Source organism: Dromiciops gliroides, chromosome 4 (assembly GCF_019393635.1).
Source record: "Dromiciops gliroides isolate mDroGli1 chromosome 4, mDroGli1.pri, whole genome shotgun sequence".
NCBI lineage: Eukaryota > Metazoa > Chordata > Mammalia > Microbiotheria > Microbiotheriidae > Dromiciops > Dromiciops gliroides.
Window position 1 is genome coordinate 336,910,464 of NC_057864.1, and position 130,702 is coordinate 337,041,165.

The 130,702-nt window shown below is 41.1% G+C and overlaps 2 protein-coding genes across 7 annotated transcripts; one reads left to right on the forward strand and one right to left on the reverse strand.

Annotated features, from left to right (window-relative positions):
* The first annotated feature begins 24,864 nt into the window (after positions 1-24,864).
* MTRES1 (mitochondrial transcription rescue factor 1) lies at positions 24,865-37,686 on the forward strand. 5 transcript variants are annotated; one of them, XM_043964605.1, is made up of 5 exons: positions 24,869-25,018; positions 27,979-28,087; positions 30,535-30,989; positions 32,589-32,661; positions 37,384-37,686. In XM_043964605.1, the coding sequence occupies exons 3-5, from the start codon at positions 30,538-30,540 to the stop codon at positions 37,561-37,563; spliced, it is 705 nt and encodes a 234-aa protein (XP_043820540.1). In that variant the 5' UTR covers positions 24,869-25,018; positions 27,979-28,087; positions 30,535-30,537; the 3' UTR covers positions 37,564-37,686. The 5 variants fall into 5 exon arrangements, with proteins under 5 accessions (XP_043820537.1, XP_043820540.1, XP_043820539.1 ...); XM_043964604.1 differs by having other exon boundaries at positions 27,979-28,030; XM_043964602.1 differs by lacking the exon at positions 27,979-28,087 and having other exon boundaries at positions 24,865-25,018.
* Positions 37,687-46,951: 9,265 nt separating this feature from the next.
* BEND3 (BEN domain containing 3) lies at positions 46,952-121,465 on the reverse strand. Of its 2 annotated transcripts, none has more exons than XM_044005037.1 (4): positions 121,380-121,465; positions 89,830-89,877; positions 88,347-88,558; positions 46,952-50,723 (listed from the first exon to the last, which is right to left on the reverse strand). In XM_044005037.1, the coding sequence occupies exons 2-4, from the start codon at positions 89,864-89,866 to the stop codon at positions 48,465-48,467; spliced, it is 2,508 nt and encodes an 835-aa protein (XP_043860972.1). In that variant the 5' UTR covers positions 89,867-89,877; positions 121,380-121,465; the 3' UTR covers positions 46,952-48,464. The 2 variants fall into 2 exon arrangements, with proteins under 2 accessions (XP_043860972.1, XP_043860973.1); XM_044005038.1 differs by lacking the exon at positions 121,380-121,465 and adding an exon at positions 93,290-93,342.
* Between the last annotated feature and the right edge of the window lie 9,237 nt (positions 121,466-130,702).

Genomic DNA, 130,702 nt, shown 5'->3' on the forward strand with positions numbered 1-130,702 from the left:
GTAAGAGCCAATGACCAACAAGGAGCTGTTCTATTGGACATGACGGCACAATAGCCAGACACTCTGACACTCTTCAGTAAGGAACTGCAGATGTTCTCCAGGTACTTGAGTAGCATCTTTCCCTTCCTTTGGAAGAAGCACAACCAGATGTCCCAGAGGGCTCTCCAGTCCAGGGCCTGGCCTTTGTCCCACTTCATCTGGACTGGCTGCATCTCACCTGGCCCAACATTTCAGCAAGAAGCTTACCCATTGTATACAGTTTCCTCAAATGTGCAAAGATCAAGTTTTTGGTTTGGGGTTTGTTTGTTTTTTCATCTCATTACCCACATCTCCTTGAATTCCGGTTGCACCAGCTAAAGGCAGGTATCTTCCTTCAGAGCTAGGGTTCCCAGGTGAGTGCTGTGTTCTGGGTCAGCAGCACCACCTCAGCTGCTCAAAGAGACTCTGAGTTCAGAGGAGAGATAGCCCAGGAGGTTAGAAGCTGTTCTGGTAAAGAGAAAGGCCTTCAACTTTGCAAAGCCACCTGCATACCCAACTTTCCAGGCAACATGACATAAAGGAGAGAAACACCGCCTTGGTGCCAAGTCCTGTCCTGGACACATGCTGACTGTGTGACCCTAGACAACTTCTCAGTGCCCAGACAAATTTTTTCTTAATATTTTATTTTTTCCAATTATATTTAAAGATAGATTTCAACATTCATTTTTGTAAGATTTTGAGCTCCAAATTTTTCTTCCACCCACCCTTCCCTCCCCCCTCCCAAAGCCAGCAAGCAATCTGATATGTTATACATTACAATCATGTTAAACATATTTCCACATTGTTGTAAGATAAGAATAAGAACAAAAAGAAAAAAATGCAAGAAAGAATAAACAACAACAGCAAAAAAGCAACAACAAAAGTGAAAATAGTATGCTTCAATCTGCATTTAGATTCCATAGTTCTTTTTCTGGATGCAGATACCATTTTCCATCATGAGTCTTTTGGCATTGTCTTGGATCACTGCATCACCAAGAAGAGCTAAGTCTATCACAGCTGATCATCACACAATATTGTTGAAACTATGTACAATGTTCTCTTGGTTCTGCTCATTTCACTCAGCATCACTTCATGTTAGTCTTTCCAGGTTTTTCTGAAATCCATCTGCTCATCATTTCTTATAGCACAATAGTATTCCATAATATTCATATAGCACAACTTGTTTAGCCCTTCCCCAATCGATGGGCATCCCCTCAGTTTCTAATTCTTTGCCACCACAAAAAGAGCAGCTACAAATATTTTTGTACATGTGAGTCCTTTTCCCTTTTTTATGATCTCTTTGGGATATAGACCTAGTAGTGATATTGCTGGGTCAAAGGGTATCCAGGCAATTTTCTAAGACTGTAAGTTACAGAAAATGTGCTGACCTGTATTTTTAGATGGAGTTTCCTCATCCAGAATTATGAAATCATGGGCCTAGTTCCTATCTAAAAATAAGGGAACTGGAGTAGATAATATCTAAGTCCCTTCCAGCTTTAAATCCTATTAATTTAAAAGTCTACTGGAAGCTACTCCTTAGCCTTAAAATCAATATCTACTAGGCTTATAAGAAGAATGTGTCAGGGAATCTACGTGGTATAGTGGATAGAGCACTGGCCCTGAAATCAGGAGGACCTGAGTTCAAATTTGATCTCAGACACTTACTAGCTATGTGACCCTGGATAAGTCATTTAACTCCAATTGCCTCAAAAAGAAGAAGAAGAAGAAGAAGAATGTTTGTCACTCTCTTTCTCTGGTTGCCCTTGATCCAAGGGTCCAGAAGTTACAGTGGAATCAATTGAAATCTTGCCCCCATGAACCATGCTGAGGGAAAGTACACTGACTCAGACTCTAATCAAGGTTAGGGCCTTCTCCTGATGAGTCCTTTTTGGCTACCCAGCCCTTCCTGGGAGATGAGGGCAATGATTTCCTTCCACATTGACAGGATCTGCCTTTGGGTGTAATTGAGCAGTCCTTTAAATTCATGTTTGAGCCTTTGAAATACTTCCTTTAAGGGCAGCTAGGTGGCGCAATGGATAAAGCACTGGCCCTGGATTCAGGAGTACCTGAGTTCAAATCCAGCCTAAGACACTTGACACTTACAAGCTGTGCAAGTCACTTAATCCCCACTGCCCCGCAAAAAAAAAAAAAAAGAAAAAAAGAAAAAGAAATACTTCCTTCAGTAAAAGACTCTTGTATGAAGTGAGCAGAATCCAAGGAATGATTTATGTCATAACAACAGAAAAACAATTTTGAAAGACTTAGGAACTCTAGTCAATGTAATGACCAACCAGAGGACCAGTGATGAAACATCTTAACCAACCCCTGACTGAAATGTGGAGGACTCAAAGAGGAAGATTGAAGAAACCATTTTTGGTTTTGGTTTTGGTTTTTTTGTTTTTGTTTTTGTTTTGGGTTTTTTTTTTTTTTTTGCAGGGCAATGAGGGTTAAGTGACTTGCCCAGGGTCACACAACTAGTAAGTGTCAAGTGTCTGAGGTTGGATTTTGAACTCAGGTCCTCCTGAATATAGAGCTGGTGCTTTATCCACTGCACCACCTAGCTGCCTAGAAGAATCCATTTTTGGACATGGACAAGGTGTTGATACATTTTCCTTAACTATGCAATTGGGTGGACAGAGGAACCTAGTGATAAGGTTGCCCATAAAAAGAAGGGGGAAAAAGTTTTTAAATGCAGAGAAAAGAACAGAAGGCAATACAGAAGAAAACATAGGTAAAAAGTAACATAAGCCTTGAAAATAACATGGTGAATTTATTGTATGCTTTCTTAAAAAAAAATCTGTACATTTAATAGAGATTTCTAGTTTGGCAAATAATACTCTTCTGTTCTACTTTACAGATGAAAATGCACACTTTATTTGGTTTTCAAGTCCAAAATAAAATAAAATAAATTTTAAAGCAAAACTTCAATGGGCACCCCTTCTTCCCAGTCCAAAATGGCATTCAGTTGACAAAAGTGGTTATTATAGTCTAATTGAGCATGCTCCTTAATGGAGTCCCAGCATAGCTTTTAGCTGTCCATCTGAAACTGCTACTTCTTCATGTTGGGGGGGGAGGGGGAGGGGGAGGGTAAGTCTCCCTCTTCTGGCATGGGTTCCCTTATTCTGCCCAAAACAAATGCTACCTCTCCCAAACTTGTTGAGAAAATCTGTGGTTAGGTATTTTTTCTCTTTTAAAAAGAATTTTCGGGGCAGCTAGGTGGCGCAGTAGATAGAGCACTGGCCCTGGAGTCAGGAGTACCTGAGTTCAAATCCGGCCTCAGACACTTAACACACACTTACTAGCTGTGTGACCCTGGGCAAGTCACTTAACCCCAATTGCCTCACTAAAAAAAAAAACAAAAACAAAAATAATTTTGGGGGGCAGCTAGGTGGCACAGTGGATAAAGCATCAGCCCCGGATTCAGGAGGATGTCTCAAACACTTGACACTTGCTACCTGTGTGACCCTGGGCAAGTCACTTAACCTCTATTGCCCCACTAAAAAAAATTTTTTTAAAGAATTTTATTGATACCTTTTGTTTTTATAACACCTATATTTCCCAATATATTCCTGCCCCTCCCAGATGTTATAACAAGAAGAAAAAATGGGAAGGCAGAAAAGTGGTTTAATAAAACTAACCAAGATTTTACACACACACACATATGTATATATGTATGTATATGTATATATTCAGATACTATATTCAGTGTTCTATACCCATATGTTCCCACTTCTTCAAAGAAGCAAGGTGAAGTGCCTTCTCATATCTTCGGAGATGGGAGTGGCTGACATTAGGTCTTTAAAAATATATATATTTCTATATTTAAATTTATATCACCTTCATTTACGAATATGCCCTTAGCCCATCCCCTCCCTAGCCAGCTAATCTGTTATAATAGAGATAGCATAGAATAAAAGGAAATTCAGCAAAACCAAGATTTCTGAAAAACTTCTGATATAAAAAAGACTGATAACATTATTAGGGATTTCCGCTGTAGTTGCTCTCTCTCTGCCCCAGAGTTCAGTTGTCCTGCCTCCCCTGATTGTCCAACAGGCTAGATTTACATAGAGGTGGAGTCTGCTCTGCTGATACTGCCAGATTTGCTGAGGGGTTGTTGATACTGATCAGAGGCTTATTGGGTTTTATTTCCCAGAGAGAGAGAGAGAGAGAGAGAGAGAGAGAGAGAGATAGGTCAGCAATTTCTGGCTTTGAATGCCCTTTCTCCTCCTCATGGGAAATAGTGAGAGCACCAGAGAAGAATGGACAGGTATGAATGTAGCTGCCAGGGAGCAGTTTCAAAAGATCAGTGAGGCTCGAAGATCAATGGGTCGATCCAGTGGTTTGGAGCCCCCTGGCCAGGAATGAACACAAACAGGTCAGACCTGCTCATAATTAGAGCCAATTTAGCCAAGTGGTGGTGTGCCGGACAGAGTGCTGGTCCTGGAGTCAGTAAGATCTGGATTCAAATCTAGTCTCAGACACTCTGTGACCCTCAGTACTTCACTTAGCCACTATCTGCCTCAGTTTCTTCATCTGTAAAACAGGGATAATAATAGCACCTTCCTCCCAGGGTTGTCGTGAGGATCCAATATGATGATATTTGAAAAATATTTTGCAAGCTTTGAAGCACCATATAAGTGTTAGTTATTATTATATAGAGAACACTCCAATACTTTCAGGATAGAGCATCCCACTAGCTGATTTTTCTCCTTCAGTAAATATGCTTTAGCGATATTAGGGTTATGATAGAAGAGGGAAGTTGGGTCTAAAAGAATTAGCAGGGCTTGACCAAAATCCAGTCCTAACATTAACAAGATGCAATACTGCATTTTTTTTTTTTGTAGAGATGGAGAGATCCCAGATTAATACACAAGAACTGTCCTCTGCCTAACTGTAGGCTCTGAGGGTGTGAAAGGGAATGTTTAAATCTTATGGAAATGCCAGCAGAGAAAACAGCTGCAGTTGCTAATTAAGGCAAGACCAGAACTGTAAATCCCAGAGAATGTGCGTGCGTGTGTCATTGCACAAATGTATAAAAAGAATGCACAGAGCGGCCAGATGCTAAAGCCATATGATGCCAAAGGCAGAGGAGCCTGCTGTGGGATAAACAACCAGGCAGCTACTGGATATGGGGCAGATGGCCTTAATAGCATCACAGTGTTACACTCTGAAACATCTGGTGTTGTCCTCATTCTTTGGGCGGGTGGGGGGGGGGGGGTGCGGCAACCATCTTCTGGGGTTCTTCACATGACAATGAAAATCTGCCTGATGGGGAAGAGGAGAATTCAACATACTTCTTTGTAGTTCTGATTCTTTCTGCTCCCCCAGCAATTACCCATCCCCCAAAGTATCAATTTCCAGCTGCCTGTCCTAAGTCACCCCTCACAAAAGTGTCTGAGACCTAATATTGTAAAAAAGCAGTAAAAGCACTCACATAGAGGGAGCCAGAGACAAAGCCAGAGACAGACAGACAGACGGAGAGAGACAGAAACAAAGACACTGAGAGAGACAGAGACAGACAGAGAGATGGAGAGAGACAGAAACAAAGAGACAGAGACAGAGCCAGAGACTGAGACTGAGAGAGAGACAGAGAGACAGAGAGAGAGAGAGAGAGACACACACACTTGAGTCAAGTTGGCTTCAAATCAAAGAAAATCATTTAGTTCAAAACTCTACTCCACATAAAATTTCTGGGAAAAGTGTGTTGATTTATACACTGACTTATTCCTGTAACTAAATGGCCTGAAACACCCCAAGCCCTGGGGCTCACAGAGACTGAGTTCCATCACAGGGACTTACCTAAAATATCCATCTCTCAATGGGCTTGTTGCAGAGTTTACTCCTGGAATAATCGCCAAATATAGCTTGTGAGTAGGTCTCCAAAAATGTGGGTAATAGGGTCCCTGGATACCGTACAAACACTTAATGTAACAAATGGTGTGAGGTACAGAATTGCCTTGATTTTTATCCCACAGAGAATTCAAAAGATGCATCAGACTTGGAGGTTCTGTTCCCAGTTTGGATTTGCATAGGCCATCATCATGCTACCTGGTCCTCAATTTCCTCAATTATAAAATGACAGCACTGGAGTAGTGTCTGAGGACCCTTCCGGCTCAGTGATCCTATACCATGATATGCCTCCCCTTTGTCTGTCAGCAGTTGGTCCTGAATTGTAATATACTTGATGGTTGAGCAAAACTGTATTGCTGTTTCCTTATCTTTCCCTGTACTCTGACCCAGAGGCAACGACCAGGGCTGAGGACCATCTTCATCTGGGAAATCAGAATCCAAAAGCTAAGGTGGGTCAGAAGCAGAGTTCCTTAGGTGCCAAGATCCAAAGGCAGTCATGAAATCTGAAGGTCCAGCTTAGCCATCCTCTGTTCCATGGCGCTTGCCATGATGCCACCAGATGAAAACCATAATCACCTAGATCTGGGTTTCTTAAAAGGCTTTTCCACTTGAGACCCCTTTTCACCCTAGAAACTTTTACATAAACCTTTGTATACAGGTATACATAATCTTTTACTATTGCCAAATTTTTCATGACCCCCACATTCAGTTACACCACCCCATATGGGTTCGCGACCCCTAGTTTAAAAAGCTTTGAGGGGGCAGCTAGGTGGCGCAGTGGATAAAGCACTAACCCTGGATTCAGGAGGACCTGAGTTCAAATCTGGCCTCAGACACTTGACACTAGCTGTGTGACCCTGGGCAAGTCACTTAACCCTCATTGCCCCGAAGGAAAAAAAAAAAAAGGTTTGACCTAGATCACAAATTCAAAAGGGTTAGAGAATGTCAATCCCTTAATTTCATGGACAAAGAAACTCAGGTCCAGAAAGTTCAACTGGTTTGTGTAAAGTCAAGAGGTATTAAGCAACAGGGGCATGGTCTTTCCCTTCTCAAATTTTTGGAAGCATTTTACCTAGTTCTCTTTTTACTTTGTTATGTCCAACTTGACATCATACTTATCTCTTTGTGTGCTGTATCTCCTCTATTAGATTGTTTTGTTTTATTTATTTATTTATTTATTTTAGTGAGGCAATTGGGGTTAAGTGACTTGCCCAGGGTCACACAGCTAGTTAAGTGTTAAGTGTCTGAGGTCAAATTTGAACTCAGGTACTCCTGACTCCAGGGCTGGTGCTCTATCCACTGCGCCATCTAGCTGCCCTCTTCTATTAGATTGTAAACTCCTTGAGGGCAGGCACTGTCTTTTTTCCCCCCCTTGTCTTTTTATTGTTTTATTCTCAGCACACTGAATAGCACATAATTGTTGCTTGTCCTTTGTTTTAAAAGAGGACCAATGACATCAGGAGGGTGATATCTTGACTATTCAGGGAACTGGATTTAAATGAGGCAGAGTTGCCCAAAGTCATGGGCCTCATTCTTTCCTCCTAAGTCATCAAATATCCAGTGGCAAGACAAGTCAGGACAATTGGCAATGTAGCAGATAACCTTGGTGTCTTCTATATCTGACCAAGCTCTAAGTGCAGCCACAGCTCCTGTTTCAGGCTGCCTTCGTGGCCTTTGGAACAAATTGTTCTCATCCACCCATTCCCCAGGGGAAATACAACAGGCTTGAGGCCCTTCAGTTACCCTCAACCCAGTTTAGCCCAACTGCCAAGACAGTTTTACTGGAATGTGGCTGCTGTGTTTGCTACAGCTTCCTGAAGCCACAGGTGAGAGTTGGGTGAATCAGGTGGAAACCAAAGGTCGATGAGCAGTCCTGAAAAGGACTTGGCAAACCCTCACACCACAGGCCTCCTGAACACTCCTTTGCAAATTGTAGTCACTTAATAAATGTTTGTTGGATTGGATTGAATTGTACCAATTACAGTAGATCCATAATTTCCTGTACATTTATCCTTAACAAAAAGAAAGGGGGAGGGGGAGTTCATATGTCTGCTTCTCTCTCATAGAACCTTCTTCTTTTCAAGTCTCTAATTGCATGAACACACAATATGTGAAGCTAGCTTGGTTTTCTTTTAGAAAACTACCAACAAAAATAGCTCATAAAAGACATGGATACCTGCACTCAAATTCAGCTATCAGGGGGAAAAAAACCTTTCGTGGCTAATTAGAACTAATGATGGATCTGACAATTATGGGATTCAGAGATTAAGAATAATTACACGGGGGCAGCTAGGTGGTGCAGTGCTTAAAGCACCAGTCCTGGATTCAGGAGTACCTGAGTTCAAATCCGGCCTCAGACACTTGACACTTACTAGCTGTGTGACTCTGGGCAAGTCACTTAACCCCCATTGCCTAAAAAAAAAAAAAAAGAATAATTACACGAAACCATGAAAATCTGCCCTAAGAACATTCCAAATCACATAACACATTAAAAAAAAGAAAGATAAAGTAGTTTCTTAGACAAAGAACTTTCTGTTTTTGATTTCCTAGTTAAGTTGTACTTCTGAGTTTGTCCTTCAAATCTAAGGGGACAAATATAAGACATAATTAGAGGAGGAAAACTCTCCCCAAATATTGCATAAAGCACTGGGGGGTTATTTCTCATATACCTCCATAAAATGAGTTTTCTTTATGGTTACATATATCTGCCACGGTTTCCACATGTATCGATTGGTTCTGTCATTTCTAGTAGAGATGCAGTGTGACATAATAGATAGACTGCCTCAGCACCAAGAAGTAAGTGCTGGGTTCATTTCTGCTTCTACTGTGCGACTCTGGGCAAGTCACTTAACCTCTCAAAGTTCTAGGCAACTTTCCATAACAGCAGTTTTCAAAGTGTGGTCTACTGAACCCTAAGGGCACCTAAGGCTCTTTCAGAGAGTCTTCAAGGGAAAAATAATTTTCGTAATAATACTAAGCTGGGGGCAGCTAGGTGGTGCAATAAATAGAACACCATCCCTGGATTCAGGAGGACCTGAGTTCAAATCCTGCCTCAGACACTTGACACTTACTAGCTGTGTGACCCTGGGCAAGTCACTTAACCCCAGTTGCCTCACCCCCAAATAATAATAATAATAATAATAATAATAATATGGTATTTATTTATTAAAATACTCACACACATCTGTGTGATGCCAGATTTTTTTCATCTGCTTTAACCAAAAACAGCTTATCATAACAGATTTAATGCAGAAGTAGATAAAAAGAATCCAGCTGTCTTTTATTAAGCCAGACATCAAAAGAGGTTTACAGAAATATGTAAAACAATGCCATTCTTCTCACTAAATTTTTTAGTTTTGAAAAATAGTTATTTTTCAGAAAATGCTATTTATGTTAATATGTAATGGGCTTCTTTTTTGGACGTGAATAAATACATATTTTAAATTTTTATCAGTTTAAATTTTCAACATGGTAAATATCAATAAATATATCCTACATAAACAAATCCTGAATAATTTTTAAGAATGCAAAATGGTCCTGAGACCCAAATTTTGAGAGCCTTTACTCTAAGATTACAAGTAGCTGAGAAGGTGCTAACCTATATTGATACAACTCTATACTATTGAATCACATATTCAGGCCCTTTTCCCAATAAATTGCAAGCTCTTTGAAGAAATGATCTGCCATTAACTCTATATAATTATGGGTAACTTAAGGTAGACAGAAAAGTGTGAAAGGCTCAATTAGTCCTATCTAGTATATTATCACCTCTTTCATTTTCTCACAGGAAATAGAACAGTGATTGGGAAGTGATTAGTGTAATATTTCTATATTACAAATTAGGGACAGATTTGTCACAGGATAAGTCCAGTCACATGTCCTGGGCCCTGACTTTAACTCTTTTTTTTTTTTTTTGTGAGGCAATTGGGGTTAAGTGACTTGCCTAGGGTCACACAGCTAGTAATTGTTAAGTGGCTGAGGCAGGATTTGAACTCAGGTCCTCCTGAATCCAGGGCCAGTGCTCTATCCACTGCACCACCTAGCTGCCCCCTGGGCCCTGACTTTCACCTTTTCTCATGGACCCTAAAAAGGATTAGTACAATGCCCAGCACATAATTAATTTTGATTGACTGATTCTTCTTCCCTTCATTTACTTCTCTCGTAATAATGAAGAAAATTTCTCCCCTCAATATCATATGGAAGTGAATTACAGTGAGGGGAGGGTTTGGTTTTACTCTCTCCTTGTGGCACATAGTAGGCACTTAATAAAGGCTAAGTTGACTGACTGACTGAATGTTGTTTGTTTGACCAAAATTGTTAGGCTCCTGGGGATTATGTTTGGGTTTTTTGTTTTTGTTTTTTTGGGGGGGAGGATTATGTTTGTAAGCAATGAGAGGTAGAACACCACATGTGTGTGGTGATGGTGATATCCTTGTGCATGTAAAGGGGGGCAGAATAAAAATCTTTGGCCATTTCTGCCCCCAACCTTTTCCAAGTGCCAGGTCAAAAAGAGGTTGGGGCCAGAAGCCCTTCTGCTCTACTCAGAGGGAAATGGTTACCAAGCCAGAAGTATATCTGCTCCCTTAAATATTGTTCATCTAAGGGATTTGATGGGGTTTCGTCTAACTTTTGATTGCTTTGTCATTTTTTTTTTTGGTGAGGCAATTGGGGTTAATTGACTTGCCTAGGGTCACACAGCTATTAAGTGTCAAGTGTCTGAAGCCCGACTTGAACTTAGGTCCTCCTGAATCCAGGGTCGGTGCTCTATCCACTGTGCCACCTAGCTGCCCCACTTTGTCTTTTTTTTTTTTTAGCAACAAACATTTATTTTATTTTTTCTAGTTACATGTAAGGGTAGTTTTCAACATTCATTTTCATAAGATTTAGAGTTCCAAATTTTTCTCCCTCCCTCCCCCCTCCACAAGATCACAACCAGGTTATATATGTACAATCCACAAGTGTTCTTTTTATGAGTTCTTTCTATGGGGGTGGATAGTAAACTTCCTCATTAGTTCCTTTGGATTGTCTTGGATAATTGCATTGCTGAGAGTAGTTAAGTCATTCACAATTGCTCCTTGAACAATACTGCTGTCTCTATGTACAATGTCCTCCCAGCTCTGCTCACTTCACTATACATCAATGTTCATTAGTCTTTCCAGGTTTTTCAGGGATCGTCCTGTTTGTGATTTCCTATAGCACAAGACCATTCCACCACAATCATATAGCACAGCTTCTTCTGTCATTCCTCAATTGATGGACATTCCCTTGATTCTCAATTCTTAGCCTCCAGCAAGAGTTGCTATAAATATTTTTTGTACGATTTTTTCCCCCTTTTCTCTTTTTCATGATTACTATTGTTAACTGTTTCCCTTCCATCCTATTCCCTTCCCCATGATATTTATTCTATTATCCCTCTTCTTTCATCCTATCACTCTTAATAAGGGATTTGCTTTTGTCTGTCCTCCCCCCCCCTTCCTTCTTTTGCCCCTCTCTCTTTATCCCCTTCCTCTCCTATTTTCCTGCAGGGTTAGAGAGATTACTCCACCCAATTGAGTGTGTACATTATTCCCTCCTTGAGCCAATTCTAATGAGATTGAGGTCTCTGAGCCAATTCTGATGAGTGTTAGGCTCATTTACTGCCCAGATTAAATAGATTACTCCACCCAGTTGGGTGTGTGTGTGTGTGTGTTAGTCCCTCCTTGAGGCAGCTCTGATGAGTTTAAGGTCTTTGAGCTTTTTCTGATGAATGTAAAATTCATTTACTGCCCTGCTCCTCTCCTATCTCTTCCCCCACTCCATAAGCCTTTTCCTATTTCTTTCAGGTAGGATTTCACCTCTGCCCTTCCCCCTCCCCCCTCCCCCAGTGCATTCCCTTCACCCCTCAATTTAACCGTAAAGATGTCATCACCTGTCTAGGTGACACAGAGGACAAAGCATCACCCCTGGACCTAGGGGGATCCCAGCCAAAACCCAGCCTCAGACACAAGACAGTCACCCACTGTACGACCCCAGGTATGTCCCCCCAGCTCTCTCTTGATTGAACTAAGTTATTTCTCCAAATGGGAAAGACCCATCACTCTCTATTGTTTGCCCAGCACTTTTTTTCACTATACATTTAGGTTCCTTCAATTTCTTTTTTAAATGCAATTACACATAGTTCTATAAGAGTTGAATTTGTTTTGTTTTGTTTTCAATAACAACTTTAGGATATATTCCCCAATAATGCACATATTCAATTAAAGGGAATTATTATTTTAATAACGTTTGCTGCTTCCTGCCAGATCACTTGCCAAAAGATACAAGTTTGTGATTCTGCTAGCTATGAATGTATATCAGTTTTTCTATAAGCCTGCCAGCATTATTTCATTGCTTTTAAGGTTTTTTTTTTGCTAATGTGATGGGTATGAAGTGGTACCTCAAAGTTGCTTTAATTTGCATTTCTGATTATTGGTAAGGCTGAGCATTTTTTCAATTGATTACTAAAAATTTGGGTTTCTTTTTTCTTCATTGTTTAACAATTACAAACCATTAACAGGTACACAGAAAATTGTTCTAAATCACTAATAATCAAAGAAATGGAGATCAAAATAACTCTGAGGTTTTGCTTCACTCCTAGAAAGTGGGCAAGATTACAGACGATGGAAAGATGAATAACAGACAGACCTCAGGCACAGAAGTATACTCATTTACAATTGATGGAGTTGTGAATTGGTTCAATAATTGTGGAAAACCATTTGTAATTATGTTAAGGAAGTGATTAAAATGTCTATACCCCTTTAACTCAGAAATCGCAGTGCTAGGCATGTATTCCAAGGAGACTAAATACAGAAAGAAAAACCCCACATGTAGCAAAAAAATATATACAAAGCAGCATTTGGCTTTTTTGTGGTAGCAAATAATAGAGAAGAAAAGTAGGCATCCATCACTTAGGGAATGGTTAAACAAAGTGTGGCATAAGAACGTAATGGAATATTACTATGCCATAAGAAACAATGGGGGGGGGGGCAGCTGGGTGGTGCAGTGGATGGAGCGCCGGCCTTGGATTCAGGAGAACCTGGGTTCAAATCTGGCCTCAGCCACTTGACACTTGCTGGCTGTGTGGCCCTGGGCAAGTCACTTAACCCTCATTGCCCTGTTAAAAAAAAGAAAGAAAGAAACAATGGGTATGGGGGCAGCTAGGTGGCACAGTGGATAACGTACCGGTCTTGAATTCAGGAGGACCTGAGTTCAAATCCAGCCTCAGACATTTGATACTTACTAGCTATGTGACCCTGGGCAAGTCACTTAACCCTCATTGCCCTGCAAAAACAAAAAAACAAAAAACAATGAATATGAAGAATTCAGAGGTCAAGAAATTTATGTGAGCTGAGTCAGAGTGAAATAAGTAGACCCAAGAAAATAATATACATGACTACAGAAATATAAATGGAAAAATCACTCAAATGAAATTAACAGTGAAAGCATAATGACCAAGCTGAGATCTGGAGAAGGGTTGAGAAAATGTACCTTCCTCCTTTCTTTGCAGAAGTGAGAAAATATTGCTGTGGAATATTGCACATACTATTAGACATGTTGGATGTGTTGGCTAGTTTTGCTGATTTTTTTTTCTAATCTTTTTATTTTTATTTATTTTGGGGGGGGGGTAAGGCAATTGGGGTTAAGTGACTTGCCCAGGGTCACACAGCTAGTAAGTGTTAAGTGTCTGAGGCCAGATCTGAACCCAGGTACTTCTGACTCCAGGGCCAGTGCTCTATCCACTGCACCATGCAGCTGCCCCTCTAATCTTTTTTTAAAGAGATGACTCACCAACCAGAGAATGAGTACAACCTTTGGCTTGGTTGGCCAAAAGACATCTTCCTTTAAGGGAACAGTGCAAATCCCAAGTGAAATGTAAAATACCTATTCAGTAAATGCTCATGCTAGGATGGCTTTAAGTCTCAACTGTGGTTATTGATGCCACTCCTTTAGTTTAAGTTTTTCTGACAATGAGTGCTTATGAGAGCCTTTTGTATTTAACATTGCTTTTGTGTGTAGGAAACAAATACCTACCCCATATCTGATTTATATTTTACATTGTATATCTTTCTACTGCCCACTCTGGGGAGGTACTAGAAATAAGGCAAACTTGAACTTTTAAATTTTTCTCCCTGGGGAATGGGGTTGGGAGCATAAAAAATTTAAAAAGTGTGAAAAAAGAGCCTGGCTGTTCTTTTAGGTGGTAAGGATGGACTGAATTCATGGGCCCAGACCATATGGATCACTTAGTTGAGAAGGAGAGCCTCCACAGTTCTAGGTCCCAGTTCTATACCTCCAGGACCCAGCAACAGTTATTAAATTGACCAGCAATGACATTTTCTTTTAGAACCTAGAAAAAGATAAACTCCCTGAGGTTAAGGACTGTTTTTCATTTTGTCTTTGTATTGCCAGCATCTCTCACTATGCATGACCTGCACCTACTAAACAGTTAATACATGCTTGTTGAATTAAATTAAACTCCCTTTCACATATTAAGGAACGAGAGAGTTTCATGATTTGGAAAATAACCTTCTAACAGCCATATCTGGTGAGTGTTGAAGAAACTAGGTTTATTACAAATAGAAGCTTTTCAAAGCAGACAATAGGTATCAAATTGTCTGCCCTGTCTATTACAGAATATACATTTTACAGGTTCCAGCTTGTTTCCCCATCCTGTTTCCCATGGATTGTGTGGTGAAGGGATATGTTGATATGGGTCTCTTTCTCAAGCTACTTCAAGTGCAACAGGGCATCTTTCTGCTGCTATGTAGTCTCCTACATGGAGCAGGAATTGTTGTCCATCATTGGCTGGATGGTGGCTGAAATGAAGAGAGAGAAAATAGAGCAGGCAAGGGAAAGCTGATCAGGTGTATAAAATAAGCTTTTTTGAGCCTCTGGAAGAAACCCTGTCATTTTCCCTCATTAATAGATTCCTCAAAGAAGCCTGTCAAGTGAAGCCCTTATCTTTCCATAATCAGCAGAGTCGGGCAATTGATCTGTGGAGCTGGAAGGCAGCAGCTGTTTGCCGATAATCCTAATGATAGCACCAGTCTCTCTTTCCCTCTGAGGCTACCCATAGACATCTTATAAAAGCAGGGATATCCCCAATTTCTGAGCTGCTATTTCTCAATTAACTTTAATACAGAAGAACTGACTTAGTTGGAGAAAAAAAAGATCTGGGACTGAGCAGTGAAATTCTAGGGAACCCAGTTACATGGATGGCTTTTTCTGTGTATTTGTGTTCTCCTGGGATGTGAGAGTCTTTACCACCAGCTTCTGGAGGCCTTAAGATGTTAAAAAGGGGTTTCTCCTCAGTCTCATGCTACCAGAGACCTGCAGTCACATTTTGCCCCTCTCTACATGCAGTTTGTAGCATACTAAGAGAATAGTAAAGCTATATAATGGTAGCAGCTAGGTGGCATAGTGGATAAAGCTCCGGCTCTGGAGTCAGAAGGACCTGAGTTCAAATCCGGCCTCAGACACTTGACACTTACTAGCTGTGTGACCCTGGGCAAATCACTTAACCCTCATTGCCCTGTAAAACAAAACAAAACAAAAAAAGCTATGTGATGAAGGTGGAACCATTACTCTCCATCTACTTAGTTCACATTACTGACTTTACAAAGTATATCTGCCAACAATAAATTTTTTTACTACATTTCTGATCTCCCCATATTTCTATGATCAAGAGTTCTGGGATCCACACAGCTGATGTAGAAAGTTTTGACACATAACCCTTGATCAAAATTGAGAACTCACCCTGCCAATACATATGTATTAGGCACTTACTATTGTAAAAATATTCTGACTGATTTGCCTCATTTGGGGGGACTAATCTATGGAGGACTAATCTGGGGACTGTTGACTATTTGGCTATCTGACTGTCTATTTACTTAGTATGGGCCATTTAAAAATTCCACCATACCGCTTCACTCCCAAAATTGATAAGCAAAGGATTAAGAAACCTCTTAACTAAATAATAAAAGCAGAGTTTACTTATGAGATACAATTTAAAATTATGAATACAGGGAAATAAAACATACAACCTGACTGCGTTCAGGCATCTCTTTCCACCTGCTGGGCCTGGAACCTTTTTTAATACAATAAGGACCTTAGTGACCTCTTGCCTTAGGGTACTTTCACTTGCTCAGCTACTTTCACTATGTGTAATTTAAGATTCTAAATGTGGATTCTAATCTGTTCCCCTAGTTTTGGGGGAAACTGACTAAAATCACTGATAAAACGAGTTTAGGTTTTTAAGGGTTTATTCAAAAATAGAAAGAAAAAGATTGAGAACAGAATTCCAACAGCCTGGCATTCCTATCTTTCCTCAAATTTCCTGTGAAGTCCTCTGCCGCCACCACCACCATCAAGTCAGGAACCCAAAAGAGAGGGAGCTCTCCGCAGGCTCTCTTTTCTCCTTCCTGTCTCCTCCCAGAAAATGGGAGGCTCCTCAAGTTGATTGGCTGGTAGCCTTGATAGGCAGCACCCATGAGCAAACGTCCCTTCCTGACGCTAAGGAAAAGCCACATGGCCTTGCCCTCTGAGGCATTTCCCTCATGGTGGAGCTTTCCCACAGCAAGTCTCCAGTAGGTGGCATCATTCCAATCACTTTCACTAACTCTGCCTGTACCCTGTGCTCTCCACTGCCTCCTGTTCAGTCTGTCTGTTCCATCAGTCAGCTCTCTTAATCTCATCAGCCTCTCCCAAACTCTGTCAGTGCAGCCTCCTAATCTTGTCATTCAGTCTCTTCCTCTTGTCCGTCCTGTCTCCCTTTGTACCAATGGACCTTCTTCTAACTTGAAAGCCCTTTCTCACTTTCTCTAGCGTCCTTGTAGCAGCCTCCCTGTCTGTCTTCTCCAACCTTTGCCCGCCCCTCTGATCTTGTCAGCTGGCCTCCAGTCCTCCTGTCAGCCCCCCAGGCCCCTCCCACCATCTCCGTCTCCTAATCTTATCCTTCCTCCTGAGTCTAACCCCCAGGTCTATATATATCTTTCTTTTCTCCACTCAAATCTCAGCACTTTTTGCACCCACACACCAAGCTAATCCACCAGTCAGGGCTGTGGCTGGGGCTGGGGGGATGCTCAAGCATCCCATGCCTCAGCACAGGCTACACCAGAGCCCAGTCCAGGATCTCCGGATGGCTCTGCTCAGGGTGGAGGGAGCTAGCGCTCCCTCCCCACAGCTGTCTGACCTGGCGTCTTGTACAGTCCACGGGGCTTTTTGGCTCAGCTGAAGCTAAGGGGGAGGGGCACCAGCACCTCCCACACAGAAGAGACCCTGAGTGCCTAAGGCTTTCTAATCTCAGGCCAAAGGTAGGGTCCCCAAATCAAAATAAATTTCCACACTATGTATGTGCCAGGCATTGTGCTAAGCACCAGGGGCACAAATACAAACAAAAAGACAGCTACCCCCTGCCCTCAAGGAACTTACATTCAGTCTATCATTACCACCTAAAAGAATGGCCAGGCTCTTTTTTCACACTTTTTAATTTTTTATGCTCCCAACCCCATTCCCCAGGGAGAAAAATTTTAAAGTTCAAGTTTGCCTTATTTCTAGTATCTCCCCAGAGTGGGCAGTAGAAAGGTACACGATATACCTTTGGGGTTAAGCGACTTGCCCAGGATCACACAGCTAGTAAGTGTTAAGTGTCTGAGGCTGGATTTGAACTCAGGTACTCCTAACTCCAGGGCCAGTGCTCTATCCACTGCACCACCTAGCTGCCCCAGGAATTTACCTTCTAATGGAGGAAGACAACATAAAAAAGGGAGCTGAAAAGTGGGATTGAGGGAGAAGGTACCCATGTCATATCAATTGTGGGAAGTCTAGAGAATGAGTTTCAGAGGTGGGATAGGGAAAAAAATGATGACTGTCCTGGGCTCTTCCTTTAAATGAGGGTTCCAGGATCAACTCACCAATGGAAGAATGTTGGAAGCCAAGGGATGCTCCAGAATGAGAAGGCAGCTGAGGCAAGATGGCAAAGTCTAGAGAGTCAGAAGCAGACTGCAGAGAAGTAGAAACTCTGACTATGGTAGGCCCTTGACTTCATAATTTCTAGTTTTTGTTTTTGCTTTTGTTTGTGTTTTTTGGTGAGGCAATTGGGGTTAAGTGACTTGCCCAGGGTCACACAGCTAGTAAGTGTTAAGTGTCTGAGGCCAGATTTGAACTCAAGTCCTCCTGAATCCAGGTCCGGTGCTCTATCCACTGCGCCACCTAGCTGCCCCCAAGTTTGTTTGTTTTTTAAACTCTGCTTTTATGATTACTTCTTTAACAAATTCCAGTGTCTAACAACTATACCGTTTTGTTTTGTTTTGTTTTTTGCTTTTGTGGGGCAATGAGGGTTAAGTGACTTGCCCAGGGTCACACAGCTACTGTGTCAAGTGTCTGAGGCTGAATTTGAACTCAGGTCCTCCTGAATCCAGGGCCGGTGCTTTATCCACTGTGCCACCTAGCTGCCCCCACAACTATACCTTTTTAAAGTAAGACTTATGTCTTCAAAATATTTTTGTTTCTATCTCTGAAGCAACCTACCAAGCATTTCTATAAGTTGTAAATTAACACAAAAGTTCTACTTTAATGTCTCATGATGTAGGGTAAGGCTGGGTTCTAATGCTCTGGCAGGTCCTACCAAGCATTTCTATAAGTTGTAAATTAACATAAAAGTTCTACTTTAATGTCTCATGATGTAGGGTAAGGCTGGGTTCTAATGCTCTGGCAGGTCCTACCAAGCCTGGAAAGATGCCCACTAGTAAGGGATGAACTGTATGTTAGTCATCTGAAGACCAGCCTTATTAAATCTGAGTTGCACATCACCAATGTGGTCCTTCCCAAAGACCATCTGCTGCACGATGAAGAGGTTGTGACCTGTGTTGGTGGGAGGGAATACCCTCACCAAAATCATGAATCCCTGAAACGTGAAAGCACTAATTAAGGATTAGTTTTTCTTTCTATGTAATTCTGTGGGAGGAATCAGCTCTGGAAATCTAGGTCCAGTTGTGGGATCTTTCAAATTTTTTAATCACTATGTTTATTTATATATTAAACTAACTTTAGATGCCTGCAAGTCCTGTGGTCAAATTACAGTGCTCTCTTCCTCCCACTGTCCTCTCTCCTCCTTTCTCATACCTTATCTCCCTGAGACATAAAAGCCATATGATATGTAGAACAGGGATTCTTCACCTTTTGGGTCTTGTGACCCCTTTGACAGTCTGGTGAAGACTATGGGCCCCAGAATCAGGTTTTTAAATAATTGAAGTAAATGTTAAATGTCCCTTAGACGTTAGTGAAAATTAAAAATGCAATTTTTTTTCTCCATCATGGACCTCCTGAAATCTATCTCAGATTAGGATTGAAGGATAAGAATACCTGATCTAGAGAAAAGACAGTAAATAACATGGTATATAGTGTCTGAGGTCAGATTCGAACTCAGGCCCTCCTGAATCCAAGGCTGGTGCTTTATCCACTGCGCCACCTGGCTGCCCTCCACAATACATTTTAATCTCACTACAATATCAGATATCATTTTTTCCCCTTTTTAGTGGTAACGGATGTTTTTAATTTTTCAATTTAACTTTTAGCTCATATACATAATTAGATGATACTCCAGGGCTTAATATTATTAATAGTTATCTTTGAAAACAATGTGATACAACTTTGCTTTAAAGAAATATATGTAGCTATTTATAAATTACAAAGAACGTGAAAGACAGTATATTGTAGTAGAAAATGGACTGGACGTGTTGTCAGGAGACTGATTTTTGAGTCCTAATTTTGACACTAGTTGTGTGACCTTGGGCAAATCATTTATCCTTTTTGGATCCATTTTCTCATCTGTAAAATGGGACGCACAACATTTCTATCTTAGAGGGTTTTTGTTAGGAAACTGACTTAGCAATATGGAAATACTACAGAAATTCCAGTTAAGATCTAATAAGATGTTTTTTAAGAACAGTTACCACTTTGATTTTATATAATCCATTAATAAGGTATTTTGACTCTGCTCCATAACAATAATATATACACATATACAAACATATATGTGTGTATGTATATATACATATACACACACATTTTATTTTGGTCTAGACCTGTGATTTCATTAGTACAGAAAACTCCCAATAAAAGAACTCCCCCAATAGAATATAAGCTCCTTTAGGCAAGGACCATTTTGCCTTTCTTCTTTAGGCTCACCAGAACCTAGCACAGAACCTGGCACATAAACAGCAATGGAAAAAAAAAAGGCTGTTGATTGATGGGTTGATGCAGATGGGCACTGTGTTAGGACCAGAGCTTCTTCATTTCACTGCTATAGGGATCAAGTTTCTCTAAAAGATACTGGAGCTGTTCCTGGGATCTAACTGGCTCCCAACTCCTTGAAATTTCTTGGTCATCTATGGAAATAAAAAGTGGCAACCATGTGAATTCAGTGCCCCTTTGACTTGGTGGCTCTATGAAGACCACATGGATGGCCATACCCTGATGACCAGATAGATGCATTTCAATATGGAAATGCCCAATCTTCAAGAAGCTAAGGTGTCACTATATCCTTATTGCAGGGGGGGGGTTTTGTTGCTTGTTTGTTTGTTTGTTTGTTTTTGTTTGTTTTTTGTTGAGGCAGTTGGGGTTAAGTGACTTGCCTAAGGTCACACAGCTAGTAAGTGTCAAATAAATGAGGCCAGATTTGAACTCAGGTCCTCCTGATTCCAGGGCCAGTGCTCTATTCACTGTGCCACCTAGCTGCCCCTATAACCTTGCTGTTTTAGGACAAGGCAAACCTCTTGAGTGCCTGCCTCACTTTGTCCCAACTTCAAACCTGAGCTAACAGGGTGCTGGCCTCATGCCTGCCAGTAACAGGGACCAACTTTGCAATTTACAGAGTTGCCTGTTACACAAAGAAGTGAAGTAACTTGCTCAGGGTTGTGTAACTGGTACATCAGAGGCAGGACATGAAGGCAGGGCTTCTTGACAGCTCTCTATTCCCTATATCCCATCGCCTCAAAATTTATTATCCTGGGGCAGCTAAGTGGCGCAGTGGATAAAGCACTAGCCCTGGATTCAGGAGGACCTGAGTTCAAACCTGGCCTCAGACCCTTGACACTTATTAGCTGTGTGACCCTGGGCAAGTCACTTAACTCTCATTGCCCCACAAAAAATAAAAATTTTTTTAAAATTTTTAAATCTGCTATCCTACCATAATAGTAAGCCTGTTTTTAAAAGCACCTTAATAGAAAAGGCATGTGCATACATAGCACACATCAATTGCACAGTGTATGTGGAACCACTGACACATGGCACATTAAACTAACATGTGATACAATGGATAAACGCTTTAGTTAAACTGGAGTGACATGATATACGTCTTTTGCATCATCTTCTAGCTTTAAATACAGTATACAGTTACTGCTACAAATTTTATAAGTCGCTGTTACTGGATACAGGAAGGAAAGTGTGAGGGCAGTGCAAATCCTCAAGGTAGAATTGCAGATATAAAAAGAACCAAGAAACATGTCTCCAAATGTAGGGAGTGAATGATACTGTTTCCTGAACTTAACCTAGCACATTTCCACAGGACCATCCACATGAAAATTAATAAAACATCACGGGCTAGATGTTGTCCTTGAATTTCTTTCTTTAGTTTCAGTTTAAAGCTTATTGAACCTGGGCTAAAATGCTGGATTTCAACAATTTATAGTCTTAAGTCCTATTTTTACAAAATGTTGGACTTTGGTCACCAGATCCTACATGACAGCAATCTGATGAGAGCTGCTGAACCTTTCTTCTCTTTCCTCCCACACGGTGTCATAGCCTCCCCTACCGAGGTCTGCTTTTGCTGACCAAGGAAAGGATCTCTTATCCTTTAAAAAAAACAACCCAGCACCAATAATAATAATTGGAAATGACTGCAGGTTGGTGAAATCTCATAAGCTGCAATACCTTCATGGTACTTTGATAAATTCATCTCATTAGGTGAGATCAAAGAATTAAAATTCTTTGATTTGATTTGGAAGGGATACCAGTGGCCATGTAGTATAACCCTTGTAGTATAACAAAAGGAATCTCCATTATAAACACACTGGAACAATGGTTATGCTCTGCCACAAGCAAAAATGGTTCATGCTCTGCCAGGAGACCTCCAAGTAGGGGGAAATCATCATCTGCCAAACAGTTCATTCCAATTTTGAGCACTTCTGGTTGTTAGGAAGTTTTTCCTGATATCAATCCTAAATTTTGCCCTTTGCAACTTCTACCCCTAGTTCCTAGTTCTGTCCACTGAGGACAATCAATCAATCAATATTTATTAAGAGCCTACTAAATACTAAGCATCAGAGGGAACAAGTATGATATCCCTTAAAATACTTAGAAAACAGCTGATGACTGTCTGTTTGAATTGAAGGGGGTGTCATTCAAAAAAAAAAAAACCTTTGCAAAATGCCAGGGTACCACTTTCTGGAGAAAGAATTCCCTAAGCTTCATGTACTGTTTTTCCCTACCCAAGTCTGTTGGGAAATCATCCTGGCATGGGGGCAGCTAGGTGGCACAGTAGATAAAGCTCTGGCCTTGGATTCAGGAGGACTTGAGTTCAAATCCGACCCGAGACACGTGACACTGGCTGTGTGACCCTGGGCAAGTCACTTAACCCTCATTGCCCTGCCAAAAAAAAAAAAGAAAAAAAGAAAAGAAAAGAAATCATCCTGGCAGCAGAGGACACTGATTACTAAGCCTGGACTCTGCCACTAACAGTTCTTACAGGACCAGATCCTGGAGAACTTTCCATTTCTAGAGCAACCACAGTAATCACCAAAGTAAGAAGTGAAGGAGGTGGAGCTGGGGGAGGTCTAGGAAGGGGGAAGTTCAAGGGTAAAGCAGAAGAGGGAAAGGAAGGGGACAGAAGTGCTAGTTGATTGACTAGTTGACTGAAGGGAGAAGGAAAGAAAAGAGGAAAGGGAGAGGAAGGAGGGAAGCAGAGTAAGAGGGAGAGGGAAGGAAGGCAGAGAAAGTGAAGAAGACAGGATAAAAATTGAGTAGGGAAGCAGAAAGGAAGAGGAGGCAGTGGTAAAGAAGTAGGAGGGCAAGGAGAGGTAAGGAAAAGGAGGATGAGGAAGATTAAAGGAAGTGGAAGAGTAAGAGAAAGCAAAGGACACAGCAGGGAGTAAAAGAGTGAGGAAGGTAAGGGAATGAGTAGAGAAAGAGTCAGGAAGGAGAGGGAGGAAAAGGAGGTAGGCGATAAAAAGATAAGGAGCAGGAAGGAGAAGGGAAAAGAAAAGCACGAAAGAAAGGGAAAAAGGAAGGAGGAACAGGAGAGGAAGTAAGAGGGTGGTGAAGAGAGAAAAGGAAAGAGGAAGAAGAAAGTGAGAGGGAGGAAAAGAAAAGACCCAACTAAAATCCCATCTTCTACAGGAAGCCTTCTCTAACCGCTCTTAATTTCAGGGCTTACCCTCTTTTTTAAGTTGTTTCCTATTTATCCTATCTATAGCTTGCTCTGTAAATATTTGTACTTTCTTTCCTATTCAATTGTAAGCTCCTTGGGGCAGGGACTGCTTTTTTGCCTCTTTTTGTGTCCCCAGAGCTTAGCAGAATGCCTGGCACATAACAAGCAGTTAATATTTATTGATAGTGATATAGGAGGTAGAAAGGGGGTTAACAGAAAAACCTAAGACCCGAACTCTAATTTAGATCTGAGCTCCATGAGGGCTATAATTTACATTCCCCAGTTCTGAAAGGGATTAATAGATAATTTAAGATTTGGGCCTTCATCAATACAAGTCAGGGCCTTGGTTCAACTGGTACCCGGAGATCTGGCTCCTTTTAATTATCCCTATTAATCACCATTCATAACAAGAACATAAAGAAGCAGGTCATAGAGACCTTGACTACAACAAAAACATAAAGAGACAGGCTATGGGGCAGCTAGGTGGCACAGTGGATAGAGCACTGGTCCTGGATTCAGGAGGACCTGAGTTCAAATATGATCTCAGATACCTGACACTTACTGGCTGTGTGACCCTGGGCAAGTCACTTAACTTCTGCCCCCCACCAAAAAAAAGAGAGACAGGCTATAGAAATCCTAACTGATAAATGTTAATACTGAGAAACTAGGCCTGGGAATGAAAAACAGAGGGACACTCTGACCATGGCAAGTTGAGGTAACATGCACAGAAAAGGCCAAATTTGTCCCCAGATTCACCTTATGACAGGTAAACCCCCAAAACACACCTCCTCAGAAAAATGTACCTGCCTCGGGCCTAGGACCCCAGGAATTCTAAATTGGGATAAGCCCTCCCCTGTACCTCCCTAAGGAAGAGATTATTATAATGAGACTGATAATCAATTTATGCATACTATAAATATAATTGTCTTTTCCTTCTCTGTTCGAGAAATACCTTTCTATTTTTCTGATATTCTCCCTGTGGTCAACAGTCTTTCAATAAAACTTGGGAAACTGAGTCACTGAGTTCTTATAATTCTTTTGGAGCCTCACGATCAATTTGATCACCTTAATTCCATTCCACATCAATTGGGAGAGAATGAGTAGAGAAGAGGCCAAGGAGGGAGAAGAAAAGGGGGGGAAGAATTGAAGGGAAGGGAAAGAGAAAGGGAGAGTGGAGAGGAAGAAGACAGGGAGGAGGAAAAGGGAAGGAGAAGGGGAAAGAAATGTGAGAAAGAGAGGAAGATAGGGAGGTGGGGAGGAATGAAAGGAAGGAGGAGAAAGAGGGAAGAAAGGGAGGAGAGGGAGAAGTGGAAAGGGAAGAACAAGGGAGAGAAAAGAGGCAGAAGAAGGGAAGAAGCAGAGGAATTGAGGGAGGAAGGAGGGAGAGAATAGGGAGGCAGAAGACACTGGGGGAGAAAGGGGACGAAGTGATGGTTGAGGAGGGCCGGGCCCGGGGGCGGGGCCTGGGCGGGCTCGGGGGCGGGGCGGGAGCGGGCGGCCACAGGCTGGTCCTCCGAGCCCACGGCTCCAGCAGGGGTCCCTGTTGCGTCGTCTCCGCTAGCCGGCAGCCCTGGGCCGCTCTCTCTCTCAGCTCTCTGCTCTCTTCTCTCCTCGCTGCTCTGCGCCGGCACTGGGGTGAAAGGGGAAGGGGCTGTCAGGCCCGGCCTGGGCTGCAATCGAGGGGCCCCCGCCCCTTCACGCACTGAGGTAACCCGCCCACGCCGGACGTCCCCGGTCCGGCCCAGCCTGGCTGGGCCCCGCTGGAGCCCGAGAGGCCCAGTCCGCCTAGACACCCCCGACATACACACCCCGGACAAGCCCCGCTTGTGCGTGGGGGCTTGTGCACGTGGGTGCGGGGGCCACGGGGGAAGCGTGAGGGGCGGGGGTGGCCCTCAGGGAGTGGGGCGGCAAGCTCTGTGCTTTGGAAACGCGAGCTTCAGAGTTCCCTTTGCTCTTGACCTTGGGGCTCCCTGGCCGCGCTCTGCTAGGGGGGAGGGGGGCAGGAAGGAGCCCCAGGCCGGTTGGGAGCGTGGGGGGGTGCAAGGTGAGTCCGGAGTACTGAGCGCCGGGCCCCGAATCTGGAAGACGCGGGCGCCACGGTGGCCCCCAGAGGCTTTAGCAGCCTTGTGGCTCTGGGCAACGTCACTTTTCTCCCAACCTCAGTTTCCTGGTCTATAAAAAGGGGAATTCTAAGGGCACCTGTCCCGGGGTGGCTGTGCGGATCAAACGCTCTTTGCAAACCTTAAAGCCCTTTCACAAAGGCGAATTCTTACCGCTCTGAGGACTTGGAGAAACCAAGAGCCAAGTTCTAATGCAAGCCTTGGTGACCCGGGACGAGCCCCTTAACCCGTATCCTCAGTTTGCAAAATGGGAGTAGTGCTACCTCTTATGGGGGTAATGATAGCGCCTCCCTTCCAGGACTTTTCTGAGGATTATACGAGAATATTTATAAATCACTTTGTAAACCTTGACTGTGCAATATAAAGATAAGAACTACTTTTCTGAGGAGCCCAGTTTCCTTTATAACTGCAAGGGTTCCTCCACAGGAGTGGGTGGAGAAGGTTCCCTTCACTTAGAGTAGGGGTTTATAACTAGGGACACACGGTGGCTTGTGGATAGATTTCATGGGATCTGAAACTGGATGGGGGGAAATATATATATATATATATATATATATATATATATATATATATATATATACATATATATATATATATATATATATATATATATATATATATATATATAATTTTTTTTCCACTAACCTCTAACTGAAATTTAGCGTTTTCTTCCATTATGAATGTAGGCAACTAACCACAGTAGTTGGATTAGCAGTACTTGTGCCATTGTCACCAGTAGAAATCAGGTATTTTCATAGCACATTATAATTGGAGCTATCTCAGAATATTGTTTACACTCCTCACTACTTTGAAACTACTGTAGTTATTAGACCTGCTGCTAGATCCCATATGATTGCAGCCTTCCTGTCTAAATACTGTACTTCTGATACAATGTTTTCTTTGTAATTAATGTATTTTATACGTTAAAAACACGATGCTGACAAGGGGTCCATAAGCTTCACCAGGCTGCCTATAAAAGCCCCGGCATCTCCCAGTATGGGGACAGAATTTTGTTGGGTTTAGTCTTTGAGGAGTTTAGAACACATGGAACAATTAGAGGAGACAATATCTAATAGATGAGTGGTTTGGTACCAACTTATGAGAGCTTTGGAACAGATTGCCCAGGGATACAGTGCAGGGGTCACTCTGGAGTCAAAAGACCTGGATTCAAATCCCACTATGACATTTGCTACCTGTGTGACCTTGGGTAAATCATTTTTCTTACTTGGGCCTCTTTTTTCTATAAAATTAGGAGGTTGTACCAGATGGCTTCTGAGGTCTCTTCCACAGCACTAGTTTTATGATCTTGTGATCTCTTTAGGCTGGACTAATTTGGGAGGCCTGGGTAGGATTCCCGAAGTGCTGGGTAGAATTTGGGTAAGAAATTAAGTAAATGATATAAAGGCCAAAGCTTGAGTTCCGGTTGAAGGAGGTATGCCAGTTTCTCCTTCCCAACCTTCTCAGTGCCCTGAGGCCCTTATCCTTATTGCCTCTACTTATTCATGCTTAGAGTTATCTGCTCTAGGTGGAGGTCCTTAAGGATGCTGAATGATTTACTCAAAATCACACCCTTCAGAATTGTAGGTTCAATTTGAGCTCAGGTCCTTTGACTGAAGATCTTCAAGCCACTTAGAGGTCAGTTGGCATAGAACATAGGATCACAGTTTAGAGCTATGGAAGGGCTTTAGAGATATTCTAGATCAACTCCCTGGTTTTTGAGATGAGACTGTGCAAGAGGGCAGGTGATGTTCCCAAGATCACATATTTCTATCTCCAGCATTTTACATAGTCACTTCATAATGATAGCTGAATTGAATTAACCTCCAAATCTAATAGGTCCATCCTCAACCTCTAACCAGTGCCACATCTCTGCTTGTAAGACAGCATTGTTGTGCAGTAGAAAAAGCTCTGGATTTGGGGTCAGGGGTCCTGGGTTTTAATCAGGACTCTGAGTGACCTTGGGTAAGTCATTTGGCTTGGGTCTCAATTTACCCATCTTATAAAATGAAGGGTTTGGACTAGTTGATATCTAAGGTCTCTTCTAGTTTTAAATCTCCAGTTCTTTGTACCATATTCAGGGGCTTAGAGTCCTTTCACACGAATGCCAGAAAGCGGAAAAACAATTTGCCGAAGTGAATTTACAGATGTGATTAAAAAACCCAGGGTCTTAATCCTTCTGCACTGGGTAGGCATCCCATAAATGCATCTAGTTGATTCCTAGCAATATGTAATTTTGAGCTGATGCCCCCATGTTCAGGGCCTTAGCTGTGAGACCCTGGGCAAGTCACTTAATGTCTACCTGCCTCATTTTCCTCATCTGTAAAGTAGGAATGATAATAATATCTCCCACCCAAAGTTGTTGTAAAGATGAAATGAGATAATATTTGTAAAATGCTTTGTAAACATTAAAGTACTATATAAATACTAGCTATTATTAAATTGATTGATGGCAGTGGAAGGGCTTGAGCCTGAAACTTTATTACAATAGAAGACCATCACAGGGAAGAGACCTCCAAGTCTGTCTAATCCAAGCCCTTCATTTTACAGATGAGAAAACTGAGGCTCAGGGAGGTTAAATCCCCTGCCCAAGGTCAAAGAGGTAAGCATCAGAGATACTATTTGACTCCAGAGTTACTGCCCTTTCCCCTCATCCAAGGTAAGCAATATTTCCTGTCTCCTGAGTTGCAGATAATTCTTCCCTTAGATTATAAAGTACTTCAGGGTGTTAGGAAAAGCACATTCTTTCACAGAAAAGGAGGAGGTTCAGTAACCAAGTCTTGGTTACCTGGTAATTTGGGGAGGGAGAGGAAGTAGATTTTGGAAGTGCTAAAAAGCATGGTGTAGGGGCAGCTAGGTGGCACAGTGGATAAGGCACCAGCCTTGGATTCTGGAGGACCTGAGTTCAAGCCCAGCCTCAGACACTTACTGTATGACCCTGGGCAAGTCACTTAACCCCCATTGCCCTGCCAAAAAACAAACAAACAAAAAAATGCTTCATAAAAAGCATGGTGTAACAAATGGAGATAATCTCTGTTGGGAAGTCTTGGGTTCAAGTCTTACTCAGGATATATCATCTTATGTGACTGGGCAAGTCACCTAACCTCAGAGTGCCCCAGTTAGTTACCCACCCTCCCCAAATCACCTAATATCTGAGTTTTCCAGGCAGCTCTTTAAGACTACGAGTTGCAAAGAAAGTCCAAATTTGTATTGATAAAGGAAACTAGAAGGGGTTCCTATACTGATGGAATCACAGGTCTCAGTCCAGAAGATCCTACCCTTTTTGGGTCACTAGTGTTTTGGTGTCTTGCAAACCTTAAATTAAGTAATATATAAATTTAAATTCATTCTGTTACTATCACATGGAGATTCACTGGAAGCTGCTAGATGTCACAGGGGAGACCAATGGATAGAAAGACCCGAGTTCAAATCCTGCCTCAGCTACTTAGTCACTGTGATGCTTTTCTTTCAACTTTAGTTTTCCCCCTTTTAAAATAGGGATGATGATAGCACTAGTCTCATGGGGTTGTTGTGAGGATCAAATGAAATAACATGTAAAGGGCTTTGTAAACCTCAAAGCCCTATATAAGGCCAGCTGTTACTATTCCTCACTGTTATTGATCCAGCTCTTCTCTGTCTCCACGGCTTTCTCTGGTAACCTACTCTGAATGGAGTGTTCCTTCTGTTAATGCTTATGACCCATCTTCTGCTAAACAGGACAGGATGGGATGAAAAGTCATTTCTGGCAGTATCCATCAAGATGAGTAAGTGACTGAGAGTCTGTGGCCTGTAATGGGGTTAGCCATATGACAGTATGCGGCTTTCACAGCCTGATAAATTGTTTACACCAGTGAAGTGTGTTCTTGGGAGTATTTTAAATTAGAACTGTTCTAGAAAAGCAGCCCCTCCTTTCAGCCTGCTTTATTTCTTACGTGAGATGCAGATGTAGACAGGGGACCCTGAAAGCACTAGGACAGGAGGTTGTGTGGTTAGTTCTTCTGTCCCATCATTCCAATAAAAAATAAGGCCCCAAATGGTGGCTGGTGACATGTCACAGTGGCTGCTAAGCACATGCTTTTGTGTGAGACTTGTGGATGGTTGTTTTTGATCTGCTCTCTGCCTTATGCTGAGATGAAAGGGGAAAAAAAGATAATAAACTGTGAGAATCATTAGTAAAGAATATCAGCTGTAAAGTATAACCTTAGCAAAAGTACTTTTTCAGATGCAAGAAGTACCTGACTGTTGGCCATTTAGAAGGTGTTTGTGTTTTATGTTTATGGAATCAATCTCTAAAACCAATTTTGCACACCTTGGGAAGCCTTTCTCTATATTCTCTAAGAAGGTGGTTTCTACTATCTGGCAGTGGTGGTAAATTGGTTGTTCTTTGGCACCCTTTGGTGGGATATGGGAATTTTTATATAGTTATCATTGCCCTCCCTCAGACCCTTGTCTTTTTGTTTCCTGGCTTGCCCAATTTTCTGCCATGGGTTGGAGTAGGGACATTGCCTCTGGTGACCTATTCAGAGCCAAAAGTCACTTTTGTTCATGCTTATCACCCACTTTCTATCAGAGAAGACAAGGTAAGGAAAATACTAAGGAAAGAAGAGAAAGTGAAATTCCAATCTCTCAATTTGGCTATATAACAGTTTGGGTAGGGGTGAGGGAAGAGGTTGAAATGAGGGAAAGTTGAGAATTTTCTTTGGAGTCACAAATCCGTGTTGTCACATCTCATTTAGCTTAATCAAGAACACTGGTTATAGAAGAATTTTCTTTAAAATTTTCTCTACACAATTTTCCAACTTAAAAAAAAGAATTATTAGGAAATTATTACCAATAATTGTGCCCATTGGCAAGCTTGGCCACTATTCCCAGAGCTAATTCTCTTCCAGAAGTAGAACAAAGGCTGTGTGTGAATAAATGGCTTAATTACTTTGAATGTGTGGAGCATGCCCACTCACTAGAAGCATATCCTCGAGCTGTAGGAAAGAATTAAATGCAACCTAAAGAAAGGAGACGACAGATCTATCCTATGAATTTTTTATGTTATGCAACTTCAATAATGCCACATTTGGAAAATGTGTCTGATTGAATGTCTGTCTCTTTCAGGTGATGTATGCAATGACTAGTCTCAGATTGCCCATCCGTGCTTTAAGAAAACCAAATGCCTGGATTGGACTCTGGGGGACATCTCTTGTACACAAACCCTGTAACTCTGGGAATCAGTACATAAATTCTTCTAGTTATCAGTTAAACTATAGAACACTGTTCTACAGCATTTCCTCTGTGAAACTCCCGGGGCTTTTAATATCCCCAGAATGCATTTCACTGTTTTCCATAAGACTCAAAAGCAACACAGGGTCTAAAGAGAGCAGTAAAAAGGCTTTACAGAAAGCAGACGACGATGACGATGACTCTGATGAAGATCGGGGAGAGATGAGTGAGCAGGAAGATGAAGTTGAAGATGACCCCAATGTAGTAAAAGACTATAAGGATGTGGAGAAAGTCGTCCCTTCTTTTCGATATGATGTTATTTTGAAAACAGGTCTGGATCTTGCAAGAAAGTAAGTTTGAAAGGCATTTGATGGTACTAACCATAAGCTACTTTGCTTTTTATTATCAATTGATGTAGTCTAACTTGACAAATATTCATGGGCCCATCCTGGGTGACTAACAGCATAGAATATTAGAATCATAGAAGTTCAGAGCTGGAAGATTCCCAAGAGATCATCTTATCCAATACCCTCGCTTTACAGGTAGAGAAATCAAGGTTTATAGACTTGATGCCCCATAGTCAGTTTTGAGGAAAGATGAGAACAGAACTTAGGTCTTTTGCCTCTTAGACCAAAGCTCTTTCCACTTTGCTATATTATTTAAACCAAGAATGGAAAAGAAAAAGTCGATTTTTAGCCTTTGGCTACTTTTGGATCCACTGGGAAGGGTGGAGCGTAGGATGGTTATGCTTACACAAATTGATTTTTTAAACTATTTTTAGGGAGTCATTAATGTTTTTCTGTACCTCTTGCTTGACTAGCTATAAAAGAGTGAAGATTCTCTTGAGGCTGATAACTTTAAAGAGCTTTACTCTCCACAATTGAATTTATTAGGCGTCACTTTTCTCTGTCATTTTATTCTCTTGTTTATTCAAGTGTGCAATATGCCAGACATCCTGTGTGTAGATAGAGGATTGTTTAGTTTTTCAGTGCATTGATGCATATTCTACTCTTATCTGGACACAGAATATATTGGAGCTTTGGACAGTTGGTGCCAGTGATTCTCATTAGCATATGGTGGCCTGATTCTTCTCTGGTTAGTCCGAATGATCCCAGTATTCTCCATTCTAAAATCTGTTGGCCCTACTAAGGTGCCTTCTCTCTCTACCACAGGAATATCTGCTACTTAGTTTATATAAGCCAAATCACAGAGAACAGGAAAAAACAATAACAACAAAAGAAAAAAGAAACCCTTGTTTATTGCATGAGAGTCTTTAAAAAAAAAGGCAAGGTAAAATGAACTAATTTTTAATGAGTCTTTTCTTTTAATCCAGTTGCTGACATAAACTTCAGTAGGATGAGATAAACATGGGAAATGCCTATTTAGCAGCTGTTTAATTGCAGTACAGCTGTGGGGTTTGTAGATGGCACTCACTATACATACTGCTTCTGATTTCCTCTTAGAGCAAAAAAATATGATAATAAAGAATACAATAACTCTTTTTAGAAGGATCCTACCAATTTGGGCCACTCTTAGTCGATAAGGTTGATAATCAAAGGCACATTAACTTTGCAGACAAGTTCCCAGGTGGCAGAATACCACACAGGTTCTAGCTCTAGACAGTAACCTCAATATGTGTCCATATTGGGCTCGTTAGAGTACTAGTTGGCAGCACAAGGGCAGTGTGACATCTGTGCATCAATTCACTGATTCAGAAATGGCCTTTGATGTCATCATTTTAGAAACCCATGGAATTAACCCTTGGTGGCCCATCACCTTCACTATGAACTGTTGGTTTACACCCCCAATTGTTTATTTATTGTTGTAATGTGCCCCCTCAAATTGCTGGTGGAATGTATTCTCCAACAGGTCTATCGACTGATGTAAATACATACAATACTACTCCAGAGCATCACTCCCTCTCCCCCCCCTTTTTTTTTTCCCTAAAGTAAAATAGAAGATGCATTCTACAAAGGTGACCTCAGACTGAATGGAGAAAAATTGTGGAAGAAAAGCAGAACGGTGAGTGGTTAAAACTCAAATTGACGTTGAGATACATTCATCAGAGAGACTGCATCCTTCCCTCATCCCAAACCCACTCATTCCCCTGGTAGAAACATGAGTGCTCGCAGCATCATGTTTTAGCTATTCCAGGCCAGAGCTGGTGGCTCTTAGGAAGCTTTAGTGGGAATGAGAGACAAAGATCATATTAAACAGTTCTCTCCTTCAGCAGTCTCAGCTGTCATTTTGATAGTTCATCTCTTTTCCTATACTGTTGGAAGTCAAAATCAGAAACCAGGGAGATGCATTGACTGAACTAAAAGTTTTCTTTGCTTCTTCTGCAGTAACACACCCCAAATAGCAGTGGAGATAGGCTTCATATGAGGGTTTCTTTGGCTTCATACAAAAGAGCCAGTGTTCTGTTCAATTAAACAAGTGTTTCCAACTAGCCCAGTGCTAGGTGCTATAGAAAATACAAAGTAAGCACATGACAAGGCCTTTGCTCTCAATCAACTTCCAGTCATTAGAACAGCACAGGTGGGTCTGACCAAAGACAGTACTGATAAACATTGCTGTTGGAACTTTGAGAATTCAGAGGAAAAAAAGAGATCCCAGTTGGCTGAAGCTATCACAGGTTCAGAAGGAAGTGAGTGAGACATGAGATGGACCTCAGAAGGAACAGGTGTGGTTTTGATGGAGGATTCTTTTTTTTTTTTTTTGGTGAGGCAGTTGGGGTTAAATGACTTGCCTAGGGTCACACAGCTAGTAAGTGTTAAGTGTCTTGAGGCTGGATTTGAACTCAGGTCCTCCTGACTTCAGGGCCAGTGCTCTATCCACTGCTCCACCTAGCTGCCCTTGATGGAGGATTCTTAACCCAGCATTTGAAAATTTGTTTTCTTACATTTTAGTTCATTGTATTCTAATTGTTTTTCTTTGTAAATTTATGTGTTTTATTTTATACAGTTAAAAACTTTATTGTAAGAAGGTTGGCTTCACTAGATTGACTGCTGATGGGGTTCATTATACAAACATGGTTAAGGAGCCCAGGTTCAGAGTGAGGAAAGAAAATAGAAAAGAGGGGGACGGGGTAGGTGAAGAACAATAAAGAGACACTGGACTTTTTTTTTGGTGAGGCAATCAGGATTAAGTGACTTGCCCAGGGTCACACAGCTAGTAAGTGTCAAGTGTCTGAGGCTGGATTTGAACTCAGGCTCTCCTGAATCCAGGGCCGGTGCTTTATCCACTGCACCACCTAGCTGCCCCAGGACTTCTTTTTTTTTTTATTAAAGTAATATTGGATTAAAAACAAAAACATTAAACATGTTTAATGGCTATTTTAGAATTGTATATTTTTTCCTATGGTGTGAAACCTGTATTTTCAGTGCCCCAAAGGAACTACTTTGCATAAGCATGTGAATTTCAGAGGGCACCTGTTACAGTAGAAGCTTCCTTTGAAAGCCAGAATCATTTTTTCAGGTGAGAATTTAGTAGGGATCCCAGTAATTTTGGGAAAAACAGCTAAGGAGTATTTTTTATTCTCCACTGTAACTGCCTTTTCATTTCAGAATGATTCATGGCAGATTGGCTTCTGAGAGCAGTGTCCCTTGTTTGGGGTAGGGGGTGTTATTATAGAAGCTCTCCCAACTAATCATATAGGATATGAGGAAAACCTCTTTATTTCCTTCCTTCTTCCTCCTGGTTTCGTAGTCCCTGCCCTCAGCCAAATGAACTCTTCCTTTTGGACTTTTATAGTTCTTTAGTGGGGGAACCTTATGTCAGTCAGTCACTGTAGATGTGAATTGCAAAACATTTAGCAAATTGGTCATTTATCCAGAAATTGGGCTGAACACTTTGTATCTTTGCTTTTTTGCCTTGAACTTAGTCCAGCGACTTCCTCAGTTGTAATAACTATTGTATTGTTTTGTATACAATGTTCTCAGAGTAAAAAATTATTGCCTGGCTATCCCTTCATTCCCAACACCATCCCTTTTTTCTCCATGCTATGATGTATTGTTAACTACTGCCTAATTGCTTCTTCAGCCTGTCTTCAGTTTTATGTTGTCTCACTGCTTTCCAGATTTCTCTTGGGGGTCAGTGGAGGATGGGGGCAGTATTAACATTCTGCTGCCTGAGAGGCTGGCCCGCCTTGTTACTAGGAAGTGTGGTCGTCATAGTAACAGTATAACTAAGTGGAGATTTGAAATGTAGATGGTTGGAACCACTGATCCAAGACAATTCTGCTTTGTCTAGATATCAGGCCTGGTTTTCCTCCTTGGACCCCACAATACACTGGAAAAACAGGGAACAGAAAGTAGTCATTTGGCGTGCCCCAGGAGGCTGCCTCTGCCTAGGTACCATTCCTGGCTAATCCCTTGTTCAGCAATGAATCTATGCCCCAGCATAGCAGAGCCAGCAAAAACTTTTCTGTGTGCTGAAAAGGAAGTGTTTTTCAAGTGTTGATATATGGAGCTAGTAACTTTGCACAGAATATAGGATAACTTCGTATAGCAGTGCTCTGTCAAATACCATCTGCCCCTATTTCATCTGGGCTCCTTAAGTAAGTATTTATTATTTATTATAAGAACATACAAGAGATCAAAAAAGCACTGGAGACATTGTCCTCCCTTCCCCTGAATGAAACTGAGGGGGAATCCCATCCAGGTTGCATGATGGTGTTATGTAGTGCTGGCCTTAGACGCCACTAGGGGGTCACATCTGAGCTCTGATGTTTATTAGCTAGGTGACCAGGGCTTTAACCCAAACCTTTTCCCCTATGTAATATGAGGGTAATTATACTTGTACTACCCACCTCAAAGGTGGCTCTAGACTGTGAGTACCTGTCATGTAGTGCCAAGGTTCTTGTGAGGAAAACTTTATTTAAACCTTTCAAAGTGCTATGTAAGTGTGGCAACTTATTAGTTTTCCCTCATGGGATAGAATAGGGCTCATTGTCTACTGCCTTCATGCACTTATTCTCCTTTTCCCCCAGAAAGTTGGACTTTGGGTAACAATAACAAGTTACAAGAAAACTGTGGCCAGGTTTATGATTCACGTAATTGGGTCCCTGCTCCAGTGTAGGATTTAGGCCTCTCAGGAAGGGGAATGAGCAATTAGAGAACATTTTTGTTGTTGTTCTGTTTTGGTTTTTGCTTCTTTTCAGTAGGGGGGTGACTAAATGGATAGGTTTTTGAATCTGCCCTCATGGGTATCATGCATGTACTGGCTGCTAGATTGGAATACAGTTGTACCAAGTTGTACTCATTCGCCCATTTTACATTTCAAACAAAGGGTCTTTGATGCCCCCATTGGAGATGGCATTTAGGCAAGATGGTCCATGGGTGAATCTCACTGTGGCAGTTTTTAGTCTGTCAGAGTTGGAAGTCAGGTCAGTCAGTTAACATTTATTAAGTGACTATGGTATGCCATAGACTGTGCCATGGACTGGGGATACAGAAAAAAGCAAAAAGCAGTTCCCACTCTCAAGGAGCTCTCGCAGTCTAATGAGGAAGTCACCACACAGACCGTTCTGTACAAAGAAGACATACACACACACACATCTATATATGCATATATAATAAATTGGGGGTGGTTTCAGAGAGAGGGCTTCTTGCAGAAGGTGGGACCTTGGCGGTCAATGAGTTTACTCTCATTTTACAGATGGAAACGGAGGCCCATATATGTTAAGTGATTCGCACATAGTCTTACAGTTAATAAGTTTGTGAGTCAAGATTTGAACTCAGATTTTTCCCTAAAGGACATTAAGAGCTAATTGTACACATTTATAGAAAAGAAGGTTAAAAATAAGACACTTGAACCCTATTTCTGACCTGTAGGGCAGAATAAGTTAACTAGCTTGTGTATCCCAGTCATGTTATGTAGGAAGAATCTAAGGTCCAGTGACTTAACCAACATCAGTTAGTAAGTAGAAGAGCCAGAATTTGAACCCAGGTCCTCGAATTCTAAACGCAGAACTCTTTGCCATCTCCTGGGGTCCCTTTATAGATAGTCTATTTTGAGGTAAAACTTCTGGCTCCTTCCTTAGCAGAACTGTCTGGGGACAGGCTGTTTCCTTCCATTTCTCCAAGAAAATACTCAGTCTCTGATAGGATGACTGTGTTCTACAACAGTCAGGCTGAAAGCCTGTGCACCAAGGTTATTTGGTAGACAGATAAATAATACACCTAATTTGAAACCAACAAAAAATGCTGAACCCTAAATTTCCTTTGCAATGTATGTGGTTACAATGGTGCTGAGATAGCTTATCATCGTACCCTGTCAACTTGCAAAGGGCTTCTCTGTGCAAACTTGTACTTGAGTCCTTACCTCATGGAGATCCCTTTGGAACATGCCACCAGAGAGAGTGGTGTAATTCCCAAAGACTTGTCAAGAGCTCAACAAGCAACAGGTTATTCGAGCCTGAGCTTCCTACTAAAATGAATCATAAGATCATAGATTTAGAGCTGGGAGCAACCTCTGAGGCCTTCTAACCCAGGCTCTTTATTTTATGGCTGAGAAAAATGAGGCCCAGAAGTTGGATCAATGGCAGGCAGCCTTAGAAGAGAAACTAGGCTTTCAGTGTGTACTAAGAACCAGCCCTGCATCCTAGGAAGGTGGTCACTGTGCTCTGTTGTTAGTGCCAGCTGAATTTCTAGCTGGTGAAAAACAAATCAAACTCAGGTGGAAAGATTTATAAACCAGCCTATATTTTGCAAGATGTCATAATGGCCACTTTTAAATTTTCAGGTGAAAGTGGGTGATACACTGGACCTTATCATTGGAGAGGATAAAGAATCCGAAACAGAGATAGCTATGAGAATTGTCCTGAAAAAAGTATCAGAAGAGAAAACTGAGTCTGAAAAGTACCGAATACTATTACGCCGTTGGAAAAAAATCAGACTGCCCAAGAAGAGTGTGTCTAAGTAGCCGGATTCCTGTGGTACCAGCAATCCAGGAACTCAAGTGGTTTTCACCTAGTGGGGAAACAGGGAAAGGGGTCTTTTTGAAAAAGGACATTTTTATCAAAATAAAGTCTCATCCGTTCTGGAATCTACTAGACCGTTTTGTGAAAATGGGGCTAAGTACGTCTCTGTACATTCCTAGTGCTAGGGTTCAGCGAGTTTCTCTTGTTGACTTGGTTTGCCATTTTTCTGAGGCGTGGGAAGGAATAATTTGGTTTCCAGGTCATTTCACCTAGCATAAGATGTGCAGTGAATGAATGAAGTCCAGAGAGCTTTCTTAATGATTTGCCTGTTTTCCCAACTTAACTACCTCATGACTACATTGTAAAATAAAACTGGCTTTGTTGTTTCTTAATGCTTTTATTTCAGTTTTATACCTATCAGCCTAAATGTCTCTGAGACTAAGCTGTCTCTCACAAAGCCAAGTGTGGATAAGATTACTCTCCATCCAAGTAATCCAGGTAGAAGCATTAGTAAGGTTTGTTCTGGCTCAGATTACCCACATCCATGATGGCCTCCCTTCTGTCAACTCTTAACTCCATGTGCTTGGGCAGCAGGGGCAGGAAAAGATCCACCAGACAAGGTTTGAACAGGGCCCCAAATAAAACGGATTTCCAGTCTCCTGGAAGGTGACTGGCTAGCACCACAAGCAGAAAGGTTTTTGTTGGTTTGGTTAAGGACAGGTAATATCAACAAGAATACATCACCTTGGGGCAGCTAGGTGGTGCAGTGGATAAAGTGCTGGCCCTGGATTCAGGAGGACCTGAGTTCAAATCCGGCCTCAGACACTTGACAACTAGCTGTGTGACCCTGGGCAAGTCACTTAACCCCCATCGTCCCTTGGAAAAAAACAAACAGAGAAAAAAAAAAGAATACATCACCTTTAGGACCTTCTCCTTTGTCCTCAGTTTTTGAGCCTTCTGATTAAAAGACTTCCTAGCAGTGAAAATCAAATCCTACGGTGCTAGCGCCCGTGGCCCTGGCATCTTCCACCAGGCCTAGTTTATTTTAAAACAGGTCACAGAAAGGAGATCATAGAAAATTGATTTTTATTAAAAGGTTACATAAACTCTCAGGAGCTCATCATAAATGTCCTCTGCAGTGTTGCCAAGGGAATTTTTTTTTTAAATTTTATTTTATGGCTGGTTAATTTAGTTTTTACCAAGTCATCATGAATTATTTATGAAATACTTGTGAATTTGGATCCATTCTCGGATTTTTTCACCTCCCCCCAAACCTTCCCTTCCATAATTGGAAAGCTTAAGATAGAAAGGCATGGATGGTGGACTGCAACCTGTTACAATGGAAAGAACAGGGCCTGCAAGTCAGGAAGAGCTGGGTTCTATTCCCAGCTTTGCCATTAAGTAGGTATGTACTTAGTCATGTCATTTTAGGAACAGCTTGGTGGTACAGTACATAAAATACTGGGTTGGGAATAAGGTGAGATCTGAGTTCAAATCTTGCCTCAGACAATTTTCTAACCCTGGGCAGGTCACAATGTCTCGGCCTCAGTTTCCTAGTCTTTAAAAAGAGGGAAATGGATTTGACAGCTCTAAAGTCTTTTCCAGCTCTATGTCTATGCTGCCATGCTGCTGAGTTGTTTTGGTCACATCCAACTCTTCATGACCCCTTTTGGGGTTTCTTTGGCAAGGATAGTGGAGTGGTTTGCCATTTCCTCCAGCCTTTTTTACAGATGAGGAAACTGAGGCAAACAGGGTAAAGCGATTTGCCCGGAGAATTACAGTGTCTGAGGCTGGATTTGAACTCATGAAAATAAATCTTCCTGATTCCAAGCCCAGTGCTCTATCCACTGCACCATGGAGCTACCCCTGTGATCCCATCTACTCCATAATTCAGTTTTTTTAACTGTTAGGGATTGAACTTGTGATTTGATTGCTATAGGGAATTTCAAGATGAGAAAGCTCCCTCTCACCATTTAGGTTGCAGCCTTTTTTTTTTTTTTTTTAACAGCTTATCCTTTTAAAGCTGTCTGGAACACTGTGCAACAAAAGTGACTTGCCCACTATGACACAGCCAGATTGTCACAAGCAAGACTTGAACCCAGATTCTCCTGCCTTTGAGGCCAGTTCTCCATCTACTATACCATGAAATAAGAGTAATACCACCCCACTTGAGATTACTGTGAGGATCAGAAGATGAAAATACTGTGAGAATGTTATGAAAACCATGGTTTTTCTCCTTTGGGCTCACTGAATGATTGACAAATGAGCTTGATTCCCTGTCTGGGTTTGGCCTAGGTCAGACTCAGTCTTCCTTAAAAGTCAAAGTAAGGAAAGGGCATTTGGTTACAAAACAAAAAGGGAATGTAGTACAAGATTCCCTATGGGTAAGAGGAACTAGTAATGTATTTAGGAAACATTAGTGGTGGCATAAAAGCAATTCATAAATACTTTATGGGACTCTTGAAATTCATTCATTACTCTACACTAGTGACAGCTGCCTCATAAACTAATCATGGTGAGGTTCCATTAATGAAAATGTGAACAGAATGAAGAAAAACAGTTTAAGAGACTCAATCATTATTATAACTGTTGGAGGACGAGATTCAGGGCCTTCTATGAAAACATGGAAAATGCCCCCATTTTTCTGCTTCATACTTTTTAAGGGATGGTCTAAAAGTTTAAGCTTGGCAGTGGAGAAGAATAAAAGGGGGGAGGGGAGAGCCCTAGGTCTTTTCTCAGTAGCCCTCATCTTTTCAAAGAAACTTTCTTTTAAGAAACATGATGCTAATTATATTTCCCTGATAACTGGCACTTGCTGTTTCCTGGAAAACCATACGGATCAGTAGGCAAGCGTTTCATTTTCTCTAGCTTTTCATGGAAAAACCAGCACTTAGTGTATAACTCCTGAGTTATGGCTTATTTGGGCAGTAATGGTTTAGAGAGGCTATCACGTTTCAGGAAACCAAAGGAAAATGGGGGTGAAGCACATAAAGTCTCCTAAAGGTCATGCCTTGTACACAGTAGGTGATTCTTTCCCAGAACTTTTTTCACATAGAAACTTCGCCTTTGGAACAAGGCTATTGTCTCATATCGGTCAGAGAATTGTCAGCTACAGAAAACTCCATTAAAGGCAATAAGGTTTAGCTGGGATGCTGGGGGAGGAAGGTGATGGTACTATTAGGAAAGAAATCACAAAATGTTCCCCAAAGACACAGCTTTTGACCATAGGCCATCTCCCCGTTGTTGGTTAGGAACTGAGAATACCCACTTTAGGTGCAGTCTTGTATTCATGCTGTGAACAGAGAATGAGTTCTAATACTTCAAACTAGAGGCGAGTAGAACCAATCACTCTTTTGTAGGATTGTCAGGGATATTTTTCACATGTCCAGCCAAAGTGTCCTGAAAATAACTTAATGTATCTATCCCAAGAACAACACTACGACAGTTAACAGTGACTATAGAGTTTCCATAGAGGATTCAAAGGACACAATCTAAATGTCACTTGTTGCCATCTCATGACTTAAATATTCCCCTTATCAATAATTCTCTTATCCTCTTCCTATCCATCTGATAATGACATAGAGTTGGAGCAATTTTATTACCCACCATTTGAGAAATGAAGAAACTGAGGCCGAAATGAGGTTAAGATGTTTCAAAAATTCACTTTTCTCCTTGTCATAACAAGGGAAGAAACTAAGATTTAACATTCTAAATAGGACAATACACCACCACAAAGCAGGGCTGCTGAGCTCTGCTAATAGCATTCACCTCACACTTAACAACTGTGTATTTCAATCTCTAGAGGAATGTGAGGGCCAAGAAATGGAGCGGCCCTGTGGGCATGCCTTAGGCAGGACAGCAATCCAACCCTATTTGCAATGGTTTTGTCTCACTATTTTGCACCTAGCAGAGGAACAAAATTCTGGATTTGATTGTACTTGAGTTTTTGTTTATTACACACTGGTTTCAGGGCAAGAGGGAAAAAGTAATTTTTGAGCTAGTTACCACTGGAAAGTATCTTCTGGAGAGAAAAAAAAAGTCATCATTTAGCCAACTGGACTGAAGAACTATCATGGTGATTTTTAAAATTTAAAAAACAAACTTTATCTTTCCGTATCTGCCAAAATGATGCTCCTGACTGTAGCCTCATCAATTTCCTAGCAATGTTGATGGGTCTGTCATCAGGCACAAGCACTGTCTCCCTGTGTTCCCCAATTGAGGCCAAGATTTAGTCTTCTTAAGAGGTTGGATAATTTTTTTCCTTCCTTTTCTTTTAGCCTTATTTTTTTTTTTTTGGCAATGGGGGTTAAGTGACCTGCTCAGGGTCACACAACTAGTAAGTGTCAAGTGTTTGAGGATGAATTTGAACTCAGGTCCTCCTGAATCCAGGGCTGGTGCTCTATCCACTGCACCACCTAGCTGCCCCAGCCTTACATTTTAAAAGGGGTGGTAGTCAAAGACCAACGAAAAATCCCTTACAGCTACACAGTTAATTGGAAAGGCAAAAACAATGTCATGTCCTTAAGTAGAAAAATAAAGAGCCACATCTGTCTGCCCTGCCTTTAAAATAAACGAATGAACTCTTGGCTGGTAAGGATCAAGGTTTTCCTTGTTCTTAGCAACTGTTGAGTTGGTCACTAAGCATTTGTTTAGCACCTGCTATGTACCAGGCACTGAGCTAATATGAATAAAGGTACAAAACTGCTTGCTCTCAGGGAGCTCAGTTTAACAGGGGAGCAACATGAAAACCACTACGTGCAAACAAGATTTACAGGATAAACTGGAGACAATCAATAGAGGAAAGGCGCTAGCATTAAGTGAGATTAAGAAAGGTTTCTCCTAGAAGATGAGATTGTAGCTGGGACTTAAAGAAAGCCAGAAGGCAGAACATTCCAGGCATGGGGAAGACAACTGGTGAAAATGCCAAGTAATGGAATGTCTGGTTCGTGGAAGAGGTCAGTGCTTCGGGACTGCAGAGCTGAATAACGTGTGAGAAGAACAGCAGGAGGGAGCCAGGTTGTGAAGGATTCTGAAGGCTAGAATAAAGGGAACCACTGGAATTTGTTGCATGTGTGAGACACGTGGTTAGATCTTCACTTTAGGAAGATCATTTTAACTGCTGGATGGAGGATGGGGTGAAATGGGGAAAGACTTGAGGCAGGGAGACCAACCAGTAGGATATTGTAGTTCGGTTGTTAGGTGATGAGGGCCTATACCAGGGAAGTGGCAGTGTCAGAAAGAGAGAGATAAAGTGGATAAAGCACTGGCCCTGAAGTCAGGAGGACCTGAGTTCAAATCTGACCTCAGACACAACACTTACTAGCTGTGTGACCCTGGGCAAGTCACTTAACCCCAATTGCCTCACCCCTCCCCGAAAAAAAAAAGAGAGAGAGACGGGACATATAATGTTGAGAGCAAAGTGTTTTACATCTGTTATCTAATTTGACACCCACACAACCCTGTGAGGTGAATTCTGAAACTGAGGCTGAAATAGGTTAAGTGACTTGTCCAGGGTTAAGTCACAGCCAGCAAGTATCAGGTGAAATTTGCACTCAGATCTTTCTGATTCCAAGCCTAGCAGTTTTAACCACTGTGCCACCTCACACTTACATAGTTCTTTTTATCGTTACAAAGCACTTTTACCATATATTATCCCCCTTTTTGAGATTCTCACTTGCTTCCCATGGTACAAATAGTATTACTCTCATTGGGGCGATGGGGATCTAGGAAGACCTGAATTCAAATCCAGCCTCAAGACACTAGCCATGTGACTGTGGGCAAGTCACTTAACCTGTTTGCCTCAGTTTCGTCCTCTGTAAAACATTTGTTGGCACAGTGGTACATAGTAAGAGCTATATACGTGTTAACTATTTACTATTGTTATTACTGCCATCTTTATTTAGTTATTTTAGTATATCGGGAAAATGAGATTGAGAAAGGTTAAATGATCTATCCAGCACAGGTCACACAGCAGAACTGCAGCTTCAATTCAAGTTTCCTGACCTCAAATCTAATACTCTTTCTGCCATCCCACCTACTTCTAGGAATGGTGAAACTTAAAAATGTTTTTAAATTGTTTATCATAATGTTTACTAAGCTATGCATAGAAATCCCTACTTATTAAAAAAAATCACCCATACATTTTATTTTTCCTAGGAGATAAGACCCTAGTTATAAAAGGAAACTTCAAAGAACTCACCTTCCCCCTCCCCCCCCCCCCAACTAAGTCTTCATTTAAACCCACACATGTAGTTTCTTCACTTTTGTGTCTAGGAGCACCAATTACATACTCAACTATCACTCACCAGTGCTGTAGGCCCAAGGTAGTTACCACTGCCTTAGGTTATAACACCCTAACTAAAAGTATTTCCCCAATTCTAGTCTACTGCTATCAAAAGGAAGAAAAACAAAGCAGAGATAGAGGACACCTGCTGCTTCCAAAGCATGACCTACACCTTCACATCTCAATGGCCCCTGAGAGGAACATCTCTCTCCAATACAACGTTAAGGTTCCTCTCTGCAACGAATTTATAAACAGCAAACTGGGGGGAGATAAGAGGAGATCGAATGTGAGGCCTTTCTGCCATTAGCTAATAAGAGACCAGTGTCAAGGAAGTAAGGCCAATTTAATCCAAAATGACAAAGGGGAGAATCTCAGAAGTCGATGCCAGTGTAAGTGTTAGAAAAGGTCTGGTGTGTGACCAAGGTCAGCAGCCTCCCCCTTAGTGGCTCATTAGGGAGGTGGCTTATAAGCAGCCTTGCAGGATGTGCTCTGTGAATGAACTCCTCTGGCTGACCTCTATCAGGGAAGTGTCAGGCCTAATTGTGACCAAAACAGAAGAAGCCATGGTTAATAAGCACCAGGAATTAGATCCCAAAGCACCCCGTTGGTAGGAATGACCAAATAGTTTTTATATTCTTTGGTACAGAAGGTGTTAAGCAAGTTGCCAGACTGGAAAGGCAAAAATAAACCGAGACAGTAGATCACAGACCCGTGGCCTGAAGATGGGGAGGGGAACCCCCAAACCGCTTTCCAGACTTAAAACACTAGACTTCAAGACTCTAAGCTTTTTCTATGACATTTTATATAACCCATAAAACAGTGCTTGTATAAAAATTCACACAAAGTTGCTAGAGAACATACAATTACAAAAAAAAACAGTCCCAGGTTTGTTACATTCAGGTTTCTAAGAATGCACTCAAATCAAAAGGAAGATGCAGCCATTATGTGATATCAGTTCATCATCTTTGGTAAAACTGTTCTGATTTCTCTGCAGAAGGTTTTACTCTGGTATCCCCTTTATGTGTGGTCTGCTCTATCTAGGATGCCAGAAAGTGTTAAGGCTGGATCTACACAGGCAAGCATTTTGTTTGTTTGCTTTCTTTCCCCCATGGTTGGTGTTGCTTGTCTTCTGTTCCTGTCCCCACCTTCCTCCCTTCAGGACATTTATTTTTTTAATTTTCTGCCTGCCCATCTGTACAAGGTGAGAACTCACTTGGCCACTGTCAGGTTTTCTCCTCTAGACTCACCCCTACCCCACCCCTAATCAAGCATGAAACAAAACATTCAGAGACCAAGTTGGGAACAAAGGCCACAGTATACAGGTCCATAATAACCAGACCATGGCCAACCCGATTATTCTTACCACTTTTAACTGCCAATTCAGTCCCCTACAAAGTAGATCCAATTGATTGGTTAATGATTAATCCTGCCCTCCCTCCCTCCCTTTCCTCACCCTCTCCCCACCCCACCCCCCAAAAAAAGCCAGTAAAAAGGTAAACAATGAGAGTGGGAATTGTTCCCTTACTAGACATTAGAGCACCTATGACACAGGGCATAATTTTATTCCCTGTTGGATTGTGATCATGTAGACACAGCCTTAGAGGATTTAAATTACATTCATGACTCTCCTTGTACATTCTTTTTAGATGCCACAAACAGACAGGTGATGGTGATTTGAGTGTGTGCTATCAATTTTAGGAGATAACAGTGCTAATTCTCCTGGCCTTTGAAGCACAAGGTGTAAAAATACACACACACACACACACACACACACACACGCACGCGCGCATTTTAGGGAATGCCAAAAGGGTGTCAGAATGCTTCTAAACTCCTGGGGAAAAGGCGAATATTTTGTACTTCTATTGCTTAAATATAACAAGTGGACTGGGGCAGCCTGCTGATGACAACATGTAAGACACCATACCAAAGGGTTGAGTAACGATGTGGAGGCATTTCCTGGCTAGGAGAGATAAGAAATGGCTTTGCGGATTTTTCTATGACTTTATACAGGAATTTATTCCTTCGGATTGCCTTCTGGAAGGCAAAATCCTAGGCAGTTAAGACAATAAGGGAGAGTGAGCTCACCATGGATTTGGAAAACACAGAGGGTACAAAGAAGCTCATTTGATTCCTGTTCTTGCTAATTTCTCTTTAAAAAAAACCAAAAACCAAAAAACCAACCACAGGGCAGATGAGTATTTTTAAAATAGATTATGAAGGAGCAGCTAGGTGGCGCAGTGGATAGAGCACCGGCCCTGAATTCAGGAGGACCTGAGTTCAAATCCGGCCTCAGACACTTAAGACTTACTAGCTGTGTGACCCTGGGCAAGTCACTTAACCCCACTTGCCCCGACCAAAAAAAAAAATAGATTATGAAATGACTGCACCTCTGGAGGAGCAACTGGGCTGTGTCTCATCTTCCAAAAACAAGGTTCCTTTTCATTGGCCAAGAGATGCTCTCCAGAGGATAGGCACCTATTACAAAGTCCTCAGTAATTCGACTGAGCTGTCTCACTGAGGAATGAGCTGGTAGGAGGGAGATGCAATCCGCAATCCTTAGAGCAGGCCTACGAGGGAAGGCTAAGGCGTACCAAGAAAGGCCCAAATAAAAGAAAATATGCCGCTGGTGGCTCCCAGGGCAACTCCTGGTTGTTTGGCCATTCCCGAAGCCAATGAGTGCTTCTGTGATTTGGACAATCTTTGTACAAACGGAAGTTTCATTAACTTAGGTATAATCCCTAATGTTTGTGGGTGACAGGGAAGTTTTAAGACAACTACATATAATCAATGTGTTCTAATTTCTGATGCTGTGAAAACTGATAAATATCACAGACAAAAAGGTAAATTGTGCTCAATGGCTGATGAAATTAACTCTAAGTTTCAAGAAAAACTCCAGATTAAAAAAAAAAATCCTTTAACTTATCTTTGGGGGAAGCAATTGGGCGGGGCGGGGGGGGGGGAGAAGAGGGTAGAAACAGCAGAAACAAAGGCAGGACTTGAATCAAGGGTTTTTCAGACTCCCAAGGCAAGCCTTAGGGTCATGCTGTATTATTAAACTTTTAAAAAATCTTAAATTTAAAAAAATTCATAACTATTGCATAAAGACTGTGGATGCAACCTGTTAATTTTGTGTTTCACCTATTCAATTTTCAGTGGGATTTGGCCACATAAACATGAGGGAGGTGGCAGCATCTTTTTTTTTATAAGGATTTCTTGGGGTCTTTGAGGACTGTAACTCCTTGAATAGCAAGCCATAAGACAAATAGGATGGCAATCTACTGACATAACTGTGGGCGTAAGAAATAAACCAGGCACTAAAAGATAAAATCAATTCAAGGAGTCCATGGGGAAACTTCAAGGCAGATACTTGTGAGGCAAGTGGGACATAGAGTATGGTCCAGTTTGAGACTGAGTGTGGCATTTGGCCCAAACTGCAGAGGCTCTGGGGCAGGCATCAAGCTAGCCCTTAAGTGTTGGGATCTTTTGATGGATTTCCTAGGCAGCCACTGAGGTGTGGTGAAGTCTTTTCACACTCTTGAGAATCTGTGACATGAAATCACCAGGCTGTTTCTAGAGTCTGCCTTTTGGAAGAGATATATCTAGGAAATGCAAGTGGTACCTTCTTATCCCCATAAAGGGAACTGTTTTTAAGCAGAGTAATGAACCTAACAGCAAAATGCAATTTCACAAGAAATGTGTTTTTCCTTTCCCTATGTGAAATAAGGGGGAGAAAAAAGGGGTAGCTACAACTCTGACGGTGCTCTAAATGTGGGTTTTAATATCTGTCTACATTCTTATCATCATCCAGTGTTTTTTTCCCCCTATAGATAAGTGAGCCTAATATTCTATTGAGTGCGGGGTCATGAGAGATAACACATGTACACCATGCCTAAACCTTAGTATTGATCACAGTGAAAATAAAAACATGGGCAGTTTCACCCTACTGATGTCAATGTGGTTCTCTTGGCCATGCCAAAACCATTAAAGACATGGACAGCAGGACCCATAGCCTATGTACCATGCCTGATACTGAGATCAGCTCTAACAAGCATGGCACTTCCAAAGATGACAAAAATCTTCAAAAGTCCTTTTAAAAAACTCCTAAATTTGAAAATTTCTGGTTACAGTACTTCAGGTCAACCATGTAAAAGACTTTTTTTTCCCCCATGAAAATCGCCCTCAAAGAGCTCAATGATTTTTTTTGTTTGTTTTCCTGTTTAATTTTTTAAAAGTGATAAAAACGGAAGATGCAAAAGTGGGGAGAGGAACAATACAGATGCATAACTTGCCTTTTAAACAGTAAAAAGGAAGGAATAAAAAATCCTTCCATACTAGGTCAGAAAATTACTGCTCAGAGCAAAGTCTGTCTGCCTGAGCACTAAGGAAACTTGGTGCATATGTATTTCAAACCAGGGCCAGAAAAAAAAATTCAAAGCTTTTTGTTGCTTGTGTTTTAGTAGGTCTCTAAGTGTGCAAATGTAGTAAGCCACTTCCCACTGTTGCAAGTGGGCATCCCTGTGGATGCCCTACCAATGCTAAAAAATCACCATCTGAGTCTCCAAGAGTACCCTTCACTAAGATCTTAGTGACCCCAAGTTTCAAAGGTTGAACAGTTTCTCATCACTTCTTCACTTTCTTGGCTTTTTTCAAGATGTCACACTTTTTTCTGTTGGGTCGCCGGCACCGTTCATCAATGCTGGGGATACATTCATAATGCCACACCTCCTCCATCTTCTCCACAGGGTAAACAGCTTCGACGTAATGGCGGATCAGTCGTAGTCGGGTTGGGTCGAGTTGCTTCTTGTTACAAGCACCAGAGTGGTTATATTGCAGTCTGAGGTTCTCTGGGGTAAAGAGTTCTGGGAAAAGTCTGACCAGGAGCCGGGCAGCAAAATTGCCCACGGAAAGGCTCTGCTGCACAATCTCCCTTACCTCCTTGTCAGACAGCAGGTAGAGAGAAGGCACAGGGAAGTCTGGGGAAGGGACAACCAATTCATCTAAGGGGATCTTACAAAAGTCTTTGCTGCTTCTTTCTGGAGGCAACGGGGGTCCTTCAAATTCTTCTCTGAACCTCTCGGGGTTGATTGCATAGTTCATGAAGTCCCTCCTCTCCAAGCCTGGCACGAGGACTTTTCGCTGCTGCTGGTAGGTACGCCTCTGTTCTGTGTCCCTCCGACGGCACCTCTCATCCAACTTGCCTACAAACTCCAGCGTCCACACGCGGTCATTCTTGGCCCTGGGATACAGGAGCTGCACATAATGCCGGATCAGCTTGATCCGAGATGGATCAAGTTGTTTCTTCCCTAGAGAACCGCTGCAATTATACTGTTTCCTCAGATTCTCGTGAGTGAACAGTTCGGGGAACAAGTGAACCAGGAGCCGAGAGGCAAAGTTCCCTATGGACAGGCTGCTTTCATAGATGCTCCGAATCTGCTCCTTGTTGAGAAGATAGTCAGACATCGGCACTTCAAAGTCGGGAGGGGGGATATCCAGTTTGTCAAAGTCAATGGGAACCAGCCAGATTTTCTTGGACCGCCGGCCAGGCCTCTCATACTCAAAGCTATCTTCCACTTTGATGATGGACACATCATCGGGAAGGCTGGAGGAGTCGTAGCAGTCGTCCCTCAAGGGCTCGCACTCGCTGCCGTCGAGGCAGAGCCCTTCCAGCTCATCATTGATCCTCTGGGCACACTGCTGTTGCCACGCCTCTTCCTCCTGAACGTCAGGGAAGTAGATTTCTGTGTAGCGGCGGATAATCTGTAGGCGCTGGGGGTCTAACTCCTGCTTGCCACCATCCCCGTAGCAGCTATATCGTTCTGCCAGTTTACGATGGTCGAAGAGCTCAGGGAACAGCCGGTGTAGGAGGAAGACAGAGAACTCTCCAGGGGAAGAGGCCTCATCCAAGAACTCATTGAGGTCCTGAGCATCAAGGACATAGTCAGAGGCGATGGTGCTGCTGCGGTCTAGGGATAAAGCTTCTTCTTGCTCTTTATCATCCAAGAAATGGGGGGTTTCTGCCTGCTCTGTCTCATAAAAGCCAGTCGTCTGGCCGCTCGGCTGACCACTCTCCATCTCTCGCTGGGCCCAGAAACGGTTGAAGAAGTCGTTGACCTGAGGCAGGCACTCTACTTGCCATACAGCTGTGTTCTTCACCGAGGGGTAGCAGACTTCCACATAGTTCCGGATGAGCTGGAGATGAAGAGACTCAAGCTTCTTCTTGTTCACGAAGCCACAAGCGGTACAGTTCCGATTGAACTCGTTGTCACTGAACAGCTCTGGGAACAGCTGGACCAGCAGGCGGCAAGCCAGGTCACCCCCTGATGAGCTCTGGTCTACAATCTGCTTGAGCTCAGCTGCAGTGAGCTGGTATTCTGGCGGTGGCTGGAACTCAGCTACAGACTCCGTAGGGCTCACCTGCTTCTTGATCCGACTAACTTCAAGAGAGAGCAGGTCCACTTTGCTGTGCAGCTGGGACATGTTGGAATTCAGCGTGTTAAGAGTATAGAACATCTTCTGAATCAAGGAGTAGATGTTGGGGTCATTGTCAGTCCCGGTAGCCACAGCCACTGGAGTAGTGTTGCTAGAATCCCGTTTTCGCTGCTCATTCAGGAGCCGGAGGGGTGATGGGCTATTGCTGGAAGTGACTTTCTCAAAGAGTTCATAGTTGGTAAATTGGTCTCCCCCAGTAGGGTTCTTCTTCTCAGTTATCTTGTGTGAGATGCCATAGAGAGGCTTTTTATAGGAGGGGGTGGTAACATCATTCAGGGTTTCCTCCTCACATAGCCACCCGATGCCAGAGCTCTTGCTTTTATTGGCCGGCTCCCCATTCCCCTGGTTGGGTGAGTTGGTGTCTCTGTTCTTCATGCCAGCCAGAAGTGCCTGGAGGGGGGAGAAAAAAAAAGTTCCATAGTGGTTAAGTGGGTTCTACCATTTATCTATCCTGTCTTCCCCCTTACCCATGGTGAGCTTGTGTGCGCACACATGCACACACACGTGCACACACACACACACACACACACACACAGAAATGTTAATGACTAAGGAAGGTGTGAGGTCAAGTTAACTGGAAGAAGCACAATTCTTCCAACTCTGAACTTAACCCAATCAGCTAAAGTTCACATACACTATTCAACCCCTGGCTCTAAATCAACTTGTAACATAAAAATGAGATAATATATGTAGAGTGATTTGCAAACCATAAAGAGTTAACTATTATTACTATTACTATTCTTGCTATTATTGTTATCATTATTATTGGTCTTTTTTTTCTTTTTCTTTTTTGTGGGGTAATGAAGGTTAAGTGACTTGCCCAAAGTCACACAGCTAGTAAGTGTCAAGTGTCTGAGGCCGGATTTGAACTCAGGTCCTCCTGAATCCAAGGCCAATGCTTTATCCATCCACTGCGCCACCTTGCTGCCCCTTATGTTATTATTGCTACTGGTGAGAGGGTTCCTATTTGAGGCTGGTTCAGAGATAGCTCTGAGGTTCTTCTTCCTGAAAGGACATCAAAGAAATGAGAACCTGCAATCACTCCACTGAAAGGTCTCACCCAGCACTGGATACATGCCCTCGTACAGTAAAAGGGATGGAGCCTGGTTATGTGTTTCTGCCAAAGAAAGAATTGAAAATCTGGGGGCAGCCGACTTGGGTTTGAGTTTGGACTCTGCTACTATCTAGCTGTGTGACAGGCAAATCATTTCACCCCCTCTGCAAAATGGAGACAACAACATCTGTTCTCTCTCCTTCCCCGGGGTTTTTTTGAAACCTTAGACTAAGATAAAATATGGGTTTAAAGGAAAAAAAAAGTCATCAAAATGAAAAAATACTACATGAAGCATAAGGAGGCAAGACCACTAGGTGGCGCCATGGTGCACAGAGCACGGGGGCCTGCAGTCAGGAAGACCTGAATTCAAATCTGTTTTTGTATACTTAGTAGCTGTGTGAACCTGAACAAATCACTTAATTGCTACCTGCCTCAATTTCCTCATCTATAAATTATGGATAACTGTAGCACCTACCTTCTAGGTCTGTTGAGAATATAATGAAATAATATTTGTAGAACGCTTTGCAAACAAAGCACTTTATAAATGATGGATAATTTCCCATCTACCCAGCAGCAGATGCTAATCAAAATGCTACTGGGGGTGGAGAAAAGCTGGAGCAGTTTAATTAATTGTCCCATCCTACCCAGTTGCCAAACCAATTTCACTTCTCCTTGAACAAGTCCAACCACTGGCACTCATCCCCTAGGAAATGTTTTCTCTGCTGAGTCAGGAAACTACTTGCTATACTAGACAGTCCTTGCTGATTTTCCCAAAACAGCAATTCCACATGCCCTACCCCTTATCCCTCCAGTCTGTGATTCTGGTTGATTCAGGGGGAGTCCTCTCCCATAACAGATGATCTTAGCAAAACCTGGATGGCTCCATAGCCTACTCCCTAGAAAAATGTAGGTCCAGGGGCAGATAGGTGGCGCAGTGGATAGAGTACTGGCCCTGGAATCAGTAGTACCTGAGTTCAAATCTGGTCTCAGACACTTAACACTTATTAGCTGTGTGACCCTGGGCAAGTCACTTAACCCCAATTGCCTCACTCTAAAAAAAAAAAAGAAAGAAAGAAAGAAAAATGTAGGTCTTTCAGACCCTCTTCAAACTCCCCCAGGGTGGCTTAGGATCCAAAGAAGGGCCCCTAAAACTGTTCTATTCTTAGCTAAGGGCGTCCTCAATCTCTGGTCCCTGCACAGACTGCTCAGTGGCTCATGTCATGAATACATACTAGAGTATGGGAGCCCCTGTGGCCCAAACCACAAGACTGAGAGCACTGAAAAGACGGCATCTGCCTTTATTCAAACTGTACCCACATGAATTCATGTACCAGGAGGATTTTCCAGTGGTTAAGTGGGTTTTACCAAAAGGATGGATATCCACAGGCAGGCATTTATTTCCTGTGGAAAGGGAGCTGGTAATTCTCTTCTGTCAGTAAACCTTGAACATCACACTGTAACGATTGGAATAACGCCACCTGCTGGATACTAACTGTAGAAGAGTTCTGCCCATGAAGCGAAGGTCTTTGAGGGCAAGACCAGGAGTCTTTGGTATCAGGAAGTGACGCGGACTAGTGGGAGGAGGAAGGAGGAGACGGAGGCGCTTTTCCTCTGGACTCTGGTGGAGAAGGGAGCTAGAAATGTGCTCTCCCTTTAATAGATAGAAATCTAGGCCTTTTTCTCTCTCTTTACCAAATTCTTATTCTCCTTAATAAATGCTTAAAAGTCTAACTCTTGCTAAAGTTTATAATTTATTGGCGACCACTCATTAGATATTTTAGACAGTTTAGCTAGAATTTTAGCCCTTAACAACACCTAGGGAGAAACATCTCATTTTATATCAATTTTAAACAACAATCAGTGAATAAGCATTTTTTAAAAGCTCTTACTATGTGCCAAGCAGAAAGAGAAAGACAGTCTGTTGGCCTCAGGGACCCGACTCTGTGCAATACATATAAAAGGGGAAGGAGAAGAAGGTGGGGGTACAGGGAGGTCAGAAGAATGACAGGTGGCTGGTTTGATTCCTTCCCAAAAAAGGGAGTTCCTGGGAAGAACTCACTAATGGGAAAAGGACCCCACAGGAACGGAGTCAGGAAGGTGAAGACTGTTCAAGGGAAAAGGACTGGAAGCAGGAAAACCAACACAGCTCACCAGTAGCAGAGTCAGGACTAAAACCCTAAGAGGCTTTCACCCTATACCAATGTTTATCAGTAATAAAATCTGGCATTTATAGGATGCTTTACAAAGGTTATTCCATCAGATATTCACAATAACTCTGTAACAGACATGTTATTATTATCCCCATTTAACAGAAGAGGAACCTGAGGCTGAGAGAGGTTATGCCTTGCCCAGGTCTACACAACTAATAAGTATCTGAGGCAGGATGTGAACTCAGGTCTTCCTGACCCCAAGTCCAGACTTCTTATCAACTGAACCACACAGCTGCCTCTAAGAGATTTCCCTGGATTCACAGGTCAAGTCAAGCCCATAGCCTCTGAATGGAAGCAAACTTTCCTCAATAGTTTCCTGTGCTATTTGGGGTGGGATTTTTTTTCAGTCTGGCTCCAGTATATACATCAAATACCTCTGAATTCAAATTCCTAGATCCCTTCAACAATGAATCTCACTGAAATTCAGTTCTCTCCAGTATTTTACTGGTTCTGGCTGCCAGTAACCTATGGCAGATTTCTTCTAAAAGGGTGGTGGAGGGTTTTCAGGTTTGTTTGGCTTAAATGACGGCCTTGTGATCCAAGGAAATGTCTAAAAACAAATAGGAATGCTTGCTCTGCTGATCTATTGGTAATACTTCAGAAAAGAATGCAAATACTAACCCATATCAGATTACTTGCTGTCTTGGGGAGTGGAGATGGAAGGGGGGGAGAAAAAAATTTGAAACTCAAAATCTTATTTAAAAAAAAAAGAATGTTGAAAACTATCTTTACATGTAATTGGGGGGAAAATACTATTTACCAAAAAATAAAAAATTAAAAGAAAGAAAGAGAAAAAAAGAGAAACAGGCAAGAAAACCAAAAACTAAGTAAAAGAGAGGCAGAATGTGTGGTTAACAATGGTGGACCGTAGAGTTCCAGCTCCAGTTGAGGCTTGCCACCAAATCCTGAGCAAGTCACTTAATTCAGTGTCTCAGTTTTTCTGTGAAGGGGGAAAAAAGAGGGAACCGTAGGCTCTACACAAATGCAAGTTATCTTTTTTTCTCAAGAACAATATCATATTTTAAGGTAACTGCAATCATCTATGTCTGACTGTCTTTTGCCTTTCTTTGGATCCCCAGCACTTAGCACAGACAGAGGAGGCACTTAACAAACGCTAGTTGACTGACTGACTATAAAATAAAGAAAAACACTTCAGAAGCAGATATACTCTGACCATAAAAATTTATAAAGTATAATTCCAATTTTATTTACACTTCTCTGGAGACTCAAGACAAATAGCAGGAAAGTTTAAACTGAGGGAAAATATCAAATCAACAAGATTACTTGTCATATTTTAATATCAACAACAATAGTAAAATGCTTGTGATGGATGGTCCTTTCTCCAACTAGACCAGGAATTCTTAACCTTAACCTGCTTTTTTTGTTTGTTTGTTTTTTTGCTTTTTCTGTTCTGATAAGAGTTTTAAAAAATAGTTGGTTTCCTATGCATTCCTAAGTATTTGTGTGTGTGTGTGTGTGTGTGTGTGTATTTAAAAAACTTTATCCTGAAAAGGGATCTACCAGAATGCCTAACAGTCAATGACACAGAAAAGATTTAAGAATCCCTATTCTAGGTAAAGTGTTGTTTCCAGGCAAATTTGATTGAGTCTCAGGCATGGGGTAAATCTTTTGATGTATTCTATGCACTTATTGACTCTATGTATTTATTGGAGGGCCATCTAGGGATTAAGGAGAGCTTCACATCTCTAAAGATGATGCTAAACACTCAGAAGATGTTAAGAAACTATATATGAAAGTTCTGAAAAACTAGCTTCCAGACAAACAGAATATTTTTTAAGCAGTCCTTGACAAAGAGTGTAAGCTATAAGCCATGCACTGTAGATTATAAGGACCTAATTCATGAGCAACACTGGAGATTCAATGTGTCAATTATAACTACTGTAAATGGCAACAATATATGCAAGTATTCACTGTATTTACAAATTTCTAAAGATCTGAAAGCAATTCTCATTTGGATAGGGAATCCACAAATAAAAATCTACAAAAAGTATCTTTTGATAATTACTTATTAGCATTATGTTTTGTCAAATGCCTTTCACTATATTTTCAAAATATTTCCTATTCCAAAACGTTAGATTAAACAATGTTTAGCCTTTGTACCAAATAAATACCTTGCAAAAAAAAAAAAACTCCTAGTAAATTAAGAGAGGGGAAACAAAATTAAAAATCAAATTATAAATGTCACTACCGAGTAAACACATACACACACATACACACTTTGGAAACAAAGCAGATACCTATAGATTGAGGAATGGTTAAAAAAAACTATAGCACATGAATGGACTGATATATTACTGCAATAAGAAATTTAAAATATGAGGAATTTGGAGAAATATGGGAAGATTTCTGTGAACTGACATAAAGCAAAATAGGCAAAAGCAAGATACACAATACCTACAACAATATAAATAAAATAACTAAAAGTCAAAGAAGGTCCTACTAAAGAGAAAAAATGGAGTTGTGAATTGATTCAACCATTATGGAGAGCAATTTAGGACTATGCCCAAAGGGTTATAAAACCATACACACCCAGGAACCACTACTAGATCTGTATCTCAAAGAGATACAAAGGAAAAGGACCTATCTATACAAAAATATTTATAGCAGCTCTTTTTGTAGTGGCAAAGAATTGGAAATTGAGGGCATCCCCATCAATTGGGGAATGGCTGAACAAATTCTGGTATATGATTGTGATGGAATACCATTGTACTGTAAGAAACGATGAGCAGGAGGAGTTCAGAGAAACCTGGAGGGTCTTTCATGAGCTGATGATGAGTGAGATGAGCAGAATCAGAAGAACATTGTACACAGTATCATCAACATTGTGTGTTGACCTACTGTGATGGACTATATTCTTCTCACCAATGCAATGGTACAAAAGAGTTCCAGGGGACTCATGATGGAAGAGGATCTCCAAATCCAGGAAAAAAAAAAAAAGAACTGTGGAATATAGATGCTGATTGAATCATACTATTTCTTTTGTTTTTGGTGCTGTTTTTTTTCCTATTTTGAGGTTTTTCCTCATTGCTCTGATTTTTCTCTTATAACATGACTAATGCAGAAATATGTTTAATGTGTTATATATATATATATATATATATATATATATATATATATATATATATATATATATATATATATATATAGCAGATTACCTGCTGTCTAGGGGAGTGGGGAGGGAGAAAAATCAGAAATTGGAAAGCTTGTATAAACAAAAGTTGAGAACTATCTTTACATGTAACTGGAAAAAAAAAAAGAAAATACTTTATTTAAAAAAAAAAAAAGAAAAAAAAATGATGAGCAAGATGCTTTCAGAAAAACCTGGAAAGACTTACATTAACTGATGAAAAGTAAAATAAGCAGAACCAGAACACTATTCACAGTAGCAGTAATACTGTACAATGATTAACTGTGAATGACTTAGCTATTCTTAGCAATACAATGATCCAAGACAATTCTGAAGGGCTTGTGATGAAAAATGATATCTAACTCCAAAGAAAGAACTGATGGAGTCTGAATGAAGATGACAATATACTTTTTTGTTTTGTTTTGTTTTGTTTTTTGGTGTGGGGCAATGAGAGTTAAGTGACTTGCCCAGGGTCACACAGCTAGTAAGTGTCAAGTGTCTGAGGTCAGATTTGAACTCAGGTTTGAATCCAGGGTCAGTGCTCTATCCACTGTGCCACCTAGCTGCCCCACCCCGCCCCACCCTGACAGTATACTTTTTTTTTTTTAGTGAGGCAATTGGGGTTAAGTGACTTGCCCAGGGTCACACAGCTAGTAAGTGTTAAGTGTCTGAGGCCGGATTTGAACTCAGGTCCTCCTGACTCCAGGGCCGGTGCTCTATCCACTACGCCACCTAGCTGCCCCCCCCCCCCCCCCCCCCCCGACAGTATACTTTTAAAAACTTTCCTGGGGGCAGCTAGGTGGTACAGTGGATAGAGCACCGACCCTGGATTCAGGAGGACCTGAGTTCAAATCCAGCCTCAGACACTTGACACTTACTAGCTGTGTGATCCCGGGCAAGTCACTTAATCCTCACTGCCCTGCAAAAACCCCAAAAAACAAACAAAACCCCTTTCCTTATTTTTCTTGTTTCTTTTGTCTGTGTTTTCTTCTATAACATGACTAATATGGAAATGTTTCTGTGACTGTACATATATAACCTATATCAAATTGCTTGCCTTCTCAATAAGGGGGGAGGAAGAAAATTTGGAACTCAAAAAAATTTTAAGAGAATTTAAATAGTTGTTTTTACATGTAATGGGAAGGGGGGAAAACATGAAATAAATATATTTAACAAAGAAAACAAACAAACAAGTGAAGGTTTAATTCCTAGGCAGAATGGAAAGGGAGGAAATATATCCAATAATGACTCTCAAATTGTGACATAAAACCCAAAGTAATAAATCATCTTTTTAAAAAGTGCATTTCTTCCACTTTCAAAGTTCCTTCAGTAGACTGACTCATCTCTTCTCCGAGTAGAGGCAGAGAGACAAACATGGCCCATTAAATGCCCAAGGAGTGGTCATCTAGGCTTCAAATCCAGTCCATTCTACTCTGGGACAGCCCTCATCCTAGAAAGTTTCTTCTTACACAGAGCCTAAGCCGGCCCCTCTGCAGCCGCTTCTCATTCACCTCTGAGTCCAGGCTGAGGCACAGAACAAAAAACCAGCTGAGCAGAGCAGCCCTGGATATGCTGCTGCCAAGACAATTTTTGACCTCAATGTAGCCGCGCCCTAGACAATAACTGACCTAGCTGGTTGTTATAGGACTGTAACCGCTCCTATTGGTTACTTATATCATTGCCTTCATGAGGGCAATTCCCTTCTGATTCCCCCTAACTGATCTGTGGTCACCCAAGGCATGAGAACTGCCCTGCCTTCCTGACTGCTGGCCAGCCCCTAACGGCTGCTCTTCCCAGAGTCAGTGACAGAGTTGCTGGCATGGCTAATTTTCATTGTGCTGTATAAAACCTGCATGAAGTCGCTAGCTTATGGAGAAATTCCAAAATCTGTATGCAACACAGTATACCCAAATTAAGTGAATTAGATGGCTGGTGCTCTGAATGCCTTTTGCCTTTTTTTCAGGTTGAGTTTTACTTGAACGTATTTTTGAGGGCTTAATTAAACAATCAGACATGGCAGAGAGTGGGCAAGCTGATTAATGGGCACTTCTGGATGCAAAGGGAAGTACATGACTGGACCTAAGCAGAGTATTAATCAGCAGTGACAGACACAGTCTTTATTACACTTAGAAAATGAACCTTCAAATGAGGAACATTTTGGGGTCACACGTCACTTGGAAGAAGAGAGGTCATCTTCAAAGAGAAGCACTGTAGCTATTGTTAACTGTTTGGATACAGTCTAGTTTCATTGGAAAGCCTGATTATGTCACCCTCATCCTCAGTATACTTTAGTGGCTCTCTATCACCTCCAAGATCAAATATAAAATCCTCTCCTTGGCCTTCAAAGCCCCAAATAACAACTCACCCCACTCCCCAACCCCCCAGCAAAAAACAAACTTTCCAGTTACACCTGACTCCTTATCTTTGATCCAGCGACACTTAACCTACTTTCTCTTTCTCTCACAAGACATTCCACCTCTCTGCTCCCAGCAATTTCTCTGACTGTGCCCCCATGTCTGGAGCACTCTCCCTCTCCTGGCTTCCTTCAAGTCCCAACTAAAATCCCACCTTCAAAAGGGAGCTTTCCCAATCCTTCTTAATTCTAGTGCCTTCCTTCTGTTAATTATCTCCTATTTGTACATATTAGTTTGCTACATCAGATTGTGAGTTCCCTGAGGCTTTTGCCTTCCTTTGTATCCCTAGTGCTTATTACAGTGCCCTGAACATAGTAGGCACTTGATAAATGCTCACTGACTGACTCCTTTAAAAAGTGTCTAGGGAACAAATTTTAGTCTCTGAACTACTTAATTCTGGTTGCCCCCAAATGCAGACAGAATCTCTAAAGGAAAAAAGCACACAGATGGTATATACATACCAATATCTGACAAGTGACAGAGGACCTACAGGATACCATTCAATGGATGGTCAAGAAATGGAGACTGCCTAGCATGGTCACATGCACCTTTAGTTCTTCAGCATTTCCCAGGCTTAAAGAGATGTATCTCATTTTCATTGATTGTGTTAAGGATCTTCCCTTTAGTGAATTAATCTGCATCATGTTAAAGAAGGATTAACTTTGCCCTGGCATCTCCCACAAAGTCAATAGATGTATCTTAAAACAAAAATATACTCATAAATTAAATCACAGATAGCCACTTTACTTCCCTAATAGCTATAAGTCAAAGGAAATCAAATTAGAGCTCTAATGACCTGATGAGTGGCTCAAATGCCTTGCTAGAGCTGCCTGTGTCAGCTAATGAATGACCAAGGAGAACCCTTTACTAATCCTGCTTTCTCTTCAGACCTGATCGATGGACCACAGTCTCCTAGAGTCCAGCAGAGGCATAGACAGATGAAAGAACCTGTCATGGAGGGTCTGCTATAGGCAGCAAGATGTTCAAGGCTATGTAGCCTTAAGAAACAAAAGTGGTTAGGATGGGATATTGTTTATTTAACAGCATCTATAATACCCAATTTTATTTACGGTATTTCCACATCAGGGTAGAGAGAGAACATAGGAACAGTGAATAAACCCTAACCAACAAATAACTAAATGGAAATCCCTTCTACTGTTCCTGACCTGGTGGCAATTCAGTTCTACAACGGAAATGACTGACTATGATATTTACATTGTTATTTGGGATGGGGAGAGGAAATCTAAGCTGTACTAAGCTGTAATCAAGATTCTCTTGGTCTGCTTTAAGGTAGTAATCACCAAATGAGAAAAAACTACCCAGACTCCCCCAATCCCCCAAATCATTCAGCAAAGAAAATACCACCAGACAGAAAGCCTGCAGGTCACATGAGTGAGTACACACTCAGGAGGAGCTCAGGGAAGGAAAAAAGGGAATGCAGGAGAGGTAAACGTGTGGGCCTGATTTCTCCTCCTTACCCACCTCCCAAGAGGTTCAAAGCATTTTCCTCTTTAAAAAAAAAAATTCCTTTAGATTGGGAATATGGTTTCCAACAATGTTAAGTCCTAATAAAATACCACCACAATAAAAGGATTTTTAGATCCCACAATGTTATTATTGGTCTTTAATTTATATACCAAAAAAAAAAAAAAAACAAATTTGCAAAATGAAGAAATTAGGACATGATTATTCACAGTACAAATGACACTGGAAAAAAAAGTTACTGGAAGAATCCTTTAATGAAGAGGGTACTGCCCCAATGTCATAAATTAGAATTTGATTTTGAGAGAAATCTTCAGAAACACATCTTTGGTCTACAATTCATTACACCTGCAAATCCACAGTAACATTAGGAATCTAAACATAAGATGTCCCATATATACTGCCCAGGATAGCAAAATCTACATGTTGAACCACAGAATCTCAAAGATGGAAGTATCTCAGGGACTGCCTGTCTAATTCAATCCATACCAGAAAAAGAGTCACCACTACACCAGAGTCAATAAGTGGTCCCTCATAGGTTGGATGACTTGCATTGAGGGGGAATTCACTACCTTCTAAGGCAGCTCATTCCACTTTGAGAGAGCCCCAACTACTGCAAAATTTTCCCTCACAAGGATTCCGAATCTACCCCTTTTTCAGGTTCTACTCATTATTCCTGGTTCTGCCATCTGTGGACAAACAATATAAATCTAATTTTCCTTCCACATGAGATTCCATCATAATTTGAAGAGAGCTATCATGTTCCAGAGCATGTTCTAGATGGTACAGTGGAAGGAGAGGGCCTGGCCTCCAGTCAGGAAGACTCATCTTCCTGAGTTCAACTCTGGACACCGGCTGTGTGATTCTGGGCAAGTCACTTCACCCTGTCGGCCTCAGTTTGCTCATTTGTCAAACGATCTGGAGAAGGAAATAACAAATCACTCCAGTATCTCTACCAAGAAAACCTCAAAAAGGGTCAGTCAAGGGGCAGCTAGGTGGCACAGTGGATAGAGCACCGGCCCTGGATTCAGGAGGACCTGAGTTCAAATCCGGCCTCAGACACTTAACACTTACTAGCTGTGTGACCCTGGGCAAGTCACTTAACCCCAATTGCCTCACCAAAAAAAAAAAAAAAAGAAACAGAAAAAAAAAAAAGGGTCAGTCAAGCATGGCTAAAATGACCAAACGACAATTAACACTATGCCCTATTACTACTAAATTTCATCTGATTAGATTCTAAATTTCTGCTGAGATCTCTTTTTGGATCCTATCACTCAGTATGTTAGTTATTGTAACTCACTTAAGAGCTCCTCCCAGATCTTCCACCATTTAAGGAGAATGTCAGAGAATTCACCTCATCACCTACAACCCGGCTACAACTTGGACTTTCTGATCTCCAGAAACTCATCCTTTGGCAAGATAAACTCAACTCTAAAACTCTCATCTCCTCAGGTAATTTCCCACCCCAGCTGCAGGGCCTCACCATGCCCTGAGACTGACACCCTCCTATCTCCTCTTCAGCTTCTTTTTTTTTTTTAATTTTTTTTTTTAGTGGGGCAATGAGGGTTAAGTGACTTGCCCAGGGTCACACAGCTAGTGAGTGTCAAGTGTCTGAGGCCGGATTTGAACTCAGGTCCTCCTGAATCCAGGACCAGTGCTTTATCCACTGTGCCACCTAGCTATCCCCCTCCCCTTCAGCTTCTTTCAAATGTGTCTTACTTACCGTCTGAGACTGTGAGCTTCTTGAAGGCAGGGACAGTATTATGTCTTTCTTTGTATCCCCAGTGCTTACTCAGTGCAGTGCTTTGCACACAGGTGGTAGTTAATAAACATTGATTGACTCTGAAATCTGACACTCATTTTATCCATCCTTTTATTCAGGTGATTGCTAAAACTGTTAAACAACATAGGGCCAGGTATGGATCCTGCTCCATGAGAGAACTGTTTCCAAGATGACATCAAACTATGATGTCTATTTCAGGGTCCAGCCTTTAACCAACTCCAAATCCAGGTAACTGTACTATCAGATGACAGCAGACAACCATCCATCTTTTCCACAAGAGTAGCATGAGATGCTTTATCAAGTGTTTTGTTGAAATCAAAGTGAACTGTACATCATTCTCCTAATCGGCTAGTTTATAACTGTAAAAAAAAAAAAAAAAAGAAAATCACACTGGTCCAGAGGGGGTCCTCAGGGAACCCCAGCTAGCTCTCTGTAGCTCCCAATTCCTTCTCTAGACGTTCACCAACCATTTCTGTAGTAATGCATTCCAGGACACTTCCAGGAGTCTATGTCAAGCTCCCTGGCCTATAGTTTCAGGATTCTTTTCTCTCCCTCTCTCTTTTTTTTTTTTAAAGCAGTACAACATTTGCCCACCCCTTGACACCTCTCTATTCTTCATAATCTTTCAGATATCAGTGACAGAAGCTCAGCAATGACACCCACCAGTTAATTTCAATATTCCAGGCTTGATTTCATTGAGCTGGGGAACAGAGCACTCTCTTACTATCACAGCCCTAACTTAGCTTGGGTATCAACTCCCTATTAGCTATTTTTATTCTGTCTTTCCCTTTCCAAAGGTCATTCTCTTTAGCAAAGAAAACTGAAGCTGAAGACCTTTTCTTTGTTGAATGTGACTAGATGAAAGGTAGGATCTAATAAAAGCCTTTCAGGTTTCTCCCAGAAATTATTTTGTCCACTCACAGGAATCACAGAGTCACAGAATATTGGGAGCTAGAAGGAGCCTTAGGGCAGTTAATGGATAAGTACCTAGCCTGAAGTCAGGAAGACTCATCTTCCTGAATTCAAATCTGACCTCAGATACTTACTAGGTGTGTGACCTTGGGCAAGTCACTCCATCCTGTCTGCCTCAGTTTCCTCATCTGTCAAATGAGCTAGAGAAGGAAATGGCAAATCCCTCCAGTATCTTTGCCAAGAAAACCCCAAATGGGGTCACAAAGAGTTGGATACAAGTGAACAACAGAAGGGGCCTTAGAGATGGTCTTGTTTATTGCCCTTATTTTACAGGTAAAGAAAGTAGGAGGGAATGAGGGTGAAAAAAAGGGGGGGATCAGAACTGGGGAGTCCCATATAAAAATACTATTATTCATGATATTCCTGCGGGTCCCCTCACTTTCCCTCACCCCATGTAGCTAATCAGTTGTCAAATGTTTCCATTTCTACCTTTGTGGCCTCTTTTTCTAACTCCGTCACTACACTCATACAGTAAGAGAACCATCTTAGTTCAGGTCCTCATCACCTCTCCCCTCTGTACTTCCACAACCTCCCAACTTGCCCCCCTGCCACAAATCTCTCACCTTCCATTCTGTGCTAAATTTGGCTGCCAACCTAATTGTCTTTCAGTGGTGCGATTCCCCTAATCAGTTCTAGTAGCTTCCCTATTGCCTCTAGAATAAAATATAATCTACTCTTTTAATTTTTAAAGCCGTTAACAACCTGACCCCAATCTATTTTTTTTTTCAATTTCACTAGTCATTTTTCCTCTTGCCTGACTGCAGTCCAGCCAAACTGGCCTTTTCTTGTTCCTCACACAATGTATCAGTCTCCAGGTTCCGTGTCTTTGTACATGGCATTCCTCCATGCCAGAATACAGTCCCTCTTTGCCTATACTTCAGGATCCCCCCCTTTCTTTAAGATTTAGGTCAGGTATCGTCCTTGAAATGAAGCCTTTCTTGATCCCAATTGCAGGAGCCTTCCCTCTTAAACTACTTTGTATGTATCTAAATTTGTTAATTATATATTTGTACATATGAATATGTCTGTTTGTTGTCTTCCGTAATAGAATATTAATTCCTTCAGGGATTGTTTAATTCTTCGTACCTGTATCGCTATCCAGAGCCCCGTACAGCGGCTCACACATAGTAGGAGCTTAATAAATAACTGACTAATGAATGAAAACCTTTCCATTTCTACTGAGGCTTATGACCCCTAAAAATCCTTGCCCTTGTTTTAACTATTTTGGACTCAAAGGCTTAAAAAAGAGAAACTGGGCAAGTCCCAGCAGAGGGCAATATTCTTCATGCAAAGAAACCTTAGATAAACAACACAAAACACTTTTACCACAGAGAAACTTCTTAGCCGTCCCTACATTCTCTGTTCTATCAAGGCAGTGTTCTGATTCATTCTGCTCACACTGCCAAGACTACAACAGGGCTGGCTGCACATTACAGCTGGCCGATGATAAAAATCACTCTGCTCAGCTGTCCAGGAGTATCGAGAAATCTTTAAATCTGTGCTACTTGGCAGAGTGTTTTCCTGGCTCATATTGTTCCCAATCCTCTAACTTGTCCTCCAGCCTTATGGGAGGGAACCTTTTAAGCTGCTGTTCAGATTCTGGGAGACTGGCTTACTCTCCAAAGCCAGATTTAGGTGCCGATTTAGCCCTTGTGGGTTCTAAGGCAACCTCCCCCGACCACCACCCCTCCCTCAACACATTTTTCTGGTAGAGGTTCAGACAGAGCCTGGGGACACTGCTACTGGGCAAATCACCTGGGGGGGGTGGGGCTTGAAATATGTCTTTGGGGTGGTTCCAGGTCATGTTTCAAGTTCAGTGACAGTTATATCACTGAGGAAACCCTCCAAGAATTCAAGACCTTCGTTAGGCATCTAGGCACAAGAATAATCTATGGATTCTGTTCACTGGACAGGAACCTGTTAAATGATGCACAGATAGCCAAGGAACTGTGATACTAGGAGCCCAGCAGGTCTCAGAAATGAACTTGACCTTGAGGTGATGAGGCAGTGAGGTCCAGGTCAAGCTAAACTGCCCTGGGGGGCATGGTGTGATCCCAGCAGCTGAACTAAACGGGCCTTAGAAGCCATTTGGTTCTTGTATCCCTTTGCCCAGAAATACCTCTTAATGATAGAATGATACCCAACAATACAAAGGTCATCCTAACACCCAATAAAACACATTAAAGAGGCAGATGATAACAGGACACCTAAATCATTGAGATTCTTATACAAGCATTATAATGGCAGAGTATAGTTATATAGTGCTTTAAGGTTTACAAAGCATTTTAGGGGCATTATGTCACTTGATTCTTGCCACAACCCTTTGAAGTAGGTACTATGAGTATCATTTTCTCTATTTTACAGAAGATGAAACTAAGGCTGAGAGAGACTAAATGACTTGCCTAGAGTCACATAACTAGTGTCGGCGGTAGGATTTGAACCCAGGTCACATCTAACTTCAAGTCCAACCAAGTAATCACTGAGCAACTACAATCAAGAGGTATCCAAGAGATAGTGCTGAAAACCATAACAACAATAGCAACAATAGTAACCTTTTTGCTATGAATGAACGAATGAAGCATTTATTAAGTACCTATTATGCACAAAGCTCTGGAGATACAAACAGAAAAGTAAGATAATGACTGCTCTCGAGGTGTTCATAATCTAATGTGGGAGACAACACAGACAGAAGACTTAGTGTAAATCAGATGGAAAGAAGACATGGTCTCTGGGTACAGTGGCAAACCAGATGTCAATGCCTCTTCTTTCATGTCATTTCCACTGATAAAATGATATCAATTTCTGGTATCGAACCATGAAAAAGAGATGCCTTTAGTTGTATAAACCTCCCCTCACAGAAGTCCTAGGAGGTAGTTTAGTGTAGATATTATTCTCCCTACTTTATAGGTAAGGAAACTGAGGCTCAAGAGTCCTAAGTAGTTTGTCCACTGTCACACAGCCAGGAAGAGGCAATTCAGGCTTGGTTCCAAATTCAGTGATAGGTTACTCCCCAAAGCCTCAGAGCATGCTACACAGAGTGTGCTCTGTGATCCTTTCAGAACTGAAGCTCTGAGTTTCTGCAGGCCAGAATCAGTCTTGAGGATATTTCACAAATCACTTATTCATGTCCCCATCCAGGGTTTCTCTTGGAATATCAGAATTTGGTTTGTATCTAATTGGAATATCAATGTGTCTAGATCTCTCCAGAAAAGGTAAAAGGATCCATGGCTAGTCCCCATGCATGTGTTCAAGGCTAACAATATGTGAAATACAGGACATGTTTAATTTACAACACCCCGCCCCCAACCTAACACAGAAAATGGACAAAACTCACCCCTGAGCTCATTAACAGTCAAAACAACTCTCTTTCCCCTGAGGACGTAAGGTACTAGAGACTTATAGTTGTACCATGTGGTTAAGATCTCCCAAAGGGAAAACCATGTGAAGTTACTATGAAGTCTACCCCTTCCACCTGACCGGCACATGGCTCACATCAATTAAGTGCAGGTGAAATCTATAAGCTCTAGGTTACAGCCCTGGTCTTCACTGCTCCCTGACACAAAAGTTCCTGCTTAATTTTAGAACTCTTGCTTGGTCCAAGAACTTCAATAAATCAATAAACACTTATTAAGCACCTCTTATGTACCAGGCACTGTGCTGAACTCTAAGGATACAAAAACAGGCAAAAGATAGTCCCTGCCCTCAAGTTTACATCAAGCAAACAAACATATCCAAAGCAAGCTATGTACAGGATAAACGGTAAGTGATTAACAGAGGGAAGGCAACTGGAGTTAAGAGGAATTGGGAAAGACTTCTTATAGAAGATGGAATTTTAGTTGGGGCTTAAAGAAAGCCAAGGAAGCCAGCAGGTAGAGTTGAGGGAGAATATTCTAGATTCGGGGGACAGAGAATATGCCCAGAGAGGTCGTGGAATAGCAAGAAGGCCAACGTCACTGGACTGAAGAGTACGTGGACAGGAGTCAGGTGTAAGAAGACTGGGTTATGAAGGGCTTTGGACGTATCTGATCCAACCTGGTGTTTTCTGTGAACTCTTGCTCTTCCCTCCAGGAGGCTTGGTTCAACAATTCCTATTATTGCTGCTGGAGTCCACAATGCTTTCTCTGTGGCCAAGTGGCTCCTTCTCTCCAAGGGCCACACGTGATTCCTTAGAGGCGCCTCCAGATGTTTCCCCTTCCTCTCCAGGGAACTAAGTCTTCAGTCTCCAAAGCCCTTCTCCAGTTGGAGTCTCTTAGCTCTCATTCTGCCATCCACTGAAGCTGCTCTTCTCTGCTACTACCATCTGCTGGAGCTGGCTGCTGGAATGACAGACTTTGCCCTCAAAGGAAATAGCATCATTTGGGGTGATAACCTCCAGGGATAAATGGTCTCAGCACGAATGAATATCTTTTCAGCTATTTTGTAAATTAGACCCACAGTCACTAGGTTAACACACAGTGGGAGCTGTCCAGAGTCTTTGAAGACCTCAGTCAAAGTAAATTTCTTTAGGGCAGAGGTGGGTTTTGTTTTTTTTCTCTGTGTTAATCTCTAGCACATAGTTGTTGTTTTAGGTCTTTTCAGTCCTGTCTAACTCTTTGTGACCCTATTTGGGGTTTCCTTGGCAAAAACACTGGAGCGGTTTGCCATTTCCTTCGCCAGCTCATTTGACAGATGAGGAAACTGAGGCAAATAGCGTGAAGTGCCCAGGTCAAATAGCTAGGAAGTATCTGAGGCCAGATTTGAACTCGGGAAGATGAGTCTTTCCAAGACTCCAGGCCCAGTGCTCTATCCACTGCTCCACCTAGCTGCCCTCCTAGGGCATAGCAGACATTCAAACACTTGTTGAGTTCAATTTAATTAATGCCCTCTCTCACTCAACCAAACCAAAGGGTAATCCCACAACCTTTCCTCACAGTCCTGGAGCAAGTCCTTTCATTTCCCATCATGCCTCTGGCAGCCATGTAAATTACCTTGAAAGTCTGGCAAAACTCAAGGAGGCTCTTAGCCACACTTCAAGGGGAGGGGGAAGGAGAAGATGAGCCATAGCCTGCATTTTTGCCACCTTAGCAAAAGTCCCCCTCCCCCCTTACATTATAAAAGTCTTAATGAAATAATGATCACAAAATGAACAAAAAAATCATGTGAACATTTTAGAATTCTTACAAAACAATGAATTACCCAGTCCTTGGGTGGAGAAAGATAAGAGAATAAATACTAACTTTTACCTGGCAGAGAGCATTTGAATATCACCCACACTTCTGTGAACAAAAAGAAGTAGGCATTGGTACCAATGAAAACTTTGGCTCTTCACCTTCACCATCTGCTCTATCTGGCTACAGAGTTTTCAATGGTGCCAAACCAGTCTCTACATGGCCTTTTGTTTGATTTTTTTTCTTTTTTGAGGATGGTATTTTTTTTCCTCCTGAATGTTGCTCTGGAGTGGTATAAATCTGAGTGTAGGAAAGTTGCCCTTGCTTTAAGAGACACCAGCTCCCAGCCCCTTTAATTCTCTTTCTGAGGGGGAAATAAAGAGAACAGGAAGGTCAGATCAAAGGGAAGCAATAATTGTTCCCTCAATTAGAGAATGACAGGATTTTAGGGTTGGAAAGGACCTCAAAGGTCATCTAGTCTAACTTGTACTGAAACAAAAATTTTCTCTATGCCTTCTCTATCTAGTGTCACCCAAGTTCCATTTGATGGAGAATTATTACCTTCTGAGGTAGCTCATCTGACTTCTGGACAGTCCTAATTGATGGATGTTAATCCTTTGTACAGAGCCGAAATATGATGACTGACAACAACTCCAAAGGAATCATAATAAAACATGTTATGTACCATCACATAGAGAGCTGATAGATGCAGAGTACAGATAGTAGCGTATTTTCTTCTCTCCTTTAAAAACTGGACATGAATAAAACATAAATTTGTTGTTTGACTACATAATTGTAATGGGTTTTATTGTCTTGCCTTCTCAATGGGTGGGGAAGGGGGAGTGGGAGGGAGAGAATTTGGAACTGAAAATAAAATAATATTGAATTAAAAAAAAAGAATAAGTGGATGTTGAGAGATACCTGTGAAAATTTGTATGAGCTGATGCAGACTGAAGTGAGTAGAATTGGGAGAACAATTTACAGGACCATAATAACACAAAGGAAAGCAACTCTGAAAGATTTCATACTATGAATGCAGTGACCAATCATGATTTCAGAAGACTGGTGATGAAACATACCTCCTACCTGCTGGTAGAGATGTGATGAGCTAGAGGAACAGAATGAGACATACCTTTCCAGATACAGCCAATATGTGTTGTTTCTCTTGACTTTGCTTTAAAAAACAACAACAACAACAAGAAGGGAGAACTTCTACAGGGCGAAGCATAGTGAGTAGTGATGCAAAAGGGGGGAGAGAAGAAAGAAAAGAATATCAATGAAACATTAAAAAATACACAGACAAGGGGCAGCTAGGTGGCAAAGTGGATAAAGCATCGGCCCTGAAATCAGGAGGACCTGAGTTCAAATCCAGCCTCAGACACTTGACACTTACTAGCTGTGTGACCTGGGCAAGTCACTTAACCCTCATTACCCTGAAAAACAAACAAAACACACACACACAGACAAGAGCAGAAGACATTTCAGAAGAGGGCAAAGCAGTCTTGTTACTAATGTGCTAAATTTAATTTACACTTAAAAATGGTCTATAATGGAAGTTCAGTTTCCTATATCTTTTCTGCTCTTTTATATCACAATGTTCATGTTTGTTGATGTTAAGTTCAAAGTAATTTTTTTTTTCAAAAGAGGTCGTTAGTGAACTTGGAGAGAAGCTTCAGCAGAGTGGTCGGATCAAAAGCCAGCGTATAAGGGGTTGAGGAGTGAATGGGTAGTAAGAAGCAGCAAATGTGAACTGCTCTTCTCTAGAGTTTAGCTTCTTTAGGGAAGGAGATATAACATGACAGTTCTGAGGGGATGAAAGGGAAGAGTATTTTTTTTTAAGATGAGGAGAATTGAACATAAGGGGTTCTTTACGTTATTTCTCAGAAGTGAGCTTGAATTCAGCTTTTTCCAACTGTGGTGCAGCACTCTATCAAAACGATTAACTTTTCAATGTTGTTCCTAAACTGTGGGACTCAGAATGATTGAACACATACATACTCGGGACATGGTCTGAGCAAGGCAGAGAACACGGGACATATACTACTGTGGAGAGCTCAGTCACAGACTGGGAGCCGATGTGTCATCCTCAACCCATCATTCTCTCCCTGTCTCTATATCCAATCAGTTGCTAAGTCCTGTCATTTCTACCTTGCAATACCTCTCATACATGCTTCTCTTTCTCTCCTCTGATGCTGCCACCATCTTACTGCAGGTCCTCGTTCTCTCCTGCCTGGACTATTGCAACAGCCTGCTCCTTGGACTCCCTTCCTCATCTCTCCTTCAATCAGCAGTCACATTGATCTTCCTAAAACAGGTCTGACCACGTCAGGCTCCATTTCAATGGACTCCAATGGCTCCCTATTACCTCCAGGATCAAATATAAAATCCTCTGCTTATCTTTTAAACCCCTTTATAACCTGGACCCCTCCTACCTTTCTAGTCTTCTTTTTTAAAAAAATATTTATTTATTTATTTTGCGGGGCAATGGGGGTTAAGTGACTTGCCCAGGGTCACACAGCTAGCAAGTGTCAAGTGTCTGAGGCCAGATTTGAACTCAGGCACTCCTGAATCCAGGGCTGGTGCTTTATCCACTGCGCCATCTAGCTTCCCCCCTTTCTGGTCTTCTTAAGTCTCCCTCCCCTCCATGTCTTCTATAATCTAAAGATACTGGTCTCCTGTTCCGTTTCTTGAGCACATCCTGATTGCTGGGCCTTTTCACTGGCTGTTTCCCCCTACCTTAAAATGCTCTCTCCTCCCCTCTGCCTCCTGGCTTCTTTCAAGTGTCAGCCAAAGTCTTACCTTCAGCAAGGAGCCTTTCCTGGTTCTCCTTATTAAGATTACATTCCCTCTGAGGTTATTTCCAATTTATCCTGTATCTAGCTTGTCTGTACATTGTTGTCTCCCCTTCTAGAGCGTGAGCTACCTGTGAACACAGATGGTATTTTACTTTGCCTTTGTTTCCCTAGTGCTTAGCACAGTGCCTGACACATAGTAGGTACCTAAGAAATGCTTGTTGACTTGACTTACCTTATACACCCTTATAGAGGCTGTATGATACCACAGAAAGAATTCTGGCTCTGGAACCAAAAGTCTTGGGTTCAAATCCTTTTTCTGCCTATGAAGTACTTTCCAGCTCTAGATATATGACAAATACATGTGTGTATACACACATACACACACACACACACACACACACAAACATGCATTTATATATAAGCAAAAAGATGATTCCTTGCATCAAGCACAATGCCTGTCAGATAGCGGGCACTTATTGATAAATTGTTGATTGTCTTGTAATTACCTCCACTTGGGACTCAATTCTACTGAGTTGAATATCCACCCTTGTATAGTCCACCTTGGTAATCTCTTCTACTCCACTCAAATTAAAGTAGATTTAATCAAAGCCTATACCTAGGTTTGTAGACTAATCCTATCATTTGAGGATTATTCCCATCTCCCAATGAGGAAGTAATGGGGAGTAGCTCATATGACTAAACCACCTCATTAAAATGTCTACCAGTTGGGACTGTTGTGACGGAATGTCAGACCAATCAGAAGACTCAAGGGGGCAGCTAGGTGGCACAGTGGATAAAGCACCGGCCCTGGATTCAGAAGTACCTGAGTTCAAATCTGGCCTTAGACACTTGACACTTAACTAGCTGTGTGACCCTGGGCAAGTCACTTAACCCCCATTGCCCCTCCAAAAAAAAAAAAGGAGAAAAGCACTGTGGAAACATATTAAGAAATAAAACCAAAAAACCCCCTTTTTTTAAAAAAAAAAGAAGACTCATTTATAAACACTTTAGATTTTGCTCAATCATCTTGCTAATTGTCATAAAAGACCCTGTCAGCCCTCATGCGGGGTCTTTGGTCACTGAGAGAGGCCCAATTTATTGATTACTACTAGGTTAACTAATACATTGATCATTCTCTCAGTTTAATTTTCAAATCTGACATCATCAAAGTCCTCTACCCCTTTTTGCATCTCTCTTTCTTCAGTATCCTTTACCCTTCTATTAATAGCTCACGTGGTCAGGAGCAGCTAGGTGGTGCAGTGGATAAAGCACCAGCCCTGGAGTCAGGAGGACCTGAGTTCAAATCCGGCCTCAGACACTTGACATTTACTAGCTGTGTGACCCTGGGCAAGTCACTTAACCCCAATTGCCTCACCAAAAAACAAAAAACAACAAAAACAACAACAAAAAAAACCAAATAGCTCATGTGGTCATAAGATTATAGGATTTGGAACTGGAAGAAAGAAAATAAGTATTTATTAAGCTCCCACTATGCGCCAAACATTAAGCTAAGCACTTTACAAATATATCATTTGTCCCCCACAACAATCCTGGGAGATATGTGCTTTTATTACCCCATTTTACAGATGAGGAAACAGAGGCAGAAAGAGGTTAAGTGACCTATCCACTGTCACACAGCTACTAAATTTCTTTGAATTCAGTTCTTTCTGACTCAAGCCCAGTGCTCTATTCACTGTATCATCTAGCTTCCTCTAAGAGACCTCAGAAGTCTTCTACAGGTGTCATCCATGTGCTACAATACTACAATACACCATAGTGCAGCTTGAATCAGATTAAAATGTCATTGGGAAATATTTAACAAAATAAATAACATTTTAAATATATGGTTTTCTAAGTCAACATGTGCCCGCAGGGATCCTTTGTATGGTTTAGTGTGCTCCCTGCCCTGCCTTCCCCCCTTCTATTAGCGTTTGACACCACTGATCTACAGGCAGTACCCTGAATCTACTTGCATTTAATAGCATGTTCCATGCACTGAAATGGAACCAAGTAATTCAATTAGTCTTCTAGATAAGGCAAATTAGGTCCAGGAAAGAAGTGTCTAAATGTACAGAGCTGGTCCTTAAAATCTGAGTGCAGGCACACCTCTGAGACATTGTGGGTTTGGTTCCAGACCACAGCAAAAAAGTAAATATCGCAATAAAGTGAGTTACATGAATTTTTTTGGCTTCCCAGTCCATATAAAAAAGTTAGGTTTGCATAATATTGTAGTCTATTAAGGAAAATGCTATCCAACATCTGAGCCTTCATTGAGTCCAAATCTTTTTGCTGGTAGAGGGTCTTGCCTCAATGTTGATGGCTTCTGATTGATCAGAGTGGTAGTTGCTGAAGTTGGGGTGTCTGTGGTAATTTGTTAAAATAGACAATGAAGTTTGCTGCATCCATTGTTTCAGCCACTGTAGGGTTCTTAATTGGCCTAATTTCAATATTGTTATGTCTCAGGAAATAGGGAGGCCAGAGGAGAGGGAGAGGACAGGGAAGTTCAATGAGCAGTTAGAACACATGGAACATTTCACCCTTGGTGCTCCCAAAACAATTACAATAATAACATCAAAAATCACTGATCACATCATAACAGATACACGATAATTACCAAACTGTGACACAGAGACACAATGTGAGCACATGCTGTTGGGAAAATGGCGCCGATTTGATCAATCCAAGGTTACCACAAATCTTCAATTTTTAAAAAAATAAAATAAATTATAAAAAGCACTATCTGTGAAGCTCAATAGAGCAAAGTTCAATAAAACAAGGTATATGCCAGTACAGGTGTCTGAGAAGCAAGAGTGGAACACTGAAGGACACTGAATTACAAATCTTAGCTCTAGCTTAAAACGCAAGCTACCACTTGCTTCCTCTATGTGACTTTGGTCAAGTGACCTAACCTCTCTGCCTGCCTCAGTTTCCTCAAGTGTAAAATGAGGGGTACTGGACTAGATGGCTCCTAGGATCCCTTATGGCTCTAAATCTAGCCCCCCCCATGATGGTTTTCTAGTATCTCAGTTGTACTCCTTCTGATATGGGAATGCAGTAGGACCCCAAGAAACTTAAAGATCCCAACCCCCAAGGCCAAGGGAAAAACAGCTCTCTCCCCCACCTCAGGTATGAGGTATGGCAGGACATGATTGTAATTGCTGATAAGCAATATCAAGGCCTTCAAGATGATAGAGATGGGACGCAAAACAAAAGGGAGGGAAGGCCATTACAAAGAACTGGGAGGGAAACGCAACAAAAGGGAGGGGTTTTGGAATAATGGGGCATCAGTAACCCCTCCCTTTTGTTTCCCTCCCAGTTCTTTGTAAAGATACAAAAGAAGTCTTCTCTTACTCCAGTCACCAAGTAATCTGTTCCCAGGGTATATATTCTTCTCCTAATAAATCTATTTTTATTTTACAAGATTCGTGATGAGCCTCCAATTCATTGAGTGAACTAGTCCCCCTAACGAGGTTGCAAGTCCCCCCAAACATTTCTACCTTATTCACATGGACTTCCAAGAGGGATGGGGAGATAAATAGAAAAATTATCTTAATTTAGGTCTTTTGTGACTTTAAAAGTGGCTGAGTGCCTGATATACAGTATTCTCTCAAAAATATTTGTTGAGGGGTAGCTAGGTGGCACAGTGGATAGAGCACCAGCCCTGGAGTCAGGAGGACTTGAGTTCAAATCCGGCATGTAACATTTACTAGCTATGTGACCCTGGACAAGTCACTTAACCCCAATTGCCTCACCAAAAACAAAAACCAAAAAGAGTATTTGTTGAATGAAAGAATGAACTGGAAAGAGCGATGCTTAACTCCAAGAGATGGACATCAGACTCTATTGGAAGGTCATCAGGCCTACAGCCAAACCTTCATGAAAGTGGTAGAGTCAGCCCAGAGACCAATTATTTAGTCTGTAGATTATCAAGAGTTCTCTTTCTATTGGTCATTACACTATCCAAATGATGAGGATTCTCAACCCTTCTGAAACTTATTATAGCAATTCTGCCCAAACATCTGAGGCTAGGAAGAAGGGGCTATCATGGTGTTTTTGGTTTGGTTTCATTTATCCAAGCTCTTCTAGCCTCCCAGTGCAATGAATAATGCAATGTTTAACGCGGCATGAAGTTGTTTTTCTCCAACACTGCAATGACTGGAGATATTATATATATATATATATATATATTTTTTTTTTAAAGCCAAATTGGGAGAGAATCAGGCAGCTTTATTCAATACAAGAACCATTCATTTGGACTTGGAATTTGAAATCTTTAATACCATTTTAAAAATACACATTTGCTATAATTGCAAACAACTGATAGATGGTTTTTGCTGAGACACCACCTTACACCCTTTATCACTGAAAAGCACATTTTAAAGGAATATACTGCTTTGATTTTACGCGGCACTTTTCTCCTCAAATATTTCACAGGCATCAATGGATTTTCCCTCCTTATCTCTGTTGCCAGTGCAGGGACCTTTCCCCTACTTCTTTTGAAAGGTTTCCCTGGTGGAGAGAATGCAGGCGGGAGGATTTGGAAAATGCACAGCAGAGGGGGAGGGGAGGAAGCATCCTCAGCACACTTTCCTTGCTAATTTAAATAATCCCTCTCAGAAACCCAGAGATCCCTCAGTATTTAAAGGGAGAATAAGAATTAGCTGAACCAGAGGACAGTTCCCTCTGAGTGAAAACTACCCTACTTATGGTCAGGTCAGAAAACACCTTTACAGCTACAGTATATGAACCTATAGTTGGTACCAGGATCTCCCAAGAACAGGGGGTTCTTAATGTGGGATGTGAGAACTTGGTTTAAAAAAGAATTATAGACATATAGATGATATACAACACATATCTAGATATATAGAGAGAAAGAACTAGTTATCCTTTCCACACTTGGACTTGCCCCCATCAGGTTTCAATAATATCTCAGGTTGGCCGAAGAAATTAAATGGGAATTTTGGGGAAGATCCGTCCGATCCACAAAGGTAAGTAGACGACATAGAGACCAAATACTTACCCCAAATTTGACAATAAGATACTATAAACACCCCATAAAAGAGAAAGAAAAAATTCAGACTTCTCTGGTACGAAGGGAGGGCCCAAACATTTTAGGAGGATTTTCCAAATCACTGGGGCACCACATCCCTCACCCTCAGCAATGTGGAAGGGAATGACTATTTCAATATCATTGGTATCCCTTTTTAATCTATGAAGTCCAATCTATGCATTTAAAAAACTTTACTTTTGAGAAGGCATACACAGGCTTCAGACTTTCAAAAGGGTCCATGAAACAATAAAATGTCCCAAACCCCCATTCTAGAAACTAGGACAGAAATAAGGTCCTGATTCTTGGGGAAACTTTAGAAGCAGGAGAAGCAGTAGCCAACAGGAGTAGGTTCCCAGATGTTGTAAGGCAGCTAACCTGCTCTATGGGCAAGAAGAAATGAAGGAAACAAGCATTTGTTAAGCACTTACTATGTATGTGTCAGGCATCGTGCTAAGTGAGGGGATAGGGGCAAAAAAAACGTCAGGGTCCTCAAAGAGCTCACATTCTAATAAGGGAAGACAATGTGCAAACAACTGTGTATAAGATGTATGCAGGGGCAGCTAGGTGGCGCAGTGGATAGAGCACGGGCCCTGGAGTCAGGAGTACCTGAGTTCAAATCTGGCCTCAGACACTTAACACTTACTAGCTGTGTGACCCTGGGCAAGTCACTTAACCCCAAATGCCTCACTAAAAAAAAAAAAAAAAAAGAAAAAGAAAAAAGATGTATGCAGAGTGAAGTGGAGTTCATCTCAGAGGGAAGGCACTAGGTGGGCAAGGGTCATAGGAAAAGGCCTCTTCAGGAAGGAAGGGTTGGACTTCAGAAATGAAGGACACCCCCCGGTTGAGAAGCAGAGGAAAGGACTGAGAAAGTTCCAGCCATTATGCTGGAAAGGCACTGAGTCAGAAGATGGCTGGTGGTATCCAAGAAATAAGAAATATGGATCATAGAGCTTCAAAAAGCAGAAAATTGAGAAGGGCTTTAAAAGCTAAACTGAGGATCTGATCTAGAGGGAATAGGGAAGGGGGTGTGACACATCCTACTACTGGGTGGAGGAGAGGCTCAAGGCAAGGAGACCAACCAGCGGGCCAGGCCAGAGGCAGGGAGGGCCCACACCAGTCTGGGTGAAAATTTTGTGGGTAGAGAGATGTACAATGCTGAGGAAAGAACAAACCTTTCAAGCCTTCAAGCCTTTCATAGTAGATGGAAATTTGAACTACAAGTTTATGCTCATGATTAATAAATCTGAAACATCCATCAACCCAAAGAATTGTCCTTTCAAATTTACTACTGGGACAGCTAGGTGGCGCAATGGAGAGAGCACTGGCCCTGGAGTCAGTAGTACCTGAGTTCAAATCTGGCCTCAGACACTTAACACTTTACTAGCTGTGTGACCCTGGGCAAGTTACTAATCTCAATTGCCTCACCCCTGCCCCTCCAAAAAAATATTTACTAGCACTACCATAAATTAAGTATAGGGAATAATAGTACACAGCCTCCTCAAATCAGCTAGACTGACAAACAAGGAAGTTCAAAAACTTCCTTTCAAAAACTAAGGCCCCAAGTCAGGACTAGGGGCCAATTTCCTCCCATGAATCAGTACCATTTGCTGCATCCAGGCTTTAGCTCTCTTGCCTCAAAGCCTTGCTGTACGAGATGCAGATGAGACCCTATAAAAACCAGACAGATTACTGGGAGAGGGTACCCCATTACTTCTGTCACCTAATTCCCCTCAGGGTTTTCCTTTGATATTTTTGTTTTTCATGTCTGACTCTTCATAACCCCACTTGGGGTTTTCTTGGCAAAGATATTGGAGTGGTTTGCCATTTCTTTCTCCAGCTTATTTTGCAGATGAGGAAACTAAGACAAACAGGGTGAAATGACTTGCCCAGGGTCACATAGCTAAGTAAGTATCTGAGGCCAGGTCTGAACTCAGGTCTTTCTGACTCCAGGACAGGTGCTCTATCCATTGTGCCCCCTAGCTGGCTTCTTTTACTGCCTTATTGTGAGCTCCTGGTTTCCTTGAACTGGGTCTGTTGGTATTCAGAACCTCCTAGAGTCTATATTAGCAACCCAATTCCAGAGTAAGAATCCTGGCTGTCCAGGCCTTGGGAGTAAGAGGGCCTTGGTTTAAACCCCAACCTTGCCCCAGAGAGACTTTGGACAAATCTCCTTGGGCTTCCATTTCTTATCTGTTTGGTTTTTTTAAAAACTTAATAGTATTTTATTTTTTTCCAGTGACATGTAAAGACAGTTTTCAAAATTCATTTTTTAAATTAATAAAGTATTTTATTTTTTTCCCATTACACGTAAAGATAGTTCTCAACTTTTGTTTATACAAGTTTTCCAATTTCAGATTGTTCTCCCTCCCTCCCCTCCCTCCCCCTTCCCCTAGACAGCAGGTAATCTGATATAGGTTTTATATATATATATATGTATGTATGAATATATATATGTGTGTGTGTGTGCATAACATTAAACATATTTCTGCATTAGTCATGTTATAAGAGAAAAATCAGAAACAATGACAAAAAACTTCAAAATAGAAAAACATCAGCACCAAAACAAAAAATAGTATGGTTCAGGTTCATTCAGCATCTATACTCCACAGTTTTGTTTTTTTTTCCCCCCTGGATTTGGAGATCCTCTTCTATTGTGAGTTCCCTGGAACTCTTCTGTCCCATTGCAGTGGTGACAAGAATATAGTCCATCACAGTAGATCAACACTCAATGTTGATGATACTGTGTACAATGTTCTTCTGGTTCTGCTCATCTCACTCATCATCAGCCCACGCAAGACCCTCCAGGTTTCTCTGACCTCCTGCTCATCGTTTCTTATAGCACAATAGTATTCCATTGTATTCATATACCACAACTTGTCCAGCCATTCCCCAATTGATGGGCACCCCCTCAACTTCCAATTCCTTGCCACCACATAAAGAGCAGCTATAAATATTTTTGTACATGTGAGTCCCTTTCCCCTTTCCATGATTTCTTTGGGCAAAGACCCAAAAGTGGTATTGCTGGGTCAAAGGGTATGCACAGCATAATTCCAAATTGCTCTCCAGAATGGTTGGATCAGTTCACAGCTCCACCAACAATGCATTAGTGTTCCAATTTTTCCAACATTCATTTTTATAAGATTTTGAGTTCCAAATTTTTTCTCCCTCCCTCCCTAAGACGGCAAGCAATCTGATACAGGCCATATATGCACAATCACATTAAACATATTTCTACATCAGTTATGTTGTTAAAGAAGATTCAGAACAAAAGGGAAAAACCTCAAAAAAGAAAAGAAACAACACAAAAAGTAGAAACAATATGGTTCAATCTGCATCTAGATCCCACAGTTCTTTTTTCTGGATGTGGAGGGCATTTCCCACCATGAGTCCTTTGGAATTGTCTTGGATCACTGTGTTGCTTAGAAAGGCTAAGTCTATCACACAATGTTGCTGTTACTGTGTACAATGTTCTGGTTCTGTTCCCTTCACTCAGCATCAGTCCATTTCCTCATCTGTTAAGGAAGAGGTCCTTCCAGCTTTAAATAAATCTATCTATGATCCACTGTGGTATGAGAGGGCTCTGCTTCCAGGGATGGAGTACCCACACCAATGAAATCAAGACCAAAACCAAAACAAATCCCAGTTCCTCTACTTTCAATTCAGACAACACGTAAATCCCTGGAAAGGCCTCTGACTGGAACAAAATTCTGAAGAACTGGCTCTTCCCCAGAAGCTTCTGAAGACTTGTCTAAAGCAAATGAGTTACTCTGGAAGTGTGTGGGTCAGTTGTCCAGCCACTCATTTACTACCTAGTGACCTTTGGTCAAGTTACTTAATCTCTGGGCTTCAGGTTCTGCATCAGTAAATAAAATGATCTATGGTTCCTTTTAGCCTTAAATCTGTGGCCCTGGTTCCAGCATAGGGAGTCCCCTAGATTTTTTTTCAGGTAGAATAGAAGATCTGCCAGGTTTTCTGTTCTAAGGAACTTTCTAGGTCATGCCTGGAATGTGTATTTGTATTTTACCTCACATGAACCAAGAGCCAACGGTAACTCACAGATGGATTTAAGAGGCATTCTAAAGGAATCCTGGCCCGTGCCTGCCCCATCCCTTTCCATTTGAATTGCCAACCCTCTTGAACTGCATATGCCAATCAGGCAGGGGCAAAGTTCTATGTTTCCTTCCAAATTATAAGTCAGGACTTGTCACTAAGTAGCCTTGCCCTTGTTGCTTGGTATTTGGAAGATTTAACCGTACTGAAGCTTTCATGACAAATTAGCCCAAACTGAGGCATCACCGAGCAGCTTGTTCATGCTCAGCCTACAACATCCCCATATTTTAATCCTGCCTTGGATTGGCTCTGAAGCCAAGGGTGGTCCTTTCAGCATCTTCTGAGCCTTCATACTGTCTCTCACTCTCATTCCCCAAAGAAGGACACAAAACCAGGTCTAACCCACCTAAATCCTAGGTACTAGTCAAGCACAGAACCATACATGGGCTAGCCTACTCAGCAATATGGGTAAAGCCAGGGGTGTGCTGAAGCCAGCATAAGAGTCCATTGTTAAATTTTCAGTGTAAGCAATTATATCTCAGAAATTAGAAACACTACAAATATGGGCTCAATTTATTGTTTTCACGATTGCTGAACTTTAAGAAAGTGATGGAGGAAACATTAATTATGCAGATTAAACTTAAAAGTGTGTCCTGCTTCGAAGAGCCAGTTGTTAAACATTTACCAGTACATCCCTGGGTAAAGAGGCCACAGTAGCACCTCCTCCCAATTAATTACTGTCCTTAGGCAGTCCAATTAAATTTTTTTTTTGAGGCAAACTGGGTTATGTGATTACCCCAAGGTCACACTGCTTAGTGTCTGAGGCCAAACTTGAACTCAGGACTCCTGATTCCAGGGCTAGTGCTCTATCCACTGTACCTTGTAGCTGCTCCTAATTACTTTTTTAACTACTTGTTCATAACCCTCAAAAGAAAACTTCCAAATCAGCAGGTATTTCAGGAACTAGCTCTGGTGAAATCCATGAATTTTATGGATTGACCTAGCAAGAGTAAATTCCTTGTTAAACCTATCCCTCCTAAGAGGCCTATTTGCCAAGCATTGGTAGCCTGACTGACTTTTCCCCATAACCTGTCATCCGGGAGATAAAGGCCTAGCAGACCCATGTGGGGAAGCATAGCAAAGTATTCAGTTTGCTAGTAACCCCCTTCTCAGTGTGATTAGGGCCTAGAAGATGATGCAATGGCTGCTGCAGAATAATTTCAACATTTCAGGGGACTTAGTGAAGGTCATCAAGGCAGAGAGGTTATCCTCACATAGGTTGTACAATAGTATAAATGACACAGTTTGGGGAGGGCCACTTCTGATTCTATTCTAATTTTTTTTTAATGGTGTGATCTTTAATATTCAGGTCGAGTAGTTCCTGGGAGCAACAATTCTAGTCAATTTATTCACTGACCAGGGCACAGCCTACAGCTCTGCAGTAGTTTATGAAAAAGAATAGACAAAACAGGCTGATTTGACTATCTATCTACCCTTCTCACTAAAATTCTAGCATGGGGTTGGGGGGAAGAAGGGGTTATAACTCTGCTATTATTATAGAGGGGTAGCTAGATTGCCCAGTGGATAGTGCCAGGTCTGGAGTCAGGAAAATTGATCTCCCTGAGTTCAAATCTGACCTCTGATACTGGCTATGTGATCCTGGATAAGTCACTTAACCCTGTTTGCCTCAGTTTTCTCATCTGTAAAATGTGCTAGGGAAGGAAATGACAAAACACTCCAATATCTTTGCCAAGAAAACCCCAAATGGTATCACCAAGGGTTGGACATGAATGAAACACCTGAACAAATTATTATAGAATGTTATCACTGCTAAACCCCAGGCAATGCTACTGATGAACTTTTAGAATAGCTGACAGAAATGGTAGTGGTATTTACCAAACTGGGCCTCTGGGTTAGGAGAGGGATATACTACTTGGTCCAGTTACAGGAAGGGGATGAATAGAAGACAGCTTCTAAAAACAGTATAGCCTAAATGAATGTCAGAGTATGGCCTCTGGGTTGTACTTTGTCCTTGCAGTTCCCCAGAGGTTCATGAACTCAGTATTTCAGAACCTGCTGGGGTGGGGAGGTTGCTGTCTTGATGATCTCATCTATTCCTAGGATACTGCCAAGAGTGCAGAATTGATCCAGCGCCAGAGCCAACACCACTCATTTCCTAAACTGGCAGAAAAACCAATTCAAGAAGCAGGAGCTCAACACCCTAAAGCATGTTAACAGTCCAATGGGTAGTGTGCCTGGATGAATGTAGGGTGGTGGCTATACAACAGGGACACACTCCTACATCAATGAAGGAATTACAGACTTCTTTCCCAAGGTGGGAGACTATGGGTATGCAACACTTGATATGCTGTTGGACCTGACAGATGCATCATTGACTAGTTTTGCTAAAACTGCCTTTTTTTTCCCTTTCTTTTTTATTATTAGTAATGAGGAATGGCTGAGGAGAAGAATATATTGGGAAATTACAGTGATGTAAAAGTAAAAGATAACAATTTTTTTTTTACAAGGAAGAACTGCAATACTTCTTCCTTTCCACCGTGCAGTACTATCCTTTTATACCCAGCTTTCCTATGCTGATGGAAACTCTCGCTGATGCACTCAAATCCCCAACAAAGCTCTCTAGTGGACATGGACTAGGGAAGGCATTTAATGAGCTTAAGGACTGGTTCACAAAGATCCCTAATGTGATCTACCTGGATCTTCAAACACAATTCATTGTCAAATCCCACTTATCTAATGGGGGCCAAACTCTCAGGGGCTATACCACACTCCCTAGTGCCATAGCGCTGACAATATTTCTCCTCCAAATAGACCTCTGAACAGAAAGAAACTATAAAAATAGGGGAAAAGAAGCTACTAGCTTTAGAAGCCACATTTGAGAGATGGAGATTAACATCTCGAAAGACTGTTGCCTGATGTTGTCTAGGTTAAACCAGCATGGTAACTGAATCAATGTGGGTTAGTAGTACCCATCATTTCAGCTGTTTAACTTCATTATCACTCATACTGTAGGTCTCTGCACCATATGGAGTGCTGTGCTGTTATGTGTAAACACGGAAACAAACAGGATAAATTTAATATTACTTGCTAAAGATAATTTACATATTTCTGTTAAATTTTAAATGGTGAAAAGTTTGTGATTTTTATAATAATCTTTCTTAATTTTAAAAAAATCTTCTATACTTCTTTGCTGTTATAAGTCCTATACAAATGCTCAGTGGTATAGTAGTTAGAGCATGGGTTTTGGGAGTCAGGATGACCTGAGTTTGAATCCTGCCTCAGATATTTAGCAGGTGTGTGATGTTGGGCAAGTCGCTTAACTTCTGTCTGCCAAAATGTTCTCATCTATAAAGTGTGGATAATAATAGCACTTACCTCCCAAGTTTGTTATGAGGATCAAATAAGGTAGTATTTGCAAAGTGCTTTGCAAACCTTGAAGAACTAAATGTTAGCAATTATTGCTTTTCTTTTTCTAACTAAAGGAAAGGATGATTTTCATTTATTAAAGCTCAACAGTTTCTATAAAATCCTTAAGTTCTCTCATTTATTTGGATGTGTCAACTTTAAGTACAAAAGGATTAAAAAAAATAAGGAATAACAAAACAGAGGTCTAGGGATTGAGATCTCACAGTGTTCCAGCTAATGATAGACGATCCTTGAAATATTTAGAACATTGGCTTGGAAAGGACCCCAGAAGTTGAACTGAGATGCTTATCTTGATTAATAGAACAGCTCGAGTCTGCAAAACTAGTCTGGAAAGCTCAAGCAAAACGTTTCTACAAACTTTATGCCCTTCAGCTTTTAATCCCAGGTGAGGTGACTCTAACATGGAACCAAGGGGCCATTAGACACTTAAAGAAGTCAACCACTTAACTTCAATCACGACCACATCTAAAGTGGCCCAGTTCAGTGAGAACCATATCTGGACTACACTAACTACCTTAAAACATCCAATGGTACTCTACTACTTAGAACAGGGGTTTTTACCCTTGGTTCCTTGAACTTTCCATTTACGTATTTATTAAAAAGTCAATTAAAACATTTTTCAGTCCCCAATTCTTTCCTTTCTACCAGTCCTCCCCCACCCATTAAGAAGGTAAGAAAAAGAAAACATTATAAATATATAATCATGAATTACCACATTAGTCATGTCAAAAAAAGAAACAGAGGGGGCAGCTAGATGGCGCAGTGGATAGAGCACCGGCCCTGGAGTCAGGAGTACCTGAGTTCAAATTCGGCCTCAGACACTTAACACTTACTAGCTGTGTGACCCTGGGCAAGTCACTTAACCCCAATTGCCTCACTAAAAAAAAAAAAAAAAGAAACAGAAAGAAAGAAAAAAGGAAGGAAGGGAGGGAGGAAGGGACAGAAGGAGGGAGGAAGAAAGAAAGGAAGAAAGGAAGGAAGGAAAGAAGGAAGGAAGGAAGGAAGGAAGGAAGGAAGGAAGGAAGGAAGAAAGAAAGAAAGAAAGAAAGAAAGAAAGAAAGAAAGAAAGAAAGAAAGAAAGAAAGAAAGAAAGAAAGAAAGAAAGAAAGAAAGAAAGAAGGAAGGAAGGAAGGAAGGAAGGAAGGAAGGAAGGAAGGAAGGAAGGAAGGAAGGAAGGAAGGAAGGTGCTTTAATCTGTACTTTGTATCCATCACCTCTCTATCAGAAGGGTAGGGAGCATGGTTCATCAAGAGTCTTTTGGAATTGTGGTCAGTCACTGTATTGAAGTCCATGATCTTTAAAAATATATATATACATATTTGAAAACATCATTTTCAAGCCTCTGAAGGCTTCATCAGACTGCTAAGGGAGTCCATGACTCAAAACAGGTTAAGACTTGGCGGCAGCTAGGTGGTGCAGTGGATAGATAAAGCACTAGCCCTGGATTCAGGAGGACTTGAGTTCAAAGCTGGCCTCAGACACTTGACACTTACTAGCTGTGTGACCCTGGGCAAGTCACTGAATCCTCATTGCCCTGCAAAAAATAAAATAAAATAACTCGACTTGGAGGATACATTCCAAGCTGAGGAATTTCTACTTTATACTCTGGGCAGTCAGGTGCCATCTACATTCTTGTAAGGCATTCAAGGCTCACCATCATCTGACTTCACTTTTCTGATCCTACTTTATTCTCCATTCCTCTCCCAAAGACCCTCTGCTTTGGCCAGGGTAGTCTCCTCACTTTCCCATTCTGATTCCCAAATCCAAGCAGCTACCACAGTAGAGGGACCAACTGTTGCAAATGACAAGAGCATAAGCCCCTCTTCTCATTCTAAGACTGTATTTAAGCCACATAGAAAGCTTGGGCCTCCAGAATGGTGGTCCTAAACTGGCCTCTTCATTCCATGACCTTTTAAAATTAAAACAAGAATTTCTTTTAAAGCATAGAGACTTTTTTATTTTTCCCCAATTTCTTGGACTACTAAAGCATTTATAGTTTAACTCATCAGGCACTGATCACGAACTGCTATGATTATAATGTTGACAACATTGAAAAGATGAAGAGCAACAGAGTCAGTTAAGCCTTCTTTGTGGCAAACATGTGGCTTTTAGAAGGCTAGTCGCTTGGGTGGTGTTGGTGTTTGTGTTCCTTTATGGTATGTGTATATCTGGGCAAAGTCTTAAACACTGGGCTGTGCTGTAAACTGCCTTAGGTAGAACATACACCAAAGGAATATACAATGGTGAGTCTGTCACAAAAAAAGCCCCATTCGTAACAATATCTTTTGAGCCCTTCCCTAATTACCTAAGCCAGGTCTGGGTCGAAGGTCATGTGGCCTTCCTCATGTTGTTTCCCTCACCTGAAATGTAAAACCCCCTTCTTCATAACAGACACATTGAAAACAGAAAGACATACACAGAGTTAAAATAAAGGGCTAGAGTAGAATCTATTATGCTTGAGCTGAAGTAAAAAAGGCAGGAGTAGCAATAACGATCTCAGACAAAGTCAAAGCAAAAATAGACCTAATGAAAAGGGGTAATTAGGAAAACCACATTTTGCTAAAACATACAACAGATAATGATGTAATATCCAAAAATTTACAGTAAGTTTCTCTGATAAAGGCCTCATTTTTCAAATATATAGGGAACTGAATCAAATTTATAAAAATAAGAGCCATTCCCCAATTGATAAATGGTCAAAGGAAATGAACAAGCACCTTTCTGAAGAAGAAATAAAAGCTATTGCTAGTCATATGAAAAAGTGCTCTAAATCACTACTGATTAGAGAAATGCAAATTTAAACACTCTGGAATACCACTTCTATCTATTAGAAATGACAAATGCTGGAGGAGTTGAGGGAAAATAAGTACACTAATAAACTGATGGTGGAGTTATAGACTAGTCCCATTCATTCTGGAGAACTATTTGGAACAATACCCAAAGGGCTATAAAACTGTGCATAACCTTTGACCCAGTAATACCACTTCTAGGTATGTACCCCAAAGAGATCAAAGAAAAAGGAAAAGGATCTATATGTACAAAAATATTTGTAGCAGCCCTTTTTGTGGTGGCAAAGAACTAGACATTGAAAGGATGCTCATCAACTGGGGGAATGGCCTCTGAACAAGTTGTGGCATATGATTGTGATGGAATACTATTGTGCTATAAGAAATGATGAGTAGGGTGGTTTCAGGACCTTTATGAACTGATGCAAAGTTAAGTAAAAGGAACCAGATCACTGTGCACAGTAACGGCAATGTTGTAATGATGATCATCTGTGAAAGACTGAGCTACTCTGATCAATACAATGATCCAAGACAATTTCAAAGGACTCATGATGAAAAATGCTCTCTCTCTCAGAGAGAGAACTGATGAACTCTGAGGGCAAACTGAAACATAATTTTCCTACTTTCTTTTCTTTCTTTCCAACATGGCTAATATGGAAAAATGTTTTGCATGATTTCACATGTATGATATCATTTTGTTTGCCTTCTCAGTGGATGGGGGAGGGGTGAAAGGTGAAAGGGAGGGGAAAAATTTTAAACTCAAAATTTTAAAAGAATGTTAAAAAAATTTATTTTTAAAAACTTTAAAATGAGTTAGATAAGATTTTCTTTGAAGAGTATTCTGTTTCCATTTCTCTTATGAATGTATCATGTTCTATTTTGCATCCTAGTTGCTTGTGTCCCACATACTCAATTCTACTGTTGTCCCTTAAAGGGGGTGGCTCTGATTTCATCCCTTTATGTTTCCTAGTACCCAGCAGAGTGTTTTGCAAACAGCCATTACTAAATGAATGCTTGCTGAGTTGTTGTGGTTCACTGGCTCTGAATCAGATATCCCAAGTGCAAAGCTTACTTCTGCAGATTACCTCCACGACCTTGGGGAAATCACTCTGAGCAAGTCACTTAAGTTTTGTCTTTCTTGGTTTTCCTCATGCATAAAATAGTAATAATAATAATACCTACCTCCCAGGATTGTTATGAGAATAAAATGAGATATTTGCAAAGCACTCTGCACACAGAGTACTATAGAAATACTAGCTATTACTACTATTATTCATGATACTGTTGATGAAAACAACAACAACGATGACGATGATGATGATGATAAATTGTAGAGGAGGTACCTTGACCTATATGGGTAGTTTCCTGATCAGAAGTTCCCTAATATTTGTAAAGCACTTTGTAAACAGTGTGTCATAGAAATACTAGCTATTATTACCACAATTAATGATGATGATGAACAGCAATAACAACAACGATGATGATGATGATAAATTGTAGAGGAGGAATGTCTGCCTACATTGGAAGTTCCCATTACACCAATGAACTCACTGGTCCAATTCCTATCTCTGTCATGAGTACATGACAACATCACAAACAACACGCTATGTGATGTTAACGGTCTTAAAGGAAACCTGAGCAACAACATGAAAAGCCCCATCAAAGGAAGACCCACCTCAGGTATCAGACGTCTCTTTTTAACACTCGGTAAAATGTCTTGTTGGCCTCCATGGCCATCACTTCCAGCCTGCTTCCGTTTGCTGGAGTCCTGAAGGGAAGTAAATGAGCCATCCGATGGGGGCTTCTCAGCAGCCCTGGAGGTCACAGAACAATCCAGCACAGCATCCCCAGCTTCTGTCTCCACTTTCACAGGATTATTTTTTATAACTGTCATGGGAAGGAGTAATGGGGACATGGTCAGGGTGGTAAACCAAGGCTGCATGTTTCTGCCTAGCTAGCACCCCACTCAAAGCTTAACTGTACTCTCTGACGTGGTCTTGTCCTCTGACCTCATCTCACGGAGATCAATTTCTCCCACAGAAAAAAGCAAGTTTTGACACCAAGCTATTTTTCTCTTATTTCGCAATACTTTAAATAGAATTCCTACCTCAATACTTCAAAAGGTCTGTTACTTTATCATAGACCAACACAAATAATAACTCCTGATATATATTTTCCTCTAAGTGGATGGTCTTCATGAGTTGCTAAAGTCCCCAAAATAAAATTAAATCTAAACAACAAGAACAACCTGGTAGCTAAGCACATCTGCATTTAACAGTAATAGCTAACATTTAGTTTGCAAATCACTTTATATATGCTATCTCATTAGATCCCCACAACAACCTTGTGAGGTAGATGCTATTATTATCCTCATTTTATAATGAAGAAACTGAGTCACAGTGACTTGCTTGGGGTTACACGGCTAGTCAGGGTCAGAGGCAGGATTAAGTTCAGAACTCTATGAACTAAGCTACCTTGATGTCTTAGCTATTCTGGCCCCTCAGTTGTAAGCTATATATTCTGTCACCAAGCCCACATTTCATGCTTTTCTATATAGGGAGCTACAGGCCTGGAGTCAGGAAGACCTGAGTTCAAATATGGCCTCATACACTTAATAACTGTGTGACCCTGGGCAAGTCACTTAACCTGTCTGCCTCAGTTTCCTCAAATGTAAAATGGAGATAATAATAGCACCTAAAATGAGATAATTGTGGGGCAGCTAGGTGGTGCAGTGATAGAGCACTGGCCCTGGAGTCAGGAGGACCTGAGTTCAAATCCAGCCTCAGACACTTAACACTTACTAGCTGTGTGACCTTGGGCAAGTCATTTAACCCCAACTGCCTCACTAAAAAAATTAATAAATAAAAAATAAAATGAGATAATTGTGAAGTGCTTAGCATAGAAGTTAGACAAAGTAAGTGTTAAATGTTGGTTGTTTTTATTCTTTTCTAGCTTTGTAGGACTTACATAGTCTTTGAGACCCCAGGATCACCTGCGGGTAATGATAAGCTATGAGAATGTGGCTTTTGAAAGGGTTACAATAAAGTGCTTGCCCAAGGGCATATTTATTAAAAAAAAACTTAAAAAAAATTTTTTTGAGGAAGTGGTAGTGGTGGAGATAACAGGCTAAAAATATTTTAAAATCTGGAGTATTTTACCTTCTTCTTCATCATCACTGAATTCTGCTGAGTTCATCTTCTATGCCACTAAATAAAAAGACAAAACATCCATCAAAACCTAAAAATTTGAAGGACACACAGAATCGGGGGTTGGTTTTTGCAGGGAGTGAGTGGTTCTTGTAATTGCCTTATTTGCCCACAACCACACAGAAAACCGTTCTCTAACAACCAAAGAAAAGACAATTCATCGTACTCAGATCTCTAAGTTTTTCATTGGGAATCAATCCTTGCCTTCATCCCAATGGGAACTCTTTTCAAAGATTTAATCACAACTGAAAGGAGAACGTATTACCTGAGGCCCCACTTTTAGGGTTATGTGGAAATTACACTATTAAATCAAGAATTACGAAAGTCCCTAGTTTGGATGATCTCATTTCAGTCTCTAAGGAATGTATCTTATTAAATGATAGAAGCACAGGATTTAGAACTAGTAAGGCTTTTGGAGGCATCTAGTCTCACTCCCTCATTTCAGAGATGAGATCCAGAGAAATAAAACAACTTGATTAAGGACATCCAGACAGTAAATAACAGAAGTAGGTATCCAACCCAGTTCCTGCCTCCAAATTCAGTATAGTATGACAAAGTTGGATTAAAAAGGTTATGGGTTATTCTAGACCAGAGTTAGCCACACATAACTCTTAAATTTCAAAAAGTAATTGTAGGAATTAAAAATGTTATATCCTAAGAGATCTAAAATATTATGATGCAGAGACAACCCAGATTTCATATACCAATGAATAAATAAGAGGATAAATAATGTAGATGTCTTAGTTTAATTTGCTGTAATAATTTAAGTAAATTAACGGGAAGAGGGATAAAGGAGTAAAGGGCTGAATTTTGGCCATCTGTCTAAGATCCTGCGGAATTCTGTCTCTTCCCTCTGGACAAGTTGGCCTTCCTCCCTAGAGCTTAGCATTAAAACTCAATGATCGGGGCAGCTAGATGGCGCAGTGGATAGAGCACCGGCCCTGGAGTCAGGAGTACCTGAGTTCAAATGCGGCCTCAGACACTTAACACTTACTAGCTTTGTGACCCTGGGCAAGTCACTTAACCCCAATTGCCTCACTAAAAAAAAAAAAAGAAAGAAAGAAAACTCAATGATCTTGGGGCAGCTAGGTGGCACAGTGGATAGAGCACCGGCCCTGAAGTCAGGAGTACCTGAGTTCAAATCCGGCCTCAGACACTTGACACTTACTAGCTATGTGACCCTGGGCAAGTCACTTAACCCCCTTGCCCCGCCAAAAAAAAAAAGAGAGAGAGAGAGAAAAACTCAAGGATCTTGTTTCTTCCCTTTAGAGCATCTGCCCACCCACTCCCACCCCCACCCCCCCAAATCACTTTTTCTTGCCTAAAGAATTCCCCAGCCACAGACATTTGGGGGAAAAAAGGCAAAGGCAAATCAGAAAACACACCTCAGGAATCCCCTTCAGGGGGCTGGAATTTTCTAAACTACTCAAAAGAAGATAAAGTTTTCTGGATCCTAAGCAATACAAAAATTCCAACTGAGATTTCTGGAACATTTATCTATTTGGGGGCTATCACTCAGGTTCAAGTTCTGCTAAGGTTCAGTCAGGGGAAGGAAATGCAGGCCCTTAATTAAACAGTCTGCCATTTAATATATCTTTCACTTTCATGTCTAAGGTCGGGAAAATTTCTAAGTCCGACGGAGGAACAGAAACAACAAAGTCTCTGGGCTGAAGCCAATAGGTTTATTTAGAGAAGACCTCACCTCACAATAAAGCCAATAGGTTTATGGAGAGAGGTTTAGGCCCACAATAAAGCCGGTCATCTAGGGGTTGGACCTGAAAGACCCTGAGTGACAAAATCCATGGGTTTATACACCCTTCCAAAAGCTGCACTTATAACATAGTATTAAACTTAATTAGTTGCACTTATATAACATAGTATTAGTAATTTCTAAAATTAGAGCATATTCTTAGGAAATATGGGAAACTGCCTACATGACCGTAACGTCAGCATTTTCCAATACTCTTATCAGTCTTATGATGACAACAGGGTGGGTCATAGTCATGCTGCATGACCCCCTCTTATTATTCAAGCTTGCCACTGGTGAGCTACGTGAACTCCTTGAGTCAAGCATGTCACTTGTGGTTTCTAAAATATAGTATTGCTGACTACTGTATCTTGTGATATTACTTAATGCTTGACATTTGAAAGTTAGAAGAGAGACTTAACCTATTAATATAATTGTAATAATAATATCTAAATATTAATAAATCACAATTTTAGTTAATATATTATCTTAATTAAATCACTTATAACTATATTAAATCTCTTATAACTAAGGGATGAGGAAAATCTCTCACACTAATGATGAAGGGTTTAAGACTGAATGAAACAAGGGGCAGCTAGGTGGCGCAGTGGATAAAGCACTGGCCCTGGATTCAGGAGGACCTGAGTTCAAAGCCAGCCTCAGACACTTGACACTTACTAGCTGTGTGACCCTGGGCAAGTCACTTAACCCTCACTGTCCTGCAAAAAACAAACAAACAAAGAAGACTGAATGAAACAAACAGCAAAAGAGAACAAACACAAAGCTCCCATTTTTTTCTGGAAAGGAGAGAACAAGCAAATATCCATTTAGCCAGTGCCTACTTGTAGCATGAAAGGCAAATTCTTAATTAGTTTAAATGGGGGGGGGGGGGGCGGGGAGAGAAGGAATATTCTGGTTAGTCAAATATTCTAATTATGGTACATATTCACATACATATAAATCATATCTGCATTACCAACAGCTAATATAATTAACATTAAGCCCATTCTGGCTATTCTGATATCTATATATAAGATATCGATACTTCTATATTAAATCTATATGAATGGGTAGATAGATATAGGTATCAGAGTAGGCTTTATGTTAAGCATACTCTAAGATTAGTTGTATTCCAATTATCTTAAAAACTGGTAATACAGGTATGATATACATGTATATGAATGTGTAACATATACAGATATCAGAAGAGGCACAATAGGCTTTATGTTAAGTATATTCTAAGATCAGTTGTATCCAAACAAAGACAGAGGGAGAGAGACAGAGAGAGAGGAGAAAGGTTGGGGGGAGGCTGAGGGAAAGAAGAAAAGGGATGAGAAAGAAACAGGGGAGAGGGAAGGAGAAAGAGAGTGAGCACAAAGGGAGGGAGGGACAGAGAGAGAAAGAATTGAGTGAGGGAGTATAGTATTGAATGGCTTGCAGCTGAGCTAAAATGAATCATCATTCATGGGTTTATACAAAATGAGGGATATATAGTGGGAAAATTAAGAGTGGAGTTTATTGCTAGTAGTAACAGTAACAGTCACCCCTTGTGAAGCCTTGTAGCTGATTTGCTTTCAGAGAATAACTCTGACAGGTTATGGAAGTAAGTGGTCCCAGTAAGGATTCTTGTGAACCCACCCTTATATGGATGTGTCTCTGTCTCACCTGGTATGCCAACTCTTGGGAAGGTGGCCAAAGAAGTCATGTGTGTACCTGTGTATTCCCTCCTCCTGGGTATCTTTTGTGCTGGGACTATAATAATGATATTAACAATAATATTAATAACTGACATTGACATACATATACACAGTTTTGCAAAGTTATATATATATATATATATATAAAATCTCCTTTGATTCTCACAGCAATCCTGAAAGACTGGTAGGCCTTATATCTCCCTATTTTATGGATGAGGAATCAGCTGAAAATGGTTGGAGTGATTGCTGACGGTCATACAGATAATAAATCACACTGTCTGAGGCAGGATGGAACATAGTTCTTCAAGACTTGGAACCTGGCAGTCCATTGGCAAGGTCTGGTCTTGTAGCATCAACTTTTATCTTGTGCCAATAAGAATATGTTCTGAGACAACCTTAAGTTGTATCCCCAATGTCGGCACAACCTAAATCTCTATTCCAATCAGCCACAGAAGCATCTTGAAAGTTCTCTTGTATGTATGTATGTATGGATGGATGTATGTATGTATGGATGGATGGATATATGGATATATGTACACACACACACACACACACATACACACTCCAGTCTGTCCCATATCATGTTTGATATTATAAAAATAACTGCTCTAACATTTAATATGCAAAACTATATATAGGGCAAATAAACTAAGCAACAAATTATCTTTCAAGAGTCCAAGATATATCCCACACAATTGAAATTTTACCAAGATTGAAGGTGGAATTTAGTACTTCCTCTCCCATCAATCAATGGGAATTCACTATTGTATTTTAAGGCAAGATGAATAACCATTAGCACCCTTCAACTGAACAGCTCAAAGTGTATTACAGATATTTACTAGGTAATTCTCTCAGTATCAGGCAGCAAGCTGACAGGTATTAATATTCTCATTTTAGAGGAGACAAATGCAGAGAGATTACATCATTTGCTGTGCAGTGAGTCAGCCTCAAACACAGAAGAAACCAGGTCTCTGGATTCCCCACCTAATGCTGTTAAGCCCTTTAGGTACTGTCATATGACCCAACTGGCTAACCCAACAACACTTTCTAGGCACTGTGGCTACAGTGGAAAGGATTCTGGCCTTTAGGAGTCCCTAAAGACCTAAAGTCTGAATCCTAGCTGTGCCATTTTTGAGAAAGTAATTTCACCTTTATGAGAGAGAAAAACCTCAGTTTTCTGTCTTTAAAATGGGGGAGGGAGGGGACAGCTAGGGGGCGCAGTGAATAAAGCACAGGGCTTGGATTCGTGAGGACCTGAGTTCAAATCCAGCCTCAGATACTTGACACTTACTGGCTGTGTGACCCTGGGCAAGTCACTTAACCCCAATTGCCCTACCAAAAAAAAAAAAAAGAATGGGGAGAGAGAGAACATAGTGACCCTTTAAGTTGCCTTCCATATATAAGTCTGTGATCATGATAATGATGTTCCAATCAGGTCCAATGATATGCGGGGAGAGAGTACAGAAAAGACAGAAGGCTAAGGCTGGAAAAGGAATAAAAGGAATTTCTCCAGAGGATAAGAAGGAAGAAGGAATGTTACACCAAATGAATGACAATGTGTGTGCAAAAACTGAAATAACAAAAGATAGTAATAATGGAAGATGCCCAGCAAAGAATAAGGCCCTTAAGTGAACAAAGAGTGTGAATATAAAATAAACAAAAGGGGGAGAAAAAAATGGAAGAAGGAAAAAACTATGGTATGATTAAAAAAAAAAGAGACAGTGTATACCACCAGGAAATGCTAATAGGCAAAGCAATTTTATTTCTTTGTGATTCCTCTGTGCTATTTCACTGTTGGACACATCGTAGAATGGCTGGTGTGAGACAGCTAGGTAGGTGGCACAGGTGGGTAGTGCCAAGTCTGCAGTCAGGAAGCCTCATTTTCCTGAGTTCAAGAATCTGGCGTCAGACACTGACTAGCTGCATGACCCTGGGCAAGTCACTAAACCCTGTTTACCTCAGTTCCTCATCTGTAAAAATGAGGTGGAGAAAGAAATAGCAAACCATTCCAGTATCTTTACCAAAAACAGTCAGATGTGACTGAAATGGCTGAACAACAACAAAGTGTGGGGCTAGGGAGGCATACTGATTGACAGCACTGGGATTGGAGTTAATACTGTTGCACGTCTCTGTAGGGAATATGACTTAGGGAACAAACAGAAGACATATTTTCTGTATAGCTACGGCAGCAGGCAATTTAGCACCTGAATTTGGAAACCCCCCCAGTGATTCAAGTGTCAGGGAATGATGAAGAGGAGAACAAACACCTGAGTCACCCTAGAGCCCAGGAAAAGTGGAGGGAGAGGAGGCCTGGAAGGCTCAAAGGGGCAAAGAGAGGGAGGCCGTCATGTTTCCTGCGGTATGAAAAAACCTCCAGACTGCATCTATTTTGGAAAACATTTCCATGTTCATTTATATAATGTTGTCAGATGTTGAAGTTTCCCACAGCAGCAACCAACCCAGAGCCCAGTGCCCGTTTCCTCTCAGACAGCCAACAAAAAGTACATCTTTCTGAATCAAGCAACACAGTTCAATCATTTCCAGGAGTCCGATCTGCAAGTTCTTGAAAACTCCATTTTTTTTAAACATCAGGCTCTGATGTTTGGCTCCGAACCCATAAGTTCCTCAACTCTATCAGGAGATGAGTGATATGATTCATCTTGATTCTTTTGGCAAAATGTTTTATCATTGTGTTGATCGGTTCTAAAGCCACCCATGTATCAACAAGCATTTATCAAGCACCTGTGTGCCAAGTATTGTGCTAAGCACTTTGAATACAAAGATAGGCAAAACAAACAAACAAAAAAACCCAGTCCCCCCACACAAGAGCTCACAATCTAATGGTCTTTCAAAGTTGGTTTTCTCCATGTTATCGCTATATAAATTGTTCTCCTAGCTCTGCTTATTTCTCTCTGCATTAGCACATAAAAGGGCTTTCTAGTTTCCTCTGAAATTGTCCATTTCATCATTCCTTACAGTATGACAATCTCATTACCTTTATATCCCACAATTCCTTTAGCCATTCCCCAACAGAAAGGCAGCCCCTTACTTTCCAGTTTTTTTGGCTACCATGGCTATAAATAGTTTTATACATAAAGATCCTTTCCTTCTTCACTTTCTTCGGGGTATAGGAATTGATATTTTAAAAAAATATGTTAGTCGGAGGCAGCTAGGTGGCGCAGTGGATGAAGCACTGGCCCTGGATTCAGGAGTTCAAATCCGGCCTCAGACACTTGACACTTACTAGCTGTGTGACCCTGGGCAAGTCACTTAACCCCCATTGCCCTGCAAAAATAAAACAAACCAAAAAAAAATATTAGTCACTCTCAATAACCCTTGGCTCCCTTCCCCCAAAATAACTTTCCTTTGCAACACAGAAACAAAACAAACCAACATGCTAGCTATGTTCCATAGTTTATGTCTCCTTTTACATCTGTAGTCTACCACCAGGAGGGAGAGAGAAAGTTTTACTGTCGTTCCTCCATAATCAAGATTCATTTAAATTGGGTTGATGAGGAGGTAAGAACCTAGGAATCAAGCAGCTAAGCAGAAACAAAACAAAACAAAAACCTCTCAGTCTTTAGGATTATTTTATGGGGAAAGCAGGTGTCATCTTTAAGCTTGGCTCTACAGCAGGCAGGAGGACCACCAGCCAGGAAAGGTTGACAATTTATTTCCTGTCATCTCCATGTGGCAGCAGAGAGGAACCTGGTTTTCTTTGTTTTTAAGTAAATTCTGTCCATGTGTTATCATACAGAGAAGTCACCAGGAGTGGTGTGTGTGTGTGTGTGTGTGTGTGTGTGAGAGAGAGAGAGAGAGATCCGTTTATTTATCAAGACAAGCATTTCAAACACTGCCTGCAGTGCTCAGACACTTTGACAAGGATGCTCGATTAGCAAGAACAAAATACACCATCCACAGATTCTACTGATTTCACTCCCAGACAGCACATTCACTATGGTCATGATGAGATAAGAGAGGGAATTGAATGTCACCCCTCCACATTTCCTGGCAAGACCTTCTGCTTAGGTGATCGCTGCCATCCTGGATCAGTTACATATGTATTGGGATTTTGTTGTGAATACAAAATTAGATACCTGAATACCTAACATGTCACAGAAATGCTTCTTCCTTTCAAAACTATGGGCTGTGTAGCTGAAGAGGGAACTGAAAAAACAACCAAGCTACTGGGATGCTGGCATGATTTTCATTTCTCTGCTGGGTACTGGATTTTACTTGGGGAGGAGGGTGTAGCTCGGAAGGAAGTTGTCTCCTTTCCCACAATCTTTCTCTTCGGCCCATATGACAAAAATCTATTCCTCCCTTTAAGCACAGTAAACCTTGTTCTACTTGGACTTCTTTCTCCCCCTAGGAGGAAGCTACTTGTCTGAGATACAAATCCCTGAAGCTCCCCAAACTGTCTCTGATTATTCCCTGCGAAGAATCAAATAAATTAGAGTCAAAAATGAGATATGGATGGCTCTTTGCTTTGAATGAAATAGCCACAGGTTCTAAATCGCTGAACTGCTTATCAGTGAATCATATTTTTTAAAAAGTATCACTCTCTGGTGGTTAATTTAACTAGAGAAAATGCTCATTATTTTTTGACCAAAAATTCTGTGTAGCTTGAGGCAAGGCTGCTGACTTTAGTACAGAAAGTTATGAGCTCAAATCTTGCTGAGTTGTTTTAAAAAAAACAACCAAAAACTAAAAATTCCACTCTTCTCTCTGATTTCTGCTTAGATTGCTTATTTTTCTAAGCAAAGCAGAGAGAGAAAAAAGAGAGAAAGCAGTATCAAAAGTTTCAGTGTACAATACAAACAGAGTTAGAAAGAGGAAAAAAACTTACAACTCAAAAGATCCATTATTAGACATTCTTAAAAGCCAACTACAAAAGATTTTGTTTCAACTGACAATACAGATGTGAAAACTAGCCCTGTCTGGTGGATGCCTCACTTTACTAGTACTTACATATGGAATGATGAGCTTCATTTGAGTATAGTATATGAGGGCCTCACTAACAGGCAGGAAGGGATGGGAAAAAGAGAAGATTCAGAAAGAACAGATTGATGAGGTAACTCTCAGTTGGGAATGGTTCACCAAACTGTGGTATGTAAATGTTATGGAGAATTATAATTCATTTTACAGATGAGGGAACTGAGGCAAACAGGATTAAATGACTTGTCCAGGGTCACAGAGCTAGTAAGTGTATGAGGCCTCAGGAAGACTCCAGGCCCAGCATTCTATTCACTGTGCCATCCAAATGACCTCCCCGACCCATTGAGAAAGCAAGCAATATTATATCAATTATACATGTGAAATCATGCAAAGTATATTTCTATATTAGCCATGTTGTAAAGAAAAGCAAGAAAAATAAAGCAAAAAAAAAATGTACTTCAATCTGTATTCAGATTTTATCAGTTCTTTCTCTGGAGATGGATAAGCATTTTTCATCATGAATCCTTCAGAATTGTCTTGGATCATTGTATCGATCCATGTGGCTAAGTCTTTCATATAGTTGATCATCATACAATATTGCTGTTACTGTATACAATGTTCTGGTTTTGCTCATTTCCCTTTGCATCATCAGTTCATATAAGTATTCCCAGGTGTTTCTGAAAGCATCTTGATTATCATTTCTTATAGCATAATAGTATTCCATCACAATCACATACCAAAACTTGTTCAGCCATTCCCCAGTTGATGGGCATCCCCTCAATTTCCAATTCTTTGCCACTTCAAAAAAGAGCTGTTATAAATAGATCCTTTTCCTTTTTCTTTAATCTCTTTGAGATATAGACTTAGTAGTGGTATTGCTGAGTCAAAAGGTATGCACAGTTTTATAGTCCTTTGGGCACAGTTCCAGACTGTTCTCCAAAACGGTAACTTGTTCTTTTTTTTAATTTTTTTTTTAAGTGAGGCAATTGGGGTTGTGACTTGCCCAGGGTCATGTAATTTGTTCTTTAAAAGTAGAGTTTTGAGTTTTAGTTCATACTCAGCAAATTGTTAGATGACAAAAAATGGAAATGTTGGAGAGGCTGTGGGAAAACATGTACATTAAGTACATTATTGGTAATGCTATGATTTAGCCCAACCATTATGTAAAAGTATTTGGAATTAAATGAGAAAAGTTCTTAAACTTTTCATATCACTTTGACTCCATGATCCCATTAACTAGGCATATGCCCCAAGGAGGTCAAAAACAGAAAGTTCCCATATATACCAAAATATTCATAGCAGCAGTTTTGTGGTAGCAAAGAACTGGAGTCAAAGTGTGTATCCATTTTCTGGGAAATGGCTGAACATTATCTGGGATATGGCAGGTAGTTAATAAATGCTTGCTGAATGACTGATGAATGTAATGGAATGCTACTTTTGGGCAGTCAGAAATAATGAATATGAAGAATTCTAAGAAATATGGGAACATATGAAGTGATACAAAGTAGATTCAGCAGACTCAAGAGAACAATACACACAATAAGAATAATTTAAGTGAAAAGAAGACTACCATAAGCTAGACTTTGAGTTAGCTTTAATGATTAATTTTGGTCCTAGAGAACAGATAATTCTTTTCTCTCAGCAGAGACATGGAAGAAATACAAAGGCAGAATGCAGAATACACACACAAGTGTATGTGTATATATGTACATATATGTGTGTATCTATACACACATATAGATATAGTCACTGTGTTGCTGTTACTGTTTTTCTATGGTCCAAGGGAAAGTTCAATACTGGCTGTGTGGAGGAGTTGCCTGTGGGAAAATATCTGAAAATGTCTGATGAAACAAAAAGTTTATTTCATGAAAGAAATTTGCACTTAAGTAGTGGACACAGAGGGCATAGTGCAGCTACACAGACTCCAAAGGATACCATTAGAGAGGAATCTTAGATTTAATTCACCCAATAATTTAGTTCCCAGGCTCCAGGAGTCCCAAATCAAAAGAGAACATTTTTAAAGTAGAGCATAATCCTTCAGGAGGCCAAAAAAAGGGGAGGGGGGCACTTTAATGAATTAATGACTTTTCAGCATCCCTTCTGAGAAAACCAGAATTAGTGAAAACACAAGGTACAAAAGAAATTTAAGAAAGATAGCCATCAAAAGCTTTTTCTTCTAAGCTCTGTGGGTCAAGAAATGCCCTGCTCTAAGCCTTCTAAAGAGGTCATTGGAATCTGGTCCCTAAGGAAATTTTCATTTTCTAGGTAGTCCTTCATGTCTCTGATTTGACTTTGATTATTTTACTTATATTTAACAAAAAACAAAGGCCAAAAAAAAATTGATTCTATTTTTCTGTACCAGAGGAGCAATGGAGAAGAGTAGAAGCATGGTCATGAATGAGAAATGAGGAAAACCAAGGATCACAGCATAAAAGATTTAGGGCTGTAAGAATCCTTAGGGATCCTTGAGTCCTGGAGGTCTTAACTATCTATTATCTATCAATCATCCATCTATCTATCTATCTATCTTTCTTTCTTTCTTTCTTTCTTTCTTTCTTTCTTTCTTTCTTTCTTTCTTTCTTTCTTCCTTTTCTCTTTCTTTCTCCCTCTCTCTCCTTTTCTTCCTTTCATTCTTTTTCTTTCATAATAGACCCATCTGAGGGTCAGCTAGGTGGTGCAGTAGATAAAGCACTGGCCCTGGATTCAGGAGGACCTAAGTTCAAATTTGACCTCAGTGGAGTAATCTCTCTAACTCTGCAGGAAAACAGGAGGGGAATGGGATAAAGAGAGAGAGGCAAAAGAAGGGAGGGCAGATTGAGGGAGGGGACAGACAGAAGCAAATCCTTTTTTTTTTTTTTGCAGGGCAGTGGGGGTTAAGTGACTTGCCCAGGGTCACACAGCTAGTGTCAAGTGTTTGAGGCCAGATTTGAACTCAGGTACTCCTGAATCGAGGGCCGGTGCTTTATCGACTGCACCACCTAGTTGCCCCCAGCAAATTCCTTTTGAAGAGGGATAGGATAAAAGAAGATGGATAATAGAATAAATATCATGGGGAAGGGAATAGGATGGAAAGGAAACAGTTAACAGTAGTAATCATGAAAAAGAGAAAAGGGGGAAAAATTGTAAAAAAAAAATATTTACAGCAACTCTTTGTGGTGGCTAAGAATTGAGAATCAAGGGAATGTCCATCAATTGAGCAATGACTGAAGAAGCTGTGGTATATGATTGTAGTGGAATGGTATTGTGCTATAGGAAATGACAAACAGGATGATCCCAGAAAAACTTGGAAAGACTCATGAACTGATGTATAGTGAAGTGAGCAGAACTGGGAGGACATTGTGCATAGTGACAGCAGTACTGTTCAATGAGTAGTTGTGAATGACAACTACTCTCAGCAATACAATGATCCAAGATAATCCCAAGGGACTAATGATGAATCTTACTATCCACCCCCATAGAAAGAACTGATAAAAAGAGCACTTGTGGATTGTACATATATAACCTGGTTGCTATCTTGTGGAGGGGAGGAGGAAAGGGAGGGAGGGAGGGAGAAAAATATGGAACTCTAAATCTTATGAAAATGAATGTTGGAAACTACCCTTATATGTAACTGGAAAAAATAAAATAAATGTTTGTTGCAAATCTAACCTCAGACACTTGATACTTACTAGCTCTGTGACCCTGGGCAAGTCACTTAACCCTCACTGCCCCACAAAAAAATCCCAAAACATAACAGACCCATCTGGCAAGCAGTATGGTGAAGACTATGGACCCCCTCTTCAGAATAATGTTTTTAAATGCATAAACCAAAATACACAGGATTACAAAAAAACCCCCCAAAACCAATATTTTAGTTTGTAAACTCCAAGTTAAGGATTACATATGTAGTCCAATCCCCTCATTTATGAGGAAACAGAAGTTCAGAGGAGTGAAGTCACTTGTCCAAGGTCACACAGACAATAAATGGCAAAGCTAGGATAACACTGTGCCAAGAGTACACCTTACAAGAACCCTAATTTTAGTGAGCCAAATCTGTATTCCATTATTCCACAGCCACTAAGGTGCTGACTTATGCCAATTGAATGCAAAAATATACAATTTTCTAAGAAAACTTGCTTCCCTTTATTTAAATTATAAATGGAGGCAATAAAACATGCAAATTTCAATGTTATTCCTGTAAATCATTACCATAATAAAACTGAAAACATTAAAAACATATTTAAACATCACTAATGTCACTGACATTTTGATTTTTTTTATCAGATTCCATTCTTCTTTAGGATGAAATCATCTTTGCTTTTCTTTAATCAATTATATGGACAATGCTATGTTGATGCTATAAACCATATTCTCTCTTTTTTTTTTTTTGTGAGGCAATTAGGGTTAAGTGACTTGACCAGTGTTTCATTGAGCAAACTCATTCGTTTTTCAAATGAAACAAAGGGGGGAATGTGGTAAAAATTATTTGTGGTAAAGATTAATTATCAGAAGTTTTAGCTGAATCATTTAAGAGATTGCACATGCTACTGAAGTGGCTTTTGAAGGACCTCCCTTTTGGGGAGGATAACGTGAGGAACTTCCAGGATGCCAACTTAAAAGTGAGGGCAGGAACGGAAGTTCTCTCTCTCTCTCTCTCTCTCTGGCGGCAAACTTAGCAGTGACAGAGCGGGATTGAAAGGAGTACACGTGGTTTGGTGTTCGGTCTTTTCAGGGGTTCACAGTCTGGCGGGCAATCTGGGATTCTGTGAGTTTTATAAAGGAAAAGACTAAGCTTAGATCTAAGATTATTCATTTGTATTTCTCCTTCTTTATTTTCCTAATTGGTTTCAGCTCTTGTTGTCTAATTAATTCCCAAGCAATAAAAAAAAACCTGATCCCTCACAGATTAAAGCTCAGTGGCTCCTTTTTCTTATTGATCTGTGAGATATATATATATATAAAAGAAAGTTTAAAGGGGGAGATTAATGCTCTGTATACCCAATTTGTCTCTCACACCAGGGTCACACAGATAGTGTCAAAGGTCTCAGGCCAGATTTGAACTCAAGTCCTCCTGAATCCAGGGCCAGTACTCTATCCACTACACCACCTAACTGCCCCAACCATATTCTCTTTAACCTTGCAAACAAAAAGCAAACAGTATATATTTATTGGGGGGGGGGGATATTCTTTTAGATAAATCTTAAAGCAATCATTCTCACTCTGGTCAGAGGAGGAGAAGGAAGAGGAGGAAAAGGAGGAGAAATCCTTATGGATATATCCTAAAAGTCTCAAAATATATGAAATGTACCATACTTGTCAACTTCTTGCAGAAGGATGAGGCAGGGGTATCTTTCCATATTTCTTTTTTTTCAGCCATGTTTACTTTTTATAATTTTACAAAATTCACTTTTGATTTCTGTGTGTGGTTATTCTTTCCATTCACATTGTTTCAGTAAGAGTGTATATTGTTTTCCTGGCTGCCCTTTCTTCATAAGCTTCAGTTCATGAAGTTCTTTCCATGCTTTTCTATATTTGTCATCTTTATCATTTCCCAAAGCAGAGGTATAGTCCTTTATGTTTATGTACCACAGTTTGTTTAGCCATTCCCAGATTGGTAGGAATCTACATTGCTTCCAATTCTTTGCTATCACACAAAGTTTTGCTATAAACATTTTGGTGTAACAAGGAGACCTTCTTGTTAATAGCCTAGGTCAGGCATAAGCTTCATAATGGAATTTTAGGGTCAGAGGACATGGTACTTGCATAATTCCAAATTGCTTTTCAATATTGTACTAATTCACAGCTCCAACAAAAACACATGGATGTACCTATCTTCCCACAATGCATCCAACATTGCCTATTTACATCTTCTGACAATCTTTGCCAAGGCAAAAAAGATAAAACCTCATTTGTTGGGATTTGCATTTATCTTATTATTAATGATCTAGAGCATTATTTTGTGTGCTTGCACAACAGTTTTCAATTCTTCTTTTAAAAACTGTTCATCGGGCAGTTTTCAGAAAAAGAAATTAAAGCTATAGTCATATGAAAAAATGCTCTAAATCACTATTGATTAGAGAAATGCACATTTTAAAATAACTCTAAGGTACCACCTCACACCTATCAAACTGGCTAATATTACAGAAAAGGAAAGTGACAAATGTTGGAGGAGATGTGGAAAAATTGGGAAACTAGTACATTGTTGGTAGAGTAGTAAATTAATTCAACCTTTCTGGAGAACAATTTGGAACTTTGCTAAAAGGGTTATAAAACTATACATAACCTTTTGACCTAGCAATACCACTATTATGTCTATATCCCAAAAAGATCAAAGAAAAAGGAAAAGGACCTATATGTACAAAAATATTTATAGAACTTCTTTTTGCATGGCAAAGAATTAGAAATTGACAGGATGACCAAGTTGTGGTATATGATTGTGATGGAATACTATTGTGCTATAAGAAATGAAAAGCAGGATGCTCTTAGAAAAAACTGGAAAAACTTACATGAACTGATGCAAAGTGAAATGAAAAGAGCCAGAACATTGTACACAGTAGCAGCAATATTATACAATGATCAACTATGAATGACTTAGCTATTATCAATACAGTGATACAAGACTATTCAGAAGGACTTATGAAAAATGTTATACACCTTCAGAGAAAGAACTGATGGAATCTGAATGCAGATCAAAGCATTCTATTTTTTGCTTTATTTTTTTTCATTTCCCTTTCTTTTACTCTATGTTCTCTTTTGCAACATGGCTAATATAGAACTATGTTTTGCATGACTGCACATGTATAATCTGTATCAAAGTGCTTGCTTTCTCATGGAGCAGGAAGGGGAAGGAAGGAATTTGGAACTCAAAAATTATGTTTAAAAATGAATTTTAAAATTGTCTTCACAAGGGGCAGCTAGGTGGCGCAGTGGATAGAGCACCGGCTCTGGAGTCAAGAGGACCTGAGTTCAAATTTGGCCTCAGAAACTTGACACTTACTAGCTGTGTGACCCTAAGCAAGTCACTTAACACCAATTGTCTCACAAATAAATAAATGAATGAATGAATGAATGAATAATTATCTTTACATGTAATTGAGAAAAACATTCTAAAAAAAAGACTTGATATCCTTTGACTACTAATCTACTAGGTAATGGGTTTTGGATGTGTGTATGTATCTGTTAAGGTTTTCAATTTCATGTAATCAAAGTAATCTATTTTATCTTATATTTGCCTATATCCCTTATTTGGTTAAGAAAACATCTTCTAGGGGCAGCTAGGTGGTACAGTGGATAAAGTACTGGCCCTGGATTCAGGAGTACCTGAGTTCAAATCTGGCCTCAGACACTTGACACTTACTAGCTGTGTGACCCTGGGCAAGTAAGTCACTTAACCTTCATTTCCCCGCTGAAAAAAACAAAAACAAAAAAACAAGAAGAATACACCTTTTATCCTTAGCTGAAAGCTACATACCTGTTGTTCTAATTTTTCCATAGTATGATAATTAATATTAAGATCATGTAACCACTTAGAATGTATTGTGGAATATGGAGTAAGTAAAATTTTTGTCATATTGCTTTCTAATTTTCCAAGCAATTTTTATCAAACATGGATTTCTAAGTAATTTGTTTTCTGATTTATGACTACTGGGTCATTGATTTCCTTTGTTTCTTATTCTCCCTTGTTCAATCTGTTCCACTGATGTTCCTCTCTATTTTTTTAAACCAATATCAGATGGTTTTGATGACTGCTGCTTTATAATATGGTTTGAGATCTGAAAGTTCTAGTCCCCTTTTTCTCTATCTATTTTCATTATTTCCCTTGACATGCTAGATTGTTTATTTTTCCAAGTGAATTTTGTTATTATTTAAAGAGTTCTGTAAAAATCCTCTTGATAAGTTAACTGGTATAGTATTAAAGTATAAATTAACTTTAGTTTTCATTTAGTTGCCATTTTTATTATGTTGGCATAGTCCAGCCATGAACACTAAATATTACTCCAGGTTTTTAAGTTCTTTATTTCTTTTCTTTTTTTTTTTTTTTTTGGTGAGGCAATTGGGGTTAAGTGACTTGCCCAGGGTCACATAGCTAGTAAGTGTTAAGTGTCTGAGGCTGGATTTGAACTCATGTCCTCCTGAATCCAGGGGCAGTGCTCTATCCACTGTGCCACCTAGCTGCCCCTCTTTATTTCTTTAAGGAGCACCTTGTAATTGAATTTATATAAATATTTGATGTGCTTTGGTAGACTGACCCCCAAGATACTTTAAGCATTCTGTAGTTATTTGGGGTAGCTAGGTGGCACAGTGGATAGAGTGCTGAACCTGGAGTCAGGAAGACCTGTGTTCAAATCCAACCTCAGACACTTACTAGCTGTGGCTAGTCTTGGCAAGTCACTTAGCCCTTTTTGTCTGTTTCTTCATCTATAAAATGAGCTGGAGAAGGAAATGGCAAGCCACTCCAGTATCTTTGCCAAGAAAACCCCAAATGGGGTCATAAAGAGTCAGATACAACTGAAAATGACTGAACAATAAATACCAATATATGGATTTGTCTCTCTATTAGAATGTAAGTTCCTAACAAGTAGGGATGTTCTCATTTTTTGCACTTGAATCTCCAGTATTTAGCATTGTGCTTGGCCCATAGTAGGAGCTTAATCAATACTTGTGGATTCAGTTAGGAGACCACATACCAGGCAAACCTCGAATTTTAAAGTCATTTACTGGTTTCCATCTTTGGTCTAGCTTTATTTCATATCATTCCCTTTTCATAAATTCTTCTTTCACACCAACTAAACTATTAGCTTCTCTCTGTTCTCATTTCATTGTCTTTCATGTGCCAAGGCCCTCATCCTCCTACAAGTCATTTTCCACCCCCACCTCACACTATTCCACATCACTTTTTTCCTGAAATCTTCTTAGAGGCAGCCAGTAGCACACTGAAATAGAATGGGGAAGACCTGAGTTCAAATCTAGTTTGTAGATACTTATAAACTGTGTGAATCTGGGGCAAGGCACTTACCTCTGGTCTTCATCAGTTCCCTCATCTGTAAAATGAGAGTAATAATAGCACTAGCTCTCAGGGTGTGGTTGTGAGGATCAAACCTATAGAATATTTGCAAAATGCTTAATACAATGCCTTAGCACATAGTAGATGGCTTAATAAATGGCTTGTTCTGTTCTCCTTAAGGCCCAGCTCAACAATTCCTTCCTCTTTCCCTAATTCCTCCACAGATTGAAAGTAACTTCTTCATCAAATTTCTTAAGAATACAATGAGTTCCTGGGGGGGTGGTGTCAATGGCTAATATAATTCAATATAACTGGTTTCCTTTGTACCCTATATATTTTATTTTATGCCCTTAAAGACATTATTCCAAGAAGGTGTCCATAGGTTTCACCTGCTGAAGAGGTCCAAGACACAAAAAGGTTAAGAACCCCTGTTTAAATCCTTTCCTGTTTGGTTTTTTTCATTTTTATGTTTTTATTACTTTTGACCTTGTATTATCCCCCACAATTGGACTGTATGCCCCTTGAGGACAGAGAATGCACTGTTTTTCTAGCTTTGTATCTGCAGGGCCTGGTATACCCATAGTGCTTAATAAGTATTTGCTGAATTTTTATTGTCATATATCAATACAAACTGATCACAAATCTCCATTAAATTAAGATTTATGGTTTATAATAAACATACTACTAGCTTTGCTTGAATTCAACAGAGGGATACTAAGACCCTGACCCAATATCAACTCCCAGATCAGCCGGCTCTAGTCTATCTAGGATGTCCCTAGAACAAATGCTCACCAGAGGTAAAGCCTCTTCTTAGGACATATCTCACAGGGTATAAGGAACAGATACGTGTGAAAGTCAATCTCAGCAAGAACACTACCTGATCCCGAGGTTTTGTTTCTCAAATAGAGTCAAAAGCAAGAATACACTTGTCAGAAGCTCTGCCGGGGAAACAGTGACCTGAACACACTGTCTGAAAAGATCCTCAAAGAATGAGTCAGTCAGTCAGATGGTGTCTAGTATTGGCTTCTTCCATAGATAGGAATTTTAAAAACAAGACAAAATTGCTCCCATAGAACTCAGCATCTTTAGGCTTTGAATTCTGAAGGACTTACAGTTACACATATGACCGGGCATACCCAGATCACCTAACATGGCATCCAGAGAGTGAAGAACACAACTCACCCACAGTGCTGGCACCATGAACTGAACAAGGAAGAAGGAAAGTACTTCTTTCCCCTGATCTCCTTCTCTTTTACTCAGACTCTCAGAAATGGGCTTAAGGGTATTTGTTTCTGTTCTGTTTCATTGGTCCTAAATTTCAGGTTATCAAGGTGATCCCCTACCATACTCTGGAATTCAAACAATGACAACCTTGGAAGGTGATGGTGCAGCCAGGTCTCCTGGAAGGGAAGTCCAGAAAAACCAGAGTTCCTGGGACTTGAGCCCAAAGGGGATTTTGGATTTGGAACTGGGTTTATATGTTCTATAAGAACTGAGCTAATAAGTAGTGGACCTAATCCCCTTCCCCTCCCCAGAGACTGAGGTGGTACAAGGTGGGAGGAGATGGATAATGCCTCCCAGGTGCTGGAGGAAAAAGTATGCACATCTGTGATTATACCTTCTAAAGTATGTATTCCTTTGTTAAAAGCTCTAGTTTTACACACACACACACTTCACCTCCAGGTTTGTCCCTACTAGTTCATTTTTGTTTCAAGATTCTCAACTATAAAATATGTTTAACATGATTGCACATGTATAACCTATATCAAATCAAATTGCTTTCTGTCTTGGAGAAGGGGAATGGGAGGGAGGGAGGAAATTTTGGAACTCAAGATCTTATGAAAAATGAATGTTGAAAACTATCTTTACACGTAATTGGAAAAAATAAAATACTATTTAATAAAAAGAAAGATTCTCAACCACATATGAACTTCTGTGCATCGATTTGATCAGGACAAGCCCAGCATACTGACATCACAGTACAATATTTTCTGTATAATACGTAGCCTAGGAAAGCAGAGGCAATGATGTTGGAAGTGCTCAGACTGAAGAAGACGAAAAGTGCTTTGGAAAAGAAGGCCCATGTCAGGGAACTGTTACCATTCATAATGGAAAAGGCCATCAGTCATCCAGGACTCCAGGAGCTCCTTGCTCTCCAGCTTCTACTAGACAGATTTTAAGGCCAATTTGGTAAAGGCAGCAGCAAAGGCAACCAAGCTAGTGGAGTAGATTATGTCCCACCCCACCCCCAAACTGGATGAGCCAAGGCCCCAGAACGGCTACCATTGTTGCTGTCTCTATGCTCTGCCTTCAACTCTGACAATTTCTAACACCAAAAATAAATGGATGTGTCATGATGTTAAACTCCAATTACTTTGCTTCATAACCATAAATTATAACATATTGAAAAGTTTACTGGGGGAAAGCAAAGGTAGAAACAATCTCTGGTAGAAAGCAGCTAGTTATGTTCTAAATTATGCTCACAAGTAGAGACAAGATAGTTATTTCTGTCAAATCCAATCATTCCAACTTGGAGCATTTAAAATATTCATGCCATGGATAGCAATGCAATGTACCAAACATCAGAAATAAAGCAAACACATGTGATTACAAGTGTAAATATATTGGTTAAGAATTTCTTCACTTCATAATATATACTGAACTGTTGGTCACTGACAGTGGAGCAAGGCTTAAAAATATTTTAGATCAGGAGAAAAAAAAAGTCTTGAAATAAATTGGCCATGCATGAACGAGAGAATAAAGATGTACTTTGCAAACCATGGTAAGGAAACACCATTATTTCCTTGTAGGTGCTTCACAGGATGTACCCATGTAATTTATTAGCATTTAAAAGTATTTTTTAAGAGGAAATGCTGTCTCAGAAAAAAAAAAAAGACTAAAGTCTCCTTAATTCTAGGATTTTCAAAACAGCTGAGCCCGAGGTCATTTATAAGCAGCTTTTATGTTGGCTGAGAAAGTTAATGGGCTGAAGTCACTGGTTATTAATTCAACAAGATGTGGACACCTAAATTGCTGTTTAATTATATTCTGAATAATGAAAAAACTGAAAAGACCCTTTAAACTATGTTTTTCTTTCCCAGATCAATTAGGAAGATGTTTTGGAATAATACGTCCAAGTCCTCCCTTTTCTGACATTTTAAGAAAAATAGAAAGGTAACAGGTGTACTACATAGAGAAGATTTGGGTTCAAGGTCTGCTTCTGACACATACTAGCTGAGTGACTTAAGACAAGTACCCCAAGGCAATTCTCTAGATTTCTCCACAGTAGAGCAGTTGTAGTTATAAACTCCCTGAGGGCAGGGACTGTCTTTGCTTTTGAATCTGTATCCTCAGAGTTCTTCTTAGTGCTAGGCAGAATAAGCTCTTCCTAAGTGCTTTCCCAGGTATGCATTCATTCATTCATTCATTCATTCATTCATTCATTCATTCATTCATTCATTCATTCATTCATCATAGGAAAAGGTTTCTTCACCCAAAGATCCTCAAACGAATGAGATCATAGATACACACACACACACAAAATTGAATTGAAAAACAAATACCCTTAGGTCTTGATTAGTGCAGCCAGGGAGTTGGAAAGTCAGAGCGGTTTTTAAGAGATGGAGGCACTTAAGGTCCAGGGAGATTAAATGACTTGACCAAAGTTACACAGCAAGCAAAGAAGATGGTGAGGTCATTAGCTAAAACTGAATGATTTTGGACTCACACAAGTATGTGCCAATTCTGGTGCCACTTCTGAAAAAGAGACTACCCCCCTTCCTCAAACCCATTAAGAATAGAATGGAATATGCATGAGTCTAATTAAAGAAGAGATGAAATGATTCCCAGATTATTTGCTGTTTACCTGGAAAAGATTTTTTTTCGGTTTATCTTCAGGAATCCTCAAATGGGCTGCCAGCCTAAAAGTCTTAGATTATAAATTAATCCTAGCAGTCTGTGTTCTGCAGTGAATGGGGGTAAAGTGACCACCTTTCTCTCTCTGTTAAGCTATTTTAAAAATTCTTATCTAATGAACAATACATACCCTACACAACCACCCCAGCTTCTTAGGATCCCTGCATGAGAAGGCAAAGATTCTCCAGGATAGAACCTGAGCCAGAGTACAAAAATCTGCCCCAGAGTTGTAGGAAGTACTTGGGCTTCCTGAAATCACAAAGTTCAAATCTCTGCCTTTGTCCTTGTTAAAGCGGATGTGTTCACTAAGGTTTGTCATAAGGTCTTAAAACAGGACTGGCTTTCTACAACTTGGCACCATTGCCTTCAAACAACTCCTTCACCAACAGAAGGAGCTAGATGACACAGTGCATAGAGTACTGGGCCTGGAATCAAAAAGACCTGAGTTCAAATCTGTGTGACCCTGGGCAGGTCACTTAACTTGTTTGCCTCAGTTTCCTCCTCTGCAAAATGGAAATAACGGTACCTACTTCACAGGGTTGTTGTGTGGTCTTAAACGACATAATTTAGGCCTGTGCCTGGCACGGGCATTTAAAAAAACTTGTTTCCTTCCTTAGTGTCTCTGGTATGACTCCTTGCCTCAACCCAATCATGTTTCTTTACTCTCAGGAATTTTCCATGAGAATATAATCAATTATTTATAATGTGTTTTTGGAAGGAAAGATTCTTTGTGAGTGGCATGGGGAAGCTTCCCATTTAATTATTTAGCCAACTTTAAGTACAAAAAGCAACATATGCTAAATTTTCTTCTTACTTTTAAGGGCGTCACAGTAGATAGAGTATCAGGCTTCAAGTCAGAAGACTCATCGTCTGGAGTTCAAATCTGCATGACAATTACTACTGTGTGATCCTAGGCAAGTCACTTAACTCTGTTTGCTTCAGTTCCTCATGGGTAAAATAAATTAAAGAAGAAAATGGGAAACCACCTCCAGTATTTTTGCCAAGAAAACCCTAAATAGGGTCACGAAGAGTCAGACAGACAGAAATGACTGAAAAACAAAATCACAATAAATAAGGCTGTAGGAAAAAAAAATGAACTGGACAGCATTGAAATCAGAAATGTCTACCCTATTTTAGAATAGCCATAAGCTATTAATTTATGTCATGATACCTTTCCTCCTAAAAGTTCTATAGGGAAGATATTCACTTTTGAAATGAAAGTGAATTAAGAGAAATGTTGTTGACCGCCCTTGAAATAACTAGAAATACTTGGGGGAATGCTGCATAAGGCTAAAAAATAACTTGTTTTTATGAAAGGCAATTCCCCCCACCATGGGCATATCATCGAACCCTACGTGTGTTACAACACCACAAACCTTTCCCATCAACATGGAGCTTTTTCCTAAGAATCAGTAAGAAACTATAAGTTTAAGAAGGTATGGGGAAAAAGGATAGAGACATGTCCTCTCCTGTTGTATTTGCCTCATGCAGGCCTCCTAGGGATGACTGATAAAGTCCCCAGAAGTCACTGCCAAATCTAATGGCCTTTTCTTTATCTTCATCCTTCTAGACTTCTCCAGCAGCATTTCACACTGTTAATCACTCTCTTCTCCCAGATAATCTCTCTTCTGTTGAATTTCCGTGATACACTCTATGTTCTTCCTCCTACCTATTTGGCTAATCTTTAGTTTCCTTTACTGGATCATCCTTTACATCCTTCCCCTTAACTGGAGGTGTACCCCTCAGGCTTTGTCCTGGGCCCCCTTTTTTTCCCTTCCACACTCTCTCTTGGGAATCTCACAAATTCCTCTGGGCAACTAAGGCCTCTATGCAGGTCACTCCCAAATCTACATATATGTACTGAAGCCTTGCCTCTCTCCCAACTCCAGTCTGGCATTGCCAATTGCCTACTGGACATTTGAAACTAGCTGTCCTATGGACACCTCAAGTTCAACAATTCCAAAGCAGAATTCCTTGTGCCTTACCCCACAAAGTCCCCTGTCTTATGAACTGACTAGCTCTGGTGAAGGGCACCATCATCCTTGCAATCACACGGGTTCACAACTTTGGAACCGTCCCTGATTCCTCTCTTTCCCTATCCTTCTGGCCTCCTCCCCATAGCCAATTAGTTGTTCAGTCATCTCTCATCCTTCCCGTCCTCTGGACTCCTATGGCCACTCCCCCAAACAGGAACCACATCACCTCTCCTGGACCACTTCCGTAATGTCCTGCCGGAAGTCTCTCTCTTTTCCTATCCATCTTAGACACACAACTGACCAGTCCTGGCCAGGTTCACTCCATGCTTTATAAGCTGCAGTAGATACCTTTAGCTTCTAGAATCAAATACAAACACTTATATTTGGCATTTAAATAAATTACTTCAGGGGGCAGCTAGATGGTGCAGTGGATAGAGCACCGGCCCTGGAGTCAGGAGTACCTGAGTTCAAATCCGGCCTCAGACACTTAACACTTACTAGCTGTGTGACCCTGGGCAAGTCACTTAACCACAATTGTCTCACTAAAATAAATAAATAAATGAATGAATGAATGAATGAATGAATGAATGAATGAATAAATAAATAAATGAATAAATAAATAAATAAATAAATAACTTCACAACCTGGCTCCAACCAAACCATGAAACATTTTGAACTCCACGTCCCATAGGCATTTCCAACTCAACATGTCCAAAAGAGAACTCATTATCTTCCCTCCCCTCCCAATATCTTCCCCCCTCTACCCAATTTTCCCATTACTGTTGTGAGCACTATCCCCTTCCCAGTTATCAAGGATCAAAACTTCTGTGTCACCCTCAACTCCTCACTCTCACTCCAATCAACTGTCAAGTCTTGCCATTTCTGCCAAGCAACATTTCTCACATACAACTCCTTTCTATTCCTATTGAAATCCTAGGTTAGGTCCTCATCACCTCTCACCTTATTACAGAAATGGCCTTTTAATTGGTGTCCTTGTCTCAAGTCCCTCTCCAATCCAATCCAACCACCACTCAGCTGCCAAAGTGATTCTCCCTACTCAATGAACAATAGCTCCCAAATGCCTCCAGCATCAAGTTCTCTCTTTGGCATTTATAGACATTGAAAACCTGGCTCGGGGCAGCTAGGTGGCACAGTGGATAGAGCACCAGCCCTGGATTCAAAAGGACCTGAGTTCAAATCCAGCCTCAGACACTTACTGGCTGTGTGACTCCAGGCAAGTCACTTAACCCCAATGGCCTCACAAAAAAAGAAAAAAAAAGACTCAGCTTGCCTTCAGCAGGTGGCCTTGCTCAGTCCCCCAAATGCCAAAGCCTTCTCTTCTGAGAGTACCTTCCAGTATGTATCTATTTATATGTTGTCTCCTCGACTAAGTATATAAGGTCCTCCAAGGCAGGGACTGTTTCTTTCTTTGTATCCCCAAGGTACTGAGCACAATGACTGACACATAATTGCCTAATAAATCCATGCCAAATAAATAAATAAATAAATAAATGCTTACTGATCACTTGTTGAAAGGGGGCTCAAATTTCCTATCATTTTAGATTCCTTTTCTTCCCATCACCATCAAAAGCCCTTATTAAGGCTGAGCAGGAACTATAGAAAGGAAATGAAACAACAACCTATATTAAATAAGTCTCTAGTAGGAGAGAATAAAAAGCTGGTTTTAGGAGATTATGAAGAAAATGGACTTCTTTGCTAAACTCCCAAGGTGCAGTAACTATATTTGAGGTTATAGAATAAGAGATAAATGTGGAAACATAATTAAAGCTTAGGGGGTGGGGAGTAAGAGAAAGGTATTTTAAACCACATACTTCTTAATTAACTGCTTGAGAAGAGCATCATATACTAAAGCAAATGCAACATTGTGTGTGTATATGTGTGTACACACACACATATATTCAAACTTTAAAACCTCATCAAACTTTTCTTTAAGAAAAAGTATCTGGGTGATGAAACCAAATAAAATGCTATCCCTATGGACAAAAAAAAAAAAGAATGTTCCCATACTTTCTACACTTGTGTAATCTGGTGTCTCATTTGCTTTTATATGGAAGACTGGGAGCCTCAAGGCTGTTCAGAAGCCTGTCTCACAGTGGCATTCTGCCCATGGGACTTACAGGGCATGTTCTCAATTTGTTTTTATTTTTAGTTCCATCTGCTAATGCAGTTTGAAAAATACCGGTCCTCTCTCCACCAGGGCAATTTTTCCCACAAGTTTTTCTAAAGCTGTAATTGTCATTGCCTGTCCTTATGAGCTGTCAAATGGCAAACTCGTCTTCCCATGCTCAGTGCAGAACTAGATTCGTGTTTATTTTCAGCTCTTCAATCCTGACTACCTGTAATTTAGTATCTTATCATTTAGGCACTGTGGTTGTATGTTTTCTACATTGACAAGCCGGTCTTTCTCAGTTTAGGCCTCAAGTTCTCTTGACTTTGTTCTTAACTTTCCAGTCTTAGAAGTCAGAGAAGAAAACAAAAATACACATAACTTAAATAATGCCAATGCAGGAAATTAATTATTGTTAAAAGACTGATGGTTCAAGAAGGGGAGGGAGACATATCTCACCTTAATAGTGGGAATAGAGAAGTGTATATTTAAAGCAAAATGCAACCTCAAAGGTCATTGACTTCAATCCTTTCAATTTATAGATTAAAAAAAAACTGAAGCGAAGGGATGTTAAATGATTTGCCAAAGAAATTAGGATCTGAACCCAGGTCCAGTGACCAGAGTCCCCTTTCCCTCACTATATCTTACTGTCTCTTGTTGGTGCTTTTTGTCACAACTAATAGTAGTACAGTTGGATTTGTTTTTCCAGTAGAGGTGAAATTGTTTCCATTGATCTATTGCCCTCTCTCAAAAAGTGACTTTAGCACAAAGTTCAATTCAACATAACAAATATAACAAGTTGCAAGTTATCAGGTTGGAGATGCAGTTTATGAGCCTGGTGCAGTGGAAAGAGTATGGTTTCTGGAGTCCCAGGTTGTTGTTAAATCATTTCAATTGTGTCGGACTCTAGTGACCCCATTTGGAGTTTTCTGGGCAAAGACACTGGAGTGGTTTGCATTTCCTTCTTCAGATCTTTTTACAGATGAAGAAACTGAGGCAAACAAGGTAAAGTGACTTGCCCTGAGGACTGAACTAGAAAACCTCTAAGATTCCTTACAGCTCTAAATCTATGACCCTCTGACTAGAGGTAAGGGGTGCAATCTGTGAGTACAAAATCAAGCAAAGCTGACTAATTCACACTAGCACTGAAACCATGACCTGAATGTGCCTCCCTCACCAGAATGATGTTCTAACCCAATGAGCAAACCAGCCCTAGATACTTTTCCAACTATAATTTATTGTACTCTGGGTTTTCTCACCTGACAGTGAGCAGGGAAGTATTTGAAACGTCCGTATTTTGCATTTAAAGAACCTTTATTATTTCACAAGACTCCTAGGGACACACGGAAAACACAATGTTTACATTGATTTTCCAGCAGCAGTTGAGGCTGTATATACACTTTACATTCTCAGAACTCCAGTCACCTCTGGTCACTAACGGCAAATTAAATATTTTGGTTTTTAAATAATCATGGATAAAGTAAGGTGCTCTAAAAATCTGGCTCAGATACACTTATTTTGTTAAAAAACAAAAACAAGGGGCAGCTAGGTAGCGCAGTGGCTAGAGTCCCGGCTCTGGATTCAGGAGGACCTGAGTTTAAATCCAGCCTCAGACACTTGACACTTACTAGCTGTGTGACCCTGGGCAAGTCACTTAACCCCAATTGCCTCACAAAAAAAAACCCAAAAACAAAAAACAAAATAACCATAGAACTTCCCAATAACAACATGAACCCCCAGCCACCACTTTCATGAAATACCATGGCTGAGGGTAAATGCACTCAAAGGTAACACTAACGTGAAAGTCTTTTATTTTAGCTTGGCATGCTCTGGTCCCAACATAGCAGCCAATTCCAGAAACCACAAAAGCTATGGACTGAAATAATAAAGTTGTAAAAGATGCTAGAGTATCAGTGGAAAGAGCTGCCCTGACACATCTGGAGAGGAAAGAAATAGGCAAAGTAAGAGCAGATTATGCTCATGGGACACATGAAGAGCTAACTTCAAAATGAGAAAAACTACACCCATATCATCAGTCACAGGATCTACAGCTGGCAGATAACCTTAACTCCCACCTACCCAAACCTCTCCTTTTACTGATGAGGAAGGTGAGATCTGGTGAGGTTAAGTGATTTTCCCAGACTAGAGTAGACAGAGCCTGCATCTGAACTCACATAAGACCTCTGATTTTAAACCTAGCGCTATTTTAGCTACAATGAATTAATGAAAAGATCATAGTGGAGAGCTGTAAGCAGCCTTACAAGTAATCTTCAACATTCAACAGGGATTTTTAATAAGCACTTACTAAGTATGTGGCAAGCACTGTAAAAGGTGCCAAAGCTACAAAGACAAAATGAAACAGACACTGTAGATCATTGGTCAAAACACCTTCTTACAATATTAGGGAACTGAGGGCCAGAGAGAGGCAAAGTGAACCATGCCCAAGGAAGTACAAAACAGATTGCTTCATATTAGAGGGGGAAAGGAAGTGATAGATTTATCAAGGAAGGCTTCATGGAGGAGTAACTTTTGAGTTGGACTTTAAAAAGACGGATAGAATTCAACAGGTGAAGGGAAAAGTGGCCATTTCAGTCATAGAGAACATGATCATTTTGTTGTTGTTCAGTTATGTCTGACTCTTTATAACCCCAAGGACCTTACTGTCCAAGGGATTTTCTTGGTAAAGATACTTTAGGGATTTGCCATCTCCTTCTCCAGTAAATTAAGGCAGAGATTAAGTGACTTGCCCAGGGTCACACAGCTACTTAAAGTGCCTGAGGCTGGATTTGAACTTAGATTTTACTGATCAGCACTTAGCATAGTGCCTTACATATAGCAGGCACTCAATAAGTGTTTATTGAATTGAACTCAATTAAATTGGGCTGAAAATACCTACTACTTAATTCCATCCTTTCAAGGATTAATAAGGAACTTTTTAAACATGAAGTCTCTACAGCTACTCTGCACTTACTGGTGATACTGAGAGAATTGTAGAAGATGAATTAATGAAATGCAAATAATTTCCCCATTTTAGCCAACTGATCAAGGATCTTAAGACATTTACAGAATGTCTGAGTTTAGGGAATGGACCTTAGAGGTAATCTCCACCAACCCTCTTTTTATAAATGAGGAAACTGAATTATAACTTAAGCAACAGTAAATGGCAAGAATTTACCAGTATCACTGATGAAAGCAACATGATAATATTAATTTCTCACTTACTCCCCCCCCCAACTGTGATGTCACAATTTGGGAATTACTGCTGGTTAGAGCTCTCATTGTGACATAATTTCAAGATTTTCATAAGGGCAAAAGACTACTTTTAATTTAATATAATGAATAATGGTGTCATTGCTTCAAGGTTGACTCAGGAGTTTGAAATAGCATTATGATAGGTCCAGCCACACCATCGATGGATTTTTGCATCCATCTTATCACACTGGTGATATCAGGCCTTTTGCCATCTCCCCCATCTTTAAGATGGTACTAAAGAGAAGAGAGTGGTGAACGAGAGGGTATAATGGAAATGCCTTCCCTTCTTATTTCTTTATATACTAGACTACCAAGGCAGAGACAGGTCCAATCTGTGAGGTTAACCATTAAGGTGATATTTTCCCCCAAATAAGAACACATGGCTTTCCAAAGAATATTCCTTTTGCAAAGTCTTGTTAAAATCACACTTTTCTAGGATCTCAATATGAATATGAGAAGACCCCCCCCCAAATTGTGGAGGTAGGAACTCCAAAGGTGTTACACATCACACATGTTTTTGACTTTCTCAATACATCTTTCAGTGATGACTTTTTTTTTCCCTCTAAAAAAAGAATACTATTTTATTATACGGATGGCTTTTAAGGAGAGGAAGGAGCACATAGGATACTACGGGTGAGTAAGAAACAGAAAACTCAATTAAAAATTTTAAAGTACACTCTTCTTTTCTTGAAATTAGGAATATGGATAAACATTAACTCCCCAATATCCTGGACAAGTCCCCAGCTTCCATGTCACTGCTTGATTATGCCTTTTCTAGGCAGATGGAGCAGCACTAGAAAACATGTTTGTGACTGAGGTCAGAGTGCCTGGAAAGATTATTGAACTCCTAAAGACCAGCAACTATGGGAGCTAAGAGATAAACTGGATTCCCTGATTCCAATCTTCTACCCAGTCCACCAGAAAGGGGCTGTAATCCCTTCCTCAAACCCATGTCTTTTTTTTTTTAATTCACAAAATCAACTTTTACTGAATTGATGAGAGGGAGTCCTGCTCTTCTATAATCCAAACAGTAGCTTACTTCCATACAGCGATTTAAGATTTTTCCAAACACCCTTCAATTTACTCTAAATCATCTTTTGGAATTCCCTTGCCTACTATGAAGAGAGCAGGCATTTAAGTGTTTTGGATTCCACCGAAATCCCAGGATACGGGAAAGATCAATTCTTGTTCTGGCTCAAACCTCTGTTAGGAAAAACAGAACAGAGCTCTGATAATAACCAGAAACCTAACTTGGATGCTCCGAATGTCAAAAAGTTTAAATCTTACCCAAGAGGCCTGGAAATGCACCCTTTTACTACTTCCTTGTCCCAGTTTTCTACTGCCAAAGAAGTGCTGTGATTTCTCGACTCTGAGAGGAGTCAGTTTCCTCCCCCCAAAAAAAACTTGCAGACCTTTATTGTCCTGTTCGAAAAGTCGCTTAAAAAAACATCAGGATCTACATTCTAAGAGAAGCGAGCAAAGCCGGCTTCCCAGGATAGCACGTGCAAGTGGGCACTGCCCAGCTTTCCTGATGCAGGATGTGACCCAAGGGGATTTTGGTGCAATTGAAGCTAATAGGAGCTAACAGCTTTTTCAGGTTCACAAAGTGCTTTACGTCCATTATGTTGTTTGATAAAGCAAGGGTGCAGTGTGCATGGGGTATTCGTTTTTTAAATGGGGGGGGAAGGGCAACAGGGGTCACCCCCTCCTTCGGTTCCCTTTGGATTGGGTTAGAAAACGTTGCAAGACTGCAAAGGCGCGACCACCGAGGGCGGGAACGTGCAAAAGGGATGGGGGTGGGGGGCGAGATCGGGGGAGGACAGAAGCAAGCGCCCCCTGGCGGCGGGGCGGGCTCGAGCGCCTGCCCCGGGCTCGCTGGGGCTTAACCCAGAGAAGCTCGCTTCCTCCGAGCATCTGTTTGCCGGCGGCTTCTCTAGGTTCCCAGTGCCTCAGCTCAAAAATCTCACCCTAGACTCCGCCCCCTACACACACACACACACACACACACACACACACACGGTTCACAAACACACACAGAAGTCGGCTCCGCCCCCTACACACACACACACACACACACACGGTTCACAAACACACACACACACACACACACACACAGAGGTCTGCTCGCTCCAGCCCATCCTCGAGTTCTACGAATTCTTCCGCGGCTTTGGCGGCAGCGGCAGCAGTACCCGAGACTGCTCCATGTCCGCAGCCGCGCAGCCGCTGCCGCTGCCGCTGCCTGAGCTCGGGCTGCTCCATAGCTGGGGGGAGCGGCTGGGGGTGGGCGGAAGGACTGCGCGAGTGGGGCCAGCCGGCGAGCGGAGGGACCGGACCGTTCCACTTCACGCTCCCCCCTTTCCCAGCCGCCCTCCCCTCCGCCGGCCGCTGATGGAGGGAGCCTCCTCGCGCGCTCGCGCTCGCGCTCCGCCGCCTTTCAGGCCCCCGCCGCACCCCCCACCCCGCCACACCCCCACCCCCACCCCCACCCCGGCGCGGTGCTCCTCAGTACGCCATGTAGCCGAGTGTCTGAATAGGCACAAAGGGAGATCGCCGCACAATGGGGTGAAGCGGACCGCGCGAGGAGCCGCGGCAGCGGCAGCCCGCGGCGCGTCCCGTCTAGCTCCTACCCCCGGTGCAGCGCTGTTCCTCTCCTGGTGGGGATGGGGTGGTGCTCCTTCCGTGTGCACCCCGTCCGAATCGCACTTAGGACACCCCTCCTCTTTCTTTTCCCGTCCCCTCCCTGCGCTCCGCCCCCACCCCCCGGCATGGATGTTGCGGCCACTTCTCCCAGACGCCCCAGATCCCGGGCTGCTGTGGCTGCCGCCGCAGCCGTTGCAGCCGCTTTTTATTTATCTCACACACTTACCTGGGACGAGTTCTGTACTTTGCAAGAGCGGGACCCAGTCGAGTTTGGGCGCTGCGCGTGTTGGGGAATGGGGCCGGGGAGTGGGGGGGTCCACAGGAGAAGTGGGGGGGGGGGCCCCAGCGAGGGCGGCCCGGGGGAGTTGCTAGGGGTGGCGGGTGCCGTGTTTTTTCCCCTCTCTTTGTGTGTGTCCGTGCGCTGCGCTCATCGCGTGACGTGACGGGACTCGCCGTGTGTCATTTCCGCAACAAGGACACAGGGAGCCCCCGCTGCAGTGGAACCACCAATTCCCCTCCGCCTCCCCCGCCTCGCTCCCCCCCACCCCGCGTCCTCCCCCTCCCCTGGGCGCAGCGGGCACACGCGGGACGAGCGACTGCGCTCGGGCGTGAACAGCCCCGGGGGGAAGCGCGCACAAGAAGGGACATGTGGTTGGGGAAGAAGACTTTTTTGCCGTTGATGCCAGGCGCCTTTAGCGCGCTGCTCACGTGGGATGGGTTTGTCCGTTTCCAGTGAAAGCGGCGCCGCCGCTCTTCCCTGGCTCCAGCCCGTGGGGACTCCCCGCCCAGTAAGTTTCCCTGGGGAGGAGCTGCGCGCGCGGAGGCCTAACTGGCCCGGCTTCGCTTGCAGCTCTCAACGTGGGGCAGCCACGGAGCCTGGCCCCGGCTTCCCGCAGCCGCGCCCGCGCCCTCCGAGGATCTGGGAAAGACACGCAGTCCGTGTTTTCCCCTTACACGTGCCATCCGAAACAGGATCGCTCACGCTGAAGTGCCATGGGAAACACGACACTCGTGGCTTTTCAAACGCTTTCCATGGTGCAGGCAGCGTGCATTATTAGTAACTCGCATCCTTTCCCTCTCGTGTCTTTCCCACGTAATTTGCTTAACAGTCCTGACTGCAAGGCGCTTGCAGAAATCCGCAGCGCTAAAAAAGCCCACTAGGGGCTTAGGAAAATGCTGGTTTGGAGCACCAGGGAAGACTGGAGCACCTCTCTCCGGATCCGCCATGGAGTCAGGCAGAGAGAGACAGAAGGCAACCCGGCCTGGGGCTGGAAGGCGTGGATTACTCTGGCCACTTGCAAACCACGGAACTAGAAATCCTTATTCCACTTTAAGAATTGTTTGGAATCTCTAAGGGGGTTGATCGTGGGTATTATCACTGGTACACAGATTAAAAAATTGACACAGAAAAACAAACCCACCACACATTTAAGCGTGAGTCTGCATTCTAACTCCGCGGGCAGTAGATTCGGAAAAGATTAATGTGCAATCTACCCCAAGAGTGGTTTCATAAAACAAGTCTCACTGATTTGGATAGTAAGAGTGGAGACCGCGATCATTCATTCAAATTTTTAGAAGTGGAATCTTAAGAGAATCCCATAAAGATACAGTCTGATTTCCGTTTTGTCTCAAACAGACACAGACTTTAAAAGAGGGAAGTCTTTAAAAAATCATTAACAAAAAAAAGTCCCGGTAGGGGAAAACAATCATAAATTGGGAGAACGTACAAACGATCCCATCTGCTGCACACAACCAGTCATCTGGTAGAGAAGACCATGTGGCATAGCCCTGTTGGTCAGTGAATTTTAAAAAAATTAATACAAAAACATACGCTGTTTATTCCCTGAATTCTACATGATCAGAGATTAAGAGCTAGGATTTTAGAGGCCTCCGAGTTGACCCTCTGACTTTTCAAAGAATGAGGAATTGCCATCTTCTTGAACCTTTCCCTTAGCCTACGACTTCCACCCCAATATGGGAGTTCACTAATTACTATTATCTTCTCAAAAAGTTTGCATTCAAAGGATAGATAAATGAGACTTTGGTTTAAAAAAAATGAAGGGCAGTCTGCGTGGCAGACGGTAAATTCAGAGAACTAAATTATCAAAAAAACTCAAAACAACAAGAATGGGACAGGGAAGCGCACGGTAGTTGACTAAATGGGCTCTCCGTGGGCTGGATTTTCATTCAAAACCAGTGATTAAAGGGATAGCCCCCAAAAAGCCTGGTCCTTCAAATTCAAAATAACTTTCAGTTCTATCTGCATTTAAAATGGGAGAAGGAGGTATGGAGTGGAGAGGGGAGGAGGTTAAATAATCCGGGAAGACAATAGCTCCTCTAAAGAGAAGGTTCAACTTTTAGCCTCTTAACTGCAGGGAATCGGATTTCTACCGTAATTGTACTAAATAACAAAGACAAAATTAATCAGCATCAATCCTTTATTTAGTTACCCGATCTAATCGTTGGGTTTTCCTCTGCTTGAATTTTAAGGCTATCTCTATCCATCCATCTATCTATCATCTATCTGTCTCTATATCATCTATGTGCTTATCTATAGGTATCTACCAACCTATCTATAGGTATTCTACACCTATCTATAGTTATTTATAGCTATCTATGCTCCATCCAAAAGAAAAAGAAAAGACATTACATTAGTTTGGTATTCTGAAAAGGTGTTACTTGAATTTCTTCCAAGTATTAGCTTAAAATAGCTACAGTAGGAATTTAGGGAAGTATAATTTATTACCACAGATTTTAGTTAGGGGTTACTGAGTGTTATGCATCTCAGAAAGCCACACCAGATTTTGTTAAGTCGTGTCCCATTCTTTGTGACACCATTTGGGATTTTCTTGGCAAAGATAGTGGAATGGTTTACCATTTGCTTCTCCAGCTCATTTTACAGATGAGGAAACTGAGGTAATAGCATGGTTAAGTGACTTGCCCAGGATCACACATCAAGTAAATTTCTGAGCATAGATTTGAATCTTCCAGACTCCAGCCTCGGCATTCTATCCACAGCGCCACCTAGCTGCCCTTTGTCTACCTGATTAGCCAATTGTTAACTTGGATAATATAAACATTCAGGGGAAGAATCAATCTATGAGGCCAGGGCTAGGCAATGGAGAGAGAAAGAAAGTGAGACATTTCCCTCCCCCCTCCCCCCGCCCGCCAGAAATTTGCATTGTAAATAAGGAAATTCTAAGAAAAGGTAGAAATTAAATCATTTTCATTTTCACTCAGCACTAAACCAAAGTTTTCCAAGAATTACCTAATTTTATTTAGTGACAACAACATTCTATATAGAGAGCTCTAACTTCTGGCCCAATTATTTTAAATGACCAGGTTACCTTTTTAACACATATCCTTTGGAAAGCTTGAGCAAAAAAAAATTGCTCATTATTTTAAGTGAATGACATTTTTTTTTAAAAAGCTGGCATCAATCTTAGCTTTACATAAGTGACTGAAATAGTTTCTTTAACCAAGCCACAGATGATTCTAAGAAATTGCTAACAGATAGAAGTCCAAAGCAAAGCAATATTAGGGTGATCTTGGGATCTAAAATCTTTCTAGCCAAGGTGTTCAGTGAGTGGCATTGGGTCGAAAACAGCCCAGGGCCCTTTTCCTTGCCCAATCACTTACTACCACTGTAATCTTGGGCAAGTGACATCACCTCTCTTCTCTCAATTTCCTCCTCAGTAAAATGAAGATATTAGACTTTCAGCTCTAAATCTACTAAATCTAAAAAAAATTACTTTTGATTTTTTTCAAAGGAAGAGGGAAAGGTAGTGCATAAGTAGGTGACTATTATTTGATATGTAAAAGAACAGCAAATTTTATACGGAAGAATGAATTGATCAGAACCAAGAGAACATTGTATACAGTGTGAAGAAATGGGTAATGGTCTCCTCTCAATAAGGATAATAACAGTCACCATTCAAATTACACTCCTTCCTTCTTGTTTGAGGACAAAGGTCTCAGTCCCTCTCCTTCCCCTCCAGCAAACAAGATCAAATAGTTCAAGGAGCTGATCTGTGTCCATATAAGGGAAGATTGAAGAAAGGTCCCTGTGTTACCTCCCCCATTGGCTAAGAACCCAAAGAATAATTATGGAAATTAGGGTTAGGAATACTGCATTCTGGTTAGCTAGTATGTAGATTGTAATCCTTGAGTAATTGACCAGTGATGAAAAAGGGGAGGGTCCATTTGTGTTAGGGACTAGGGGTTAAAACGGGGCCTTCGAGCCCCTATTCTTTGCATCCACCAGAGTGGGTGCCCATTCTCACGAGAATGACGATAAATGAGCCTTTAACACATCACCACCGCTGAGTTCCAGAGAATTATTGAGCAGGAGTCGTTTTCCTCTCATACAGTAACAACAATATTGTTTGAAGAATAACTGTGAAAGACTAAGGTATTCTGAGTAGTATAGATATTTAAATCTACTACAAAGGACTTATGAAGGAAGATGCTATTCACCTCCAGAGAAAGAACTGATAAATGAAAGTATGTATAGTATGCTTTTACATTTATGTGTAAATAGATATCAATATAGGTATATCAATATACATGTACATATATACACATACATATATATGTTAAATGATGGCCTTCTCTAGTGCAGGAAAGGGAGGGAGACAGTTTGGAATGTAAAATATAACAAAAAATAAGTTAAAAAAGAATAGGGGGGCAGCTAGGTGGCGCAGTGGATAAAGCACCGGCCCTGGAGTCAGGAGTACCTGAGTTCAAATCCGGCCTCAGACACTTAACACTAGCTATGTGACCCTGGGCAAGTCACTTAACCCCAATTGCCTCACTAAAAAAAAAAAAAAAGAAGAATAGGAAATTTTAGAGCCCCATTTCCCCCAGTAGTTAGTAAGGGGTGGAGGGGCAGTCAGAAGGTGTTGGTCATAGTATTGTCCAATTAAACTCTACACTCTTTTTCTCTCTTGAATCCCCAGTTCCCTTATCATATCTTTGATTATGTACATGTGCTGCTGAACAAAGGTGGAGAAAAATCATACAACTGTTCTGACTGGGTCCACTTCAAATTTATGTTATACAAACCTCAACTGGACTCTCACTGCTGCTAGGCAATTCTACTATACCTCCCTTATCAACTCATTATTCCACCTTCTACAGTAGCTCTTCCAAACCCTTTTCAGTCTTCTTAAAGCCTCCCAGGGCTCCCTCTCCCCCTGCCCCTCCCCTTTTCTCAGGGGAGAAGTTTGTTTCATATTTCACAGAAAAAAATTAAGTCAATTCATATTGGCGGTGGATGGGGGGGGCGGGGTCCTTAGGTCCTCCTTAAAGAATCACACCCTCTCACACAATTCAATTAGAATAAAATAGTTTTTTTATTTGGGTGTTAGAGAAAGTGACCAAGGAGGAAGTCAAAGACTTACCTCGAGGGGAGAAAATGGTTCAGAGACATGATTCTCTGAGACTCATTTCTCCTTGACAGGGAGGGAGGCCAAAGCCTTTATAGAGGACAATGGTGGGGTGATCGATTGGGTAACCACCTGACTATGGAAAGTTCCCCTTGGGGGTGGGGAAAGGCTTGAATGAGAGGTGGTGGTCCTGATTTCTGGAGTTATCCCTGTCCCCAGGTGCAGACCAGGCAGCAGCCACACCTAATAGGCTTATCTCCCTTATTTGTTAGGTATGTCCTTGCTTAGCTTCTCAAGGAGAGTTACCCCAGACCCACATCAATGTGAAATCCCTGTTCTCTCCTCTTCCTCATCTTCTTTCATTGAGATGTTCTGCCCCTCTCTCCTCCTTCACCTCTGTCTCACATGATGAAATGATCTTACTCCTTACCAAGGGTAATCCTTCTACTTGTTCAAGAGATCTTATTCCATCCCTTCTCCTCTGACAGATTGTCTTCTCTATCATCCCTACTGTCATGTCCCATATCACTACCCTTTCACTTATTTTTCAATCTCTCCTTCTCTACTGGTTCATTTCCCACTGCCTACAAACATGCCCATGCCTCTCCCCCAGTCTGAAAAAATCCTTAACTGACCCTTCCATCCCTGCTCTCATCCTGTATCTCTTCTGCCATTTGTAGCTAAATTCCTCAAAAAGGCTAATTACAATGGGTGGCTCCACTTTTGTCTCACTCTCAAAATTGCACTTTCCAAAATTACTAATGACAACTAAAGTTGTCAAATCCAACAGCCTTTTCTCAACCCTTATTCTCAACTTTTCTACAGCTTTGGGCACTAGTGATCATTCTTTCTTCCTTGATACTCTCTTCTCTTCCTGTTTTGGGGACACCATTCTCCCCTTGTCCTTCTCCTACCTGGCCAACCTTCCTCTGTCTCCTTTGCTGGATCTTCCTTCGGATCCTTCCCTCTAGCCATGAGTGTCCCTCAGAATTCTGTCCTGGACTCTCTCTTTACTTCTCCCTCCATACTACTATACCACTTGGGGATCTCATCAGCTCCCTAGGATTTAATTGCCGTCTCCATACTAATAGTTCTCAAGTTTTATCTATCCTGCCCTAAACTGTATGCTGACCTCCAGTCTTGCATATCCAACTACCTTCTAGACATCTTGAACTAGATGTCCAGCAAACATCTTAGTGTGTACAAAATGGAACTCATTTGTCTTTCCCCCAAACTCTCCCCACTCCTTAACTTCTCTATTATTGTGGAGAAGAACATCCTCCTAATCCCTCAGGCTCACAACCCATGAGTTTTCCTGGACTCTTCTCTATCTCTCACCCCCCATATTCAAACTGTGACTAAGGCCTATTGATTTCACTTTTGCAGCATCTCTTGTATATGCCCCCCTTCTCTCCTCTGACACTGTCACTACCCTTGTATATGCCCTTATAACACCACGCCTGGACTATTACAATAGTCCGATGGTGGGTCTGCCAGCTTCAAGTCTTTCCCTACTCCAATATATCCTTGATTCAGCCACTGAAGTGATTTTCCTAAAATAAAGGTTTGACCTTGCTTCTCCTCCCCCCAACTCAATAAATCCCAGTGACACATTGCCTCCAGAAGCAAATATAAAATGTTCTGTTTGACATTCAAAGCCCTTCATAACCTAGTCCCCTCCTACTTTTCTGGTCTTACACCTTACTTCCTCTGATCCAATGACATTGGCCTCCTGGCTGTTCCATGAATGAGAAACTCCATCCCTTGGCTATGGGCATTTTCTCTAGTTATCCCCTATGCATGGAATACTCTCCTTCCAACATTCCAAATACTGACCTCCCTGGCTTCCTTCAAGTCCCACCTAAAATCCTACCTTTGGCAAGAAACCTTTCCCAACACCTCTTAATTCCAGTGCCTTCCCTCTGTTCATTATTTCCTGTTTATCTTGTATATGGCTTGCTTGGTATACATTTGTTTGAATTGTTGCCTCTCCCATTAGAATGTAAGCTCCTTGAGGTCACGGTCTGTCTTTTGCCTCTTTTTGCATCCCCAGCACTTAGCATAGTGCCTGGACTATAGTAGATGCTTAATAAATATTGATTGATTGATTCTATTTCTTGATGTGAGTAATGCCATTTTAGGAAAGAGCCTTCATTTCAAATGTTAAAGGGCAGTCATATTTAACTATTATTTCTTAAAATACTTCCATATGACAAAATTTTGGGGGAAACATTAATACTAATAATGGATATTTATAAAGTGTTTTAAGGTTTGCAAAGCATTTTGCCATGTGGCCCTGTGGAATAGCCTAAGGCAGCTATTATTTATTCCAATTTTACAGATGAGGAAACTGAGACTCAGTAAGGTTGTATTGTGATCATCCATATAGTATTAAAGACAGGCTTTGGGTAAGGAAGGGGTAAGAGATAGAGACAATGGACAGCTGCAGTTACAAATAACTAACATTTATATACTCTAGACTCTAAAGTTTATAAAGGATTGACATGCTTTATCACAAAACCCTAAGTAATATTATATTATAATAATTAAGAAATAATATTGGAGAGGTAAAGGGACTTACTTGTAGTGTCACAACTATAAAACAACTTCTGGGTAGATAACTGCAAATGGTTAATTAGTATATCTATAAAATATTGAGTGAAAAATGAGAGAACTCCCAGGGTTGGATTTTGGTGTTTTATTGAAAATAACTAATTGATGTTTTGCATGACTACACATATTATGATCTATAGCAAATCACTTGCTTTCTCAAGGAAGGGGGAGAGGAGGGAAGAAGAAAGAGAATTTGGAACTCAAAAGTTTAAAAAAGGAAAGTTAATGATTGCACATATATAAACTATATCAAATTGCTTACTATCTTTTTTGGGGGAGGAGGTGGGGCAGTGAGGGTTAAGTGACTTGCCCAGGGTTACACAGCTAGTGAGTGACAAGTGTCTTAGGCTGGATTTGAACTCAGGTCCTCCTGAATCCAGGGCTGGTGCTTTATCCACTGTGCCACCTAGCTGCCCCCAAATTGTTTACTGTCTTAGGGAGGAGGGAGAGGAAAGAAAGAGAGGAAGTGTCACAACTCAAAATCTTATTAAAAAATGAATGTTAAAAATTGTCTTTACATGTAATTGGAAAAAATGAAAATACTATTTATAAAACAAATGTTAAAATTGTTTTTGCATGTAATAAAAAATTTTAAAAGAAGGAAATGAATATCAGGTCATTTTGGAGAAAAACCCAAGGTGTTAAATATAGACAGATTATAAGGAAGAAGGCTTATGCTTCAAAATCAGCATGTAGGAAGGACCAGCACCTGTGGTATGAGGACTTATTGAGCCCTTTTCAGGGCTGCTCATCCACCTTTGGTGTCCACCTTCACCCAATTCTCACCTGTGGCTTCAAGAAGCTGTAGCATGCCCATCAGCCACACTGGGTAAAACATCCAGGCTAAACCAGGTTGAGGGCAACCAACAGGCCTCAATTGCTTCTGTGAATTAGGGGGATGTCTACCCTGAGAATGTGAAGACTTCCCTCAGCAGAATGGGCTGATGAGAACAATTTGTCCCAAAAGTCACTGAAGCAAATGATGTGGAAGACTTGAAGTGCGGTTAGACATCAAAGATGGTCATCTATTGCATCCAGGGCTCATTGCCACGTCATCTAGGCTTTTGTCCTGCCACTGAAACTAGATGACTCTGGACGGAGAGAATGAGGCTGATGGCTTTGTGTAACTCTGCCTCACTTAATCCCATTTACACAACAAGTCAAGCGGTCACCCCATGATGTCATTGGTCCTCTTCAAAAACCAAAGGACCGGGGCAGCAGGTGGTACAGTGGATAAGGCACTGGCCTAGATTCAGGAATACTGAGTTAAAATCTGGCCTCAGTCACTTGACACTTAGTTAGCTGTGTGACCCCTGGGCAAGTCACTTAACCCTCATTGCCCCGGAAAAAACATAAAAACAAACAAACGAAAAACAACAACACAAAAAACCTCAAACACAACGGACAAACAACAACATCAATAAGACCCGATATACATTGTACAATAATAATCTAATAAAGAAAAATATAATAAGAAAATTAATTGAAATGCATTTGTCCAACAGCTTCACATTAAAACTGTGATTAATGATCATTTAGCTATTTTAAA

What these genes read in the sequence shown, in the direction of transcription:
- MTRES1 (XM_043964602.1), top strand. Translation starts at nt 30,538, where the DNA reads ATGTATGCAATGACTAGTCTCAGATTGCCCATCCGTGCTTTAAGAAAA. An exon ending in GGTCTGGATCTTGCAAGAAA is followed by an intron (nt 30,990 to 32,588) that starts GTAAGTTTGAAA and finishes TTTTCCCTAAAG; the next exon opens with TAAAATAGAAGATGCATTCT. An exon ending in TGTGGAAGAAAAGCAGAACG is followed by an intron (nt 32,662 to 37,383) that starts GTGAGTGGTTAA and finishes TTAAATTTTCAG; the next exon opens with GTGAAAGTGGGTGATACACT.
- BEND3 (XM_044005037.1), bottom strand. Translation starts at nt 89,866, where the DNA reads ATGAACTCAGCAGAATTCAGTGATGATGAAGAAGAAG. An exon ending in CAGTGATGATGAAGAAGAAG is followed by an intron (nt 88,559 to 89,829) that starts GTAAAATACTCC and finishes TTCCCATGACAG; the next exon opens with TTATAAAAAATAATCCTGTG. An exon ending in AGAGACGTCTGATACCTGAG is followed by an intron (nt 50,724 to 88,346) that starts GTGGGTCTTCCT and finishes TCCCCCCTCCAG; the next exon opens with GCACTTCTGGCTGGCATGAA.